Raw genomic sequence first — 109,895 nt, forward strand, 5'->3', positions numbered from 1 at the left:
CTCAGTAAAATTTTGCACATCATGTATGTATTGTATATTGATGTACATGTTTGTACGTGTGTACATGTAGCGGTTTTTTTTAGTAAGAAGTGTTGCCATTTTTTGCCATAGGCACGCGCAGCGCGCAATCTTGATTCATATTGATGCATTTTTTACATCAGATTACAGAGGCACTGCGTTAAATTTTGAATAAAATTTTTCAATCTGATGTAAAAAAATGCATCAATATGAGATCAAGATTGCGCGAGGTAATACGGCAAAGAGTGACAACACTTCTTACTAAAAAAGAACCTCTACATGTACACATGTACACTCCATATACACATACATACATGATGTGCAAATCCGATCGCCACCTCCCCGTGGTGCACATCAGGTTACGCAAATGCTGACGATATCGTGCTGAAATCATAAAAAAACAGGGATTACTTTAAATTGCGATATCTTGCTAAATAATCGGCGTAGGACAAAGTTTTTTTTTTTTATTGAAAGGGCAAAGTTCGTACTTTGAGATGGTATTAATGATTATGTTCGCCATTTTTGTTAGGCGGTGGAAGACTACAGATTTCAAAATTTTGGATATCTCAAATACGTCCTTATTCAAAGCTGACCACGCCTTGAGTATTAACCTGAGTGAAAATTGAACAAAAGCATCTTATAGTAGAGAGTTTGCTCTGTAAGACCTTTTTTAAACTTTTTTAATTATTCACTGAGTAATTACAGTTTAAAAAAATGGGCAATTTTTACTGACAAAAAGTGAAAAGACCCTAATTTTCTTTCGCAGTGTTTTATGTACAAAACGATATATTCTGTCTGCGAAAGTTGTATAAAAATTAATTGCATAAATTGTATAAGTATAATCTACCTGAATTGTCTATATCTAATTTATGTAAACTGGATTACACGAAATCGAAGCGATTAATGTCTAGCTCTGTCGCGTTCTCTTCTACGATCTCGATCCCTTTCTCTCTCTCGTCTCTCTCCCTCTCTCTATCGTCTCTTCTAGGGCTACTCTGTCCCTGTCCTTATCTTGTGCGACGACGAGTGAGATTTCGGCGATTTGCTGCGTTTACGTTCTCTCCTGTCTCTATCCCTTTCCCTACTTCTCGATCTTGGCTTTTCCTTCTCGATTTCTTCTCGGATCGGAATGCCTCTTGTCCCTGTCTCTGTGACGGTCTCCTGTCTCGTTCGTGATCATCCGGCTTCTTGCGTGGCAGTTCTTGAATTGGTGCAATCTCTTCTTCCTCTGACGATTCGATGCCATCATCCATATCGTCTTCAATAACGATATCTCTCGCTTCTGTGTAACATAATAAACATATAACAGAAGTTTGGCTAAATAAAAGTAATATACTCAAGAAAATATACTCAAATAACGTACCTAGTTCTTATTTTCTTCTAAAACGTGTATTTTTTGAATTCTCGGTAAAATAACGTCGCAAGACCTCTCTTCTCTGAGAAGGGTGTCGATGAATTCGTCCATGTATATGAGCTCGAATACGCCTTGCTTGTTCTGCATTCTGAGCTTTCTGCTATCGTTGAATAATGGTTCAAGGTATTTGTAACAGTCCTGGGAAGAACCAGTCATCTCATATACAATGCGCCCCAAAGCCCAAACGTACTTATACTCCTCGTCTTTATAAATTCGACTATGATGTCTTTCTCAGCTGTATTTGAAGCATTTTTCAATATAAGACAGAGAAATGGCGTAGCTTCACATTGCCGCCGTATACCCCTCCAATAAATCTGAAAGAATAAATATAAGTGAGACTAGAGAAAAACTTCTCACTCATATATATGGGTACAAAAATCGTAGTACCAGCAAGAACAAGGTGATTCCTCGTGGCCAAAATAAGTCGAAATTGTAAAATAACGTTTTATTCTAAGCCTTAGAAAATCTATCAAGTACACTTGACATAATCAGTGACGATGTCAAGTGTACTTGATAGATTTTCAAAACCGAAGCCTATCTAAAAAAACGAAGCCTCGTACAAAAAAAATTATTCTAGAAATTACCTTGTTCTCGCTTGTACTAAGATTTTACATTCATCCTGTATTTGTAGAGGTTATATTTTGCTTTTACTAACCTTAACTCCATTGCTTTGTCGACCAACAGTTCGGCGGTCAAAGCGAAACATTCTTCCTTCCAGTATTTAGAATCGTATATCCGGGATCTGATGATCTTCTCGACCAAATATTGCTGATTTGTCCCGCGAATAGACCTAGCATCTTTCACCGTGCGGTTTGCCATTTTCGAATTCTATTCCGCTATTGTTCTGCTACCATCTACCATCTGCTACGAATTGCCAGCAGCCAGATTGTCACGAATCTTCAATCGGTAGTCACCAGAGGACGCCGATTCGCCGAAAATATACTTTGCGCGAATCGATAAAACTTTGTTTCAAACTCATTTGTTGATAATACGCGCACATTTCGCAGTAATTATTTAAGAAATTTATTTTTATTAATATCTAACGTAATCAGAATTAAGATTTTATATATAGGTATTCTACATATAATTTTATACATAGAATTTTAGGAGAAAGATATTGATTTTTTATTTAAAAAAAATATAATATTGATGTCTTTGAGAACTTTCTCAAACTATTAGAAAAGACTGTTAATAAGATTATTATAATATACAAATTAAAAAATAATATATATAATTATTTTATTTTTTATTGATTTTATCGATATTATATTAGTCTTTTATTAATATAAAAAGAAATTATATATGTATAATACCTTATGTATGTATACATATAGAATTATACATATATAATTTTATACTATTTTAATTTTATATCTTACATTAAGCGTGTATTACACGCTTAACTTTATAAGCGTGATGTCATTTATAGACAAGATTTTTTACACGCTTAACTTTATAAGCGTGATGTCTTTTGCAGACAAGATTTTTTACACGCTTAACTTTATAAGCGCTTATAAAGTTAAGCGTGTAAAAATCTTGTCTGCAAAAGACATCACGCTTATAAAGTTAAGCGTGTAAAAAATCTTGTCTATAAATGACATCACGCTTATAAAGTTAAGCGTGTAAAAAATCTCCCTCTCGTGGTGTGCCACTTTGCAGTGGTGAGAGGGCTCCCTGTATCAACGATCCACTGGGGCAGTACCTTCGGCTTTACCGAAGGGAGGGCCCGGTGGGGAGGTACCGGGTCTAAGAGCACACCGTACCCTCCTCCCAGTTCGCTGGTGAGTGAAGGGTACAATGGGTCCGGCGCTCCCGTCGCGTTGTCTGCGTAGCGACACCCCCGCCGCGAAAGTTAGTTAGGCTGTTAAAGTAATCGCGTCGCGTCGTGTTCTGCTTAGCGACACCCACGGGCCGCGAAAGTTAGTTAGCCGTTTAAGTAATCGCGTCGCGTCGTGTCTGCTTAGCGAACCCACGGGCCGCGAAAGTTAGTTAGCCGTTTAAAGTAATCGCGTCGCGTCGTGTCTGCTTAGCGACACCCACGGCCGCGAAAGTTAGTTAGCCGTTTAAGTAATCGCGTCGCGTCGTGTCTGCTTAGCGACACCCACGGGCCGCGAAAGTTAGTTAGCCGTTTAAGTAATCGCGTCGCGTCGTGTCTGCTTAGCGACACCCACGGGCCGCGAAAGTTAGTTAGCCGTTTAAGTAATCGCGTCGCGTCGTGTCTGCTTAGCGACACCCACGGGCCGCGAAAGTTAGTTAGCCGTTTAAGCAATCGCGTCGCGTCGTGTCTGCTTAGCGACACCCACGGGCCGCGAAAGTTAGTTAGCCGTTTAAGCAATCGCGTCGCGTCGTGTCTGCTTAGCGACACCCACGGGCCGCGAAAGTTAGTTAGCCGTTTAAGCAATCGCGTCGCGTCGTGTCTGCTTAGCGACACCCACGGGCCGCGAAAGTTAGTTAGCCGTTTAAGCAATCGCGTCGCGTCGTGTCTGCTTAGCGACACCCACGGGCCGCGAAAGTTAGTTAGCCGTTTAAGCAATCGCGTCGCGTCGTGTCTGCTTAGCGACACCCACGGGCCGCGAAAGTTAGTTAGCCGTTTAAGGTAATCGCGTCGCGTCGTGTCTGCTTAGCGACACCCACGGGCCGCGAAAGTTAGTTAGCCGTTTAGTAATCGCGTCGCGTCGTGTCTGCTTAGCGACACCCACGGGCCGCGAAAGTTAGTTAGCCGTTTAAGTAATCGCGTCGCGTCGTGTCTGCTTAGCGACACCCACGGCCGCGAAAGTTAGTTAGCCGTTTAGTAATCGCGTCGCGTCGTGTCTGCTTAGCGACACCCACGGGCCGCGAAAGTTAGTTAGCCGTTTAGTAATCGCGTCGCGTCGTGTCTGCTTAGCGACACCCACGGGCCGCGAAAGTTAGTTAGCCGTTTAAGTAATCGCGTCGCGTCGGTCTGCTTAGCGACACCCACGGGCCGCGAAAGTTAGTTAGCCGTTTAAGGTAATCGCGTCGCGTCGTGTCTGCTTAGCGACACCCACGGGCCGCGAAAGTTAGTTAGCCGTTTAAGTAATCGCGTCGCGTCGTGTCTGCTTAGCTACACCCACGGGCCGCGAAAGTTAGTTAGCCGTTTAAGCAATCGCGTCGCGTCGTGTCTGCTTAGCGACACCCACGGGCCGCGAAAGTTAGTTAGCCGTTTAAGTCAATCGCGTCGCGTCGTGTCTGCTTAGCGACACCCACGGGCCGCGAAAGTTAGTTAGCCGTTTAAGCAATCGCGTCGCGTCGTGTCTGCTTAGCGACACCCACGGGCCGCGAAAGTTAGTTAGCCGTTTAAGTCAATCGCGTCGCGTCGTGTCTGCTTAGCGACACCCACGGGCCGCGAAAGTTAGTTAGCCGTTTAAAGCAATCGCGTCGCGTCGTGTCTGCTTAGCGACACCCACGGGCCGCGAAAGTTAGTTAGCCGTTTAAGCAATCGCGTCGCGTCGTGTCTGCTTAGCGACACCCACGGGCCGCGAAAGTTAGTTAGCCGTTTAAGCAATCGCGTCGCGTCGTGTCTGCTTAGCGACACCCACGGGCCGCGAAAGTTAGTTAGCCGTTTAAGCAATCGCGTCGCGTCGTGTCTGCTTAGCGACACCCCACGGGCCGCGAAAGTTAGTTAGCCGTTTAAGCAATCGCGTCGCGTCGTGTCTGCTTAGCGACACCCACGGGCCGCGAAAGTTAGTTAGCCGTTTAAGCAATCGCGTCGCGTCGTGTCTGCTTAGCGACACCCACGGGCCGCGAAAGTTAGTTAGCCGTTTAAGCAATCGCGTCGCGTCGTGTCTGCTTAGCGACACCCACGGGCCGCGAAAGTAGTTAGCCGTTTAAGCAATCGCGTCGCGTCGTGTCTGCTTAGCGACACCCACGGGCCGCGAAAGTTAGTTAGCCGTTTAAGCAATCGCGTCGCGGTCGTGTCTGCTTAGCGACACCCACGGGCCGCGAAAGTTAGTTAGGCCGTTTTAAGCAATCGCGTCGCGTCGTGTCTGCTTAGCGACACCCACGGGCCGCGAAAGTTAGTTAGCCGTTTAAGCAATCGCGTCGCGTCGTGTCTGCTTAGCGACACCCACGGGCCGCGAAAGTTAGTTAGCCGTTTAAGTAATCGCGTCGCGTCGTGTCTGCTTAGCGACACCCACGGGCCGCGAAAAGTTAGTTAGCCGTTTAAGTAATCGCGTCGCGTCGTGTCTGCTTAGCGACACCCACGGGCCGCGAAAGTTAGTTAGCCGTTAAGTAATCGCGTCGCGTCGTGTCTGCTTAGCGACACCCACGGGCCGCGAAAGTTAGTTAGCCGTTTAAGTAATCGCGTCGCGTCGTGTCTGCTTAGCGACACCCACGGGCCGCGAAAGTTAGTTAGCCGTTTAAGTAATCGCGTCGCGTCGTGTCTGCTTAGCGACACCCACGGGCCGCGAAAGTTAGTTAGCCGTTTAAGTAATCGCGTCGCGTCGTGTCTGCTTAGCGACACCCACGGGCCGCGAAAGTTAGTTAGCCGTTTAAGTAATCGCGTCGCGTCGTGTCTGCTTAGCGACACCCACGGGCCGCGAAAGTTAGTTAGCCGTTTAAGTAATCGCGTCGCGTCGTGTCTGCTTAGCGACACCCACGGGCCGCGAAAGTTAGTTAGTTTAGTTATCGCGTCGCGTCGTGTCTGCTTAGCGACACCACGCCGCGAAATTAGTTAGCCGTTTAAAACGTTCATTTTTCGCGGCGGTCTGCGTAGCGAAACCACGTGTAAATGCCGTTTTAGTTGATAATCGCGTCGCGTCGTCGTGCGCGACGCGCGACCCAAGCGAACGTTAGCCGTTTAAGTAATCGCGTCGCGTCGTGTCTGCTTAGCGACACCCACGGCCGCGAAAGTTAGTTAGCCGTTTAAGTAATCGCGTCGCGTCGTGTCTGCTTAGCGACACCCACGGGCCGCGAAAGTTAGTAGCCGTTAAGTAATCGCGTCGCGTCGTGTCTGCTTAGCGACACCCACGGGCCGCGAAAGTTAGTTAGCCGTTTAAGTAACGCGTCGCGCGTGTGTCTGCTAGCCGCGAAGTAAAAAAAAAAAGAAAAAGTAAGCCCGCGAAAGTTATTAGCGTTTATAGTAATCGCGTCGGTCGGCCTTGTTAGCGACACCCACGGGCCGCGAAGTTAGTTGCCGGTTAACGTTCGCGAATCGCGTCCGTCGTGTCTGCTTAAGCGACACCCACGGGCCGCGAAAGTTAGTTAGCCGTTTAAGTAATCGCGTCGCGTCGTGTCTGCTTAGCGACACCCACGGGCCGCGAAAGTTAGTTAGCCGTTTAAGTAATCGCGTCGCGTCGTGTCTGCTTAGCGACACCCACGGGCCGCGAAAGTTAGTTAGCCGTTTAAGTAATCGCGTCGCGTCGTGTCTGCTTAGCGACACCCACGGGCCGCGAAAGTTAGTTAGCCGTTTAAGTAATCGCGTCGCGTCGTGTCTGCTTAGCGACACCCACGGGCCGCGAAAGTTAGTTAGCCGTTTAAGTAATCGCGTCGCGTCGTGTCTGCTTAGCGACACCCACGGGCCGCGAAAGTTAGTTAGCCGTTTAAGTAATCGCGTCGCGTCGTGTCTGCTTAGCGACACCCACGGGCCGCGAAAGTTAGTTAGCCGTTTAAGTAATCGCGTCGCGTCGTGTCTGCTTAGCGACACCCACGGGCCGCGAAAGTTAGTTAGCCGTTTAAGTAATCGCGTCGCGTCGTGTCTGCGGAACGACACCACGCTTACAAAGTTACTTACGGGGAGCGCGCTTTTAGCGCTATAAGCGTGCTCTGTCTTTGTTCAACTTTCAGTAAGTAACAGAGATAGAATGACGTTGTCAGCGCTAATAGCGTCTCCCCGAACGCACCTTTAATCGAATCGTTCATTTGTTTCAGAAAATAACGACGCAGAAGATAACGTCGGAGCAGCGAGGGAATCCTGCGAAGCTGACATCCCGAGCAGCCTGAGAGGAGGAGGAGGCCTAGGATAGGCATCGGGCATCGGCGTACCAACACTTCTGGTAAAAAACTCATAAACTACATTAATTCCTACATTAAACCGTGTTTCGGAATTTAAGTTAGTAAAAAAAAATATTTTGAAAAATTTGATTCAAGTTGATTCTAACGTAGAAACCTTTTTCGAAGAAGTAATTTAAAATATAATATTAATCTGAATAACGAATAAGATGTTCGATGCGCGTGACACGTATTTAATCGATTCGATTATTTTTATGTTACAGAAAATATCCGCGCGGGAAGGAGCATCATCTTCGTATCGAGGGAACACGAGTGACATCCCGAGCAGTCTGAGAGGAGGTGGAGGCCTGGAAGAGGCATAAGGCGCCGGCGGAACAACATGCGGTAAATATAATTGGTTTATACATATTGTGTCTTTCGCGGAAAGTTTAACCAATCGGTTTTTCAATCGAATAGTAAAGATAGTCAGAGAGTAGAAATTAAAAAAGAGTTTAATTTTTTAAATTCTATTTTGAATTCTTGTGTTCAGTAAATAGAGTATACTTTCAAGAAGTTAAACGTGTTTTTTTATTAAATTTATTTAATTAAAAGAAATATAGAATTCCGTGTTTTACCTTCGGTAATTATTTTTCGAAATACAGACTGTCTCTTTTCTTCCCTGCTCTAATAATATTCAGGACGTTAAACTTTGCGAAATTGACGAAACTATACAGCTATTTGTTTGTTTCCCTCTCTAATAGGTTTAAAAAAGCCAACGCCGATTCAGCAGAATTGCATTCCTCAAATACTGACGGGCAAAGATTGCATAGGCTGCGCCAAGACCGGTAGTGGCAAAACTCTAGCATTTGCCCTGCCTGTTTTGCAAAAATTATGCGAGGATCCATATGGTATATTTGCTCTTGTGTTAACGCCAGCGAGGGAACTAGCTTTTCAGGTGATAAATTTTACTTTCTTATTGTCGTTACTTGCAATATAAATTGTTTTATATTTGTGAGATTTGTCAGATCATCTAATAAGTAACGTAGTAATTTTACATACTTAAAAATAATAGAGAATAATTTTGATTGTGTACTGCATTGTACATGTATGGTATCGTAAGCAAAGGATAGAAAATTTACTAGAAAGATGGAAAGGAAGAGAGAAAGAAATAACAAATATCTAATTTATCAGAACTTTTAGTAGTTCTATTATGTTTATTTAAATTAATTGTATTACTCTTGGAACGATCTGATATTTGTACAAAACAGCCATGCTTGCGGTTAATTATAATAAATCTTATTATATTTAATGGAATTATTTTAGATTGCTGATCAGTTTGCTGCTATTGGCAAGGCTATCAACCTGAAAAAATGTGTGATTGTTGGCGGCATGGATATGGTGGCACAAGGATTGGAATTGTCGAAACAGCCACATATAGTTGTAGCTACACCTGGTCGACTAGCAGATCATTTGGACAGTTGCGATACGTTCTCCCTGCAGAAGATCAAATTTTTAGTGTTGGACGAGGCTGATAGACTGCTCGGTGGCCATTTTGATGAACAACTTAAGAAAATGTTTGCTGCATTACCCAAGCAGAAACAAGTATTGTTCTTTAGCGCTACAATGACAGACGCTCTTGACAAAATGCAGCAAATAGCTTCTGATAAGGTATATCTCGATAAAACAACTGTATGTTATGTTACATTACGGCTAGCAGGAATAAAATGACAACTTTTCTAGGTTTTTACGTGGCAAGAGGAAGATGACGCTGGTATTGCCACAGTAAAGGAATTGGATCAACGTTACGTGTTGTGTCCTAAGGATGTGCTTGATTCGTATCTGATAGAAGTAATTAGGACATTTCGCGCCACCGATAAAAATGGTTCCATCATGATATTCACGGATACTTGCAAGTAAAGAATACAATTGCTCTTGTCACGTAACATAAAAGATCTTTCAAAGATTACGTATCTAGATCTAATTTATATATTATTATTTTGTGTTGTATTTAGACACTGTCAATTATTATCAATGACGTTGAATGATGTTGGATTTACGAACGTGGCTCTTCACGCGATGATTAAGCAAAAGGAACCTTTAGCAGCGCTAAACGAGTTCAAGTCAAACCACGTACAGATATTAATTGCTACCAATGTCGCGGCGAGAGGCCTCGATATTCCCACGGTGGAATTAGTCATTAATCATACAATACCGAATGTACCGAAGGAATACATTCATAGAGTCGGTAGAACAGCTCGCGCAGGTAAAAACGGTATGGCGATAAGCTTGATAACTCCACACGATATCAAATTATTGCACGCGATCGAAGATGCCATAGGTACTAAATTAACGGAATACAAAGTAGACGGTGAGTACATGTCCTATTTTGCGTTTCTTTTTTTTTTTTCAATAAAGATGGCTCAAAATCACATCTGATCCCTTAATTGATGTTAGACAAGGAAATCGTTACAATCTTGACGCAAATATCGGTGGCAAAACGGGAAGCGGAAATCAAATTGGATGAAACTGATTTTTACGAAAAGAAAATGATCTATAAACAAAAAAAGTTAATTTTAGAAGAATTCGAAGGAGGAATGCAACTTCCGGATGAGGTAGATACCTGGAAGGAGGAGAGAGAGGAACATAGGAAGAGAAAAGAGCGAAGAAACAAAAATTTTAAGTTTCTTGAGACACAACGGTTTGTGTTAAAACACACACAACCTAATATATAATATATGTAATAAAAAACACCAAATGTACAACATACATTATGCCTGTTCGTATAACTTGTGATACAATGATAAGTAATACTACTGTTATCTTTTTACCATAGTTGTATTAATTCATTAAAGAAAAAAAAGTAAAAATACGTTATGTCGCACCCAAATTGCACCACATTATAATTTATATTTAAATAATAATAAGTAATAATGCACATTGTACTAAGTGCATAATTACTTCAAAGATAAATGTATAAAAATATGTGACTAAGATATGTTTTTTTTTATTGTTTTTAAAGACGTTTTTAACGTTTTATTTTTGTTTCGTTCAAACTTGGTATTAACTACTCGCAGTTTTATATAAATATCTTGTAAATTTAAATATTTATAAAATCATCTATTGATGTCATCTACATCTATGTATATTATGTCTGTGTGACAAGTCCTGGATATTACAAATGTATGGAATAAAATGTAATTGAAAAGGCAACTTTATATTTAAAAAAATATCATACGGCTACGTGTGAAGAGAATAACGCGCTTTTAAGATATTTAGAGGCGCGCTCTAATCTTTTCTTCGTTCTGTATTAAGTTTAATTTTTGTAAGAAGGCGTAGAGCTCGGCAACGTATTCCTTAGGATACGTGTAGAAGTGGGCAACGTGCGGCGACTCCTCGAATATCTTCATGTACGTCTGCAACATATAAATGCATACGTCTCTTACGTGATTCTCTCATGAGCCAGCAAACGCGAGGCGTTACCTTTATTCCTAAAGATTCCCAGGTATCGCGCACAGACAAATTGCTGTTTACAGCTCCAACAGGATCGGTTTTGCTCATGAATAGTAATGCTGGCACGCGTACACTGGTGGTATGAAATATCTGACTGGATCGAATGTAATACTGTGTCGCTTGCTGATGGAATGTCTTCATATGATATCTAAAAAGTAACTTGATATTAATTAGAGATACTTATTTGTTTGGTGTTTGATCTTGTCCCTGTTGCTTACTCTACGTATTTCTGTAGCACAGATTGCAGCACCGTGTTTTTCGGGAATACCGCACGAGGAAAACCAATCGCGATCTGACTGACATCGGCTATACTGTCCCACACTTGTCCGACAATTCTGTCAGTAATGTTATTGTATTTATCCTTATTGCTTTCTATCAAATCTAAAGCTTCACCCCACATGTAACCGCCTACCGAAAACCCGTGTAACAGAATTTGTTGGTAACTTTCATTTTGCTTTAAGAAAGTTAATAAATCCGCTGCCACTAGCTGAAAACAAACTTCGAAAATTGTAACAAATGGATTAAAATCCTTCTTGTGGACGATTTACGATTTGTGACAGAATTCTATTTACAGTTTATACATAAAGTAGAGAATCGTGTAACAAATTGTAAATTGTCTAAAGCAGATCTACCATGTGTACTTACTCTAGAGCCCTTCACAGGCCACATGAGCTGCCAAGGCGTAAGGGATACCACTGCCACGTCAAAACCTTGTTCCATATACAAATTAACAAACTTCATGACGTGCCGTCGCTTTGATAACAGCTAACAGCCAAGTGAGGATAACCAACAAAGGACGATCGTTTGTTAGATTTATATTCTGAGCAACGTTCTTGGACGATATAATACGACTATCTTGCGTAAGAAACTCAATGTTCTTCGAGACATGGTGCGAGGATATCATGCGTGTTAACTGCCCGATACCCTGAAAGAAATGACAAACGTGATAACGCAAAGTGACAAACGTGGCACGAGGGAACGCACGATGTCACGAGCAGTCATTTTTCAAGCAGTCCCAGAGACATGCATAAAAGTGTTCCGCACCCACACCCTCGCACACTTTCTCCAGTAAGGAGTTAGTTCTGGTAAAATAATGTCCCCATAAATTTTTATATTACGCTCACGCACAAATCTACATATTATTTACGAATATAACAGCCAAAAAATGCTGCAAAGATAATAACGTGGATCGTACCTGTCAAAATGATCAGATCCATCTTCTAGGCCCAAGAGGACGCCGCTTAAAAAACCACTTAATCCTGGTCTCAACCTTTCGCCGAGTGGCACAAAGTGCGTCTCATATACCGTTAACAATGACGGCCTGACATTCATAGCAGCATGACCCAATAACGGAAATAGCCCTAATCGAGAACAGACGAGTATACAGAATGTACCAAAGTAGCCTACCATTATTTCTTTCACGTTTCTCGACAGGTGACGCTTACCTGCGCTATAAATGAAGAGCTCATGGCTGAGCCTATTAGTGCCCATACACTTAAAAATAATGTCGTACGTTTCTAAAGCTTTTAAGTGAACACCAGAAGGTAACGCCGGATGCATGCATTGGGCTAATCTCTTTGATATTTTGATTCTCCTTGGAATAACGGGAAACTTCATGGCTCAACAGTACTTTGTTGAGCTTTCCCAAGGCAGAAATTAAATCTGCCCATTCGCTCGTGTACTCGAAGCTTTTCAGGGCCTTGTCGACAGCGGACACATAGCTGTATGACAAATATATATAACATATCACAACGAGTTCTTTGAACTGTACAAATGCCAAGTGATAAAATATAAACTATTACAATTATTACAATTATTACTGAGCCGCATGTGCCAGTGATGCTAAACATGCTAATCTACTTACACCCGATACTTCGAGTCCTTCATCAACTCGTACTCCTCTAGAGCGATGGAACCCATTGTTGCGTCTCTCTCTCTCTATATCTTTCGCGACTAAACGAACTACGCTGCGACGATGCTGTTCCTCCACGTCACTTTACATGATTCCAGATTTCTACCTCACCGCAGCCTGAATCTTCTAATCACGTGACCAAATTTGACGCTCGAATCCAGCGTCGAGCGTCATCCGTCATCGTGAAATCGCACCTTAAGGCTGAGTTTCCACTGAGCGCGTCCTGCGTCGCGTTATCACAAGTTAACCAATCAAAACATCCAATTTTATTACATTACTTGTGACGGGATGTTTAGATTGGTTAACGACAGACGACGCGACGCGTGACGCGCTCAGTGGAAACTCAGCCTAAGGCTGGGGTCCCATGGAGCGGATTACGCGGAAGCGGAACGAGCGTATCACCAATCACGGCATCATTCTGATAGAACCCTTTCAAAGATTCCGTCGAAACGATCCCGTGATTGGTGATAGGCTCGTTCCGCTTCCGCGTAATCCGCTCCATGGGACCCCAGCCTCAGCGGTCAGCGTCGAGAGATGCCCGCAATTATCGTCATTTCGTCGCGCATTGCGAACAAACCCGTCGATGCCTTCGGCGCGCAATCTGTCAATTTGAAAATCGTAATGCGAAGAGGAGTTCGTTTGACGGCAAAGGTTTGACGAGTCTCTCCATGAAAAATGAGATAACTCACGAAAGAGAAGAAGGGTAAGCGCGTTCAAGGAAAGCGCGTTCGAAGGAAATTGATCTAATAAATTGAAAAAGTTGAGAGATTCTTTGATCGAAAAAGAATTTAATTGTTACATTCGACAAGAATATCCATACGACTGAAGACTAGGATAATCGGTCAATATTAAACATAGATTAAGGTAATTTCCATCGTTATTTTCTGTTATTTATCTGTTTTCCGGAACAATAAGCACAATAAGTCCCGGCCTCGATACACCCAGAATGTGCCTGGATGTATTGAGGATGACCTGACATCTGTGCTATTTGAGTATGATTTTCATTTTTATTCTTTCAACATGCATCTTTCATCTGCTATTTACGAATTTGCTCTTATTAATGAGACTTATTCTTCATCAGATGTTCTATCCAGTTGAACTGCTTTCCCCTCGACGAAGGAGCAAATTAGCTCCTTGTTGGCTCGCTGCAACGAGCAGCGAGAAATTATTTAAAAGACACTATCCATCTGGTGCTATAAAGAAGATAAACACTGTAGAAACTTGGTAAATTATTTTGTTTATGTGCTTTTAATATTGAATATTTATAATGACATTTTTTTTTTCAATTTTGACACTTTTGTTTGCATTTTATATTACATCGCCAGCAAGCAAATTTTGGAAATAATGCAGTTGCGCAACAGATCAGATAGATTTAGCTTATATCTGTCATCACAATTAATGTGCGGCATAACAAGAATTCATCGTTTACAGGTTGTATATTATCAGAGTAAGTTCAATTCTATATATATTTATTAATGATATCACCTATGCCAGTTTATGTAATCTCATTACTTCTCAGAGGAAGTTTTTGAAATGCAACAAAAATTTGACTCTGGCGGCGGCGGCGGAGGCGGCGGCGGAGGCGGAGGCGGAGGCGGCGGCGGCGGCAGAGGCGGAGGCGGTCGCGGCGGCGGCGGCAGAGGGTTGAGGGATGAGTATGACGCAGTTCAGGATCTTGAATTGCCTGCAATAGATGTGCCTATTATTTCCAGTCAAAACTTTCCTAACGCTGAATTAGAAATAGACTTACACTTACTTCCTGACGAAGATCTTGATAACAGACTACAGATGATTGTGAGTGAAGATCTCGTACGGTTTAATGCAAGCTTATCAATAAATTTTGTATTTTTAAACTCTTATTCTCAAATGTTAAACCCTGTAATATGATATATAACATCCTTGAGTTTCCGAACTTTTGATTCTTTGATTGTAAACTTTATTTTTAAATATTGAAATTTTTTTCATTCACAGATGAAAGATGCAGCATGTTGTGATTTTGGTGCTTTAAATGACGAGGAGTTGGACTTTATGCTTAAATATGATTTCAATCTCTCACTGTAAGTTCCCGATTTTTATATTTTTTTTTGTAGCGTGATAACTTTCTAATTGTAATTCAACAAAAGTTCACAAAATGACAATGGTTTACGCAATTATTTGATTTTTTTCGTTTTTATATCATTAGCTCAAAATAAATTCATGACGTTTTTAACAAAGAATAATATATTTTGCTATTAATGGTTTTAGTGACCGGATGCATGAGCTACAGATCAGCGAGGAAAGATCAGCATTCCCAAAGAAGACGGCTGATATAACAATAGAAGGTAAGTGGATCAACGGGGTATTTTAAATATATGATACATAGACAATTATCATATTATGTTTAAATTAAATTTATTAATGAAATTATTAATAAAATCATTTAATGAATAGAGATCCAAGAAAAACAGTTATCTCAGGAAACCCGTGACCCAGTACTTGTGGATATATCGGAAAGAAAGAAATCCAAAGAGGGACTGTTATTAACTCCACAAAAACGACAGCCACATCAAATGCAGGTGGAAACGCCTACGAAGAGAAGACGTGTACGTTTGTCTATAACTGATAATGATTGTCGTTTGGATATAATGTGAATATTTTAACTTCATAAAGTGGAAGACAAATGAGAATACATAGGCCGATATTCATAGTTTTTCATAGGGCAAAGAATTGTACATAAAAAGTCACTCAATTATTCGGACATGCAAGATCTGACCAGTCCTGATTACGGCGTTTTTTCCCTTTGTTTGATTCATAATTTGTTTTTATATTTGAGATAGTCTTAAGTACAATTTTAAAGTGTTATAAATCAATCTGAGAACCGTATTAGCATCTTAAGACATTACTTAAGATTGTTTTGATATAAGAACGGACTATGAATACGAGCCATAATGACCGAGAAGTTTTGAAAAAATTAAAATCTATTTTCCTCTTTTTTTCTTTAGAAAAATTATTTTGCGCTTTTTATTTATATTTAATTTATATTTTATTTTTACTTCTAATTCTTTCTATATATTACTTCTCAGTTATTCTCTGAGACTGCATCGGCGACTGATGTACCCCCTGTAGAAGATGTGGCAGTACCTTCTGTACCTGTAGGAGATGTGGCAGTACCTCCTGCACCTGTAGATGTGGCAGTACCTCCTGCACCTGTAGAAGATGTTGCAGTAGCGGCTGAATTTCCCATAGAAGAAATGAGAACGTTAATTCTTCCACAGCAAGAGGAAACTGACATGGAATTTGAATCATTAGATTCAAGCTACTTTGTGATCCGCAGGCATTCGAAGAAAACCAAAATTATTGATCAAAAGATTGTCTTAAATGACGAACAGCTTCTGAAACAGCGTCAGAATGTAAACATTCAATGCAAGGTGGGTTCCTACATTATATAAGCTTGCAAAAGCTGTATGTAAACTTACAAAGAAGTTCAAAAAGCGAGAAACTTTAATTTCAAACGAGTCTTAAAGGTTCTGACTAAATTTTTTGATTATCTTTAGAAATTGAATAAACCATTAACAAAAAATTTATTGCTGACACCGGCGAAAAATCTTTTCAACCAACCTTCGCACTCACCTAGGCGATGGAACAAAAGTTTACGCAGTCGCTTTGCTGATCGCATCACTGGGCCGTTCACGAGTGTAAATGAAGATGTTGCACTTGCTGTTACGCAATGTAGGTCTATATTTAGACATTTATTAAATATTCACATTAATGCATATATAACTGTGAATAAATTTATATTTTTAGTTCCTGAAAAAATGCGTGTAGAAGAGACAGTTATGACCTGGCTTCCTGCAGAAGAATTGAGTACATTCCAAAAGACGGAAACCGCAATTGCTGCCGAACCCGGAGATAGTGTTGCAAACATCCTACCAGTAACAAATATAATTCACGAAACTATGGACGTATCAATGGTACCATTACCGGACGAGGTACCGGGAGCGATTGTCTTAGAAGAAGGCACTAGGTAAGTCTATTTTATCATGAAGAACTTATGATATTTACATTCAAGAAGTTATTTAACTAAAAATTTAATTATTAAGGATTATTCAGTTTTATACTCAGTCTTTCAACTGTTGCGATATTTCCTCAATTTCTCAATATCATTAAATGATATTATTTCAGCATCGTTGAACAGAGGCCGGATCAGGAAGGAATTTTATTAGAAAGACAGCGACAGTCTCCGGAAACAAAACACATTCCAGTACCTTGTACCAGGTATTTTGAATTTTTCTTTTATTGTTAAGTAAATAGTTGGACATATAACAATATTCTAAGTGTATATTTGAGTTTCTATAAACGAATGTCGACAAAAGATAGGATTCATTGATCGAAAGCTTGAGGAAAAAACAACTTTTATTGCTTTGTTGTAACCTAACAATTTTGCATAGTTCTTTCCTACGAAACTTAGCATGTTTTGTTATATCAAGTCTACCATTTATCAAAGAATTATTTGATATATGATAAAAATATTGTTTTTACTAATCTAAGCAGCTCAAGCAGGCCCCCTGCGGGACCCCCCGGGGGTCCTCCCTCGAGTCCCTCGCAACCTGCACTGACAAGCATCGAGATTTTGGCTATGTTAGAAGTTTTATGGGTTGACAAGATGGATGTCAAATTCAGTGAACTTATTCCAGCGGACACGTACACGAGAGAGGATGCTGCTACTGCTTTTGAAATACTTCTTGGTAAGTGTTACTACATTCGCAAAAAAAAGGGTAAATTTTACCTTACTTTTTCTTATTCTATCAACCTAATATTATACGACTCGTTTTTCACCCGTGTGAAGTTAGCTTCCTAACATTTAAAAAATAATCATTTGCACATGTATGCACAATTCGAATTTTTGTTTGCACACTCTAATTCAAACGGTATTAACAAAAGAATTTGAATGAGAGCAATCTTACATTAGCTTAGCCCTTCACCTACGAGAAAATCGGACTGAAATAGTCTTAATAACTTTTGTTTGCACATTCACATACAATTCGATTCAATTGAAATGTATGTGAATATGCAAACGATGAGTCATCGAATGAGCTATAGAAAGTTTTTTTTTTAATGTTAAGGGATTAACTTCACATAGGTTCGTTACCTGTTTTTCTAATGCATTATTCTCGTTCATAGACTTATATGCACAAGAGAAACTCGTTTTGCAACAGACTGACATTTCTGACACTTTATGGATTTTAAAATATCAGGATTAATTTATTATATACACACACACACACACACACACACACACACACACACACACACACACACACACACATATATATATATATGTTAGATTATCATAAATTATTTATATATTTTTTATAAGTACATCAAATTATTATTATTTAATAGTTTTAATACCTTATGTTAAAACTTTTAACGTTTTAATGAAATGGATAAAGATCTAATGCACGATATATGTTATATGATATATCATAAGTTTATACTTACAAATATGCATTTGTTCTTTTATCCGTGTTACAAATCGTTATTTTTGCTATATAAATTACGATATTTTAATAAGAATCAAAAAGATGAAATGCACGATATATGTTATATAATATATCATAAGTTTATATTTACAAATATGTACTTGTATACTATTTGTTCTTTTAGTCGTGTTACAAATTGTTATTTTTACTATGTAGATTACAATGTTCCAGTAAGAATCAAAAAGATGTTTCGTTCTATATGGTCAAAAGATTATAAATATTTTTTATAAGTATTAAATGGAGATTTAATGCACGATATATGTTGTATGATATATCATAAGTTTATACTTGCAAATATGTATTTGCATGTTATGTGTTCTTTTAGCCTACTTTGAGCGCTGTGAAAATTAAAATAATATAATAAATTACATTTCGCATTTAATTATATTTTGTAGCTTTATTTATTTATCTTGTAACTTTTATTTAACCTGGTTCCGTTCGCAGTAACACACGATTTAATTTAATAATCAGATACCAAGAAATTAACCGTTGAAGAGACATTGTGAAAATCGCATTGAAGGATTACTTTATGAATCAGAGAGCACATAGAGTTTGAGTTGATATAAGAATGTTAAAAATATTGGCAATTTGAGAGATTAATGCCCGATTTCACCAAGAAGAAGTTTTCTCCGATGAAGGGGAAGAGAGTGTTTAAAGACTAAAAGAAGTATCATTATATACAGCGTTCTGTGAGTTATATTTAATCTTCATTCAAAACAGAGGAAGAGATCCCGCCACTGTTTATAGAGAAGATGGCGGAACCAATCAGCCATTACACCGGTCGCGCTTTTCTTTGCAAGGTGCGATTTCACGATGACGCTCGACGCTGGATTCGAGCGTCAAATCTGGTCACGTGATAGATTCAGAGGGACGCGAAATATAACCTAACCACTGGATTGGCTGAAATTTATCACGTGACCAGATTTGACGCTCGAATCCAGCTGAACAAGCTCAAACAAGCTGAACAGCAGGAAATGGAACAAAGTCCCTAAACGCAGTGACATCACTGACATCGCCAGACCACCGACCACCGCGCGATACTGGAAGCACGTGGAAAGTGCAAAGGAGATTTGTGTTTATAAATATATTGTGTAGCATTTATGTATTAATAATTTGGTGAAGTAAAGATTTCAGGTAAGAGAAACGAGATCTCTATCATAATAAGAGATGATGTATAAATTTTTAATTGCTATTTAAAAATAAAAAAATGAGAGGTTATAAACGTCTTAATCCTCTCTTATTTCTCTCACTCATGTTCATTTATATTTTACATTCACAATCTACAATATTTTTTCCAGATTACTCGAGTCAGTCGTAAAAGTTCACTTATCCACAAAATGAAGGTGAAGAAAGTAAGACAGAAGTCTCTTAATTCACCAAGAGGAAAGAGAGTCGCCAAGAGAAAGAAAGAAGATTTGAGCAAACTAACCCCAGAAGAGTTCTTTGGACAAAATTTTGAAACAGATAGCGATGCATGCGATGATGATGAAGAGGATAAAAACATAGGTATGATCTAAAACATTCATACAAATTCCTTTCATATTTTAAATTATTATCTTGCTTCTTATTATCTTTTTACATAGACGACAAAGATAATGAACAGATGGATAGTGAAAACAGTGAAGATGATGAGCAGATAGATAGTGATAGCAGTGAAGGTGATTTGGATCCTGCAGAGCACAAAAAGTCATTGATGAGATTGAAAGACACTGATCCTGAGTTTTATAAATATCTGAAAGAAAATGACAAAAATCTTCTGGACTTTAGAGTGTCGGACGATGAAGACGATGATAATTCTTCAATAAACGATAATAGACATGTTCCCAATGAAAATTTGGAGGTATATATTCTTTACAAACGTAATTTTAACTTTTTTTGTATTTATTTTCAAGCAATATTATTTGCAGGTTGCTAGCGACGAGAGTGATTTTGAGCCAGAAGAGGCTGTAGGCGATTCTAAAAAGAAGATCACTTTACAATTACTGAAAACTTGGCAACAAAACATACAAACGGATAAGTAAGTTATCACTTATTTTTTGTTGAGTCAATAGCAGAATATACATGTAACTGCATTATGCTTTATTTGTAGATCGATAATCACTATTAAGTGTGCCGTAGACGCTTTCCATGCAGCCTTAGATAGCGTCGCAGCATTACCTGATACGACCACGGAATATAAAGTAGATGGAAGTGCAGGTAAGTTTCAACGTCTGTTATTAAGCTACTTGCTATTTCTTAATTAATTTTATTAAAATTTTATAAAAAAAATTTTAGCATTTAATGGTGTAATGCAACTATGCATAATGTATCTGCCTGATGCATTTAAACGCTTTTTAAAGTTGAATCCGGAATCACAGGAAGCACATAAATCTAAAAGATTCGGAAAAATACGAGTAATTTTAAAATTGTACTTGTCTGATTTAATCAAAGTACGTATTTGTTAAATTTTCAATTATCTCGTTTAATTGAAATAATAAACATATAATGTTAATAAATATTATTTTCACAGTTATTACAAAGTGTAGCATCATCTAGTGTTCTTACAGTGCTTTTGAAGCACTTACGACAAATGCTGCCTTACACCCGCTCATTCTCGTCTTTAACGAAACCATTGTTAAGAATTTTGATAAAATTTTGGTCGACTGCAGAAGAGACTGTTCGGGTTACAGCTTTCTTAAATATATTACATATTGCAACTAAGAAAGAGTCTGTGTTAGAGAAGCTATTAAAGGTGAGATCCACGTGTTATAGTAAAAGGAATATATGCCGACTGTTTGCAATCACGTCTGTTATTAAAAATTTCTTTCTTTCAGACCATGTATGTGAAATATGTTCAGAATACAAAGTTTGTTTCACCTAATACGTTACCAGGAATCAGTTTTATGAAACATTCTTTGATTGAAATTTATTTGCTTGACCATGATGTCTCGTACAATCATGCTTTTCTATATATCAGGCAATTAGCGATTAATTTAAGAAACGCCATAACATTAAAGAAAAAGGTAATTTTTAAAACAGCAATTGTATCTTTTATAACATCTCGTTTTAGAATTTTAATCTTTTTCTCTTCTTTTTCAGGAAAACTTTCAGGCTGTATATAACTGGCAGTATATAAACTCTTTACGCTTTTGGACGGAATTAATAACTAAATCAAAGGATAAGTCGATGTTACGTTCGTTGTTATATCCATTAGTCCAGGTATCAATTTAAAGTATTTAAACAAATAAATAATATAACAGTTTAATAGAAAACTATATTAAATTATTTGTTAACAGATTATTGTTGGAACAATAAAAGTCATTCCAACGGCACAATATTATCCATTACGATTCCACTGTATAGAAATGTTACTAGCCATTTCTAAGGAAACAGGAACATTTATACCTATTTTGCCATTTCTTCTCGAGGTATTATTCTTAATTTTCAAACAACATTTATATTTGTACAATATGTAAATATTGTATGTTAATATTTTTTTTAGATATTGGACACTTACGATTTTAATAAGAGGCATAAAGCAGTTACAATGAAACCTATACCACTTATTTGCATATTGAGGATGTCAAAATCGCAATTGGCGGAGAATGGTTTCAAAGATAGTATTATCGAAACCGTTTATCAATTTATTTTGGAAAATGCAGCGAACGAAAGTCATAAAATATATTTCCCAGATGTGTACATACCTTGTATAGTACAGGTACTTAAAAAAAAAAATTAAAATGGAAACTGTTTTGAAGAATATAATTTTTATTACATATATTATAATTATTAAATTAACGTGTGTTTTATCTTGCAGTTAAAAGCGTTTCTGAAGAAATGTCATGTGGCAGCTTACTGCAAGAAGATAAAACAGCTTTTAAATATGATTGAGGAAAATAGAAAATACATTGAAACTGAGCGTACTAAAATAACGGTAGATCTGAAGAACACGGCAGAGATTACAAATTGGGAAAACAGAATGAAGACGGACGGTACAGAAATAGCCAAATTCTATGCTTCCTGGATTAAGATTCACAAATCTCAGGTGCTTAAGCTTCTTACAAAGAACGAAGAAGAAATCAATGTACCGGTGAGGTTACCCAAGAAACAGAAATTAGATGAGCGAGATGCAGAAGATAGCGAAGAAGAGAGCGAGCTTGAATTTCGATTAAAGGGAACGGAATCCGAAACAGAAAGGAAAAAGTCATTGAATAAGGCGAAAAAGCGCAAGAAAAGCAAAGAGAAAAAGGCAACCAACAATATCGAGGATGAAGATTTGCCAAGAGAAGACACAGATATTGTACAAGATATAAATAGTGATGATTGGGGCTAAAATGTGTAAGATAAAAAATTAATGACCACATAAGATGAATAATACATGTATTTTATGTTCTGAAATGTATTTCAATAAATATTTTCCATTATCCTTATATTCTATTACTGATTATTTTTACTTATAATTAATTTCTAATTATAATATGTACATACCTTGAGAGTTATATATACCATATATATATAATTACTATACATACATATATATATATATATATAGTAATTATTGATTTAATTATTTGTTCAATAAAACATGTTTGCGCCACCGTCGGGATATTAAATTTTTCTTCCGTGTCACACTTGGGGTACGAATTTTTATTTTCGCCACCGTTGGGGTATGAAATATTTTTTTCTCCGTCATTGGGATATGAAAAAATTTTCTTTCCTTATTAGGATGTGATATTTTATTGTTCTGTTATTGTGGTATGAAATTATTTTCGCGCCATTGTTTGAAATTTTTTTTGCACCTTTGCCGACGTGATAGATTTTTTTCACAGCGACGCAGCACCAGCGCGGCCAGCGACGCCAGCGTGCTGCGTGATCATTTTTTGAGGTTAGGTTTATGTATTTATGGTTGCTTACAGATACAATTACAAACTTTGTTACTTTCGTTTACTTTCTAATTTATTGTACATTATCGCAGGTTCTTGATAAATAATCCGAATTCAATTCAGATGTAATGCAAGTCTGAGTTCAGTACTAATTTGCATTTTATTCGGCAAAGTAGACAAGGCATTGTTTTATAGGTTAAGATGACAGAAATCAAGTTTTGAAGTCTATGAAGTATAAAAGAACAATCTTAAGGGTTGGCGACCTAGTATTGAACGCATCCATAACACAATTCGCTTGAGATTTACACATTCGTGATATTGTAGAGAAAATATACAAAATGACATCCATTATAAAGCTTCACGCTGTCTCCGGAGCGATGAATGAATCTCCACCTTGCTACATATTGCAAGTGGACGAACTGAGGATATTATTAGATTGTGGATGGGATGAAAATTTTGACCAGGACTTCATAAAAGAATTAAAGAGGTATCACTTATGAAGTAACTGTTATTGTAACAAGTTATACTTCAATTTTCATATATTTACTTCTTTTATGGCTCACGTTTCCAGACATGTGCATCAGATAGATGCGGTATTGCTTTCATATCCAGATCCATTGCATTTAGGTGCATTACCGTATCTGGTAGGTAAATGTGGCTTGAATTGTCCCATATACGCTACCATACCTGTCTACAAAATGGGCCAAATGTTTATGTACGATATATATCAGGTATATTCCTTTAACATAAAAAAGTATTAATTTTAAATCAATACTGGTATTTAACCGGTTATATTTATTTCAGTCTCGACATAACATGGAAGACTTTGATCTATTTACTCTAGACGACGTTGATGCCGCATTTGATAAAATTGTTCAGCTAAAATACAACCAAAGTATATCGATGAAAGGTAAAGGCTATGGCGTTACATTGACGCCCTTGCCAGCAGGACACATGATTGGTGGGACAATTTGGAAGATCGTGAAAGTTGGAGAAGAGGATATAATATATGCCGTAGATTTTAATCACAAAAAGGAGCGCCACTTGAACGGTTGTGAATTGGAAAGATTGCAAAGGCCGTCACTATTGATAACAGATGCATTCAATGCCACGTATCAACAAGCCAGACGAAGAACAAGGGATGAGAAGTTGATGAGTAAATTTCGTATTCTTTATCAAAATCATACATTAAAATAGATAAATGGAAGACACACCTTTAATAGATATTTTTTATTTGTCATTTTTGTGGTTTAGCTAATATCTTGCAAACATTGCGAGGTGGTGGAAATGTGTTGGTCAGTGTAGACACGGCTGGTCGTGTACTGGAGCTGGCACATATGTTGGATCAGCTGTGGCGTAATAAGGAATCCGGATTACTTGCCTATTCATTAGCTCTTCTTAATAATGTGAGCTACAATGTTGTAGAATTCGCAAAATCGCAAATCGAATGGATGAGTGATAAATTAATGAGAAGCTTTGAAGGTGCACGCAACAATCCATTTCAATTTAAACATTTGCAACTTTGTCACAGTATGGCTGAATTGAATCAAGTCGCAAGTCCAAAAGTAAGTAAAAAGATTAAAAATATCTGTAGTCCTCTTAGAGCATTTAATTCGAAGATTAATTTCAAATTGTTATCTAGGTGGTTCTTGCAAGCACTCCCGATATGGAATGCGGATTTTCCCGAGAATTATTTCTTCAATGGTGTTCTAATCCACAAAACAGTATTATATTAACGAGTAGGACATCTCCTGGTACACTTGCCAGAGACTTGGTAGAGAAAGGAGGTAATCGAAACATTACGTTAGAAGTGAGGAGACGAGTGAAACTCGAAGGTATTGAACTGGAAGAATATCAGAAAAGAGAAAAGTTGAAGCAGGAGCAGATGAAACAGGAGCAGATGTAATATATATCCATCTATCATTTAATTATAATTTATGTTTTACTAATTATGCTTGTAATGCGTCTTATTAGGGAAACTGCAGACGTGAGTTCCGAGTCGGAAGACGAAATAGAAGTTGGTACTGGCAGAGGAAAGCACGATTTACTGGTGAAGCAAGAAACTAAGCCTGGCTTTTTTAAACAAAGTAAGAAGCAACATCCTATGTTTCCATTTGTGGAGGAAAAGATTAAAATAGACGAATACGGAGAAATCATAAAGTAAGGATATTTATATATCTCACAAAGTATACCTAATCAACAAAAACATATAATAAAAGCCTAGTTGTAACATAAAAAAAAACATACATTTAATCTTTTTCGAAAATCTGTATATCTCTATACAAAACGTTAAAGAAATATTAGGAATACGCTAAAACAATTATTTACACTTATTTATATTTTAACAGTAATTAATAACTCGAAGCTTGTTTATCCGTTTATTTTTATGAATATGTACTTTTATTATATGTATATGTAAGTAAATTTGTATTCTTTACTATTTATTATTGCAGACCGGAAGATTATAAAATAGCAGAGACTGTACCCGAAGTAGAAGATAATAAGGAAAACGTAGAAATGAAGCAGGAGGAAGCTAATTATCATCCAGAAGTAGCTATGGATATTCCGACGAAATGTGTACAAGTTTCGCGCACGATGACTGTTAACGCGGCGGTAACATATATAGATTTCGAAGGTAGATCCGACGGCGAATCCCTACAGAAAATTTTGGCGCAGCTAAGGCCGAGAAGAGTCGTCTTGGTCAGAGGTTCGCCTAAAGATACAGAGATACTAGCGCAGCAAGCGCAAAGTACCGGTGCAAGAGTATTTGTTCCGGGCAGAGGAGAGACGCTAGACGCTACGACGGAAACGCATATTTATCAAGTAATTCTTAATTATTGTTTTTACTAACATTAAATAATACAATTTTTCCTTTTTATTTATTTCTTTTTTTTTTATTTATATGAATTAAGAAACCGGTGTAAAATCAATTTTTTTCATTGTAGGTACGTTTGACCGACGCTCTAGTGAGCGGATTGAATTTCTCGAAGGGTAAGGGCGACTCCGAAGTGGCATGGATAGATGCGATGATAACGGCGCGTGACCAGGTTTGTCGAGACGCTATTGCCGATACTGAATCCGAGAACGCGATTGATGAAAGTGACAAAATACTGACTTTGGAACCACTGCCATTAAATGAGGTGAGGTACAGATTGCAAGTAAAAACTACATAAGAGAACGTGCAATTCACAATTTACGTCTTAAATTATATATTTCAGGTTCCCGGTCATCAAACAACGTTCATAAATGAATTGAAACTATCTGACTTTAAACAGGTTCTGAACAAAAGTAACATTCCATCGGAATTTAGTGGAGGAGTACTATGGTGTTGCAATAACACTATAGCCGTTAGAAGGGTTTGTTTTATTTGTGATATATCAGTAAAAAAAAAAAAATTTTATTCACCCTGCCAGTATATTTTGCACTTTTATTCTTTTAAATTTCTTTCGCCTTTTATTTTAAATACAATGAAATGTAAAAAGTGCCAATTTATGTAGCCAGACAAGTAATTATTATGTTTATTTTTAGCACGAAGCTGGAAAGGTAATATTGGAAGGCTGCATTTCCGAGGATTACTACAAAGTGCGGGAGCTATTATACGAGCAATATGCAATTGTATAGATTGTGCATAGTATACAAATACATATATAAGGAGACTGCATTTGTAATATATAATAATTATAAGAGTTTTCGTTATTTTATTAATTTTCCTCTATCGCTTTTTTGCACTTTTGGCAAAAAGTGCACTTCGATTTTTTGAAGTCGACACCTCTGCGGGAAAAGTTCTCGGGACTCTAAAAACTCACTATTCGACAGCCAATCAGCACGAGAAACTTACGCGCATGAATTATTAACCTTAGCAGAGAGAAGCCTGAGAGTCTGTAAAAGGAGTAGTGTCAGAGAGAAGCCTGAGAGAGAGAGGCCATCCCGGCCTTTTTCGTGGGACGGGACCGACGGGACCGTCGAAAGCTCCTGTACCACATATCTATATACATATACATTTGCAGATGTAGCACGGATGCGCACCAAAATGATGTTTTATCGGCAGTGTCGGAAAGTGAACGTGGCTACGTAGTACCAATTTCGAAGATGGATGTACTGGCGCTAGTGTACAGGGGCTTTTAAACTGGATGTGTATTGCAGTTAGGTCAATCGTTAAAAAATAAATTATAGGAATTTATCTAAAGTATCATAATAATCTCAATATCTCAAATAATCTTGACTTATGTTTATATCGAAGATCGAAACATTTGGCGTTGAATCAAATTGGGCAATTGATTATGAGCTTTCATTAAGGTTATGAGAGGTTTGTTGGCGAGAAATAACACGTACTTGCAGCTATAATGATGAGATACAAACAGAGGGTAAAGTAATATTCGTAATTGTATGCATTGTAGCAATCTTTATGAGTATTGCGGGGTTAAGAGTAACGTTTATTTTTTATTTTTTCAGAATGTTCGAGGATTATGAAGTGTATTGTACATAAGGAATTTATCTTAGAGACAACGTTATATGAAGATAATCACCGACAATATGAGAAAATATTATCAAGCTGCTTTAGCTGTTACAGCGGTAGTGAGTCTCGTATCTCTGCTCGTCTATAGACACGAATATAACAAGCTCAGGTATGTCTTAGAAGTATTTAATTACTTTGGGAAGCCTGGGCCACGAAGAGCAGATGCGAATTGTACGAACTTTAGTACAAGCTTTACCGTATTCAACGCACAATTTGACGAACCGATTCCCTCTTGGCAACACCTGGAAGATGATCTGTATGTATATTCCGCGTACGGCATTAACGACAAAGAAATACGAGCGGTTGGGCTTGGAACTATAAACAGCGTCTCAAATATGCAATGTCTCGTCTTCTTCGAGAATGAGAATAAACCTATATTGGGGAGTTTCAAATTTATTCCCATTGGTAACGCAGTAGTTTCAAGTCTAGGAGAAAATTCACGATATGGAGGATATCATTTTGTTTGTGCGTACACCAGTGACGAGACTCCCACTGGAATAACATTTGTTACAAAGTCTAACAAGTATCTGAATTATGCGCCTATTTTTCCCATAAAAATCCAACCACGGAGCTTGAGCCACAGCAGGATAGGAATGTGCGTGACACAATCGTCGATGAAGCCAACAAAGTCAATAGACATGATAGGCTTTATCAGCTTCCACGCCCTGATCGGAATGGATAATTTCATCATATATGATTCCGGAATTTCAAGTGAATTTAACAGCAGACTAAAAGAAATGGCGAATGATCCAACTTCTTTTTGGAAGTTTACGTACACCGTTATACCGTGGAATTTCCCTTTCATGGAGATCGATCAAAATGTGATAAGAGAAATCATCGAGACAGATTGTTTATATCGTACATATAATAATGTCGCTTACGCTGTTACTCTCTCCTGGAACGAGTATGTAAATTTAAAGTACCATCATGCAACGATTGATCTGTTGGCGGATTTCAAGCAAACCAAATTGAGAGCTGATCGCTACAAGCTGAAAATTATGACTTTTTGCACGCAACAAGCTGACAATAAACCATACGCCAATTCTATACTGACGATATTGAAGAAGACGAAAATCAATATGAATATTCTGGAGGATCATTCTGTTTATATACACAAGCCACACGTAACATTACAGAATTCTCGCATGTATGTCAAAGAAATAGGAAATGATTTGATCGCTGTGAATCAATATAAGTATTGTGATAATTATAAAGAGAAACAAGAAGTAGAAGATCTCACAATTTTGAGATTTGCCCAAGATATACAAAACTCGTCGATTCTTAGGAAATATCTTGGACTTTACAATATGCTTGATGCAAATATAAAGTGATATAGAGTTTTGCGTGACTAATCAAATTAGTTAATATTCGCACAAGCTTGGATGATGCTCCATTTGCATACCATTTTATTCATATATATAGATATTTCATAATTATATGCAGTCTTTCATACTAGGTGCCTTAATCGTCACGTCATAGTTATATACTAGTCATGACATGATCAGCTATTTTAATATTTTGTATACATCTCGAATTTTAAACTTAAGCAATAATAAAGCATTCCTATTTGTTACTTTCAACTGTTTCACATCTCTATTTCTTATGCCGTGATATATAATAGTAATGAGAATAATAGAAGTGTGTTAACATACACGGCAATTTTATTATAGATATTATAAAAAATTTTAAACTAGTGCTTAATGAAAAATAAATTGAAAACTTTGCGTCTAGTTTTTAGACTTTTCTAGTAATTTTAAGCATTGTTGAACTTGAAATTAATATGCAATTATAGGAAATAGGTAACATACAGTAAAAGAAAAGAACGTAGTAAGAAAAAAAGGTGCTATATTCCTAATAAAAATACATAGAAATTTTATTTTCAAGCGATTTAACATATATTTGGTGTCTAATCGTTACATCATTCAATCTAGGAATTTAGAAAAAGTTTACTTCAGTCGTTGCATTATAGCCGAATTTTGTAAACCAGCCTCTTCGATCGTTTTATCTTCTGCAAGCTCCTTCGTTGGATACACAGTTAACAAACTGAAATCCCTTAGAGCGTACTGAGGTCTCATACTGACATTGTATGTTAAGAAAAATTTGTCTCTCTGAATCTTTCTCCGAATCGGCTCCAACTTAGAAAAAAATATAAGCATTGAATCAATAAAGCATTAGATCAAAGGATACGTTATTACATATCGCCTAAGATCAGCGACTGTATGCGACAGGTTGAATTGAGCCTTTACAACACTGCCGTCTGCAAGACGGATCTGTAACGTTGTGGTCGGCTTTGAGGCATCTAGCTCCAGTTCCTTTTTCGCTTGCGCCTCATTGGCGGCTTGATCAGCAGGATCTGTTGCAACCGTCATGCCAACGGTAGCCGGCGATGGACTGAAATATTTGTTATGTTACAGGAATAAAATTTTAAAAATACAGAAATCGAATCCGAGATCAATTGTAGAATCATATTCCTAAAGATGGAGCGAGATGAAGCTCTAACGTACCTTCCCAGCATGTGCCCCTTTCCCGAGAAGGCTTTCACCTTGTTTTTCGATGGAACATAAGTCTCGTGACGATGATCCTCCATATCGAGCCGCACTTCCGCACCCTGTACCTGTTGACGAATCTCCGCTGGGATCTCGCCTCGCTTAATGGCATCGAGAAAGTCTCTGTTCTCGACGTCGTCGTACGATCGTATCTCACTGTCGTTTATTGTAAACCCATCCTTCCACAATTTCAGTACAATAAGACCGTTCGAAGATTGTTGATCCGCGTTCGCTCCCATCACCGCTATGTTGTTACATACAGAACGTAATAAACGTCAGTTTGTCAATTTCTCGGAAAAACAATTAAAAAACGCTTGAGAGTCTCTACCTTCGCTATCCGAGCTAGTCTGGCCTAATTTATATCCCGTGCCTCTGAACGTGTTCGGCCTCTGTTGGCCGCCTATCTTGGGCGGATCCGCGGCGAGGGATTGCTCCTGACACGTCTTGAACATGTCACCGATAATATCCTTCTTCTTCTTTCCCGGTCCTAGAACCTGTTGACCGCTGTGCTCGGAACCGCCGGCGTAAAAGGCCTGTCCCTCCTCCTCGTCGGAACTGCTCTCGGTATTCTGTAGATCGTTCAACGTCCCGAATCTGGGCTTCGGTTTGGCGCCCTTCGACTCTGTCGAGTCCGACTTGGCCTGCTTGTTCGACATCGCGCCCGCGTTATCCTCCGATCCCTCCGCTTGCTGTATGTCGAGGCTCTCGGTCACCAGTTCGGCCGGCTCATCGTTCTCGAAGAAGCTGGTAAGGGCGACCTAGAAAGGATACTACGTGCCAACGCGTGTGATAAGACCGTCGAAATTTCTCTCCTCGCCAATCTTGTTACGGCTCGAGGAAACCTTACAACAGCGTACGACGGCTCGAGCTTCGACAAACTTGTAATCTTTAAATCCCGCCGGTTAATGGTTCGCCGTTCGTCGACGGAATTATATCGTCGAGTCCAGGAGCTGTCGTGAGAGCTCCTAGATTCGGAAAAGGCGAACGCGGACAGGGGAAGAAGAAGCGGCCGAGAAGAGAGTCGCCGAGGAAATAACGACAAGCGTTCGCGACAACAGGTTATAAAACTGGTGGCCGAGACGGTATCGAGACACGCGTTTTTCCTGACGGCGCGCGTCGTGTACGAGGCGAGGGAGCTGGGTACCTCGGTCTCCTGGGGTGGGCGCGTTTCGTAAAATGTGCTGTCTCACCTCGAGCTGCCATGCGGATGACTCAAGGTAAAATAGCGCTCTCTCAGCGTCAACACCAGTTACGTCCGCGAATTGCGAGACCAACTCGTCGTGGCTCGCCATTCTCTGCAAATGTTAAAAAAACTCACGACGTCTGTCCACCGCTTTTCTCTCTCTCTCTCTCTCTTTCTCTCTTTCTCGCTCTCTCTCTCTCTCTCTTTCTTTCTGCCTTACGACCCCGGTCGCGAAGCCACGAATCCACCCTGCGTGGCCGATTCCGCAAAAGCTAACGCACAACGCACCTCCACACGTCAATTCCCTCGATCTGTCCGCCTGTCATTCCCCTCGGCTCCGCGACTCCGCAGTACAGTCCGCACCACTACGCACGGAATCGAACCGGATGGGAATGTTCTGGAGGAAGTCCGTTCGAACGGACCGTACGCAGAGCGCTCCCGCGCACGTTTTGGGAACGCATTGTTAAATTCATTTATATATAAGTGGATTGAATAAATTCAATAAATTTGTGTAAAATAAATTAATCAAGCTTTACCCCTTTTTATCGCACAGGAAAAAAGTGTCCAAACTTATATACTCAAATTAATTTAATTAATGCGTTCATATTGCGTATATACGCAATAAATCTATAATCTTATAAGAATTTCAATTTTTTTTCTTGGTTGTTAACCATATAAATATACAAAATGACTTTATCCAAGCAAGTTTTCTTCATTTAACGTAAATATCTTTCAATAATTTCTTGTTTACATAAATATATTCAATAAATGTCAATAAATTCTTTACAGTGATTTAAAAAGGATACCAAAATTTTTAAAAAGGATATCGAAAGTTAAATTGATTATCGATTTAAATGTGGATTTATTGTTCTAGCAAAAAAGAATAATCGGCGCGCAGTTTATTGAATTAGAAAAAATACACACAATTCACACAGAAATACTATTATTAAGCTACCAAGATCCAATCCGACAGAAAATGACATCTTCTTTAATTAAGAAATATATTTGTAACTTCTCAACCACTTGCACTCTTATATATCTACATCGAAGTGGACTCGACGTAACGCGCTTTGCGATAGCCTTCCTCATTATTCTCTAAACACTCGAAACAGCAATCGTGATTACAATCAGCAAATTATATTTTTAGAATCTTTAATAATATAAATTATTGCAACAAAACCTTTATTAATCTTCTTTTAAATAATATAAATTAATTATTGTATCTTAGACCGACTGAGAGATTATATTAGATTAAGGATAAAATACCCAATCTTTACTTCATTTCACGAGAAATACTATAGTTAAGCTAGGAGCGCAAGGAATTATAAATTATTTCTCAATTTGACAGAATAATGCCGTGCCACATTTTATCCAATGTACGTGCGACTTATCAGTCTCCAAGGGCACGCTCGTAACGTAATTCCTCATTTTTGTCCTCGCGTCGGTATCTGCTCCGTCGAGTCGCGTCGGCGAGACGTATACAGGGCATTCGTATACATCATCAATAATTCTCCTTTCTCCGCTAAATGCAAGACGTATCGGCGGCATGTCGTACCAGAATACATTTGTCAAGCTTTCGATTAATACACGCCTCCGCGTGTCCCATCGGGCGCCAGACAAATGTAAACCTTGAATGCAATAAACGTCCGCGTCCGCGTCCCCTTCGTTACACGCAGAATCGTCGTTCGTCACTTTGAGATTCAACGCGACTTGCTCGGCGGGCACGCCGCGACGTCGCGAGAACGCGAGGAGAGCCGCGGACAGAAATCTCTTGCAGCAAGACAGCACGTCGAAGTGGATCGCGCGAGGTAGATCGCTGTCGCGCCAACGTCGCACGAAGTCTACGCGCTTCGAGAGCAGGCTGATGTAGCTCGGTAGACGTCCGGTCGCGATGCCGACGTCGATCAGCCTCCAGACGCCCGGAACTTCGTTATTGCGTATTTCTCTCGACAGATCTTCCAAAGATTCGGTCAAAATCGTCTCGCCGTTCAGCGCCGATTTTAAATCGCTCAAGGAGTCTGCGATTGTCGACAAAATCCTGTTGATCAATTCAGCCTCGTGGATGAGAATCGCGTTTAACGGCTCGCTCGAGATCGCGGGATGTCTGTCGCGTATCTCGTTGATGTTGAATAACGCGGGCAATCTACCGCTAATCTCGTCAATTGCTCGCAGTGCCCGATCCTGTATAACTTGATGATCGAGCGATTTGATTTGGTCCAGGCGAGATATCGATTCCAGGAATTCCCTGGCGACAGCTGTGTCTTTTATAACAAGGGCGTTCTCGTCGCAGGCAAAGGCTTCCGCCGATGCATCCAGCTGCATATCGCTAATGTGCGTAATGATATCGCGATACTCGCATCTCTGCGGTACTGAATGTTCTATATAGTTAGAAAATGAATATTCAGCACTCGCGATGACGCGGGGGTCGCAGAAGGAGTTTAGCAGGTGTCGCAGACACCTCCGATCAAGGCGATCCGCGATTTTCCCGCCGTAGTTACATTCCCCGATCAGATAAAGCAGCGTGCCGAACGGCACGTTCTCGGTTTCGTTAATTAAACTCTGCAGTTGTCTGATGGACATTTCGAAGTCCGTGTAATCGAAATCGTACGGGACATTCCATCCCTGCGGCCCGAAGTGCCTTCTCTCTCTGACGATTCCGTGGAAGAAGCAGAGCCCGTACAGGAGTTTGGAGAACTCCTTGTCTCTCCCGGGACATCCCTCGAAAAATTCTTTGCTTCTTATCGGCTCCGATCGGTACGCTCTCAACAAGCTCTGCTTCAGCCGCAGCGGCTCGTCGTACGCGATCTTCACGCTGTTTTGCAGGATGCTGATGGGGAAGTCCGGAGTGGAATAGCTGGAGAGCCACAGTCGAAAGTCCAAGGATGTACCGGACAGATTCAGATTCTCGCAGATTCGCTCGAGTCGCGGTATCCACGACGCGGCGTGATGGCAGTTCTGCAAAAATATCCATCCACCTTCCCTTCGCGCCCGTTCCACGAGGATCTCGGCGCGGGCCTGCTGCCCGTCACCCATGGACAGAGAGATGAATTTCGAGGTGTATCCTCTCGCGCTCGCGTAGGTAGAGACGAGCGACAGGGGCGAGGCGTAGCTCGGCAGAATAAATATAATCGGCGTCAGGCAGCTGGATTCCGCGTAGGACTCGGATATCTGAAGGCGAGGATAGGAATTGAACACGTCCTCCATGGTGTCCTCTATTAGCCGTATTATTTCCACGATAATCTTGTCGTACCTCACGATCTTGATGATCATCAGTTTCTGAAACCGTGTCAGGTTGTCGGCCCACGAACTCGGTATCAAGTGGCTTTGAAACGGTATCGCGTTGCAATATTTCTCCCAGGCTGCGCCGTTGGCACGAAAATCACTTGCAAATTCGTGCAAATTGGGCACCGCGCTGCTCAATCTGCAAATTTGTCTCCATTTGTCCATCGGTAACCAATCCGGCCCTGGCTCCAAGATCGCGTCGGAATCCTCCGAGTCTGAAGAGACGAAGTGTTCAACTTCCTCCTGCGTAGTCTGCCGAGCGTCTATCAAAACTTTTACGCACAGCAAAAAGGAATATAAAAGCTTGTGCTTTTCGAAGAGCGACCTGCAGACGCTAGAATGAAGGTTCCTCGTGAACGAAGACTTGAGGAATTGCAGTCGTTTTTCGAGAACGACGCTCCGGCTCGAAGTCTCGATCGAGGTAATGTACAACTGAATAAACCAGGAGAATGAAAATCGGTACATGTGATTCAAGTTGGACAGGCTGGTCAGCGTGCAGAATAAACCCGCGCAGTGATCGGCGAACTGCAGGTACGCGTCTCTGAACTTGTTGATGTCCTCTGCCATCGCTCTGGCTGCTTCCTGCTTCCTCATGATGTCCATAGTGAGATTCTTGGAGGAATCTAAGATCTGTATCGCGTTTTCGTCCTCCAGGATATTCGTGGTAGTCGACGAGAGGGTGCTCAAGATGTTGGCCTCTTGTTGTTGAAGAACTTTCTTGTTAGCGGCATCTTGAACGCGGAGCGCTTCAAATTTCTCCTGAAGCTCCGGTTTCTCTTTCGAGACAACGATGTCCAGAAGCTTATCCCGAAGAGTCCCGTCTGGCATCGAGAAGTCGATTATCGTAAGTTTCCCGAAGACATCGACCGTATAATTTGGATTAGACAGTCTCGTGGTGATGTAAAATCGAAAGTTTTGCGAATATCTCACAGATTTAGCTCCGATATCTATGTACCAGTTTTCATTTTTATAAATATTCTTCAACAGGATTGGTTCGAGTGCAATTTCGAGTTGCTCCCCGACATTTTCTAACAAAACTGGGTTACCAGTTTCAATATTTCGTTCGATGACCGACATATAATCGGAGTCCGTCAGTTTAACGATTTTTAAGTCATTTTTCTCTTCCATTTTCTTGATCCATTGATTTATCTGATTCTGCGAGTCGATGAAAAGGCACCATTGTTCCGAATTATTCAGAATGATGGCATTTTCTATCGCGAAGCGATTTTTCGATAGGCCGCAGAGCTGCCAATGATTGATCTCGATTTCCACGCCAAGAACACTTATGAAGTCATATGTTTTAGTGTACAGTATCTTAGAAGCCTCCATAAATTCTTTCCACTTGATCAACATTTCATCGCGAAAGGAGGTGTTGTAGGGCGCCATATAGGCTATTATTCCACACGAAAATAACACGTCGCCCACGAGACTGTCGTAATTCATTTGAAGATTATGAGCGCACTGCATCCAGTGGCTCTTCTCGCCTCCCAGACTGGCGATCAGCTTCTCCGCCTTGACCAGCTTGGCGGTGCACGTCGCCACCTCCATCTCCAGGTTCAGTTTCTTCTGCAGCGTTTGCCGCAGACTGTCATTCAGCGCCGCCAGTTTCGCGTTCAAGGCGGCCAGGGTCCGTCGTTTCTCGTTCAGGAACGCCTCGGCCTCGTCGCACTCCGTTTGCGCCTCCGCCAGTTTCTTCTTCTTGGGAGCGACCACCTTCGCCACCTCGTCGTAGGACACCATGGCGCGGACCCACTTGCAGAGACCCTCGGCGGCGCTAGACGCTTTCGCGACTATATGAGGCAAGAAACTGTTGTCCGTCATGTACGTCTTCTTGATGATCTGCATCACCGCGGGCGCTATGTTGTCCTTGTCGTAGTCCTTCAGGTTCTGGAGGAAGTTCATGTCGCCCAGAATGCGCTTGCTCGGGCCCCAGTAGTCCGTGAATTTCTTTCCGGTGGCCGGGTCGATGCTGCGATCCGGGGGAACGCCCAGCATCACGCAAACGGCGGCCATCACCAGCTTGATGGTATCTGGGGGATTTTTCATCGCTTTCACCAACGTGATGTCGGTCGGCTTCAGCGTGTTCAGCGCGATTACCGCGTCCTCCAGGATCGGTATCGCAACGGCGAGATCAGCCTCGCATTCGGTTTTCAGGGTGCCCGCGATCTCCGCCTTCTTATTCGCGATTTCCTCTTCCTGCTTCATTTGAATCGTAGCTCGCTCCACGGTAATATTTTCATTTTCCACCTCTTTCATAGTGATCACGGTCTGTTGAGCGGACAGCTCCAATTGGGGCTTCAAGATCGTCAGAGTGGCCTTCATCTGCTCGACTTGCTCGGCCGCCAGTTCCAACTTTTCCAATCCCGCTACGTATCCGTTTCGTGTCGCGACAATTTCCTCCTGCTTCCTCGACGTCAGTTGCATGTACAGTTTGAGCATGTGCAGAAAGGCCGACGACGTCACGTGAATGCTCCTACCGAACATCTCGCGATATTTCAAACTTATTTCCTTCGCACTGTTGTGGAATTGCACGCAGACTCTCGCTGCGTCAGCTTTAACTTCTTCCCGCACGTTAACATGCCTCATATGCCTCACGGCGATCTCTAAGAGCGCCTGATCGGGCCAAACCTGATAGCAGTTCACCGTGCAGTGTTTCGCTAAGTTAGGATACGAGCACAAATATGTTCTGAATGCGGCGCTGGTAGGACTGAAGCAGAGCACGAAGTGTAATCTGTTCTTGCACTGATCTATGAAATAGGTCATCACCGAACGCGCACTGAGTTCTGCGTTTCGGTCACCATCCTGGGCGTGCAGTCGCGTCATCTCGATTATACTCTGCTTGTCCTCGGTGGAGAACAAGTCGGGTAGCTCCCCGGTGCTCAACAGGCAGCTGATGTCGCTTAAAAACGCGTCCTTTATCTGCCTTTCGTTCATAAAGTACGTAACGTCCTTCCGTAACGCCCCGCATTCCCGTAGGACTCTTCTTAATTCGTTCCTCCACGCGTCCATGTCGTAACAGGACTCGATGGTGGTTTCAAATAAGGGTTGCTGCTGCATAAAAGCAGCCAGAGTGGTCGTGGACTTCCTGCCGGTACCCACGGTAGATATCATTAACACGTTTCCGCCCGGGGTGCTCAGGATTCGTGAAACTTTGATCAGAGATTCCAACATGTAACGACATACGACGACGTTGATTTTTCTTTTAGAGCTAGCGTTGTATTCGTCCAAGCAAGCGAGGACTTTGTTCTTCAGAGCTTCCGGAGAACCGATTTCCTCGTACCGTCTGCACTTGCCGCTCTTCTCCGTGTCCATGAAATTCCCGAACATCAGATCGCTGAAGCTGTCCTTGGTGATCTGATTTTCGAATTTGGGCAGGTGATCGAAGGCGATCTCGAAAGAGTCTTTGAAGTTGCTCTTCACTGCATCGCGGATTTTCAGGAAAAGCCACTCCTTGTCACTCTCGTCTAGCATACGATCGCCGAACACGCGTAAGATCTCGTGCACCCACAGTCGAATGAACGTTATCTTCGTCTCCACCGATTCCTTCTGAATCAGACCGCATGCGTTGATCACTCTGGATATATCCCTCATGTCAAAATAGTAGTACAGTTTGCTGGGCACAGGCCGGAACGTCTTTATTACGGACTTGTAAACGTCAATCGTCGCGTTCACCATGCTGGTCACGCTTCCCGTGACGTCTGCCGCGAACAAGTTCTTCTTTAAATTAGCAAGCAGCACATTAAAATATATTCTGAATATATTATCCGTCGTAGGAGCAGGAATCGCGTAGGTGTTAAAATGTCTCAAAAGTCTAGGAGGTATGCTCCCGTTGATTTTTCCCGCAGTAACCGCGAGCGTGAACATAATGTCCTGTACGAACACCTTATTTAATTCATCCGTGTCGTAACAGTAATCGTAACTGAGAAGTTGACGTAAGAGATCAAATACGGACCGTGCCTCTGATTTTTGCACGATCGCTCTATTCAAGTCGTCCACAAAGTTTACGCAGAATTGATTTCTTCCTGGCCCGTAGGCGGTACGTCGTATTTTGTTTAACTTGGAGAGCAATAATCTTTGGGTTCTGGTTACTGTGATCATCGAGGTAAAACTAAAAACATTGGAGAGGCAATTTTCCGGCAACTTGTTTCTCAGGAGATCGTACATGATACTCGTCTTCCCAACAGAAACGTCGCCGTACAAGAGGAAAGGCTTCCGGTATTTAATGTGCTTCAAAAATATATGATTGTACTTCATACTGTTGACGCTCGGAATGTAAATTTGATTGAAGTTACATATCTCGGGGATTTTTTCGCTTTTCAGCAGATCGCCCCAGTACTTCCAGTTCCCGATACCATTAAAGATATAGAAGTTGTCTTGGATTAAACCCTCGGTAGGCAGCGTTACGTCGAAATGTTTAATTACGTCGGGTTTCGGATGCTCTTTTTCTGTGCCATTCCAGAATGATACGCAGAAAGCGTTGAATCTAGTTTGCGAATCCTCGATCAGGTTTCCACCTAGTCCCCAAACAATAGCTAAGATTAAAGCGGCTTGTGCCCATATGGCAAAGTGATTGTCCTTTCCCTTATCCCCTGCGGCATTTTCACAGGCGTCCCTTAACAATATTTCAAATAAATTTACGGCCGACGTAACAAGATGTAATTCCCGATCTGTCAGTATATCGCCATTTTCCCTTAAATAATTAAGACATGGGTCTATCGCCCAATCGAACAGAGCACGTAGTATTTCGTCATATCCATCGTAAAATGGTTTGGTGATGTGAGACAGTACGTACGGTCTCCAGCCAATAGAGTGCGTATCAATATAGATTATTCCGCATCGTGATATTATACTGGGTGAAATTTCTACCGTGCTCGTCGTTTCAAAGATAACGGACATTGATTCCGTCGTGGGAAATCGTTCTCCAGATGTCAAATACAACATTTTATTCTCGTCGAGAATCGTATACATGTTTTCTATCCACGTGCCGCTTAAGTCACCGTCAAGCACCAACCATTTGCGGTCTGTTGAGGTGTCTTCCGTAAAACGACGAAATATAGCGGTACACAAACCGTCCTTCCAAATCCCAGACTTATCGCAGAGATGTCCAAAGAGCGCGTCGCTACCCACCACTCCCGGTACGACTGTTTCGAGTTTCACGGTGGCACCAATTTTACTTTTTTGCTCGTGTAATAACGATAACGTTTCAGCGAGTGTGCGTAATATTTCCGTCTTTCCACCCAAGGGATTACTGATGAGTATAAGACCGCGACGGACGTACATTAGCTCAATGATCTGTATAGCTTTTAACTTGAAGACCGTATGCAACGTTAGAAGTCTCTTTGCGCACACGCTTTCCAGAGCGTTCAGAATCGCCGAACAATCGAAAGGAAGCACGACGGTCTGAGGAAAAACATCTTGCACGATACTCTGGAAAATCGGTATATCGGTGTTACATAACTGCGGAATATTTATCTGTATCATCGAACGCAGCAGCAAGGTGTATTCCTCGTTTTCGTCTGGGATATTTCGCTTCATATTAATTGCAGTCGCGACGACGGTCTTCAGTGACGACGTACTGAAGTCGTAATGGCGCTTCTCTCCCAGATGTTCGGATAATAATTTATAACCGACAGCTAGCTTCACCGCCAGATTTCTCGCTTGAAGAAATCCTCCAGCGAAGAGTTCTATTTCGGCAATCCTGTCAATATCCGGCGCCATCATTGATACGGAACGAAAGAGAACCTTCAAGTTATCCGGCAAATCAGCGTGCCCCGATTGCTCCGAATTGACGTTAACGCATATGTTTCCGGAGGCATTTAAATTCAAGTTGCAACCTTCGAAGTTTACGATCGTCGAATTAGACGACACCGCTTGCTTCATCTGCGTAAGATTCTGAGCGATGGCCGACAGCAATTCTAGTTTCAATTGGTTGAAGTTCTCGAAGCAAATCCACGCTCCGCAAGAGATCATTCCTTTAAATGTCCGTATCACGCAATCATAAGAGACGCTGTTGCTGCAATTGACGACATAAGACGGCTTCGCGATAGCTCTCGTCAGGCTTTTGATCGTTTCCGTTTTCCCGGTGCTTGTCGGACCTATAATACTACTGTACAAATGATAACGATAAGCTTGGAATATAGTACGAAAGCATCTATCGGTTAAGGGAGTGTTGACAATATTCTGTTGATAATAGTTATATTCGTATCCGTATTTAATTGTCGTATCGAATACTGATACTTCGACAATTTTGTCCTTGCAATAATATCTCAATTGCGCGACCCATTCGAAGTCTGTCCGTTTAACAATATTTATTTCCAATAGCAGCTTTATGATTTCTTTATGAGCCGACGTGATAATGACCAATGACATCAACAGACTTCTCCGCCTTCGCGTTAAATCACTTTTTAATTCGTTAGTTATCGAAATTATCCCGTCGGTGTATGTCGCGAATAAAGAGTTTAACATCGTGATATTTAATGGCGTAAGACATTTTTCTACCGAGCAAGTCCAACAAAGTTGCAAACTACAAATGATCGCCATGTTTGGGAAATTGTTTGCAGGAAGAAACGTTGAATTTCCATCGACCAAGGAATGATATTGCAGAATGTTTTTGTGAATTGCGCCCTTCATTTCTTTTTCAAGCAAAATTAACCATTGCTCTTCGCACTTAGCGTCAGGGGATAAAGAAATGTTATTATTTAGATATAAGATCTCTCCGTAATGCCCAATGATGCCACGAATGCAGTTGGATTTATTAAATTTCAACCGTTCTATACCAGCGAAACATTTCTTCACGAGCGTATGCAGTTTCCCTGCGTCAATCGATTCGAATAATATTTTCTGAACCTCTGAATCTTCGAGGAAAAAAAATCTCGCGAACGACAGTCTTTTAATATCTAAGTAATCCTTTACACCTTTGATCGCTTTCTCCAATTTCTCGTTAGCTTCATTTAAGATCTGTAGCAAATCTGACGATTTTTTTATTTCAAGAAAGCTCGAATTTTCCATGAATCTCTTATTAATGTTTAGCAAAACGTTTGTCCCTTCCGAATATAACGAAGTTTCTCGACTTAAACGCGTTTCTATTTTTGGATAAGAAAATATCGGCTCTAAGTAGAGTTTACGGTGTTGCACTCGCGTCCACTGGTCAAGAGTTTCCTGGATCCTCGCGAGAACGGCGAAAAAGTCAATTAAGTCCGACAATATCGGCTTCACGAAATGCGACGCTCTCATCTCCTCAATCTTGACGAGGTGCTCGCTAAGCAGAGTTTCGATGTCGTTCGCGTGTTTGAAAGATACCATACCGGATTCCGCATCGGTCGACATCTCGAACGACATCGGCTCCCACGCCTTGATCATCTCGGCCAGTTCCCGCTGAAGACGAAGCTCCTTGTTGGCGCCCAAGCTTATGGCCTTGTACCTGTCGATGTTATCCATCAGGTTCATGTCGATCATTTTCCTCAGAGTCGTTCCCGCGTTCGGCGTGAGATCGAAATCGCATATCGCGGACATCTCCCTCCAATGGCGCGCATTCAGAGCCGGATTGCACATGCAAACCGCGAGCGGCACGTAAACCTTGAACTCGTTAACATTATTGAGCGCTTGCCAGCACAATTTCAGCGGCGCGGGCTGCTGCATCGGGTCGGGATCGTCGGCGATGCCGGAAAATTTGTACGACTTGTTCGCCGTCGCGTCCATCTTGATGCGCGACTTCATCGTCTTGCTCATGTCCGTGATCTCGTCGAAGTAATTCGTAGTTTTCCTCTCGATAACGGAGGAGTCTAGGCATTCGAATGGACCGTTCAGCCACACGGAGTTGTCCCTTCGCCATTGATGTACGGTAAATATAAGCTTGTAGAACGGCATTATCGTTTCCTTCAGCTCGATTATCTTCGGAAACTCCGTTTCGGGAAACTTGAAAAGCCTCTCCTCCGAATTAATAACTTGCATCTCGTCGTCTATACGGTTGTACTTCTTGATCAGATCCTTGTAATGCTCCACGTACTCTCCGACCTTGCTGACGTCGTCCATGTCGTCCAGGATGACAAGCTGCGGGAACATCGCGTCGACCTCCGAGTTTAACGTGTTTATTCGCCGTTGAAGATCCTCCTCCAGCTCGCTCTTCATAGCCTCGCACAGCGTGTTGTTCTGCGCAAACACCGGCTGGATATCGTGCAGCCAATTGATGGTGGTCTTGTTTAAATCGATGTGCTCGTCAGTCAGTATAGTAATCTCCAACAGTTTGCTCAGCATACATATCGATTCTCGTATCTTTTGCTCCTGTTCCTTCATCAGCACTTTCGAAGCTCGCGACATACGTTCGCTCAATTGTATCAAGGAATTTGCGTCCCTCGGTATGTCCAGCGCCGTAGATCTCAGATCCTCAAAGTCCGAACAGATCGAGCGATTGAAGTCTCGATGATACTTGACGAGCTCCGTCGTGAGAACGTTTATAACGTTGCAGCAGATCTGCACCAAGGATTCCTTGGCGCCGCTTTGCTCCAACTTTCCCACGTTGTAGTACAAATTAGAAAGCATGGAGTTCGTTTTGCCGAGATACTCGTTGTACCTGCATATGTACTCGAAGTAAACGTCAAAATTCGGTTGTTCGGAAGTCAATGATAATATTCGATTCTTGGCGCTCGACGCGCATATATCGCTAAAATCCACGAAGATGAACGCCACGTGCTTGCTCATAGGTCGAAACAGTGCGTCTAATATTTCCTGCAAACTACGGTGGGACTTCTCGACGAACCAGTCAGGAAGAGCTATCTTTATGTACTTTTCCCTCGCTTTGACGTTCAACCATTCTTCCAACGGTATCAGATCCCGCGCGATACCTTCAATGCTTCGGATAATATTGTGATACGTCGAGAAGACCTCCTCTATGTCCGGCTTAGTTACAAGCCGGTCACTTTCGCATACCAGCTGAAATTCGATTTGTGGACAGAAACGACCGTCCTCCATGGTGTCTATTATGTGATCGATCGATCTCATCATTACGCTGAGAATCTGCTGGACGAATACGTTCGTGAGGCATCGCATGAATTCGGACAGGCGTCTTGCAGAGACGCTTCTCAACAATTTCGATCTCTGCACGGCTTTAAATGTCTCGGTGTAAAATTGATTGGTGATCGCTAAAGAGCCTCTCTTAATATCTTTTACGGTCATATCTTGAAAACAGCGCAGTGTCAACATACCGAGCTCGTGGTAACGTCGGAAGTCGCAAATTACCGCGGGTAGAAGACGATACGCCGTGTTCATAATATGTCTGATTATCGGACAGGAGAGAAAGTATCTCTTGGCGAATGAATTACGACGCTGTAAAAATATTGCGTGATCGTATGCTTTATCGCTCTCAATGACGTGTCGCGTCAAGCCGGCAGGAACGTCGCACTCTTCGCAAGCAACGTGTTCCCGCCTGTACACTTTGCAGGACAGTATGGATTTTAACACGAAGTCTTTCATATTTTCAATGTAAATATCTTTCACTTCATCCAACACTGAGTTTATGAAAGAGAAATGTTTTCGTCTGTCCGCACGAGGTATCAAGTCTAATATGTTTCTTTTCCATTCTGCTGAAAATTCCGGGACATAAATATTTCTTATGTAATCTTTTAATCGAATTCGGTTAGGCTGATTGGAATCTGGATATTGAGACACCGCAAAAGTTGACTCCAAATTCCATTCCATATTCACGAACACGTTTCTGCTAGGCGCTCGCTGTTTACTCCGCGGAAATTTTTAATCGATTGCTTCGCAATAATTTTATAAAATATTGCTAATAAATGTTAAACATCCATTTCGTCTGTAATTATGGATAAACAGTAAATACACTTAAAACACAGTTATAAATTATTATCGAGCAGCTTCCTCTGTATTTAAGAGCAAGCTTACGGAACTAAGTTTCTTGGATACCACGTATGTTTTATCAATAGCGAGCCTACTTCGGACGCACGTGCAAAGCAGAATTCCGGATAATAATTTTCATGTTAAAATTGAAATTTAGATTTTTGAGACAAATTATTTATTTATTGTAAAGTGCTGCGTTATTTAAATATATTGAAGTCTATGATACATTATTTGGGCCTGAATTTTATTTTTTAATTATATATATATGTAAATGTGTAATACTATTATCAATAATAAATGTAACATCATTAATATTGATAATCCTATTGTTTACTAATTAGTACTCAATTATTGTTTTAAAATAGCGTCACATATATGAACAGCTGATTGGAAACATCCGCCATCTATTGGAAACTTGAACAGCTACAATATATCGGATGTTTACTTTGACTCCAGTCCAGTCGGTCCGCTCTTCTTCGCGCGTGTTTACGCTTCTCCGTGATCGATTGTAACAAGAGGTTATAAATATGAGTAATATTTACATACAAGAACCGCCTACAACGGGCAAGGTAAGTGTGAATTATTTTACAGGTAAATAAAAAATTCGAACAAAGTCATAAAATAATCTATAAATTTTTTTTCAAATAAAGAGCTGAATTAGAGCTAACATGAGAATATGGTATAACTTAACTCCTTTTACTTTACCTCCCTTTACCTTAGTTTATTATATTTATTATTATCATACAAAGCAGTTAAATAAATGATATGACTTCAAGTTTTGATTTACTTTTCTATTTCGACAAATACAGGTGGTAATGAAAACAACAGTTGGCGACATAGATCTGGAATTATGGACGAAGGAGGCTCCCAAGGCTTGTCGAAATTTTATACAGCTTTGCATGGAGGGTTATTATAACGGTACGATATTTCATAGAATCGTAAAAGGCTTTATAGCGCAAGGTGGAGATCCGACAGGAACGGGAGAAGGCGGTGAGAGCATATATGAGCATCCCTTTAAGGTACAATTATATAATTAATTTCAGCTGGCCATATATTTCTTGCTTGTATTCTTAGTTTGACAATTATCATTTATATTATTTATTCGCAGGATGAATTTCACACAAGATTACGTTTTTGTCGGAGAGGATTGCTCGCTATGGCCAATGCTGGCAAAGATGACAATGGTTCCCAATTCTTCTTCACGCTTAGCGCAACACCCGAGTTACAAAATAAGCATACTATCTTCGGTAAAGTCACTGGTGAAACAATTTACAACATGCTCAAGTTGGAGGACGCACTTGTAGATGAAGTAAATATTTAACATATGTATATACTTTATTTTTACATAAAAAGATTGATATATAATTTTATAACAACAAATATTTAATTTTTAGAATGACAGACCTCAGTATCCACACAAAATTTTAAAAACAGAGGTCTTAAATAATCCATTTCAAGATATTGTCCCAAGAATAGTACCTGAAAAGAAGGAAAACAAGGAAAAAAAGAAGAATAAGAAGACTGGTGTAAAGTAAGATAAATATATAGCTGTTTTTAAATAATAATGTCTATCTCTGTTTTATACATTTGCAAATGTGTTAGGAATTTCAAACTGCTATCGTTTGGGGAGGAAGCTGAGGAAGATGAAGAGGAGTCATCAGTTTTAAACAAACAATACAGTGGCAAAGGAAAATCAGCGCACGATTGTTTATCTGATCCAAAGTTAAGCTCACAACCTGTGGTCGAATCTACTGAACCACCAAATAAAAAAATTAAAGGGGATCGCAGCAGCGATTGCGAGAGTGATGAAACACGAACTCCGGAAGAATTGGCTGCTTTAAAAGAAGAAAAACAGTAAGTGACATAAAAATAAAATATTATTTAACAGAACAGTTATTCTAATATTATGTATTACAATAATAGAGCTATGAAGGAGAGGATCAAGAATAAATTAAAGGATTCTAAAAAGATTTCCCAATCAAAACCGATAATCGAGAACGATGAAGCAAAAGCTGAAGATACAAACGAAAACGCGGAAGCCGATGAATATTATTTGGGAAAAGATCGAGATGAAGAACGCAAGAAAAAGGCGTATGTGATAAAATAGATTTGTATTTTTAGAAAAAAAAAAAGATTATAAGTATTTATATTGTTTAAAATTTAATTTACAGCGAAGCAATAAGGCAAGAAATACGTGATCTAAAGCGCAGCGTAAAAAATGAGAAGAAAGCGAAGGTAGATCAAAAGCAACAAACTGAGAAGGAAGAAAATGAGTCTGAAGTAATGAGAGAATACACAGAGCTCTATGAGAAATATAAAACTAAGGACAAATTGCCTAAGAAGGGCAAAACGCGCGAAGATTTTATAATGGGATTATATGGACAATTCAGGAGTAACCTTCAAAACGTCAAGGAACACGCGAAGGATGATACCACGAGTTCCGATAAAAAGACGTCGAATGATATCGAGGATGACGATGATGATGATCCGGATGATAAATCTTCGTTGTACACACACGTTATGCGCTGCGAGGAGAAGGCTCTAGTGCTCGCCAAGGACGCCAGCACGAAGGACGATGATTGGTTTGAAATCTACGATCCTCGAAATCCATTGAATAAACGACGAAGGGGAGAGAACTCCAAGTCTAAAGACGACAAAAGTGGCAGGAATTATTCCCGTCATAAAAATGATTCATAATTATTACATAATATAATTAATCATTTTTAATTAATTGAATACTTAGCACACGAAGAGTAATTGTGTATATAGAAACTGAAAATTTATGTATAAATGATATGTCGATAAAATATATTTCTCGAACATATTCGTCAGTCTTGAATTTATTAAGAATATAGCATCATAGGTCTTTCGTTAATGAAAAGTGCAATTCTCGCTATTTTGTTCTTATTTAATTATCTGCAATTAAATAATTTTGTTACCCAAGCACGTTTACTTTTGGTTATTTTTGTGCGCTGTGTTTTACATTCGGCATTGTCGACTTGCTCATTGTCAATAGCTGCTAAACGTACGTGTGAGAGAGAGAGAGAGAGAGAGAGAAAGAGCAAGACGTATTCCGAAATTTATTTCAGAAAGTGGACAGCAGCTACGTGTCATTACGCTTCATACGCGATAAGTACAACAGTATTACACACGTGACAAATTCTGTGCAAATAGACCGCCAATCGTGTCTTCTTTAATTCGTGTGTATTAAAGCGCGATAAGACGTTGATACAAAGCATAGCATGTTCGTTCGCAGATTCAGTCGATCTGTCGACGGCGACCGATACGCATCACGCGTTTTGTTTGATTTCGCGATAACAGATCGAACGCATAATTAGCGTATCTCATCGCATCTTTTGGATAAACAAGGACTTCTCGTGAAAGGCGACGCTTCTAGAATTCTTTTTTTTTTCTAATCGGCAAAAGTATAAATTAGTTCGAATATAGATTAATGCGCGAAGTCGAGAAACAATTTCAGAAAAATTGAAATTTGCTGCGTGCGTTAATTCGGCGTTAAATCTCCGACGCGACGTGGTGTGTCACAAGGGCGAGAGCCCTTGAAGCTGCAATTAACGTCGCCGTTTGCAAGTGATTTGATATTACATAACATGATCGAACGCGAAAAGTAAAAAAAAATAATTGGCGCAGTGTGTGCTTCTTAGAGGAGATCTACCCATCTTGGGAAGAAAACGTGGCTGGGACTCCTGTCTTGAGTTCCGAGCGAGCAGGTCTATGCCGCGATCTTTCAAGAAAGATGTCAACGACACCTTTAAGAATAGGTATATATAACTCTTGTTAGGGATTTTTCCACCGATGATTTGTCATTGCTCTCCGCATCAATATGCTTTAACACGTTATCAGTGCGAATAATGATGCATTGTGGAAATAATGCGCATAAATGCGTAGAGGCAGTTGGCGATGCGCATAAATACTCAATGCGTCGATCTGTTGATTTTCTGATGCACTTTGAACGACGGATACTTTTTATTTGCATTTTGCAGAAGTGCCTTATAACGGTACTCTTTTTTTTTAAGTGAAAATGTGCAAGCACACGTGTTTCTTTTTTTAATTAAAAAAATATTTACATGTTCTTCGTTTAATTAAAAAATACAAACAGACAAAATGCTGGAATACTCTCTATAATTATAAAATAAAACAATGAAGATTTTTGGGAATATTGTGTAGTGTTTTTTTTCCAATGATTTTTGTACACGAATTTTTGCAGTGCACGTTTCGTTCAATAATCATTAGCCGCACTGTGTAGCAATGAGAGAAAACATTGCCTTTAAAAAGGCATCACATTGACTCTATAATCGCGCATTCTTCTTTAATGTAGTTCATTTAATCGTAATAGTATAGATGCGTGTGTGCCATGCCGCCCTCGCGGGACAGATTGGTTTTATTTTTAAGTTTCACAACTTGGCTGGCCACTGTAATTTTAGCAGCACGTGTTCTACGCACGGATGAATCCTTCTTTCCACAAACACAATGCGCATAACGCGATATAAGCCAGCAATAAGACTATATTTCTATAAATTTATTTTGAGATAAAACGGGAACGCGTGCGACTATGTAGTCTAAAAAGAAATTTGGCGTAACTTTTTACAATAGTATAAATTCATCATAGCAGAAAGTTCAAAGACAGATTAATTACTATTAAAATTACCTCATGTCCATATATTAATATAAAATTTATATGATAAACATGGATTGCCGTTTTAATTAGTCAATATTATATATAAAACATGGAGCTTCCATAAATCGCATAGTTCTCGATAATGAAAGGAATCTTTCATCCCAAACCGTTTAATTTTCACGATGCTTTATTTGCCCAAGCCGTCTGAGTAAATAATGATCTTCCTATCCGACAACGCCGTTCCGTAAAAGAAAAGAGTTATCAATGCGATATGTGATAAGTTATCGTAGAGAGCATCATTCCGTAGATCGGGTCATCGTTTCGTTGAAGCATAAAGGTGAGACTGATGACCTCTTGATCATCAAATCTGCCATCGTACGAGATTCTCGAATCGCGACGTCCGTTCGCGTTCTCCCACGAGTTCACGAAGTCACTGCGTGTAATCTGCGTTGCTCCTATTTACATACGTTTTCCTTTAAATAAAGTTTGCTGTAGCGGGTTCTCAGACTTTCTAATAATTTACCCGCTATTACGAAATGTTATAAACAAATCGTGCAACGCGTGCCGCGCAACGACAACGGAATGTTAACGTTTTTAACTAATTAATATATACGTACGAATTGCTTTTTTCCATCGATGTATAAAATGTGTAATTGTTTTTCGTGAATATATAAAATGTTATTTTTATATTTAAAGAAACATGAAGAAAGAGAAACCGCAAAATATCCGATATAATTACTTCGTGTTTGCGAGAAACATGCTCGTCTTTAACGCGTAGAAATTCGAAAGTCGTCCTCGCTCTAACTGGGTTTTGCTAGATAAGATTGTATAGAATTATCGAATAATGTGTCATTAATGTGTAGACAGCGTTTTATTACGTGTTTTATTAGTGTTGTGCGATAAGGTGATTTTGAATTCAAAAATCTGTGTGTTGAAGTATAATAAGATACACGGGATTCCATAAAACAGAGCCTGCACTTTAGCGCTAGCACGATTTTAGCAAAGCTGTGGAAGACTCACGGAAATTTCCAATGCTTTTTAAACGCACGTACATTTGCAGGCGAGGACACGTATCTTGTGACCTGTCGTTGCAGATAATAAACGATAAGGAACTATATCTCCTACATATGCTGCATTCCATATCGAGACAATTGATACGTTTAATTAGGTCTATTAATTTTTTAGTCTATTATCAGACTCGACATATCGAGTCAATAAGTGCTCTAGTTACAGAAAACGACAGGTGTACAATATTTTTATATCTTTGCAAGTCTATCTCTGTAACATTTATCATTTTTCACGTTTAGTTTCGTACGTAAAACTTTTTGCAAGGAAAAAGACAACTTTGAAAATACCGCATTTCTAGCACTTTTAAAAATAGTTTTTGAAGTTTTTCAATATTTCTCGAATAATTTAAAGAGGCTGAATTAACCTAAATATACATACATAAACAAAAGTAGCAAAGAATTGAAAGGAAAGTAATCAGTTACCTATTTACCTATATCTTTAAATCAGTTATCAAATAGATCTCTGATGTTATCGATGCGAGAAATAAAATTGAAGACTACTGTGGACTCATTTCTCAGATTGATTAAACTTTCAGAAAGTTAAGATATGTTTATACGTTTTATATTGGCGATATTTTTTGCAGAGGATGGTATTCGCCCACGAGATTGGCAACCGCGAAGATCGAGTTATAAAGTACCTTTAAGATTGATGCGATTATGTTTGCTGGGACTGCTTTTGCCGTTCCTATTCATTGTTGGGCCGCTGTATCTGCGATACCGCGTGTACTCCGAGCAGCTATATGCTTTAGCAATATCGGACCAGAGACTGGTCGATAGCAAAGTATCTACCGTTTGGTGCCAAGTAAGGCATGTTTTGCTATTAATATCTTATTTCTTCCTTGCTCTTCTTTTTTAAAATTTCTAAAAACTTTATTAAAACTCTGTAAAATTTTTAAATCTCAAAATTATATAATAAAGATGTAATTTATATTATTCTGTGATTTTGCTCCAATTATTATATGTTTTATTATTACAAATTAAATCTAATTCTTATCCTTCTACAATCATGTTATAAAAATTACGTTCTCAATGTATGCGACTGCGATTAAATAAATATTTTTATTTCACAAATAGTTTTTTACAAATTATATATACTTTTCTTCTTTTTTCTTTCTAAGAAGTGTCCAGACAGCAAAACGCCTGTCATATTTACAAAATATGAAACTCGTAAACTCGTGACGAGCGTTTGCGTAAATAACATGTAGTGCTGCGTCCGCAAATGCTTAGTAGTAGTATTGTGTCAAGCAACGGTTCATTCAATATTCGTTACCTTTTTCCAGACACAGTTTACGCGCAGAGGTTCCATTGATATAATACAGTTTACATATTATTGAAGAAAACAATTTACACATCTTAGCTGCAAACAGTTTGCAGCATCAATTTACAGATCTTTATTGTAAAGTACTATAAATATGAATCCTATAGACGGCGGCTACAATTCATGTTTACGCAATGTTTATGGCGACAATACATAAATTGTTTTCAGCCACACGTTTGCATGACTTTGCACACTCACGTTTTGCTATCTGGATTAAAACTGAACTGATAAATAATCAAATCAATGGTAAATTATTGTTAATGGTAAATTATTGTCTGTAGAGCCAAGTGATCAAAGTTAACGCCACGTTCAACGCGTACCTGATGAGTAACGAGCCAGTAGTTGAAAAAGAAGCGGTGCCCGTTTCAATGACGAGACACCTTGTCATGGAAGACGATATGAAGGAGTATTGGGGATTTTATCTTCTGCAAGGCAGTAGCGTCACTGTTTCAGCTTGTGTAAGGTAGAATTATAGAAATGGGGGCTCTTTTTATCACGCAAATCTCCAAAGGAAGAGAAAATTTGTTTTACCTATATACGCAATAAATATTGCTTATATACGTAATTCCCCCATTTCTTAACTGAAGTTTATTTTAATTCGCTCAAAATAATGTTGTACTTTAATTCTACCATTACTAAGATACGAATGCTCCACTATTTTCAGATGGCCAGGTGCTTCTTTAACAATAATCCGTGGCTTCAAGAATCTGCACGAGTGCGCATTTATCGGAGATGACAGCAGCGAGGAACTCGAGGAGCTCGTTGAAGTCGCTAAGGAAGAAGGTCTTCTTGATATGAAGAGCACTACGGAGGTGTATTATCTTTTCTCTCAAAAATAGATTCTTTTTTTTCTAAAGATGTATAAAACACTTTTATTTATGCCATAATTTTCATTACAGACATCACGTCATAGTAATGTGCCGGACAAAATGAGACGAGCAGATCAGAACATACATTTTTATCACGAAGACAAAGCTCTTCGTTTGAATATTTCTGAATCGTCTAAATATCAGCCGGGCAGTCACGAGTTGGATGCTGAAACGATGCGGAATATACTTACCCAGCTTTTGGCCAAGACCGATTATACAAAGAAGAAGAAAAAGAACCCGCATCATCATTACGAAGCGGTCTTCAGAGATATCACTAATATCGATAAACCAGTGACAACTTATCCTGGAAACTTACAACAAGATCAGCTTCGCGAAAAGTCAATAAACAATCTTGAGTCCAACAATAAAAATGTATCAGAAAATAGTACAAAGTGCGTTATTTTCCTTATTAATACTTCTGACTAATAACTTAATGACTATGTTTAATAAATATTATGGTACTTTTCTCTTTTAATAAAAAAATTTGAAAATTAATATTAAACATGTTATTAATTAAATCTAACTTTGTAAATTGTAAACAAGTCTTATTTATATCTAATTGATTTCCTTTTCCTAACTTTTTTCTTTGCGATTGAAAATTGTGAACTCAATTGTTTCAGATCCACGCTATTGTCTTCGAAAATACCAATTTCTGTCCAAGAAAAGCAATACAACCACAAAGAATCTAAGATCCAACAGACTGCCGCGTCTTCTCCTAAGCTCCATCCGAGTTCTACAGTATCCAGCAAGCAAACGGAGTCTAGTACGGCACGAGAAATCGTGAAAGAGCAAGAAGAGTCGACAACTAAACAGGCAAACTTTGAGGAGGTGTTTCAAGATGTCCTACGAAAAATCAATTCCTTAGGTGACCGTGGTAAACAAATGTTGCACAGATTGATGGATACGATTGACGCGGAAGCCGGCGCCAAAGGCGCTGCGTTGAAGCAATTGGTAAACGACACGATGAACGACAAGAAATTGTCGAGCGAAGCTAAACAGAGAAGAAGAAGAGATTTAATCCTTTCATCGCCGCTTTATGAGGAACTAACACAGGAGGACGAAGATGGTGACGCAGCGTTAGAAGAGGTGAAAGTTTTTTTCCGTTGTATTTCTTATGTTTTATTAGCGCATAAAGTGCCGTAAAGTATAAACTGATTTTTTAAATTATAATTACTCTGTAATACACTTTTAAGCTTCAGATACTTCTATGCTTATCATTAAAAACATTGTTTATTGTTTATTGTTTATTGGGAAGTTTAACTAACTTCCCAATTTAAAATTGACTAAAGAGTATCCATATTCAAATTTAATGCACGAGAATATTAATACACAAAGTAACATTGGGAACTTTCTAGCAAGTGACACAAACGTCGTTCCATCTTTCTTTTTTGGCGATGAGTAACAAAACGACACTTGTGTCGACTTGTGTTGCTTGCTGGAAAGCTCCCACTGACTTTATTACTGATAATATACTGTTCTTTATTAAAAAGACGGATTGTAATTCACCGCGTATTGTCATAATGAGTAGAAAGATACGTTCCAGTTAAATTTGTGGAATTAGAAATTAGGATGCAAATAGTTCCTGCTCAAATCAAGTGGATCTTTCCGTCGGGCGTTTGCAAGATTGTTTATCAGCAGATACAGTATAAACCATATAATAATGTTTGATCAATCTTACTGCCTTTATGGATGTGTGGAACATGTCGTTGTTTGCAAAGTGTGAATATGATTCACACTTACTTGTCATTTGAAATTTGTTTATAGCCTTAATTGAGTTTAGTAAAATGTATATTTTATTGTTTATTGAAGAAAATAATTTTGCATGCGGATAACTATAAAGAATACACTTTTGAAAGGATTGCCATGTTCAATTCAACAATAAGAATACGAAGAGAATGTAAATTTATAATATCTCTTTCTCAGGATATGTTGCATCCAGATGGTATTGCAGAAGATCGAGGTACCGTAAATGAAACAACCTTGAACGATAGAAGTAACTCCGAGTTCTGGAGCTCATTTAGCAGTTCCGAAGAACGACTGTTGGAATGCAAAGGTCTTATCCTAAATTTACCTTTGACACCGCATCGTTTTTGTACGCCCAAACATGAAAGTCATCATTCTACGGCTTCCTTCGCCAATACGGTAACATATAGGTAGGTAAACAAATTATTGTTTGCGTTAATTTTCTCTTTATAAATAAGAATGTATTTATTCGATTGTTAATTCAGTTTTCTTGATCGCTCTTAATTATCGGTCTTAATTAAGGCTTTATGAATCATTTTCCAACAATCTAAATCAAATAAATACTTTTTTCCAAAATGTAGGCACAACTATTTTTATGTTAATTGTATATATAATACATATTTTTATGATATATTTTGTTATTATTTGATTGTAGAGTACCTCTAAATGGATATTATTTCTTTGTGTTTAATTCGGAAAACGAGGTTCAACCTAATTACGTGAGGGTGAAATTTGATCTTTTAAAGACCGTCTACAATACTTCGAATCCCGTGCACTCATGTAAAAACAGCACGAAAGAGTGCTCGTTACCGTTTCAGTTATTCAGCAACGAGAGAACAGTGTTAGAACTGCCATTAAGTGGTAATGATTCGCAATGGAATGAGGAATATATTGGGGTGTCTGTATGCGAACCACGAACGATGGTTTACACCATTTGTGTTATCATGGTGCCTTTGCTGATCCTTTGTTTCGCTTTTCAGTAGCAGATTGCGTTATCAACAGTATTTATATACATAACACACATTTCTATTGACCATGATTGATAACGTTATTGCACCAAAGCCTTTGAAAAAGGAAGGATGATGATAATGATAATAACAATTCGGTACTTTTTATTAATTGATCGAATTGATAAACGAAATACTAATATTGCCTTTACTTGTTGTGGTAAAGATAAAAGAAAGAAAAGTTTCACCAACGAATATATATTATGTTTAAAGGTAAAATACCAAAAAATATTATACGTCTTAATGGTAAAAGAATGACTATTTTCTGTGAGAAATGTGGATAATAAAATTGTGCAGATGCAATTAAATAGTGATTTTCTAATTTCTTGAAAATTTTTTTTATTTTTTAAACTAAAATTTTCAATGTCAAAATATTATTTCTTTACTGACATAAGCTTACAAAATTTTTTAATAATTAACGCTATATTTTCACTATTTTTATCCGTACATGGATATAAGTTGAGAGAAATCCTTCCTTAATCTAGATAAATAACATACAAATGTATTTTTAATTTATCAACTAATTGCCTATTTGTAAAACTTGGCTCGATCTAGTTACCTATGTAACATTTCACGGAAAAAATGGTTTTGCTGAATTATTTAAAAATTTAGTTAAAAACAAATGTAAAAATAATTATATTGAACGCTCGTCAGAATGTTAAAATTTATACAGCATTATCATTATCGTTGAGCGTTCTACATAATTATTTTGATGATCTGATATAATTATTTTCAAACCTGTATCTAGCCTAATTTTTATATACTTTAGCAAAACCGTTCTTTCCGTATATAAATTCTTCGTGAACATGCTGTGATTGTGCTTTTTTGCAAACTCATATACAGATTTTCATTCAATATTACTATTATATAATATGTATTTATAGTAAAACTATAGTTTTTAAAGATGTGCGGGTTTCTGGAATCAGTTATTTGATGACAGAAATAATTAATGTAGTCATGACATGCCTGATTAATTTTACGTATTCGGAAATCTATAGAATTATCCGAGCTTATCGAATAATTGGGCTCATTTAGTAATTGACTTATTAAACATATGGATATGACTCAAATCGTATTTGCAAATACTCGCATATCTTAGAAATTTTATAGTATTTTGCGGAGTCATAAAATTATTAAATTCTGCTGTAAACATAGGCGATTGTACAAAGTCATTTTTAAACTGGCGAAAGAAGCTGTGATCGAAATCCAACGGTTCTGCGATTTAATTGACAAATCGCTGAATTATACGTATCAAAGGCTGATTGTGTGAGAGTTTTAGATCGCAGTTTTATCGCGAGATACTACGATTAGAAGAGACGAAGCTCCAATTGTGAAGAGTAGATTTAAAAATTAATACTTTTATTAGAGCTACTTGATCTATATATAAGTACCGAGATTACACATTTGCTTCATAATCGCTGCTGGCTGTTACAAATACTCTAGATTACTTGCGATTCATACGCGTACTTCGTGATACAAGGTCGTGATACGTTGAGTGAGATAATGTCGCATCTGATACGGTACAACTTCGACCATGAAGTTAATTGTTAAGGCTAATGGACGATACAATTAAATTGTAATACATTGTCGGACAATAGAATTAATTGTTGAATTATGTAAATAAAATGATCCATTAAATTGTATTTAAGTATCAAACTTATCTTATCAATCCTGATGTATCCAGAAGCCGATAAGTGACAACGGTATATGGAAGACAGTTATAAATATATTTATACGTACGTTACAATGCTAAAATTACTCACTGATATTAAGTATTGGATTTATGTAAACATATTTACATGATTAATTTTAAAGTATCTCATTCTTTTCGAGGATGAAATGTTATGCCATAAATATTCGTTTTATGCATCTTACCTCGCATCAATTATCTCTCAAAATAATTTTCTCCCATTTTGACTTTATCCTGATTCATGGTGTGCAGATGTAACTCACGACGACGTAACGTGGTCGCGTAACTCTCAACGCGGGGAGTTAATATTCGTTCCAAATGTCTTACGTATACGCGCGTTTCGATGATCGATATGTCAGCGGGCGCGAGTGCCACACGTGGAAAACAAACACTAATAATGGGATTAGCGTGGGGCGGCTGGTTGACGGCGATAACGAAAATTGATTTCACCCTTCGCGTCCCCCCGCGGCCACCCCACGAGCACGGGGATGCTCCATTCGAGCGCGTTGACGTTCATGGGACGCTGCGCAAAACCGGCGACACGCCTCTCTCCCACCGACACACCCCGGTGAGACCCCAATACCCACACGTGCCCGATAGAACACCGGTTTAACCCATTCAAGAAGTGATTTAACTCCGTTAACGGAAATCAATTGCACTCTCGCATATCGCCAAACAAAAGTTACAAGAGGGATGCCGGATAGTTGTAAAATTGCGGCATGAATCTATGAAAATAATTGTTCAGGCGAGAATCTTATATTTCAAAAATAAAGAAGACATAAAAAAAGATCTGAAGCGGATATCTAGCGAATTTACGAAAAAAAAGTTTTTTGAACATTTCAACGACGCGGACGGCTCAGATTTCTGCGTTGCCTGAAATGCGATTTTGTATAATTTATATAATTACGAAAATTATGAAAACAATTTGTGAATTATTTCAACAAAAATATGCGCATTGATGCGTCAGAGGCGAGTGGTAATTTGAAGATTAATTCTTGAATAATTCTTGTAACAGCGATCAAAGCAATGAGACGTTAGAAAGGTAGAACTTAAAAGAAAATAATGAAGCTGTTCCTGTGCAAAATTATTTTATGACTATTTCGGTTCAATTTAAATACAGTTCTAAATTTCATTACGTTTCGTTATTGTTGTGGTACTTGCATCGATCGTTGAAAAAGAGTAAATATTTTTTATTCAACGGCAATCCAATATTTAGCTATTGCAACAAGGAGACAATATTCTAAGATGGCTATCTAACGGTGACACTTATATACAAGTGAAAGTGCCGCTGAGATTTCGAGCAGAACGCTATTGAAACGAGGAGATGGAGGCTGCGCGAGTGTTCGCCGCTGATAAGAGATGCCCCGCCCTGCAGCCCTCTCGCGGCAGTCACCCTCCCGGGTCCTCTCGCGATCGTAGAATTGCAGGGTCAAGTTGTTGGAGGGCTCTCGGCAACGGCATGAGATATTAATCTCAGGGGATTAAACGGACAAATCGACGGAAGATTAATTTTTAAGGTGCCGTAAAGTGGAAAGGATTACCTCGACGCTTAATTAACAGTTACGCTACGTCGTTCTGTAATTAATCTTCTTAATTTTTTACGGGTCCTGCCGTGTTTCGACTATGCGCGAACGAATCTGGAAATATAAATACGCTGGAGAATTGCAGAGTTGTCGGAATATTTATAATCGTTGCAATATCGATGTATTGTGAACGAACGTATTTGTAATCCACGATTCCGCGATATCGCTAAATTTATAACACGTTTATTACGGATATAAATCTTCCGACTGGATCCTGATGTCGACATTAATGATTCCCCGGATTTTTATCTGAAAATCGGTACCGCACCAAAGACCGCGATAAGAGTCACGTGAGTCAATCTCATGCGGCGATATTAATACCTTATTCTTATTCATTGGCACGCGCAAATTGGCCGCGAGTTGCCAGGCCTGTGGGAAACCGCTACAAAGTATCCCCTATGAAATTCTATGGGGCACCCGGGGCGCCCTTTGTCGATTTTTGTAACGAGAGTTTCTTTTTGGGACTGGCCATTTTTCACATTTTTCTCTATGTATGTAATAGTCGCGTGTAAAAAGAATAATATTGCATTTCACGTACGCGATTATTGTATAGAAAAAAATTATATTGCACTTAAATTGATTCTAGCTAAATACAATAAACAACGTGTTAAAGAAACATAACAGAAAATATAGCGTCAAGTAATCAGTCGAGCAATTTTACAAAAAAATCTTATTACAAAATAAGAAAATAATATCGTATTTGTGCACTAAAATAATTACAGCTATATATAACTGGTGGTAAATAAAAATATATATGTATATACATAATTGGTAGTAAATAAAAATTAACAAAATATTCTTGGAAAGAGTAACGATACTTAATTACTATACGGTGTAAAATTAATTAAAAAAAAATAATAATAATAGAAGTTGCATAGTTACATTATGATGAGACGTAAGATGAAATGGATGGCGCATTCATGAAGATTTTTCCCAAACAATCAACTTTCGATTAGCCGGGTCCCCACGATTCGATGGGCATAAAAAAACGAAAGCCCTGCTTAGTATACATTAAGGGTGAGAGAGCGGCGCTGCCCCCCCCGTCGTCAAGTGGCCACCAGCTACGGGTTGTTTTATTGTGACACCTCGGGAGGGTGCTACAGATTTTCCAGTAGGATGCGTCGGGGTGTCATCGTCGGAGCCTGATTATATGATATCGTTCTTGATGCTCATTCGAGCGTCATTACGAGCCAATCTGCGTGGGACCTGGTCTGATTTTGGGTAAGCGCGGTGTGCGAGGACTATCTGCAGAAAATCAATTGCACATAACTACTATTTATCAATTTTAAGTTATAAAAATGCATCTTTTTTTCCCTGACTAATATATTTTAAATGAATAAATATGTTTTAACGTTTATCTGTAAGAAAAAGTCAGTAATTCAGATGCGACGATAATTTTGAGGAATTTCACGATGGACAACTAGTTAAACATAAATTATTCAAGTAGTAAATTACTTATAATTAATGGTCAGTGTTATATTTATGATATCAAAATTAAAAATGACAATTGACAACCGTAATTATTAAATGCTTTAAAAATAAAATATCTCAAGATGTGTTAAGAATAAATGCTAATAATTGAATAATTTGAAATCAAATGTGGCAATTCGAGAGACGTGTTATTCGTTCTTCGAACATTTCGAACGTGTTTTCCTAAAAAAAAAGATTATTCATTCATTTTATCACGAGTAATGAAAAGTTGTTGTGTTCGCAACGATAATAGCTGGATAACAGTAGCGATAAGATAGTCCGCGAAACTTGACACGTATTATTCTTGTAGGAAGCATCTTTGAAACACGTGGCAATGAGTCGAAGCAGGAAGAGGGTGGAGATAGATTTGTTCGCAATATACATATGCAAACATAAACACTTGTGCCCAAGATAACAAAAAGAAAACATTACAGCCGTCTCTACTCCACGCCTGCATTGCATCGAAACATATAAATTTGTAAAGAATTAGATCGCAATGTGTGACGATTGCGCGTTAATATCATTAATGTTAACACCTATTCCATTATTACTTTAAGGATATATTGTACATTTGCTATTTTTACAAATACAGAATTTGCAATAATTCTCAGCTTTTGAAAATATCACTAAAAATCCAAGTGTGCAGTAATGTATTGAGTAGAAAATGTTTGCATTTTTTTCATTTTATTGCAGTATAAATTATTTAACAATTATAGAAAAACATTGGCGTTCTTTGAACATTTTTAAATATATATTAGTTGATTCTAAAAATGTCAGATCCTTTCAAATATATTGTAACCTTAATCTCGGAATAAACGGCTTACAAAGGGCACGTGCGTTACCCTCGGTTACCTACGCGTGTCCCGTCGTATAGCGGATCACTTTTTTTATATCGCCAACTGACCCATAATGTATAAATATAAAAGTTGCCTGCAATGTAATACAAATATTAAGAAATTAATTTTTTTATCGCTATTATCGTTATCAATAAAACAATTATAATTTTAATTATAAAGTAATTTTAAAGTTATATATATAAAAGTTAATTTTAAAGTATCTCAATTATCCCTTTTTAATGGATGAGGTCGATGTAAGTTTATACAAAGAGCCCCTGAATTTCTTAATTTCTTAAGTTGATCTCCATATATCTAGCAAAGCTTGGAAAGTAAAAGTGGCGTTAGCATACGTCGCGTCTGTGTCGCAAGATCTTTCGAACGACGATATTATGCAGACTGTGAGAATCGATGCACGGTGAGGCAGAAGTAGTCGCGTTTTTCGTTGAATGTATGAAGATGTGATCCGCGAGAAGCGTCGATACAGGGATGCTGGATGGGACGGACCTGACACCAGCTCCACCCATAAGCCTGCGCTCCGCCCTCGTGAAATTCATTTACCCAGAGGGTTACCCCGGACCCGGACTCGCGACTAGTTAGATCGACTCTTTCGACATCGGTGTTACTCTCCATCACGATGTGAACTGGATCGTTCCCAAAGTCATTTGTTCCCTAAGTCAATCTGTCTTTCAATCTTGCGGCTCTGTCGGACGCAGAACCTTTTTTTCTCGCGCAACATGGTGAGTTTTGACCACTTCACGCGCGTGTGTGTGATTATGTTAAAATTCTGTGTTATTCTTCAACCCTTTCGATATGTGAACCTCGCGACGTGCTTGTACCGTGCGCAAATTCTATACGTTCGCGAAAATATAAATCTGAAGCGATGATTTATTGTAGACGGTTCAGACCTCCCTCATTCACGATTCGTATAATGTGAAGAATTTTAGTTGAACTTACAATCGTTTTAATCTTTAAAAGAGAAATCTGAAATTGTAAAAATGTAGCAAATATGTGTGTTATTCATCATGACGGAATGGACAATATTGTGTGTCTTGTGGGATTAATAAATAATATGTGATCTAGTGTGGTATTTTTAAAATAAATTTTAAAAGAGTTATTATTATGCGGTCTATTAGCATCTTGCCGGTAATAAAGAATAGTTAAAATGCAATTGACGCAATGATGAATAACATTTTTAGACTTAAAAAAATCTGTTGACTGATGGGGAATCAATTATCCATATATCAAAGATCAATTTTTTAATACCGAACGAGTATGAAATTCAACTGAAGAGTGTGACATATTATAACTGAGAGAAGACGTAAATATGTAGACGGAAACGCTTCCTTTTTCGTATAAATAAAACTGATATGTACAAAGCGAGTATATACATGACTAATGTTTATATACAGAAAAATCCAGTGGCATATATACATTATATCTGTCGAATGTCAGGGACAGCTGAGGAGAGCCTAGTATCAACTTCCCGTCGGCACTATATTAATGACTAATTATATACTAGAACTAGATTGCTGACATTCCTAACTGACTCATTTTATTGTCATTGAATTGTTATTTGATTCCGCTTGTGATTTCGATAACAATTAATCACGGTATAGCGAATCAGTAATAAATTAATAAGATAGATTTAGATAATTTCAACGAGTTTCAAAGTTGTAGACACAAAACAACGGTTTCTATATTTATTCGTGAGAATTGGAACGCGACGATTGACGTTGACAAATGGTAGCAAAATTTTTTGCGCCTATGCTCGTCGTACTTGTTCACGATTCTTATCAATCGTTGCAGCCGATGTTAACGTATAGTGGGTGCGGTGTAGGAGCTGCGGAGGCCGAAAATGGTTCCCCAGCGGGATCGTTACTGTCCGGCGAAGGAGAGCTCGCGGAGGAAGCCGGCGATTCGCCTGGAACATCGAGGGACACCGAGGAGGAAGCCACGTTTTCCGACGAGTTTTATTCCCACGACACAGACGAGGAGGAAGAACAAAGCAAAAGACGGCGGGACCGTTCCAGCTCCGTGAGTGAAATTTAAAATCGCTCTCCTGTGTTCAGTTACATCCTTAAAGATTTCAATTGTCGTTAAATATAACAAATTATTTTATATGGTATTCCAAATCTAGCTAGTCTTATCTAGAATCCAAATAATGATTTAAAAATTAGCATCAATTTAATGAAATTCACGATAATCTCGTAGCTGGATGGCATCTCATCTTCTGGCAGTGGTCATTTGGGATCGCCCACGCCTCGCATAGGTAACTTGGGAGTTAGAAAATTATTCACCAACAGCCGGGAACGATGGAGGCAGCAGAACGTGAGCGGCGCCTTCGCCGAACTTCGCAAATTAGTACCGACTCATCCACCTGACAAGAAGTTGTCGAAAAATGAGATTTTAAGGATGTCAATAAGGTAATTCTCTCTAAGTTACAAGAACACATCTTCTAATCCTATCTAGATCTAATCTTTCTAGAGAATTTACTTTCAAATAATAAGAAAACGCAAGGCATTTTCCTTATCGTACAAACAATTAACAAGAATAATATATCAAAAAAAGATTTGTTTATAAACGTATTTCTATCAATAATAAAATAAAAAGTATAAAATAAATATGCCTCTATTTATAATTTAATAGAGATATGTAATCATACAATATTTAATAGAAATTTTTAAGTGGTAGTAACAAGAATAATAAAATAATTGATCGTCTAATATTTAAAATTGAAGTAATAACAAATCTGCGTAGGTACATAAGGTTGCTAAGCAATGTTCTGGAATGGCAAAAGAGTCAAGACCGTAATGGGGTGCAGCAGCACGACGTGCGCATCAAATGCGAGTCGCATTTGAACAATCAAAACTCGACTACGTATCACGTGAAGCCAGCAGTAGCGACAGTAGCGTTCCTGAAGCAGGAGAAGCTGAGTAACGAAAATTCTCACGTCTTTCGTGTTAATTATGCCACGCAGAGGCATAGTTCGCACACGTGTGACAAGAACAGCAGCAATTTGCTGATGATCGCTCCTAGCGGACTCAATGCAGCTATTTCCGCTGGAAAACGCTGCGTCACACCTTCCATCGTCGTTACTCAAGGCAACTTCCACAGGTGGATTACGTCAAATTAACCCGTAATTCTGTAAAAGAATAGGCGAATTAGAAAAAAATTGATACGCACCCGATTCGTAAAGTTTGTGAATTCCTAAGCTCTTTAGTTCGTCGATCGATTGTTAAGTTACTTTTTTTCTTCTTTAATAGAGTAACATATAGCATATTATTTATTATTTACTTTCATTTATTTATTATTAATTTCTATATTTATTTCAAATATATTATCTAAACTAAGATATAGGTTTTTCTCTTAGGCCAGTATAAATAGCCAATCAAAGTCTAATTTTAAACCTTATTCAGATTTTTTCAGATAAAAGTTAACATTTAATTAAATAAAACTGTAAGTTTCTTAGAAGTGTCCTGCAAAAGATTCTTCATTTATTCACTTAATAATGACTTACAAAACAGGTTTTATGATTTTTAAGATTTGCAAATTCGAGAGTATATATTTTTGTCAGAATCAATTTCCCCCTTCAAAATTTTTTTATAATAGAAAAAAATATATAATTTGTACTGGTCTAAATACAATCTATATATAGATATTTTTAAAAATAAGTAATTTTGTGTTTTATTAAGCATTGTTTTGTTGTTTTTAACAAAATTATTAATATATTAATACTCTTAATTCTATGTTTCTCACAGCAACAGCAACGGAAATGTTATACGTTCTCCATCGAGCGGACGGTCCTCAAGTTTCCCGAAATCACCGCAAGTCTCATCGAACGCTAACATAGTACCTAATGGTTCCTCTTCATCCTTGACGGGTAACGCTCCAGTTGCAAACGGAATAGGATCGAGCGGCTCGAATTGTGCCCAAAAAAGATTTAAGATCGAACGAGAAGAAGAAGACCAGACATCGAGAGACTGTAGAGCTCCGCCACCGCCTGTTCATAATGTCCCGGTCAGAAAAAGGGTCAAAGTCGCCTTTATAAAGGATTCAAGCTCAGGATTTCGTGGCGATTTGTGTGGTGCAGATCGCAAATGAAATATTAAACGAGAGATGCCTGCTCGTGAAAGAATCGACTGTCGCGATAATTTTACTTTAAGTGCATACACGTATAAATATTTCTTTCATGCTGTATTTGACAATAATTGGTGTCATACGATATATTACGAGATATTAACTAAATAATATTTTAGATCTTTCACATGAGCTTATACCCCGAGTTAATATATCAAAGCTTTCAATTACTTTCAATTACTCAAATACCAAAGATACTTTTCTATTCGCGCTAAATTATTATATTATTGTATATAATTATTTAATTTTGTAATTCATTCGAATATTGATTTAATAAAAAATTTTTCTTGTTGTAAAAAAAATAATTTCTTCCTAAAAATAATATTTTATTGAATGGTTGCTCCATTCTATTAAATTTGAATTTAAATTGATTTTTCTAAATTAAACTTGGATATTTTGAAAAGCGTTACATCAATCAAATATTCGAAAAAAACCCCGTATATTCTTTAGTATAGTATATTTTTTAACAACAATTGCCTTTCAATTAGAAAGATAAGTCAATTCTAAAACCTATCCACAGAAAAATCTAGGCACATTCTTCAAAGAATATTTTATTATTTTTTGTATTACATCATTTGTACATTATTAACATCGCGGTTACCTTTTGAACACCGACATGAAAAACACGAATAGGAAGCTTCCGGTTATGTGGTTCATTGTAAACCTGCTACAAATATATTTACGTATCTGGCTCCCCGCGTCCGGTCGGGGAGCCATTTATTGTAGAGTTCTGTAGCAGAGTATATTCGAATTTCGTACATCCATCCGTTTACACATCGCATTATTCTACGATGAACACAATAAACACCTGAATGTTTAACAGTTATCCACAGACAACAACTCCATCATATTTATCACGGATTGTTTACATTTTATAAAATAGGTATACATATACCTATTCATTTTTACAAATATTTAAAATTTCGTTTTTCCATTCGGTAACAGTGACGGGCATTGTCCAACAGAGAATTAACACTGTACAACGAATTTAATTTTGCGACACACCATTATTAACACTTACTTTTGACGAAAATCGTATCGAGCTTTTCTTCATATTATTTCCTCATCCACGTCGAACTTGTATACTTTCACTTCGTCGAAATGTTTAAATGTTAATCTAAAACCCTGCGAAAGCGGCATTCGCTTCGCGAAATGCCTGCTCTCGCAGGCATTTCCTATGTTAAATACACTTTATATCTAGTGCTGTCCCTTTCCGACAGCTTCTTGGGGACGTATCGCTCGTCGTTGAACTCGATCGGCGGCACCGGAGTGGCCGGTCGCTCGTCGCTCTGGCTGAAGGCTCTTCTCGGTGGGACATCGAGGACCTGGCGGGTGCTTTTGCACTCGACGCTGCCCCTCTTGGCCAGGTTCACGCTGGCGTAGCTCGCATCGCTGGTACGCGAGTCCCTCTTCGTGAAGTCTATCTCTACGTAGCTGACTTGGGAACCGCGTGGTCTCATACTCGCGTCCGAATTCCGTTTGTTCTCCTTGTCCACCAGTCTCCTAATAGCCGGTGCCTCCGGTCGATCCCTTTTGAACGTCATCATTTCTGGCCGATATGAACGAGACTCCCGCCGGACCTTTTCGTCGTACTCGTCCGAATAAGTGCGCCGTTCGCGGCCGCGAGCCCGCCTCACGCCGAGGTCCTCGCTGTATCGCAGTCTGTCGTTGAACTTTCGTAGACGCTCGTCTTCGTCATCTGCGAACACCTCGCTGGCGTTGTGAGTACTGTGCTTCGGCCTTCGTCTGTCCTCTTCCTCTTGAACCTTGGACTATGGAAGATAAAGAACAAAGGTGAGATAAGTTAACTCTTTCAAACATCAGATCTCAATACTGATCCTAAAAGACCTCAACACTGATACCTTGAAAATATCGATTCTGTCATTAAATTCCAAATCTTGACTGTTCCTGCGAATCGGCCGATAATTGTTCCTCTCATCCTCGCTGCTGCTCTTGCTGATCCAAGTGTCCTCCCGGGAGGTCCCCGCCTTCTTCGGCCACTCGTTCTCCGTCTTGAAATCGTACAAATCTCGCATACGTTCGCTGAGCTTGTTCGCTCGCTCGTTAGTGTCGATATAGCTCAAGGAGTGGTCTTTCATTCGCTCATTAGTATCGACAAAGCTCGAGGAACGGTCTCTGCCAATATCAAACTCATCTGCAATCAAACATCATTCAGTTATTAAAGTAGCTTGCATAATCGAGTGCATGTAGAAAATAAGAATTATCGCTTTACATACCTTGCCTTTGTAAGTGTCCTTTATCACTCTTCGCTGGGGAGAATTTTCTGGGCGGTTGCCATCTGGAGGGATCCGAGTCCTTGCGCGACCCTTCGTCTTTTCTATCGTATTCCGTCGTGGAATCTCTCCTCTCGGGATTTATCCTTAGTACAGGACCGGGTGATGGACTTTTGGCGAACGTCATCCACCGGGTAGCCGCGCTCTTCGTGATTTCACAGCCAATTCTTGCAAGGGGGGACGCCTCTCGGCGAAACTTCGCACCGTTAATTTGTGGTAGCCATCTGAGAAAATCATATGTTCAAGGTCGAGCTTTTATCTCATCCTATGTCTATTTATTATTTTAATTATATATTAACGCACATTCACGCAAAGACACACACGAAGCAGAAATCTCGATTCTTTGAAAGGCACTGTTCATGATTAACTGCAATAAATTGCTTCAATGTATATGTAACTTCAATGGGAATTGATAAGCTTCGTTTTTTAATAATAAAAAATATATTCGTTTTTCGTTTTATAGCAAACTAATCTTTATTGAAGTTATTTATTGAAGCAATCAATTGAATTTAATAATTTTTTATTTATACATATAATTCATTAGATTGAGCTTGCTTCTGATAGCTTTATATAAAAAATGCTCATTAATTATTAATTAATTATTGAGATCATATTTTGATCAATCTAAAATATACTAGAAAGAATCGCAAAATCAATATATCAATTGTCCATGCATTTCTAAAAGAACCTTTATCATAAATTTGTCTTATTTTTTTTCAAATAACGTATTGAAAAAAATTACCTCACAAAGGAGAAGGGTGTACACGTAAACATTAAGACAAACTTCGAAAATTCTCGTTATTATGTATCGAGTAGCTATTTTTATAAAACTCTCTCAGTCCAACACGTGGACGACAAAGGCGTACATACGATGAGCGTCACAACGTGAAAAGATATTAGCGACTAGTTCCGGTCGATGGAGCAAACCAGGCACCACTATGTTTTCACGTTGCTCGCCACGGTTCTTGACCAACGTGAATTTTCATTCGACAAATCGCCAACAACTCGGGCCACACAAAAGGAAAAACACGAACGAAGGAAGCAGAGAGATCTGACCGAAACTAGACGCCCATTACCCGTTGGAGGCTCCGTAACGACTATCGTGTTCAATCGCGCCTACGAATCTCAACTACAATCCCGATCAAGGCATTTCTCGCTTTCGGACGTGGATAATGTGCGCGGTCAACCTCGTGGCGATAGTTCGCGGGTCGCTGCAGTCCGTGTGCCTTCGCTGCTCGGTGATGCTCTTCTCCGGTCTCTTAAGGGTGGTCACATCGGTGCTATGACTCCTGACGGCGTGGTGAGGTCGACCGACGACCTCGGGCTCGATTCTGGAGGACCGATTCTCAGCCGACGGGGGTGAGAGCGATTTCGCCGGCCACTTCTCGGCACTCGCCGCCGATTCGTTGACACTCTCCTGCCGGTCGTCCCTCGAGGGTCTCTTGGCCGCCCCCGGTTGCTGTCCCCGAGGTATGTTCCTTGGTAGCGGCATCCACCTCGAGGTATCCAATTTGGTGGGGTCGCTGATCTCCGTGTGTCGGCGTTCCTCCACACGACGCTCCGTGTACTTCTTCAGGCAGTCCACGTCCGCACTGCGGCTACGCTGACTGCGCGGTGATCGAGATGGTCTTCGTAATTGCCCGTTGTTGTCCACCGGGCCAGCCCTTTCCTAAAGTTTGAGTGAACCCGTTCATCGAGAAATACTGATCGCACTTGGAATGGTGCGTGCTTTTAAACAGTGTTTTAAAACTAATATTTTTTGCAATGGTTTGGTGCGACAGGCAACTTACTATCTCTCAGCAAAGAATAAAAAAAAATATTTTTTTTGCAACAATTTCATAAAATGTATTCTTTAATCTAAAGCGATTTGTGTCTGATAGCTTGTATATTTTATTAATTTATATATTATAATTCTCTGTATATTTTAATAATTGTAATATATCTAATATTTGAACTTTTTTATAATATACATTCCGCGACAATTTTTTATTATATTAAATTTCGAAAATCAAGTTTTCCATACGCTTAATCGTTATCGAAAATGGATTGAAAGTTATAAGTATATGAAAAACAATATGAGATTGTTAAAATCCTCATTGTAGTTAAAAAATTCAATTAATTAATTTAATTAATTGATTTAATTAAATTTTCTTACATAGAGGAGGATAAGGAGTGGCGGAAAGAAGGGATGAATCATTTAATAAACTTCTAACAATAACTTTTCGTTGAATAGTTCAATTTTTTCGGCAGTCAAATGCTTCTTGGTAAGTACATGCAATGTATTATCAACAATTCTATTACTTCTGGTAATGAATACAAAGATAAGAAAAAAGAGATCTCTCGATTAAATAATGTGCGTTGCCGCATTGACAATACAAAGGCAACATCGTTCATATGTTCTACACGTGGTTATGATCACAAAATCGAACTTCATTCAGCAAGGAAGACCAGCGTGTCGATAGGGGGGGCGCTTATCGGGGGTTACCTAAGTAAGGTGGAGCTTCGCGTAATCCGATATGTGCAGAATTCCGTGCTCCGCGGACGCGACGTGCAAGCTGGAGCCGCACGCGCGTGGATTGATCTTGGAATTATGCAGCTCGGCTATTTGAGTGCTGCACGCGGCCGCTGGATCGCCACTAGATTCTAAACTTCCTACCCAGAATTCATTCCCTGCAGAAAGGATATTACTGTCTTGAAGGTGTTACTAAAGATATATCAAAGTTTCCCTTTATAAAGTAACGCTGGATTATTGAATAAGGTATTGAAATTCATGTCAGCGTTGATATTAAATAAATGAACACTTAGATAAATAAATAATAAAATAACGTTCAAACCTGGTAATGTATTTCCATCCCAAGCGTAAGTTACAACGAGAAGTTTACTCGCGTCGTTGGCTCGGAACAGTCTGCTGTGCGGTTCTCTCAGAGCAAAATGTATCTTTATATCTAAAAATAATATCATTGTTGTACAAGTTGTGAGGATATTTTTATTTTCATTTATTGTCCACTAACCACCCAGATAATCGCCGTTTCCCGCGCCGCCGCATTTCTGTTGCCGGAAATAAGCGAACATGATGTCAGAAACGTACTTGAGCTTCTTGTTCATCTTCCTAATAGCGATTTCGAATGTTTTCAGGAAATAGACTTCCTGATTCTCAATTATTTTCCAGACACCTGGTCAAGTGTCAATAAATTAGCCGTTAATCTTTAATTGATAAATGAATAATTAAAAAGAAGAGTGTATGAGGAGTAATTTCAATAATATTTAAGTTTAATCATCTTAGCAATGAAAGCTTCGCACTAACCGAGGCCGAAGCCAACCACGTGCAAGAAAGCGGTTGTGTTTTGTTTTTCGGCGCGGCTGTTCGCCTCGAGCAGTATTATTTCTACCGAGAGCAGCATTCTCTTCATGTAATTCTCGATATCGAAGATCATCTGATTGCCTAAAGATACATATCGCCTGTTCTCTTTTGACTTCATGCGTTTCGTGGTTTCATCGTAGAGCGGATGATAATTCTCGCCATAAAATTTGGCCCATAAAACACGCATCCCACGTTTTTCGTCGAATGTGCCATCCATCGCGGATCCGTACCTATTTTGCATAGATTGATTCTTTCAAAAAAATTTTCATTTGTATACTGCAAAAGTGCAAAAAGAGAGCGTATATTATAACGTAGCTTAATTCCATCATTATTATTCCATCATTATTCCATCAAGTTATAAATTAAAAAAGCATGCCGTAGATCTTGGTAGAAGTGGTGTTTACATATTATTAATATCTCTATTATTATTAATACAAAGAATTTTTTAAAATTAAATATAGGTACTAAGGCATTCAATCAAATTTCTTTTCGAATATGTGTCGCTCAACAAATTTACATTATACATACATAATTTGTTAATATTTACTGCGGAGATTTACTGCTTACCCGTTATCCATGTTGTTCTGTTGCGGCGAGACGACGATGTCCTGATACTCCATAAATCGAGGCCTTTCGAATCTATGTAACAGAGAGATCAAGCGGCACCGGTAGTACAAACTTAATGATAAAACATAACAGCAAATTTTCGACCAATTCTAGAATCTATAAAAGAGAGTGGTACTAAAAATAAAAACGTGTATTTTATTAAAGGTGGCTAGTGTATTTATAGTAATTTTTACGTTTTTTTAAATCGCAAATATTTTTGCGGCTATAGATAGTCGCACGGAAAAGAGATAAAAATAGAACACGCATTTGCAGACGCGACGTCACGGAGTTTGCACGTATAAAAATATTCCTGAAGAAGGCAAGGGTTAAATAAATGCATAGAACCTTGTGCCTATGACCCCCATAATAACCCCTCTGGGTTGGACGGCGTCTGGGTCACTGCTCATGATACCTCTATTATTTCGCGAGCCGTCGTTTATGAACTCCGTATGAGATGACACCACCATCGTTGCCGACAATTTGATCTCGTCGTAGCTCAAGCATTTCGCCAGGACCTATTCATCAGATTTTAAAATTAAATTCATCAGATTAAAAAAATTTCACAATATCACCTTCTCCCACATATCACCTTCGTTGTCGCAATGCTTTATTAAAGCATTGCGACAGCGAAGGTGATATATGGGAGAAGGTGATATTATGAAACTTTATCTTGTTTTTAACATCCTATAAACTTCCAATATCGGTAAATATATGTAACGTTACATTAATACGTAGGCAATAGCCTATAATAAGTAAAAAAATAAGAATGAAGGTATAAGATATAAGAATAAAAATATTATTTATGAGAAAATTGCAAAAACTACTTTCAAGTGTGTTTTTTTTCTGATTATATGTAGCTACTTCTGTAATAGTAAAGAGAGAAGAATTATATGTTTACTTTTGTTAATTCAGCATCTTTATTTAGTCAATGTTTTAGTATTATTTGTACCATCGTACAAAGAAATTAAAAATTTGAAAATAAACTACCATTTAAATTATTATACATATTTTTCTACACTGAATGTTTTATTACTTTATTTATTTTTATTTAATTTTAAAATTGTTATTAAATTATTATATAATTGTTAGTTATTTTTTTTATGAAATTAATTATTTTTATCGTTGAATTAAGACGGCATCACGTACTTACCAATGGTTCCTTCTCGTGATCGGTACCGATACTCTCCCATCCATCAAAGCCGCTCTTGTTATCGAGTAATTTCCATCGATCGTTGGGACCGCAGAAGGAGGCTGCCCTCTTATCCAGCAGGCGATGGATAAATTGGACGAGGCCCATGTCCGCATACATGACTTTTTCAACAGGGCTACCGTAGAATCGCTTATGTTTCAGCCATCGAGCAATCAAAGGCAACATCGCTTCGTGTATCAGCGGATATACCGAATTTGCGTTTAACTGAAAGATGTCATCATAGAATAGATCATGAAATGTGTAAATTAGTTGAAATTATTAAACTTTATAAAAAAGATAAAGAAATATCTCAGACTTGAGTACATAATTGTGATCTTTAAGATATGCAGAATGAGCACTAGAAAATGAATAAATTTTTGCAATCAAATATTTTTTAAACATTCAAGAAAATTATAAAAATAAAAATATTATTTAATTAGGCGTCTGTCCTTTTTGTTTATATGTACTAAATGCTCGATTAAATAATTTGCTAGGGTTTACGCAAACCTCGATAGTATCCGAACTGATTCCCCTGTCCTTCAATGCGGCGCATCTTACGGTGTTAATTGGGAATTTCACGGGAAACGCATTGCTTCGTCTGATTAGTTCCGCCACGCTGGTCGGTGGCGGCACGGAGACGTTGAGACACTTCTTCAGCAACTCCTTTGTGTCGTCGTCGAAGGGCACGCCGTGGGGCGAGCCGAGCGTGTTCTCCCATGAGATCTCCGGCGGGTCTCTCGCTAGCATTTGCTGACGCGCTTCGTCTGCAGCTCGATTATTCTGCGGAAGGACGTGAAGTTATGTGCTAAGTGATTCCCGAAATGCGGAAACGCCACTGATGCTAAAACTTTCAATCGAATTTACGAATTCAATGAAAAAAAAAAAACACTAGTTTGGGGTTGAACAGAAGAACCAATTCCCAGTAAAAAGAAGTTACATAGTAAACATACGTTATGCTTCTCCTTGAAGAGTTATTGCAAAAAAAATCTTTGCGTATCATGCTTCTCGTTTCGTGTTGCATTATTACTTGCGGAAATAACGATATACCTAACGCAAAAATAAATAAGAAAGTAGTTACATATATATATATACATATTCAAGAACTTTTGCTAAAAAAGTACAAGCGAGTAATTTGTCTATTGACAATTGACATTGCGACGATAACTTCAACAACTTCGCGGCTCGCGCACGTACGGACTCACCGTCACCGATGAAGCAAAGGGCTACGAAATCGATCCTAAGAAAAATTTTGCAAAACAGTGAATCGCCGTTCTATTAATATAACCCCCCCGCTGATTACAGCAAGGACGTCGATCGCTTTGACACTTGAGCATGAAATCCGTTAAATAGCGTAAAATGTATCTGTTCATCCTAGCGAGCGGCTTGACGTTCATTCTCTTCGTGGGCGCGAGCGCATGTATACACACATGAATATACACATGTAACACGCATGCACATGCATTGGTGCCCGTGGTAGCTCTACAGTTTACTTCATTTTTCTATTTACCGATTTTGCCACTTGAGTGATAGGGGTGAGCGAAGAGAATTCAGACTATTTTGCATTGTAAAACAATTTCAATGTTGTTCCTCTCACTAGCAATTGTTATAATTTTTATACAAAGAACATGACAATGTTATATGTGTATAGACTGATCAGTTATTCTAATATATATATATAATCTACATTTTCTGCCGTTTAGTTCATTGCATAATTTTACACAAATATATGCATAATAATGAAATCTATTATCTATTTAAAAAAAGTATTTTTATTAACTTAATTATTTAATAAATTAAAAAAATTTATAACAAATTAAATCATAGGTATATAACATATTCAGATGCGACGTTAATCGATTTACAATTATATACGAATGACAGAATGTTAAAAAACGAAGTATTACCAACGTCATTAAAAATGTAAATATGCTTTTTAAATAAAGAGACATTTAAACAAACATTGAAAAATTGCAATTTTGAGTTAAAAAGTTAATCATTATTTTCATATAACAATTTTTTGTTTAGATACGTAATATAAAACATTAGTTTAATTAGTTTACTAAAAAATAAAAATAAAAAATTATTAAAAATTATATACATATAAGGTGCATTAAAAATATATTGAAAATAGTAAATAAACAACAACAAAAAAGAAAACAAATAAAATAATACATAATATAATAAGATACAATAAAGTGCAAAATTATTTTTCATAGTCAAGAATACAAACTTTGTATAAGTAATAAAAGCAATAAATTTATCTATCTATAATTTTTATATGTTGATATCACTTTGCGATAAAATTATTATTAAAAAGAAAAAATAATATTAAACAGAGATGAAGTCGTAAGCGCCGCACGATTAGTATGCGCGTAGTCGATTGACTATAATCGCATGATTAAAATTAATATGGTATGTACGTTTCTATATAATTATATTGTTGAAAAAGAATGACTCTCTCACCTTACGGACGCAGCAGGCAAACAGTGACATGTCCGAAGTTTATGTATTGCAATTAATTGTACAACAAATCCTTTTTTTTAATTTTATGTCCGCTATAAGGCGCAATTCCACACTGTCTTTCTATTTAAAATTTCGAAAATACATGTAAATACACAAATTAAGCGATTATACACATAACCGGAAAGGAAGTCAACGAATCGAACTTGTTTGATGCAATTGGTTGCGATTTGGCGCAATAGCAACTACGAATGTCGTGCAGGGTGTCGCGGTTTTTCACCCTGAAACGGCCACGACGGTGAACACACGTAACATCTTCTACATGTAATATTCTCGCACTAAACGACACATCTAACAAAAGAGACACTCTGGTCTGCCGCTCTTTAGACGCACATGCGCGTCCGCGGCATGCCGCGGCGTGGTGCACGCGCAGATCCGCGGATCTCATTATTTCGCGAATTCTTTCGTGAAAAAAATTCGGAGGAAACTAAAAAAGAAGTAAGCTACTTTCGTTGCCAAAGTACTGTCAAACTCGATTCTCTTAGCAGATTCTTTAGATCGTTGCTTGGCAGATCTGTCTGATTTCTGCTGTCGATTTCTTCTAATATTATATGTTCTATGTGGGGGTGCCATATATAACAGGAAAGCATATTGGAGAACGCATTTGGTACCAATCTGATCTGACAATATGTTGATTGAATTTTCTCTCCAACTGATGCAACAATCTTTTGCTATCTGGGCTAGTAATAATTTTGCAAATTGTATTTTTCTGCGTCTTTATAAAATAATATTTTTTTCGCATGTTTGAATACTTAGAATAAGAAAGTGGAGATTAAAATCTACGTTTCCTGACAAAATCTATATATACAATGTGAAAGCGTCCGACATAAGATTTTATGTATAATGATACATTTTTATAATAAATACTTTAATAGTAAAGTGATATAAAACGTAACATAAAATATAGCATATTCTACTTTTGTCGGAAACTTTTTTGTCTTAAACTTAAGAGCTCTGAAACATTCCAGTCGATTGATTAAAATAAGCCACCTCGTACATACATATGTTACGCGGTAAACACGCGTATGCACGTCCATGCATTCGCGCCCGTGATGGGTGTGTATGTGTGTATTGTGTATATATACAATTATTAAAATAACTCGGGAAAATTATCCTCTTACTTTCGTGACGCCAATTTTGTTAAACACCTTGCGCATGTAGCTGCTACGCAGTAGCTAACTTAACTGGTGACTAGAGAACAGGAAAATAAGTTCGTATCACTTCGGGTCGGCATGAGTACGTATCGATTCGACTCGGCACGGCGCAGGACCGTAACCAAAACATTTAACGTTCGAAATAAATATCTGAGACGTACTTTAGCATTAATTAAAAATTAAATAATATTTCAAAATTTAAATATGTAAAAATATATACATATAATCACATTTATAAACAAATACATATATATCACATTTTTAAAATAATTTTGTCATTGCTTTGGCAATATTGTCTGTGGAACGCGTTCTTCAGAGCCCACTGTCTTAATACACCCTTGATGATTAATTATCTGTTTATTTTCCATTGAGTTATTTGGAACATATCTGTATATAATAATTTATAATTTTTTGCACTTTTTCAATTTTTTTCACGATTCAACAACTGCAAAAGTTGAAAATACACACTGTTAAATTCATAGGGTTAAATTATACTCAATTTTGAGTAATTTTTAACTATTCCATAGATCGCCACTGCTTCTACTCAATATGTAGTTAATTTAATTAAAACAATGTTAATTTGACTAAACCAATGGAGTTAAAATAATCCTATTTTGTTTCAAACTAATAAATTTTGACGCACATGGTAGTTAAAAATAACAAAATAAATCTAACTCATGGTATTGGTTTAAATTTCATCCTCTAACCTTTAACAGTGCATAAAGATCTTTAATTCCGCTTTTTTATATTAAATGTTAAATGGGGAATTAAATGTTAAATATTTAATATAAAACTCACTATAATTCAAATAATAAAAATTTACTTTTGTGTGATACAAAAAAATAAATAATCCATTTGCATAATTTGTTATTAATAAATTTAATAATAAATAAATGAATAAAAACGTAAAATACTGGGAAGTTAGGAATTTTGTAAATAGTCGACCTCTGTGGAACATCGCAAGAACTGCGCGCTCGAGAAGCAAACGGTAATTTCATTGCGGAAAGATAAATAAAAAAATTACAATAACAATTTTTTCCCTTCGCCAGTAAATATTAAAAAATAATCCAAAATTTAATCGACACAACTGGCCAAAGTTACACCTTTATTTAAAAAATTAAAAATAACAATAGAATAAAACAATAAATCTGCCATATTTTTGCATAAAGAACTTATAAATTAAAAACCGTCTAAAAATCATATTTTTTAAATATGTTGGTTTATATAGACGCTTTTAATTACAAATTTTACAAAAAAGTATGGATTTAAGAAATAAGTTTAATGTACATATATAAAGCAACAATGAGCAAATAATATTACATAAAATTAATTGCCACAAAATCGATAAAATCAGAGGAGATTTATAATAAACGTGCGGTATGACGTCCGCGTAGATCGTCATCATATATTAAAATAAACAGTGGTAGAAAACAATCCATGCATTTTAAAAGCCTGCTATAAACAATTTTTCACGATATAGTAATTAAAAAATAAAATAAAAGTTTCCAAATCAGGCGTTTGGTAATTTAGTGAGTACGTTGATAAGGAGTTGATAAAGTAATCTCTAAACCGCATTACGCGGGTAAGCGGTTCTTGGAACGCAACACAAATCGGCGAACTGGTTTTATCAATTTACGTCGTTCGGTAAAAGTAAACCGCATAAATAAAACTTGTACAAAGTGTACAGGGTATTTTCTACTCGTCTCGTTAAGCGCATTAGCAATTTCTTTTCGTGGCATCCCAATCGCGTTAAAGAGTCTCATTAAGCCGTTCAATCTTTATCGCGAGCGCTTAAATCTCCCGGTTTTAAATTAAAAAGCGTTAAGAAACGCTTAACTATTTTAAAGTTCAGCTTTATCTTGCGTCACGCTGATAAAGAAAATTAAGAAACAAATATTACACACACCTAAATATTTTCATGACGCTAATATAAGATTTCATTAATTCATCAAGATTACCAGATAAAATCCTAGCTAAAGCAATTGTTGCACATAAGTCATTGATGTGAGATAATTTTGTGAAGTAAATTCTCTCTCTCTCTCTCTCTCTTGCTGCACATATGCTCATGCACATATTTGTAGACGACACTTTGGGCATAAGATATTAAATTAATCTTAATCATTATTTTGAAAAAAACTGTAATACCTATTTCGATAAATGTTAAAGTAATAACGAAAAGAATAAATATATTGCACAATTTTATTTTATATCTATAGACTTCAATATTAAAGTCAAACGTTGAAAGTATTTTGATGCGTAATAAGAAAAGGAACTGAAATAGGGATTATTAAAAAAAATGAAAAAGGAACCAAGATGTTACTAATTTATTATCATATTTACTTGGCGCAAACCTCCTAATATCATTGTTTTTGTAATAGAAAATACAAACGGAATACATTTAATACGAATTACACTTGTCGCTTAATTTTACCTTTTTTTGGAAAAGATAAGTTTTATATGGATCCGGGATTAACTAAGTAAGATGGAGCTTCGCGTAATCCGATATGTGCAGGATCCCATGCTCCGCGGATGCGATGTGCAAGCTGGCGCCGCACGCGCGTGAATTGATCTTGGAATTATGCAGCTCGGCTATTTGAGTGCTGCATGCGGCCGCTGGATCGCCACTAGTTTTTAGACTTCCTTTCCAGAATTCATTCCCTGCAGAAAGGATATCATTGTCTTGAAGGTGTTAATAAAGATGATATATCAAAGTATCCCCTTATAAGTAACGCTGGATTATTGAATAAGGTACTGAAATTCATGTCAGCGTTAATATTAAATAAATAAACATTTAGATATATAAACAATAAAATGAATAACGTTCAAACCTGGTAATGTATTTCCATCCCAAGCGTAAGTTACAACGAGGAGTTTATTCGCGTCGTTGGCTCCGAACAGTCTACTGTGTGGTTCTCTCCGAGCAAAATGTATCTTTATATCTAAAAGTAATATTATTATAATGTACAAATTGTAAGGATATTTGTATTTATCCGTTTATTGTCCACTAACCGCCCAGATAATCGCCGTTTCCCGCGCCGCCGCATTTCTGTTGCCGGAAATAAGCGAACATGATATCAGAAACGTATTTAAGCTTCTCGTTCATCTTCCTGATAGCGATTTCGAACGTTTTCAGGAAGTAGAGTTCCTGATTCTGAAGTTCTTTCCAGACACCTGGGGGGTAATCGTTATTTAATTAAATATGAATAATTAAGAAGAAATGTATGAGAAATAATTTCGATTTATTACAACATTTAAATCATCTTAGCAATGAACGCTCATGGCGCTTTGCACTAACGCTTCGCACTAACCGAGTCCAAAACCAACCACGTGCAAGAAAGCGGTTGTGTTTTGTTTCTCGGCGCGGCTGTTCGCCTCGAGCAGTATTATTTCTGCCGAGAGCAAAGTTCTCTTCATGTAATTCTCAATATCAAAGATATTCTGACAGCCTGAAGATATATATCGCTTGTTCTCTTTTGACCTCATGCGCGTCGTGGCTTCTTCGTAGAGCGGATGATAATCCTCGTCATAAAATTTGGCCCATAAAACACACATCCCACGTTTTTCTTCGAGTGTGCCATCCATCGCGGATCCGTACCTATTTCATAGATTGGCTCTTTCAAAAAACTCATATTTGCATATTGTCAAAAAAGAAATCTTATATTATAACGTAGCTTCATTCCATTATTATTCCATGATTATTCCATTGTAAAGTTAAAGAAACATGCAACAAATTTTGTAGAAGTAATGAGCACATCTTATTAATGTCTCTATTGTATATGTCTGTATTGTATATGTCTATGCGGAAAGTTACCCGTTATCCATATTGTTTTGTTCTGGCGTGATGACAATGTCCTGATACTCCATAAATCTGGGCCTCTGGAATCTACATAACAGATTAAGTGGCACAAATTTAATGATGAAACTTGGTAGCAAATTTTCGACAAATTCTAAAGTCTATAGAGGAGAATGGTACTAAAAATAAAAAGTGTATTTTATTAAAGATGGCTAGTGTATTTATAATAATTTTAACGGTTTTTCAACCGCACACATTTTTGCGGCTATAAATAACTGTACGCAAAAGAGATCGATAAAAATAGAACACGTATCTGCAAATACGTGCGAATTCCACGACACTTGGCGCTATCTTTTTATCTGTTTTAAAAAAGGTTTCTTACGGTATGTAGGTATATAGTCACGGTGCGTTTCGTCAACGTTCTACGCGACTTCGTTGCGCGTGAACTAAGGTAAGACGCTACCGCATCTTTTGATTCTTAAAAAAGGCGGGATTAAATAAATGTATAGAACCTTGAGCCTACGACACCTATAATGACCCCTCTGGGTTGGATGACGTCTGGGTCACTGCTCACGATACCTCTGTTATTTCGCGAGCCGTCGTTTATGAACTCCGTATGAGAAGACATCACCATCATTGCCGACAATTTGATCTCGTCGTAGCTCAAGCATTTCGCTAGGACCTATTCATCAGGTTTTAAAAACGTTTATTAAGGCATTGCAACACGTCGAAGGTGATATACGAGAGAAGGTGATATTAGTTGCTTTCCATTTACATCAAAACTCAGATAAATCTCACTTCTGTCTTTCTTCAACATTCATGTGAGTTATCTGAGTTTTGATGTAAATGGAAAGCAACTATTATCAAACTTTATCTTGTTCTTAACATCCCATTAAGTTCCAATATCGATAAATATATGTAACAATACATTAGTTATTTTTTTATAAAATTAATTATTCGATTAAGTCGGCATCACGTACTTACCAATGGTTCCTCCTCATGATCGGTACCGACACTCTCCCATCCATCGGAGCCGGTTTTATTATCAAGTAATTTCCATCGATCGTTGGGACCGTAGAAGGTGGCTGCCCTCTTATCCAGCAGGCGATGGATAAATTGGACAAGGCCCATGTCCGCATACATGGCTTTCTCAACAGGACTACCATATAATCGCTTATGTTTCAGCCATCGAGCAATTAAGGGCAACATCGCTTCGTGTATTAGCGGATATACCGAATTTGCGTTTAACTGAAAGATGTCAAAGATCATCAAATGTGTAAATTAGCTAAAATGATTAAACCTTATAAAAAAAAAATAAAGAAATATCTCAGACTTATTCAGTACTTGAGTACAGAATTGCGATCTTTAAGTTACACAAAATGAGCACTAGAAACTAGATAAGTTTTGACAATCAAATTTTCAAACCATTTCTCTTAAATATTTATTAAATTTAATTGAAAAAAATGATCAAAATAGAAATATTATTTAATTAAGCGTCTGTCCCTTTTGTCTATATTCTACTAATCACTCGATCAAGTAACTTGCTAGGTTTACGCAAACCTCGATAGTATCCGCGCTGATTCCCCTGTCCTTCAAGGTGGCGCATCTTACGGTGTTAATTGGAAACTTCACAGGGAACTCATTGCTTCGTCTGATTAGCTCCGCCACACCGGTCGATGGCGGCACGGAGACATCGAGGCACTTCCTGAGCAATTCTTTTGTATCGTCGTCGAAGGGCACGCCGTGAGGCGAGCCCAACGTGTTCTCCCATGAAATCTCCGGCGGATCTTCCATTTGCTGATTCGATTCACCTGCACCTTGATTGTTCTGCGAAAAACGCGAAGATATGCGAAGTCACAAAATGCAAAAGCACCGTTGATGCTTTCAATCGAATTCGACGAGAAAAACACTAGTTTTTTCTATAAAGAAACGGATTGGTTTATTTCCTTATGCACATGTATATGGACCAATCAATTTTAATCCTTATATGCTTATGTTTATGCGCTATGCAAGTTTGTCTGGATAGACCTTAAGAGAACGCTGGTTGGTCGCTCTTTAAACGCACATGCGCGCCCGTGACGTGTTGCAGTTTCGCGAATTTCATTATTTCGCACATTGCATTCTTTCGTGAAAGAACGGAAAAGACCTAAAAAAAGAAGTAAGCTATTTTTGTTGCCAAAGTATTGTCGAACTCGATTCTTTTAGCAGATTCTTTAGATCGGGGTGCCAGGATGCCCCACAATAGGAAAACATATCAGAGAATGCAGTTGATACGTATTGTGTAACTTTCCTTCAAACTGATGCAATAATTTTTTGCTATCTGAGTTAGTAACGATTTTGTAAATTATCTTTAAAATAATATTCTTTAAAATAATATTTTTGCTTAGATACTTTAGAGTCCTATATAAGAAAGTGGAGATTAAAGGCGTTTTCCGACAAAATTTATACAATGTGAAAGCTTCCGATATAAAATTTTATGTATGATCAATAATAAGTACAAATACTTTTAATAGTAAAACGATATAAAAAGTGACAAAAAATATAGCACATTCTAAATCAAAGTGCTTTTGGATTCATATTTATATCTTTCTTTAGACTTGAGATGATTACAATAAATTTCTAAAGTATTATTTATTTCTATAGGGCATCTTGTACACATCATAAATATATGCATATGCATTCGCGCACGAGTGTATGTGTATATACGATTATAAAAATAACTCTGGAAAATGTTATCCTCTTACTTTCGTGACGCCAATTTTATCAAATATCTTGCGCATGTTGTCGCAACGCAGTGTTCAACTGGTGACTGGAGATTCTCCGTCACCCGTGGAGAACAAAAAATTGAGTTCGTATAAGTTCGTAGCGATTCGGCTCGGCGCGATACAGGACCGTGACTGAAACATTTGGTATTCGAAAAAGAAATATCTTACTTTACCATTAACTAAAAATAAATCACAAAATTTAAATATACAGAAAAAAAATATATATAATTAATTACATTTATAAATAAATACATATATATCACATTTTTTAATCAATTTCGTTTTTGCTTTGGCAATGTTGTCTGTGGAACGCGTTTTTTAAAGCCCACTGACTTAATACGTCTTTGACGATGAGTCATTTATTCGGAAGCTATCTGTAATGATTTATAGCTGTGTTCCGTACTTTTTTCAATTTATATAATTCAACAATTGCAAAAATTGAAAATATTTTCATAAAGATCTTTTAATTCTGTTTTTTTAGGAAATTAAAAATGTACCTTTGTGCAATATAAAAAATAAATAATCCATTTGCATAATTTCTTATTGATAGTTTTAATAATAAATGAATGAATAAAAACATATTGTCTGCATTCGTTTAATTACATTGGAAGTTATTGGAAATAAACAAACGCAGGCAAAATGTTTCAGGAAGTTTGGAATTGCGTAAATAGTCGACCTCTGTGGAACATCGCAAGAACTGTGCGCTCGAGAAGCAAACGGTAATTTCATTGTGCAAAAATAAATAAAAAAATTTACGGATAATAATAAAATAAAATAATAAATCTATAATTTTTTTGCATAAAAAACTTATCAATCAAAAACCGTTTAAAAATCATATTTTTTAAACATATTAATTTATATACTTGCTTTTAATTATAAACTTTACAAAATTATGGATTTAAGAATTTGATATACATTTACACTACCGTTCAAAAGTTTGGAAGTACTACCTTCTTAAGAAAAATAACAGTGATGCCAATACTTCTAAATAAAACGTCATATATGAGAAACTTTACTGCGCGTTTTAACTATTGAACACAGTATTATTTGTTTCTAATCATTTTCCAAGGAAAAATTTTATTTAAAGAATTTTATTGGCACCACTGTTGTTTTTCTTTGGAAGGTAGAGCTTCCAAACTTTTGAACAGTAGTGTATATAAAGCAACAATGAGCAAATAATATTACACAAAATTAATTGTCACAAAATCGATCAAATCAGTGGAGATTTATAATGGACGTGGTTTATAATGACGTCAACGTAGATCATCATACATTATAATATACAGTAGCAGAAAACAATCTATGTATCTCAAAAAGGTGCTTATGGACATATCTTTCACGATACAGTAATTGAAAAATAAGATAAAAGTTGCTAAATCTAACGTTTGCTAATTCAGTGACGAAGGGTTGATAAAGTAATCTTTAACCGCGTTACGCGGATAAGCGGTACATCTTGGAACGCAACACTAACCGGGGAACCGGTTTTATCAATTTACATCGTTCGGTAAAAGTAAACCGCATACCTGCACAAAGTGCACAGGATATTCTCTAATCGTCTAGTTAAGCGTATGAGCAATTTCTCTTCGTGGCATCCCAATCGCGTTTAAAGAGTCTCATTAAGCCGCGCGATTTTTTTCGCGCGCGTTTAAATCTCTCGGTCTCGAATTAATATGTGTTAAGAAAGGCTTAGCCATTTTAAAGTTCAGCTTTATCTCGCGTCACGCTGATAAAGAAAATTAAGAATCAAATATTATGCACGTAATACTTTCATGACGCTGATATATGACTTTATTTACGGTAAAGACGTAAGACGTGCACTAACGCAAGTATAATCTGCGAAATATGCAAATTATGCTCGTCGGAGATGATCGTAGTGTACGTAAATCGTAAAGTAATAGAAAAGAATATTAAAAATTATCAATTACTTAATTTTGTAAATATTATTAAGAACACTTAAGAGAAAAACCAATTTGTATCTGAATATTCTGGTAATATTTCAAGAAATCGTTTATCGTCCGATACCGTTTAAGTTTTTTTTTTTACTTTTGTGGTCGACAATGAGACATTGACAGTGTACGAGAGAGAGATAGAGAGGGAGGGAGAAAGAGAGAGAGAGAGAGAGAGAGAGAGAGAGAAAGAGAGAGAGATACAAAAAATATGTTGATAAAACTGAGATGAACGACGAATGGTGAACGTACGGTACGCCGCGTCGTACCGTTTTGGTGGCATAGTCGTTAGTCCCTCTCTCTTGTCATGACTCAGTGCCGGCTTAAAGCAGGTGTTTGAAACAAGACGTCGCGTCGCTGAAATAAGACGTCATTGCAGAGAAAAACTGCACTCGATAATTTTAATGTAAATTTAGAAGGCAAATTATCTGTCATTAAAAAGCAACGCGAAACAGCAAATGGAACTGCATATAAACAAATTTTAGATATACATATATGTATATGTAGAATAGATGAAAGTGGAATTAAAAAATCGTCTTTAGAAAAATCTAAATTTTTAGATGTATTTAGACCGGTAGGAGTCAGCAAGTGCAGACGTTTATTCGATATTTATAGAGGATACAGTATAATCCATATGTTATTTATAATATATTCTTTTATTTACAGATCTAAAGTTTTAACTATTGTTTAGTTTTTTCTCAGCTAAATGTTGACTATTAGTTTATTTGTATGCATATTTGTATATATATTTATGACTCGGTTTTTTAAACTAAATATTTCTGTATTTGAAATAAATACATTTTCAGACATCAAAGGAAAAAAAAATAAAAATAAGAAAACACAAAAAATGTAGCAAACAATTATCTTAAAACTTATTTATCGATTATTCAAGAGATATGCATATCTTTGATAAATAAAAATATCTATGGAAAAGAAAAAGGGAGAAATTAGAACGTCTCCAATTTAAAATAAATGTAATCCTCTTTATGAAATATAATTAAGGGTGCCGTCCCATGCAGGACGGAATTTCGGAAAACGGAATCTCGGAATCATTCTGATTGGTTAGCCCCATGGGGCTTGTACTGTGCCCCATGGGGCTAACCAATCAGAATGATTCCGAGATTCCGTTTTCCGAAATTCCGTCCTGCATGAGACGGCACCCTAATTATTTCCAAAGAAGCCTTCTTCTTCCTGCAAAATTTATCTGTCGCCACGATATCTCTCTTGCGAGGTCATTGCTAAATATTCTCGGTGCAAGACGCTGGCGCGTCTTTCGGTTATGTAGTACCTTATACTTATGCAGTACTCTCGGCGAGTAGCGTGACTCGCCGATGTGTACTACCAGCGAGTAACTACGGACCTGAGCTGGTCTCACGGCCGAGGGCCTTTCAACTCGGCCCGTACTACTCGTACAGTCTCTCGCAAGGTGTGGTTCTCGACGCTGCCGACGGAAGTATGCCGCCGCGAGATCAACAAGTGCCGCGCGAGATCCACGTTCGGCGAACGAGCGATTCAGCGCGTCTTCGCTAGTCCTCGTCCAGATTCTTCTCGTCGCGGCGTTTAAAAGCGGCGACAGGTGCGCGGTTTTGTTTTTTCGGAATCTCTCTCCCGTGAGGAATACTTACCAGGGCGATCGAGATCCGCTCGAGCGGAAGGACGCGTCCGCGCGTAGCGCCGAAGGACCCCACGATCGAGAGCGGGGCGCGATCGATGGACGACGCCGTCTCGACGTCAACTGGGAATTAGTGCGCGCGTGTTATCGAACCGCCCAGCGCCGGCACACGTGACCTCCTCGAATTTGTTTGGCGCGCGTTACATCGCGGTGAACGCCGTCCGGTGAAGGCATCTGCATTCGCGATGGAAATGAGGACCGGTGAGTGCTCGCGCTTTGGAGTAGTCGCGGACACGCGGATTTCAGCCTCGGTAGATACAGTCGATTTCGGTACCACGAGCGATTTCGTAAAAAAAATTTATTAAAATTACAAGACTTCCGTAAAAGGAAATAATATTTTTAATTTTAATTAATTTTAATAAAGGTTCTAAGTAAATAATTAATTTTAAGTAACGCTAGGGTGTGTGTGAAACTGCTACTTATAATTTTTGAAAGTTGCTGCGAGCAAGCAGATAATGCGAGCGCGAATTTGATTCTTCCTGGGTAATTGACCGGTCGGAATCGAGGAAAAAGCAGGTATGTGACCCGGCTGTTTAACAAGTTATGCTCTCGGGATACTACCTTTTCTAAAAGCATACTGGCGTGTTATCGACAACGACCTTTTCGCAGCACATTTCAATATTGGTAACCAATTGGGTCATGTACCGTTTTCCTTTAATGAGATCAGACCAGTTTTAAAACTGTCATCACTTGTCCATCAGTTCCTATTCTTAAAAATAATGATTTATGGACCATCTAAGGGTTAACGAATTTTCCTGCTAAAACATTTTTTTAATTTTCTGTTTTATGTTTATTGAGATTATGTTCTTTAAAAAATCTTACGATTAAAATAAAAATTTGTTCTACTTTTCTATGCGGAGTCAATTTAAAAAATCACAAGATAATTCGTCAAATTAATGTCTAGACGGTAAGAAAATCATGTCTCGATGGTTGAAACATTAAGTGTGGTAGAAGAAGTGTGGTAGAAAAATTAAGTTTTTGTCTCGAGTTTTTTAAGTTTTTATATTCTTATATCTAAATATATAAGTTCCTTTAAAGTATAGCATAACTGTCTAATGCTAATTAATAATAACTAATATTGACCCGAGACTTCTCTCAGTCAGTATCTGTAGCTATTAAGGCATGAATATACATATATCGATTGCATCAATGATTGAACAACTGTATTTTTGGACGAGAATATTTTGCGCGATAAAATTTTTCGCCCGAACATGTATTGTAGATTAGAAGATGACTTGTGTATAAAAATAAACACAGATTTATTTAATTTGTAAAGAAGCTTGTATGAAATATGCAGAAGAAGTTCAGCTGCTTCCTGTCTATTTTAGAATTCTGAGAATAAACGTGACGATAATTCGAATCTCTCTTCCGCTATGTAGAGATTAATTTTGTGATTATAAACAGTTTTATAAATAATTGTATTACTATTTATCCTCTTTGTTTTCTGTTATATATATAAAAAATTTTAATGATATAGTTAATTGGTAATTTCTTATTTTAATTTTAGATAACTTTGTCTTGAATATATCGTTTTTCCTACAAACAAATAAATAAGTTATACTAGAAACATATTATTCTGAAACATATTATTCTTAATATTTTCTTTTTAGTATAAGAATATATATATAAACTAGTCAATAAAAATATTGGAGTTATTTATAGATATTCTGTTTTGAGAGAGAAATGTGACAGATTTCGTTGAATTTTATATATTTCTTTGAACATGACGTTGAAACGTATATAAATCCGTTACTTTTTTATACGTAAAATGAACGTGGAAGAATTTACCAGTCAGCTTTTCTTTTATCCGGGTCATTGTGTGTCGTGGACGGTGGGAGCGTGATCCTTCGCAACGATAAGCGGAAGATCGAGTGGATTCGTTAGATCCTAGATCCCTTCGATCGCTCTAGGGTTGATTTCTCCGATGTCGATTAACTTTAATCATGGGGCAATGGTTTTTCTGTGTCTTTTCCTACATACAAGGATATAATCCCGAAAGAGGTACAGAGAGACAATTGAATGACGGGTAAAGTTAATCGACTTTGGAGAAATCGTTCCATTCTTCTTGACGATATATTTTATTACACGGGTACGCTATTTCTTATTCTAGCGCAATACGGATAATTCATGCGATGATTCACTGTTGGGTTTTACCGTCCATGAGAAGTCATCTTCATTAATTGACTAAATTATTATAAATTATAATAAGATACGAAGTTACATCAATAGTTTACTGTTTCAGTTACTCTTAATTACAATTCCAAATAACCATAGACAGTTTATTTAGTAGACATGTAAGAAAACATTATTCCGTGACAATTTCCGCATTACTAATTTTCTATGTACTCGTATATGACTCGTTGGTGGAATGTGAATGAATAACATACAACTTTGCTTTATTGCTGCATAGAAAAAACATTATTAAAAATTTCAATTTTTCTGTCGTTCAATTTGCGAATAAGCAATTAATTAAAAATAAATTGTTTATTAAAAAAGGGTATTTCTATAAGTTTTCTATACATATTTTTCCGAAGATATTTTTAAGAAACGTGGTGGATTTAAATCTGTTTGGAAAAATGAGCTATTCGATTGTAGAGATATACAATAAAAAGAATCGGACACGAGAGCAATGTATGTCATGCCCACCATATCCATCTTTAGACATTGATTGCTCTAAAGTCTAACCGGTTGACTCAACCTGCACGTAAGACAAAGCGAAACAATCGGAGCAAGATCGATGAGCTGAGGAGAGCGTTGTGCTCATTAAAGGGGAGGCCGTTAGGAATAATTGCGGCGGCGATGAATGGCGTTTCCCTGAATTCTTACTCGGTGGTCCCTGGCTTACGTAACCGATAAAATAATTTGCGGTCCGGGCGTACTGACGCGAGAGTAATGCTCGACGTGGAAATTCTAGGACAGCGGGGCGACGTAACCATGACGATGTGCTCACCCAAACACGGAAGACGAGGGCACGATACTTTGTTTGCCTGATGACATTCGGTGCAGTAGAAACTTGCAAGTTGCGCGAATACAATTAAATGTATCTCATTCGAAGAAACATGTCATGAATACCTAGTTACCCGACGACGCGATACACATCCAACTTAAAAGAACTCCGAACTGCATTAGGAATGCCACGTTTTATTACGGCTTGCAAAACACCAGTCTGTTACGCATAAAAAATTAAACCTATTTTAACATAAATAAAGAAAATAGCTAAACTGGAAGCTAATAAATAAAATTAAATAAATAAATAAATAATATATAAAGATATAAGCATATGTGTAAAGATATTTTCTTTTAATATATTTTTAAAACATTCTATTTTATGCTATTGTTTACTTCGTAATACGACAAATATAATAATTTTTTAGACCTTCTCGTATTATGAAATTAAAAGGCAATTAAATTAAGAGGCACTTGAATATTAGGGTGTGTCTGGGTGGATCGTTGGTACACATTTATAATTGTTAGTAATTAATTACCTCTAATTTAGTACAGCATGTAATTTTTAATAGCTGTCTTATATTATATTATTACTATACTTGTCATATAATGTTACATATTAGCGCGCTATAAGCCGGTTTTTTTGTACAACATGACGTAATCTTGACATCGAACTGACAGATTAGTAGTAACTTGCTAAGCAAACTAAATGTACGACTACGCGAAAGTGCATCGTGTGAAGATCACATTATATAACAAAAGAGAAATACGCTACTGAGAAGATCGCACTTTGAATATATTGCCCAGACATGTCGCATAACTTTTTCGTAGCAAACTTAAACGCAGCGACAATAAAGGCAAGGAAAAATTACACGAACGAGGAATACTGATAACATTTATCAAAATTACAGAATTATCATTATAATCAATTGTTTCGATATCTACTGTATTTAAATGCGCAGCAAATCATAGTTGCTGATAAATAAAGTAGACTTTTTACCTTAAAATACAAGAACTCGCAAGTATCTACATAATGTCTATGAACAACAAACAAAGCACTAAATAATTTTTTGTTTTTAAATTTCTTTTTAAAAGAAAATTTTTTAAAATTTACTTTTAAGTACGAGCATTTTTTAAAATAAATTGTGTGATAGGTAATAAACAACTTCAATGTATTTTACTTCAATGTATTGTAAGCGTTAAGATTGAAGTGTGGAGTTATAAGATTAACATATTGACACCACATCACAACATGTCGATAATAGAAAAGTTAACAATATAAAAAAACGATGATCTTTTTTGTACGCAATAAATTGTTATCGAATCATTTGGATATATACATCGCGTTGGGAATTTCCTGTGCGCTCACAAAGGACCACGCAGGAAGAAAATGCTGTCATCCTACGGTAGATCTGTGTGCATGCGAGTTCTGCCTGTCAATGAGTTGTACTTGCCCGCATGTGTATGTATGCGCTTGACGTCGCGGATGAGTCACACACGCGTTGTAAACCGCAAAACGAAGCCTTGTGCTCGTTCTCTCCTGTACAATGGAATAATGATATATGATAATTCTAGGCACGCACGTGATTATCGCGATCTTAATTCTTCTCCGATCTGTCACATGAAAAACGAGACTCTGGTGACTAGATTTTTATGCGTGATATCGTCACGGTTTTTTACAGCTAAAAAAACCAATCGTCCTGATTTCTCGGTGTATATGTAACTGGTATTTAGGTGTACATGCCTCGTAAAAGAAATAAATTTATCCGTAATGTTGATCTTGAACAAATTCGATTTGCCTGAGTTCACTCACGGTTGTTACATTGTCGAGATAATTGTATTTTTTGCAAATGCCTTTTCCCAATTATCGACTTTTGTGTCCACGTGTCGTTTATTATGACGTGAATATGGAATAGACATAGAAGTGAAAAATAAGTAACAGGAGGTCAATATTACGTACTAGTACCTGTAATTGATTTTTACTCGTATCATATATATATATATATATATATATATATATATAAAGGCTAAAAAGTTGTTTGTTTAAACCAATAATATTGTTGTGCAAAAAATATAGAAATCTAGAAATTTAGTAATTTCCTTTATATGTTGTGTAAATAATGACACTCTAAAAATAGGTAAAAAATGTTATATCGTTTTCGCAATATTATGTTATTGTATTTTATTTCATGTTAATATATTTTATTTTTAGACATAGCTTTAAAGAAGAATTATGCGTGTGCGAAAGCTTGTTACAAAGATATACTGTGGAGATTATATTTTAAAATAGTCATCTCTGTTACTATGATAGCTACTGCAGTATTATATAACTAGTAAGCTGATTATACAGCTAGTATACTGATTATACAGCTAGTACGCTGATTAACTGCGATTCTCCAATCTTTGTTAAGAATCTTCATCTTAAGTTCATCTTGAGAATCTTCCTCTCAGTTATTACGCATCGTTTTAAATCGTCGTTGAAAAGTCAAATTCCTTCATGAATGAACCAAGAGCTATGCACGTGACCGGCCAATCATCCACAATTTCTTGCAATAAATTTACACCAACACATATTGCGGGCGGTCTAATCAGCTAATTCGGAATACGTGTGTGTCTGTGCGTACGCGCGCGCGCGCGTGTGTGTCGTTGTTGCAAAAGTGCCAAACAGTGCGGTCAACAGTTACCATAAGTGATCAATTTGCCTCGAATATGCACATTTTACAGCTCATGGACGCCGCGCAAAGAATGAATGTTTTATTGCTGACTAAGATACTACCTAACTTCCTAGTAAAATACAATCTTGCAAAAATATGTACAAAAATATTTGCGGTAATAACACTTTTGCAAAATGCAAATTGCTTGCTTAATACAAAAGAATATTATTTTTTACATTTATTTCATTTTAGATATCCGCTTAATTTTGGGTCTAAAATTTAAGGCATTATTATATTACATATTCTTCTTCCTTTGATTATTTCATTTATTAATCAAATTTGTGCAAAATTGAAGTATTATCCTGCTGGAAATTGTAATTTTAGTAATACGAATTTCAACAGCGAATATGTAATGCAGAGCAGTGATTTTAATGCGATGTTGCTTCAACTTCGATACTTATACGAGAGAACGTTGCTGCAGCAGGCATTACCGTGGCTGCGTGGCATTTCAATGGCGAGGGTCAGTCGGCGTTACATAACAGCAGGCATGGGGAATATTTCAGTATAAGTAGTGGTGGGGCGTTTAGGAATGCGTGAACTAAGAATCTCGTAAGGAGTAAAACTCCCAAAGGGTGAAAGTCAGTTCTTTCAGGCGTGGGCCGTGCACAAGCGAGCGCGCTCGTTTCTTCGAGTCATTCACTTCTCTCGCGCCTCCACTTGGTCGCTCATTAGTGTCTCAATAACGACTCTTATTATCTCGATCCATTCTAATACTTCACATGATTGAACAAATTAACAATTAACACACTAACGTAAAAAATGAAAAAATTGTAGATGGTTTATCACTTATATAAGCTTCTCTAGTTTATCCGATCAATTTTATCGTTACAATGCTACATATCAGAAGTATTCGAGAGATACACAGTTCTCTTTTCATACCTCTAGATATAAAATGGATGTATCTTTTGTATGATAAGGGAAATGAAGAAAGAATTAAATATATATATATAAAGATCGTAACTCTGATTATGGATAATATTGGAATCTAGTTCTATTATTGTGAGATCACTGCACCAACACGTAGGTGGATATCAAAGGAAATGTTAAAGGACATATAGATTGAACATCCTTGCAGGTCGCGACTTGATTTTATTTGAATAAAATTATACGATCATACATAAATAAAACTAGACGAGAGTCATTATTAAGTCATCATTAAGTCTTCACTTTCTGATTGTTCAGCAATTACTAATGCAAATGCGGTTGTTGAAATTGAAATTTACACATGAGATTACATGCAAGCAAGGGAATAAGACGTGCATTATGGATAAGCGACAGCGAATTGCTACCAGATGCACATTTCTGTTTACGTCATACCGGATAAATTCAACATCGACGTGAACGGAGAACATTAAACACACCGCGTATTGTCTGCATTTGTGTTTAAACAAATGTGCTCTTTTATTCAGATATTTCCCGATTGTGTCGTTATTTCTCGCGAGAGAATAATCGTATTGTAATTCGCTTTTTCCCGTTTGTTATGGCTATACATCAAAGTTAACTGCAAATCTAATGCCAACAGTTTAAATTGTTAAGTAGCCATAAATAACTATTAAGTAATAGTTAACTAACAATGTAAAAAAGTGTTTATACATGAATATTATATTAGTGTAAAACGTTAAAAAAAAAAGACTAACTGTCTTCTTAATAACAAATTTTTCAAATAATTTAAAATCAACTTTCATCAATAAAAATGTTATGTATGTCAAATAACATTAATAAATTTGGCAATATAAGAGCCAGGTAATTAATTCGCGGTAATTAATTCGCTATAGAAGGGTCGAAACGTACGCTAATCTTATTTAAATGTTCTAGATCTTAATAAATTATAACAAATATAGTGCACTAATTACCGCGCCATTGCAAAATTTGTTATTTGATTTTATTCAAGAGAGCCTTTATATATTTTTATTTATTAGTGTATTATATATGTGTACAAAAATATCATGTTATTTATGTTTATTCTCTAACTGTTTTATGGGACCCGTTCCGTTACAGAAATGCTCAAGACGTTGCTGTTTCTGGTCATCGGCTTGCTCGTAAAGGTACTGGGATTACCCAGTGGGGCACCGTCGCAGACATGCTTCGATCTAATGCCACGTCATCCCGGTAGCTACCTGCAATCGTCGTATCCACCTTATCAGGTACTACCCGCAGCGGGACAAGGCAGGGTCCGCCTGATCCTTGGAAGTCCCGAAGGTCTCGCATACGAGGGCTTCATGATTCTCGCTAGGGACATCGACACCGGCGAATATGTGGGAGAATTCGCAAACTTGCCCGATTTCGCAAGAATCGTGGAATGCACTCAAGGTGTAAAGGTACTCTCTGCACTATATCATTTTAATCTCCCTTTTCTATAATGTAGTTATATTTTAAATCAAACCGAAATAAAAGATTTGAATACCTTTAAAAACAATGTTTATGAACATTGAATGATCAAAAAGTGAAATGCAAAAGTATTTTAATTCACATTTTAGAATTAGAATTAATACATATATTTTACTTTTTCAAGTTTTGGATAAATCCTTTCAAGTTCTTGAAGAATTGAAGACCTCAAAGAAGAAAATGAATTGTTGCATTAAATTTTTCAAATTTGTTATTTCTAAATATTACGACAATTGTAACAATTGTTATTCTTAACTATATTCTGTAATGTTAATACTACGGTTTCGCAGTTCCTGGTAATATGATGTATTGAAGCGTTCTATTTTTATGCAACAAACTTTTCTTATCTGAGTTTCTTCAAGGTTGCGAGGCTCTTTCGTAAACGTAAATGATGTGCAATTTTTTATCGAAAAAAACTTTTCCTATTTCTTGTGTCTAGAATGGCGTGACTCATACGAATACTGAGAAGAAACACAATCTTGAATTCGACTGGGAAGCTCCGGTTGATTACGAAGGTACCATTATCTTCAAGTAAGTATCGTTATGTATGATATTTTAATGATACGCAAGGATTTCCTAACGAAGGATTTCAATGAATTAAGCGAATGCCGAATGAGTTTTTCCGCGCAGAAGAATTTCCTGTTGTAGTATAAAAGTAAATTCATTGACGATTTCTAAAACATCCCATATTTGAAAAATTAATGTAAATTCAAAATTTGCATACTGTATGTATATCTGTCATTCAACTTGTATTTTATAAAAACAAAATTGTTTTATAGAATTAATATTTCGCAAATTTGAAAAAAAATGTACATGTAATATATAATATAGTAAATTTTCTAAATCGCGAACAATACCGAAGATTATGTCTTTCCCGAGAGATGTATCATAGGTTTACTTTACTCTATGTGGAATTAATTAATATAAATATAACAAAATTTATTTATCAGATTCGAATATTTGTTGCCGCGTCAAGAACCGCGTCAAGACCGTAAGAGTTAGTTATTTCCGCGAGCTTGCGAAATTGCGAAGACCTCTTCTTCTGAATACCTATAAACTTTAGAACAAAAACATCAGCGTCTGGAATCGGCTTAATTGTTGAGTCATGATTTCAGCGTCTGATCTCAACCGTTGTGTGCACGCACATGTACCTACACACAGATCCACACGCATACACGTGGAGGTGCAGCATATCACACTTATGAATCACAATTAGGTATTACCGTACGCGCGGATGCGGCTCGTGCTTGGAATTCAACGCGCTCGTGCGGGCATAACGGTGCGAGAAACGCGCCAAACATTCCTTATAAACTTTTCCTCGTAATAATCGATGCCGGAGTTACTAACGCATGTTTAATAGAACGCGCAGCTGCGACCCTCTGTTAAAACTTCGTAACTTATTTCGAGGGTTATTTTGTTTTTACGGTACCGTTTGGGAATTCCTCGCTTTTGTATTCGGATATTTATATTTCGCCGCGACCGGTACTAACGAAAAAGCGATAAAGAGAATTTATGTGGAATTACTTTTAACACGTTTAACGTCATAGTTTGCAGTGAAGTTCGATGTACTCTAATAGTCCTGCATGAATAGAGACTCTCACTATTAATAAATGTCAAGAGTTTTATAATCTTATTGTATAACGTTAGCAACTTCTGCGTAAGAGAAATGAGATTTAAAAAGATTAAAAATTTATTTTATAACGTTATGTATTTCTAATTTCCAAACTCGGGGATTGGCTTTATAATTATTAAGTTTGTTCGTATGCTTTGTTATTTCTGGCCATCCATTTTAATTTTCATGAGAGACAATCGGAAATTAGAAAAAATGAGTCTCTTACTAGAAGATATAATAAAACTTTTATTAAGATATATTACAGGGTATCCTATATCATATCGAGCATTTAGTACTCTGATATATTCCAGAGTATGTAGCAAATAAAAGAAAGCGCAGAAATGTAAACACCATTTCTTGAAAGTTAGATGTTTAGTTTCAGAAAAATAAATTTCTCCCAATTTGCTTTAAATCGCGTGCAATTATTTTGTATAATTAACTCATTTTCACTCAAAGGTGCAAAAAACGTATAGCACGTTTCGTATTTAAATAAAATTTCTTTTAATAGATATCAGAATTTCTCAGAATAAATATTATTGATGTGTACGTTAATTACGTACATTTTTTACTCGTAATTTCGAGCTTTAGAATCCAAAATCATTTCAAAGTTTTTGACACTGAACTAAATTATAAATTAAGATTTAACTCTTTCCGTATTATATAAACGTGAAATTACAGTCTTACAATTTTGAAAAAATTAATGATTTTAAAAAATTAATCAAAAATGAGTAAAAATGTGTGTGAAATAGTTGTACATATATAAAAATACAAAATATATCATTTTTTGCCATAATACCTACATATCATGAAAATGTGACTACAATATTGGGTTTGTATACCCTAAAACAATTTTCTGCTATTTTCGTTGATTTCACTTTATGTTTGATTCGTCGACCTCTGTTTCTTCCGTAGCTCCACCTTCGCTCAGGATTACAGCACGTACTGGGTCGGCGTGGAATCGCCCAGAGTCACCGTTGACAAGCGGTCCATCAGGGTATCGACCCCACCTACACCCGTCACCACCTTCAGGACCACCACGCCGCCCTACTACAGCCACACCGTCAGTTACGCGGTGAGTATTATATTTCCTGTCGCGCGCGCCGTCACCATTATAAGGTAAATGCGCGTGGTGGTATTACAGCGTGTTAAACGATGTAAGCGGCCTGTAAGTCCTGATAGGTGTGGCTTTGCGAATATTGCTCGTAGGATGCATGCCAGCCGACCCAGACGCCGAGTACAGAGAATTCTCGTTAACTGCATTCAAAGAGCTTACTCAGCTTGTGCTCGTTACATACAGAATATTCCAAAATCCATCCAGAACGCCATTCTCACTATTCTTTTTTTCTTTTTCGCTATTCTACCTGATATCGACTGCTCCTTCTTCCGAAAATATCGAGGCATGTATAATTTTGGAGTTATTAACGATAAAAAATAAAGGACTCCCAGCAATGCTTTACCGAGGTAATAGATGAAAATATTGGAATTTTCATTTAAAAATAGTTCAAGTAAACTTCAATTTCAATTTGAAATTTAGTTATAAAAATAGCTAATATCACAAGATTCTTTCTACAAGGAAATATTGATGCAAAATTTATTGGAGCGTTTCGCTTCATTGAAATTTGATTCGCTTATTTCGAAGCACTCTGTATCCTGAGTAGTATCTTGAGAAATATTCAAGAGAATACGTATTACATAGAAAGATGTTTGCTTGTTAATCATCTACGAAGAAATTTATTACAATTTTCCTGAAAAATAATAACTTGCTTTGAATGAATTGTTTCGTTATATTATGGTCAAACGGATTAAAACGAGCGCCGAATTAAAATACATTTCAATTCTCATTCGGACGGATGGGTTATAATGATACTCTAATTAATGAAAATTTTCAGCTCCAAGTGTATTATTTTCGAAAGATAAATAAGTAATTGTATCCACCGTTAATGTCGAATGAGAAATGAAATAGCACACTCATAAATCTGCATTTTACAGTTTTGTGGAATTCAATTTTCAACATTCAATTAAAATATGCTTATATTCTCACATCTACGAGCGACGAACATCATTTACAACGTAAAATGTATAATTAATTAAAGTACAGTGTGCTTTAATGCAAATTCTATTAAAAATCAAGAATTAAGCGATTCAATATCATTCTCTTTTCGTTTTTATCATTTATATGCATAAAAGTTTCAAAGGTTTCAATTAATACGTTAAAAAGTATTTCTCCTCGTTAATTTTCATTTTTCGTATCATATACCTATAATACGCGTCGGTCTATGCTATCGTAGAAAGTAAAAAATTTGAGAGGCGAATATAGCGGCGCGTGACGCACGCGGATGCTTGAATTATGCATCTCTACGTATGTACATGCACGGCCCTTAAACCGTGTACAACAAACGTATAACACGCGACCGCAACCAACGTTCTGGAATTTATGCTTGATGTACTTTCACCATTCACTTCCGCGGCCGTTCGCGATTTCGTGTCGTGGATTTTTTATAACTCGCTATTTGTTTCCCACGGATTTGATCTTTCGATCGAGGATCGCCAAGTAGAGCAGTTGAGGATCTATCGGACGCCGTTAATAAAACGAAGGAAAACTCTGAATTTTAGATAGAAAGAGAGAGAAAGATAGAAAGAGAAAGGTTGCGTTAAGCATCTTAAGCAACATGCTTACAAGTGCATTATATTTTCAAAATTCTTCTCTGTAATGCGGAAAGTTCTATAAACCCTGCATCGGTTGCATACAGTTCAGTAGATTCACTGCAGTTTATTTTTTTCCGTTGTATTTTGTTTAATTTCAAAAATTATATATTCCTTCATTTTATAATAAAATGAGATAAAAAATATAGAAATACAGGGTGTCCCTGAATTCAGTGCCAAAACTGGTACGGCGGCTTTAGCACATGCAGACAAGTCAAAATGTCTAATAAGCATATGTCCGAATCTGACCGCGGTTATATTAGTTTCGGAGTTATATTAGAGTATTGCAGTTGCTCCCGTAAGAAAACATAAATTGAAATAAATGTTGTTTAATGTTCTTTATTTTGTTTAAAGCTTTACAAAAGGTGCTCAAAAATTCCTCCGTCGACTTTAACATTATATACTTTCTAGCACGAATTAATAAATTGTTTCGAGCTTCTTGACAAATGTTTGGAGTTCCGCGAATGACATCGGCAGCATTAAAGGATTATCCTACTTTGACCAGCCTGAAAAGTGAACACTGTGTGAAAAGTCGAATATTTTCGACTTGTTTTTATGTGCTAAAGCCGCTGTACCTGTTTTGGTACTGAGTTTAGATCCTGGTATATAAACATTTTTATAAGAAACAGTAAACTTAAATATTTAAGTATTTTACATAAAGAAAAAATGAATAAAATATTGCAGTAGAAGGTGCGACCACAGTACAGGATTAACCCTTAATATATGAAATAGAAATTTATAAAAAACCTGAGAGAGAAATCTCTGAGAGAAACTTGAGAGAAATCTTATCAAAGTCCATGCAGTATTTTTAAAAAATATAAGAAAAAAACCTTCAAATTAATACCAAATCTTCGAATTTAAGTCGTTACAATTATTATCAATTTCTCTTTTATTTTGTATTTTATAATATTTATTAAACTTGTTAATTTCAAATCGCGGATATAACTCGTAATACTTGCATTTATATATTACACAAACTTTACGCATTGTATAGATACCATAATATATAGAATCCATTTGCAGTTTACAGATCTTTGGGAATGAAATGATCAGGCGAAAGGAGCTATCAAGCTTCTTCTGCAATTTCTATAAATTGTCAGGCTTCTCGACACAAAACTTCGCCATTCGGAATCTCTCGATCGCTGTTGCGAAAACGCTTTTCCGTCGAAAATGAATTGAGAATACTTTACCGTAGAAAATGAATTGCTTTTTGACTTAGTTAAACAATACGTACGACAGATTCATTGAATAATTACATCCTGCCGTGCGGACCAAGTGGCCTTTCCTTGAAAACGGCGCTCGATCGTTCATGATAAAAAGCGTAAAAGTACACCAAAGAGCGGTAATGGCGAACGAGGCCGCCGGAGCGTAAACGCACGATTTCGTGGAGCGTATCTAAGTTGAAGGCTGGTCGTCAAACTTCTCTTTCTCTCGCCGCAGATTTCCTTTTCGTTCAAAGCTCTCCGAGCTGCGCTCCCGCGAATTGTTGCGCACGATTTACTCTATAAGGTCTCCTTTATTATGATTTCTTGCTGATTCATATACGTAGCTCAACTTTATTACAGACAATTGCGTTAAATATTTATTCAGGTATTAAATATTTATCCAGATAATTATGTATTATTTATACAGTAATTTATAATTCGAAATGTCATAATTTCACAGAAATTTATATAGTATATGCAATATTTAATTGAGATATTTTGTAAATATATATTGTCTTGGAATTCTGAGACGGATACAAAAATCTTTATTTTATTTTATATCAGTATATATAGAAATATTTGTTTTGTTATAAATAGAATAAAAGATAAAATATAAAAGGTAATATGCAAAATATATTACTCATATAACATAATTATTATACAATAATTATTCTACTTATCATTGTATAATTATTCAAGTTACTGTTTAGTAATATCCTATTCAAAATTTGCAAAATGTTATATTGTTTCTATTTATTTTTTATGCACATTTTTGTTTATAGTATCTAGATTTTACAGAGATGTAGGTTGTGCTAACCATTGTATTATGAAATAAATGTGTGTTCTTAATCTTACGACAAGAGTAACCTACGCGCAAACGTTTAATATTCACATCGTTGTCATAACCGTGGATATCCTTGCGTCATAGACAAGTGTTAATGCAGCGCGCGCGATATATATAATTTTAATTCCATACTATACAGATACACTATATACAGTATCATCACGTTTCGTTTGTACCTGATAATACAGAGCTCAATATTTGTCTCTTATTGAAAGTTACATAAACACTTATAATTACTAGAGTAATATTACTTTCAATTTTTCCAAAGGCAACTAATAATTTCAACAATTATTTTTCATGTAAATTACACTTTACGTTTATAATAAAGTTTATTCTCTCTTCAGAATTTTTAATTATTTAAGTGAAAATAATAGAAACTTATAGTCATCTTTCTTGCGTGTATTTTATAGTTTTACAATTTAATATATTCTGTTCCGTATATATACATTTAATCTGTATTTTCTCTCGAGATTTTGTTATTTATCTTATGTGTTCAACGAGAGAGACCATTTCACGATATATAACACTTTAAATAACCTGTCCGACATGGCTTGTTTAATGGTGATAGAGAATGTCTTTCTCCCGATATATCGAAGTTAAACGCTTCCAAGATAATGCGTAAGCGACTCCCGAGCGACTTATCTCGATGATCGATACTTGTGTATCCGAAACCCCTTTATCCGTACTTCACTCATTTATCCGTCGTGCCGTGGCACGATTTCAAATCAAACGACAGAAGAACGTTGTGCAATCTCTCCGCAACCGCGTTGTTCCGCACGAGATACTATCTCGCGAATGACATTCGCGCCTGTAAATTCCCCGCGTCATTCCCAGGTGTGTGTTCTCGTTGCAGACGAAGGATGAGGTGGACCCGTTCTACACGGGCTGCCACACCACGAAGAACTGCTTCGGCGCGCCCGCGGGTTGCATAAAAACCAAGGACTGCATCGCCGCGGTGGCCGTGATCGTGCAGGGCGACGAATATCATTTCGAGATGCAGGCGCGGGGGGATGCCAAATACGTCGCTGTCGGCCTGTCCGACGATAAGAATATGGTAATTGCGCGACGCCGCGCGCTCGCAAGTACCCGCGCAGCTTCTTCTCAAACTCTCGTGCGATTTAAGCGGAAACTTGCATAATCTCCGCGAAAGTATTTTATATTAAGTGTGTGAAGTTACTTCTCGCTGCCGTTTTTTACCGGGCTCTTCTCGAGATTTCTATTATCTCGCTGCAATATTTGTCTGCGCCTTTCAGTACCTTTCTTCGCCGTAATTACTTTTTGGAAAAAAAAAATTACTATAAAATTTTGCGGATTTCGAGAACTGTTATATCCGTTTCTTTGAAAGATGTTAAATTCAGTTAGCGCACAATAAGTATATATCTTGGATGTGTAATTAAATAATTTTTACGTATTTTAATTCTTAATTAATTAATGCACGTTTAAATTTTTATTACGCACACGCGACTGGATTTCTTTGTCGCGCAGGATAGTTTATTGAACGTCGTCGGACGTGTAATATTTACTTGGCAATTAAAATCGTTTTCAAACTTAATGCGACGTATTTGCAATTAATTACGCGAGTAATGTTACGGGATCAACAATTAAGTGGTAATAATTATAATACACGAAATGGTACGCAGGGTGAAGACAGCGTAGTCGAGTGCACGAACGAGAATGGCGAAATTGCGTTACACACGTCTTGGAATTCCGGGAAGCGCAATACGCGCTATACGATGGTGAGTATCGTTTACTATGCCGCACTGCCCTCCTCCGACTATAGGTACACCGTTGTATTAATTAATTCGCCCTGTTCTCTGTCGCGCGCGGGCAACGAGTCTGGCCCATTAAATCCCAATTATTGTGCTAGCAGTAGCCGGCGGTGTCGCTTCCACTACGATAATGCAGTAAATCTTTGAACCCTACAAATAATTACGAGGCTTGTATAAGGGGCACTCGCTATAAGCTCTCTCATTAACAGTCTGACCTCAACGGCGCGGGCGCATCGTCCGTCGGAAATAGCATATTAATACTAGTATCTAATTTAACAGGATTTTAACAAAATTTAAATTTAAAGTTTCATTAATTTCGCGAAATTGAATGTCGTTATTTAAATGCGTTTAATCAATTTTCTCGCTAAGGCAGACTCGATTGTAAACTGATGAAAGAATGTTCCTGCAGAGTATGGTGATTCATTTAAGAATCATTTAAGTGTATATCATGAATTATTCTGACTTCGTTCTCGAGATTTGCGTCTAGTTGTTGACCTTGCTTTATTCGTGATGCGTGTCCACAGTCGGAAGGCGCGGTCGAGCTGGAGACCGCCTCGATCAAAAATGACAAGATATACTGCAAGTTTCGACGGGAAAAGCTCACCAACATTCAGGGACGTACGTATGACCTTGTCAACACTCCGTACCATCTCCTCGTGGCCGCCGGCAATGATCTGAGACGTACGTATAAAGTCAAATACACAATTACATATGGAATACACAATTTCAGCGTTATTAAAATTCACCGGGAAATTGTAAATGTTATACTAATTTACTAATTACTGTATCGGGGAGACAGGTTTTGTGACTTAATAACCGTGGTAATGCCAGATTTATCACATAACAATTTGCACCGTCGCACTTCTCTAAATAAAGAGAAAAGAAACCTTGGCGAGACTTCGCAAAGTTCTCTTCCCGTGTATTTTCGCCGAGAGCAAAAAGTGTGCAAGACCTTTACGACTTTCTCGTCGCAGGTTGCGATAACTGCAAATTTGATAGCTTCCTCATGTTTCTGCTCGATCGAACAGGAACATGAATGAAATGCGATTCAGGCAGGTCGTTTTCTGGCACTTCTTATTGGCGCGACGATTATTGGATTGATTAAAAGATAACGTTATACAACATGTCTGCGCGAGATACGGGAAGTTTGCTTTCTACTTTTATGCGAGTGATTTACAAATATCGCGTTGCTCTTTTTTTGTAGCAAATGGTGTTGACTTTCACAATCTCGCCTATCTTGGGACCAGCACCTCGAAGAGATTGTCTGACGTTGGGGAATTGACTGCAGCCACTGACCTACTAATTCGTCTTCATGGCGCGCTTATGCTGGCATCGTGGATCGGCACAGCCTCCATCGGGATGCTGCTCGCGAGATATTATAGACAGACCTGGGTCAACTCCCAGTTGTGTGGAAAGGATCATTGGTTCGCTGTAAGTGAGGAATTTTCAGACAATTCGCGCAGATATTCCATTTAACGTCACTTCTCGTACTCTCTCAAAATTATACAATGCTTTTCTATTCATTCTCGTTGAATATCGCAGTTATAAAGCGTAAAATAAGAATGCTTTATTAATTAACCTAATTAACTCCTGCTTTTCACAATCTGCTAATTTCGTAAAAAAAAATAATTGTCTCTTTAAATAAATTCACATAAACTTTTTATTTTATAAGTAAATTATTTAAAATTTTAATGTATAATATACTTAATTATTTTATTTAGCACGCGCATTCAATTTTAAATCACTATCTCGCTATCATTTATTTAATAGATTAGAAACCTCGTCAGTTCGACTAATTTATTTTTATTGGACAGAAAAAAACTATTTTTATTTCAGATATATAAATTAAATTACAAATAAAATTTAATAATAAAATAATTTACAAAGATTGCATATTATGTTGTTTATAATACATATATTGTATTATACAAATATACCTATATATTATTGTTTATTTTGAATATTAATTTCTTTATGTTATATTTTATTTATTATAGAATTTTACAATAATAATAAGTCGTGCAATTAAGAGGTGAACAATTATTATCTTAATTTCTTACTCTTATTGTTATCACGTTTTATTGCAATACTCTGCGCGGCATCATTAACTTTTGATCCTTAGCATCGTTAATGAAATACTAGAACTCCTCGTAATGACATTCTTCGTTCAAAGTGTATGTCATTAACGTTCAAATCGTGTAAAAAGAAAGCGTTCTACGTCGCGTGTCTTTCTTTATAATAAAGGCTTATCAATTTTTTTCCCCAAGTGGCACAGGTTCTTCATGGTACTCACGTGGTCGATGACGATCGCAGCCTTCGTGCTAATATTCGTGGAATTGGGCACGTGGAGTTCCGAGACGATACACGCTTCGGTCGGCCTGGCGACCACGATTCTATGCTTCATCCAGCCTTTCATGGCAGCTATGAGACCACACCCTGGCGCACCACGAAGAGCCCTTTTTAATTGGGCTCACTGGTTCGTCGGTAACGTGGCAAAGATATGCGCTTGTAAGTTTATGAATATAGCAGTAAATGAACTTTGATTTTCAATATTATGTCTTTCGATATTACATTTTCTTCATTTATTTGTTATTTAAAGAGTTTTCTTTTTTAAAGTTTTATACTCTTTACTCTTGTAGTTTCTTTACGACAAAAAATTATTATAGTAATAAACAGAAGGAAACTTTTGTTCACTTTAATCTCATATTATTTAGTATGATGGTAAAAGATAACTTAATATATTAAATATCAATTTTTTCAAATATTTATGGGACAAATTAATATTTTAGAATTAATTTCTCGTAAAAATTTCTTTTAGTAATCGCGCTTTTCTTCGCGGTACGACTGAACAAGGCTAAACTTCCGGATTGGGTCGATTGGATCCTCACAGCATACGTGGTCTTCCATGTTTTAACTCACCTCATTCTCACAGTAAGGATTTTTTATTTGCAAAGTTCACGCGAAAGAACTAAAAATCTCGAGAAATTTGAGAGAAAATCGCGAATAAATTTAATCGAGCAATTTATTAATGCAAACGTACACAAAAACCACAATTTTGATATTAGATCTAAATCAATATTGAACGATCAATAATATCAGTTCTTTTATATCATTTTCACGTAGAAAATGAAAATCGCATAAAAATTGAATTTTATGCAGTGTCTTAGAAAAGAACAAGTAATCTGATATTTAACGGAATTTATGTCAGTGTCGAATAACACAATCACTTGAGACTTAATTCCGATTATGGTTGTATTTGTGACAATTTTGCTTCTATTGCAGTTCCTTGGATGTGCTTCTGACAGACAAGCCAGTCAGAGAGTGAATTCATTCCCAATGAAAGACATGCATTCTCGCGGATCAATGGTGCATCCAGATGCGAGACGAGACGCTCCAGTAAGATTTTCTAAAATAAGAGTGACACGATCGAGCCGTCTTTTAATGTGTGTCAATCCGCGCCGTGAGACATTAATAAAATTGGCAATGAGATACAGATAGACGAAATAGTACTGTTAACGATAGTTGCATTTTTCAATATATATTCTTTATAAATATTGTAAAGTTTAACAATAATAATTGTAAAGCCCGCATTTTTTAATAACATATAATGAAAAGCATATTCCACGCGCTAAAAATGATTAGTCGATCGATATTTTACAATTGCATAAATGCACATATTTTTATAAATAAAATACTCAAATTATATTGCACTGAGAGAAATAAAATCGTTCGAAAATTAACAAACGGGTAATCCGATAACTTTCAATCGGAATTATAAAAAGCCGATCAAGGCCAAAATAATGTCCGATTAATGATATCCAGATATCATTGATAATTGGATTGTTAATTTTCGAACGATTTAAACCTGGATTTTTCTATCAGTGTGGTTTTGATTAAAACAATCGAAAATAGTAAGAAAATTCGAAGGGCATTTGTAGTAGATATAAATATCTGGTGTCTTTCGGATAAATTTGCGATAAGTTGTACAAATCAATGCTGAGGGACGGTGTATCGCGTCGAAAAATAATTCAGTGCACAAACATATATCAGTGCGCAAACAAAGTCTAATTTTGAATATTTTCCCCGACAGCACTCCGGTATGCGGAAGTTCATTTTCGGTGTGTACTTTGTGGTTATCGTCGCGTTCGCCGCAGTCCTCATAGTGATCACCGTGCTGGCACCCATCGAGGAAACGTGGGCCACCTTCACCAACACTATCTCGAATTACTAAGGCCGCTAATCAACGCCATGGAAATATTCGTCACCACCGCGATAGTCGAGCGGAGGATTCCGTCCGAATGGGGAACGTCGCCGCAGCCGCAGCCGTCGCAGTGACGATATATTCCCGGCGCGACTTTCTGTATGCAAATTAACACGAGGAACATGTATAAATCCTATTCGTGTGAAGATGCAAATCGCGCCACTACAATGTGCGACGACGAAGATATCACTGACGATTGTTTTTATACTCTTTTTCTAGGTTTCCCTGGAAAATTCGCGAATCTCCATTTTAATTATGTATCGATATATCATAATTAAAGTACGTTTCTGTATATATAACATTTTTTAACTTACTTGGAAGATATTAAGATTAATACTTACATTAAGTATTCATTATTGCTTCATTATTATTAAACGAATATTCTGAGACTATACACAGAGTTTTTACTGTCTTGCTGTTAATATCCTGGTAAATTTGATTCTAACATTTTTTGTAGAAAACTGCCATTAGTCCAACTTATAGCGTATTTTTAAAGAAGAAAATTGTATTTTTTAGGATTTTAGGATTTTATCGTATAAAGGTTATTTTTAGACACCAGTTGCCTGATATTTTGTATCTTTCTATGGATAATGCTAATGTAGGTATACTACATCTCTGAGAGCAATGAGCATAATTAATATTACTATACGTAAATGCGTAACATAACCCTCTTACAACGGACGCATCGAAGCCTGTTTGTATAATAATTATATTAACACCTGTTCTAAATACATTCAGAAAAGTCATTTGCGATATATTGTAATAATTTTTGTATTTACAGAAAACATAACTTGCCTATATACATATACAATAATGTAATCTTCATTAACTCATGATTATACTTGACGATAACACAATGAACGTAAAAATATTATAATAAATAAATTTATTTTGCAAAAATATTATAAACTCAAAAACTCATCAATTTACGCAATTAAATATAGTTATATCGATATATATTAAGAAAAACAAAACTATTTTTGAAAGTTTAGAAGGTAAAAATATTATAATACGTTTATATTTATATTTATATTACAGTAAGATTAATATGAATTAAAGAGTAACAATATGATAATCGATTTCATCGATTATTTCGCGCAAATATTAATCATTAAAATTTTGCAGTTTAATCTTTTTTAAGAGCGCTTATTCCAAGAAATCATTTTTATGTTTCTTCTAATCTTAGTTCTTTTAATCTTAATGAAAATTTAATCTTTACTTTTTTTTCAATTAAAACATTTTTGCTGAGAAAGATCGATAAAAACGCATGAGTTTTTGTAAACGTTAGATTTATATTAGCGATATAACGATGGCAGCTATATCATGAAGTTTCGACGATTTCTTACGCGGAAATGATGCTTTTCTACTCTCTTACATAATACAGTATTAGTTTTTTCAAATAATTTTAAATTTTGCAAACTTTTATACTTATTGCGTCGCGTCGCCTCTGTGACCGATTGAGATCGGCAATGTTAATAGTACATAACATTGTTAACCTTATTGATTGTTAATAAATATATACATATACATACGTATACATGGACTCTGGATTCAATGGCCATAAGATGGATTACGGTCAAGTTTATTATGTTCCGGAAGTAAATTGATGATATCCTCGCAATACATAAAGTGTTGAAAAGCACACAACATAATGGAGTTGCAAAGTGTGCGTTTAGCATTTTATAATTACTAAAAAAATTTTCGTCTTAGTAGCTTATTAGTGTAGCTTATTATTTTTAGATGCAGCTAAAATTATTTTTAGATATACTAATTACTAATTAACTCCTTTTTTAACTAACAGTGTATCGTAATGAAATACAAATGTAGCGTATTTCTTAATACATATGTATATGTATTGAATAATACATTATATTGTTATCAAACTCGAGTTATCACAGTACATACTTGCGGAATAAAATAAAGATGATATTTATGTTAAAGAAATAAATGTTTAATAATGAAATTAATAACATGCAATAAACTAAACGGACTTGCAATAGATTTGCGTAGCAAGCAGGTCCGAGACCGGCTCCCTCCTCCTGCGTTGTTTATTCGTTAGCTCAGGGATATTTATTCACTGCCTCAGAGATGATTGGGAATAAATAGTAAAACTATGAGCTTTCTCGCGTTATTGATTTTTGATGCCGATACAACGGTTGATATGATACACCGCATACACCACAGAACCTTTTAGCTATATCACAAACTGCATTGCAAACATTGCAAATACTTTTTAGAGAAGTAAAACAAATGCAAATTAAACAAGATGGTAGCAATATTGCAATAACGCTAAAATCGTAAAAGTACTGTAATAAAATATTTAAAAAGTACAATATTGGAAAGCGGCAAACTAGGAAAATATCGTAAATGCAGATATCGCAACGTTAGCCTATAATGATGTAGCAGTATGACACAATATACTTGTAATATTTGCAATCTGGCAACAATATATCTGTTTATTGTTTTCTAATCTCTCTGTTTTCTGTGCCACATGAGATGATACATCGATAATTTAATAAACTATTAAATGAAATTGTTATCTTATTGAGTGAGTCCCGTTGTGAGACTTTCGCGAGGATTACCTCCTTCTTTATTATCCTCCCGGGATCATCCGTTTATCGTCAAGATCCTTGCAGAATAGGTCACCGGTTGAACACGATTAAGTATGAGGTGCTGCTGTTAACCGGATTACGTGGAACTTGAGTTTTCTAAAGTAATAAAGGGGAGCTCTACGGCAAACTGATGAAATTCATAGCGCTATATACGGGGTGTTGCAAATAAACCGGACAACTGGAGAACATGAGGTTAATTAATGTTCAGCACGCGAGAAAATCAATATCTTTATGCACGTAATATTTACTATCTTCATGAAGCTTTCTTTTCCAGTGATGCTGTCAAAGAATACTATTGTCGATAGCACCTTAATTAAATTGATACATTATAATTGATTTCCGTTATTATATGTTATTTTTAGATTAATTTCTTGACACTTTGTAGGTGTTAAAAAACGCGAATTGATTTAAAAGCATGGCACTAAATCAAAGCAAAATTTTAATGGATTAATAAATTCATTATCAATCGCCGCTACACATGTAATACGAAAAATTGTAATATAAATATGGATTTTTCTGCGCGTGGATGTTAAATTAAACTTTAATTTAAAAAAAAAAGATTAATAATATTAATATATGTACACACAAATCGCTCGATACACTTTGGTTGAAATTTATTTTTTCG

The 109,895-nt window shown here is 37.3% G+C and overlaps 16 protein-coding genes, 1 long non-coding RNA gene and 2 pseudogenes across 33 annotated transcripts; 10 read left to right on the top strand and 9 right to left on the bottom strand.

Annotated features, from left to right (window-relative positions):
• Positions 1-1,008: 1,008 nt before the first annotated feature.
• Positions 1,009-2,251, bottom strand: LOC139771629 (pre-mRNA-splicing factor 38-like; annotated as a pseudogene).
• A 978-nt stretch (positions 2,252-3,229) lies between these two features.
• Positions 3,230-10,247, top strand: LOC139771503 (probable ATP-dependent RNA helicase DDX49). Its single transcript, XM_071704313.1, has 6 exons — positions 3,230-3,287; positions 8,140-8,333; positions 8,702-9,046; positions 9,119-9,291; positions 9,391-9,746; positions 9,833-10,247. The coding sequence occupies exons 1-6, from the start codon at positions 3,230-3,232 to the stop codon at positions 10,108-10,110; spliced, it is 1,404 nt and encodes a 467-aa protein (XP_071560414.1). The 3' UTR covers positions 10,111-10,247.
• Positions 10,136-12,934, bottom strand: LOC139771509 (uncharacterized; annotated as a pseudogene).
• Positions 11,877-12,808, bottom strand: LOC139771504 (protein DOP1A-like). Its single transcript, XM_071704314.1, has 5 exons — positions 12,753-12,808; positions 12,427-12,609; positions 12,334-12,365; positions 12,084-12,249; positions 11,877-11,970 (listed from the first exon to the last, which is right to left on the bottom strand). The coding sequence occupies exons 1-5, from the start codon at positions 12,806-12,808 to the stop codon at positions 11,877-11,879; spliced, it is 531 nt and encodes a 176-aa protein (XP_071560415.1).
• Positions 12,935-13,429: 495 nt separating the features above from the next.
• On the top strand, positions 13,430-14,375 carry LOC139771633 (uncharacterized). The gene is made up of 4 exons (XR_011717940.1): positions 13,430-13,664; positions 13,882-14,024; positions 14,126-14,247; positions 14,320-14,375. It is a non-coding gene; the product is annotated as an uncharacterized lncRNA (long non-coding RNA).
• An 80-nt stretch (positions 14,376-14,455) lies between these two features.
• LOC139771630 (uncharacterized) lies at positions 14,456-18,704 on the top strand. The gene is made up of 10 exons (XM_071704558.1): positions 14,456-14,594; positions 14,772-14,857; positions 15,045-15,121; positions 15,231-15,382; positions 15,863-16,207; positions 16,334-16,508; positions 16,584-16,803; positions 16,962-17,054; positions 17,328-17,524; positions 18,648-18,704. The coding sequence occupies exons 1-10, from the start codon at positions 14,589-14,591 to the stop codon at positions 18,671-18,673; spliced, it is 1,377 nt and encodes a 458-aa protein (XP_071560659.1). The 5' UTR covers positions 14,456-14,588; the 3' UTR covers positions 18,674-18,704.
• Positions 18,705-19,309: 605 nt separating this feature from the next.
• LOC139771510 (nucleolar complex protein 2-like) lies at positions 19,310-22,731 on the top strand. Its single transcript, XM_071704319.1, has 12 exons — positions 19,310-19,456; positions 19,621-19,828; positions 19,906-20,162; positions 20,230-20,339; positions 20,412-20,518; positions 20,597-20,751; positions 20,832-21,053; positions 21,136-21,324; positions 21,401-21,520; positions 21,598-21,729; positions 21,804-22,019; positions 22,119-22,731. The coding sequence occupies exons 2-12, from the start codon at positions 19,660-19,662 to the stop codon at positions 22,632-22,634; spliced, it is 2,193 nt and encodes a 730-aa protein (XP_071560420.1). The 5' UTR covers positions 19,310-19,456; positions 19,621-19,659; the 3' UTR covers positions 22,635-22,731.
• Positions 22,732-23,135: 404 nt separating this feature from the next.
• Cpsf2 (cleavage and polyadenylation specificity factor subunit 2) lies at positions 23,136-26,871 on the top strand. Of its 3 annotated transcripts, none has more exons than XM_071704321.1 (11): positions 23,136-23,186; positions 23,277-23,671; positions 23,756-23,915; positions 23,989-24,340; positions 24,439-24,749; positions 24,827-25,086; positions 25,159-25,344; positions 25,638-26,007; positions 26,130-26,324; positions 26,403-26,540; positions 26,713-26,871. In XM_071704321.1, the coding sequence occupies exons 2-11, from the start codon at positions 23,523-23,525 to the stop codon at positions 26,803-26,805; spliced, it is 2,214 nt and encodes a 737-aa protein (XP_071560422.1). In that variant the 5' UTR covers positions 23,136-23,186; positions 23,277-23,522; the 3' UTR covers positions 26,806-26,871. The 3 variants fall into 3 exon arrangements, with proteins under 3 accessions (XP_071560422.1, XP_071560421.1, XP_071560423.1); XM_071704322.1 differs by lacking the exon at positions 23,136-23,186 and having other exon boundaries at positions 23,197-23,309; positions 23,380-23,671; XM_071704320.1 differs by lacking the exon at positions 23,136-23,186 and having other exon boundaries at positions 23,195-23,671.
• A 272-nt stretch (positions 26,872-27,143) lies between these two features.
• LOC139771512 (uncharacterized) lies at positions 27,144-29,280 on the top strand. Of its 2 annotated transcripts, none has more exons than XM_071704324.1 (2): positions 27,144-27,553; positions 27,637-29,280. In XM_071704324.1, exon 2 carries the CDS (start codon positions 27,697-27,699, stop codon positions 29,029-29,031), a length of 1,335 nt encoding a protein of 444 aa, XP_071560425.1. In that variant the 5' UTR covers positions 27,144-27,553; positions 27,637-27,696; the 3' UTR covers positions 29,032-29,280. The 2 variants fall into 2 exon arrangements, with proteins under 2 accessions (XP_071560425.1, XP_071560424.1); XM_071704323.1 differs by having other exon boundaries at positions 27,147-27,548.
• Positions 29,281-29,525: 245 nt separating this feature from the next.
• LOC139771513 (NSFL1 cofactor p47) lies at positions 29,526-31,812 on the bottom strand. 3 transcript variants are annotated; one of them, XM_071704325.1, is made up of 6 exons: positions 31,718-31,812; positions 31,437-31,541; positions 30,575-31,004; positions 30,205-30,490; positions 29,888-30,091; positions 29,526-29,776 (listed from the first exon to the last, which is right to left on the bottom strand). In XM_071704325.1, the coding sequence occupies exons 2-6, from the start codon at positions 31,536-31,538 to the stop codon at positions 29,647-29,649; spliced, it is 1,152 nt and encodes a 383-aa protein (XP_071560426.1). In that variant the 5' UTR covers positions 31,539-31,541; positions 31,718-31,812; the 3' UTR covers positions 29,526-29,646. The 3 variants fall into 3 exon arrangements, with proteins under 3 accessions (XP_071560426.1, XP_071560429.1, XP_071560428.1); XM_071704328.1 differs by lacking the exon at positions 31,437-31,541 and having other exon boundaries at positions 31,718-31,802; XM_071704327.1 differs by lacking the exon at positions 31,718-31,812 and having other exon boundaries at positions 30,575-31,016; positions 31,437-31,711.
• A 459-nt stretch (positions 31,813-32,271) lies between these two features.
• On the bottom strand, positions 32,272-44,194 carry LOC139771514 (dynein axonemal heavy chain 7). Its single transcript, XM_071704329.1, has one exon. It carries the CDS (start codon positions 44,177-44,179, stop codon positions 32,759-32,761), a length of 11,421 nt encoding a protein of 3,806 aa, XP_071560430.1. The 5' UTR covers positions 44,180-44,194; the 3' UTR covers positions 32,272-32,758.
• Positions 44,195-44,935: 741 nt separating this feature from the next.
• Positions 44,936-47,387, top strand: LOC139771515 (spliceosome-associated protein CWC27 homolog). The gene is made up of 7 exons (XM_071704330.1): positions 44,936-45,132; positions 45,373-45,582; positions 45,672-45,872; positions 45,958-46,094; positions 46,166-46,417; positions 46,487-46,654; positions 46,735-47,387. Exons 1-7 carry the CDS (start codon positions 45,091-45,093, stop codon positions 47,258-47,260), a joined length of 1,536 nt encoding a protein of 511 aa, XP_071560431.1. The 5' UTR covers positions 44,936-45,090; the 3' UTR covers positions 47,261-47,387.
• Positions 47,388-47,808: 421 nt separating this feature from the next.
• Positions 47,809-56,846, top strand: LOC139771516 (uncharacterized). Of its 4 annotated transcripts, none has more exons than XM_071704332.1 (8): positions 47,809-48,342; positions 50,851-51,068; positions 51,866-52,047; positions 52,249-52,396; positions 52,484-52,845; positions 53,074-53,539; positions 54,377-54,606; positions 54,852-56,846. In XM_071704332.1, exons 1-8 carry the CDS (start codon positions 48,318-48,320, stop codon positions 55,177-55,179), a joined length of 1,959 nt encoding a protein of 652 aa, XP_071560433.1. In that variant the 5' UTR covers positions 47,809-48,317; the 3' UTR covers positions 55,180-56,846. The 4 variants fall into 4 exon arrangements, with proteins under 4 accessions (XP_071560433.1, XP_071560432.1, XP_071560434.1 ...); XM_071704331.1 differs by lacking the exon at positions 47,809-48,342 and adding an exon at positions 49,369-49,536; XM_071704333.1 differs by lacking the exon at positions 47,809-48,342 and adding an exon at positions 49,754-49,837.
• Positions 56,847-59,274: 2,428 nt separating this feature from the next.
• Hlh3b (Helix loop helix protein 3B) lies at positions 59,275-65,210 on the top strand. 3 transcript variants are annotated; one of them, XM_071704342.1, is made up of 5 exons: positions 59,275-59,697; positions 62,589-62,816; positions 62,994-63,205; positions 63,540-63,896; positions 64,541-65,210. In XM_071704342.1, the coding sequence occupies exons 2-5, from the start codon at positions 62,592-62,594 to the stop codon at positions 64,881-64,883; spliced, it is 1,137 nt and encodes a 378-aa protein (XP_071560443.1). In that variant the 5' UTR covers positions 59,275-59,697; positions 62,589-62,591; the 3' UTR covers positions 64,884-65,210. The 3 variants fall into 3 exon arrangements, with proteins under 3 accessions (XP_071560443.1, XP_071560441.1, XP_071560442.1); XM_071704340.1 differs by lacking the exon at positions 59,275-59,697 and adding an exon at positions 61,249-61,519; XM_071704341.1 differs by lacking the exon at positions 59,275-59,697 and adding an exon at positions 62,373-62,525.
• Positions 59,732-61,336, bottom strand: LOC139771506 (uncharacterized). Its single transcript, XM_071704315.1, has 2 exons — positions 61,133-61,336; positions 59,732-60,362 (listed from the first exon to the last, which is right to left on the bottom strand). The coding sequence occupies exons 1-2, from the start codon at positions 61,334-61,336 to the stop codon at positions 60,159-60,161; spliced, it is 408 nt and encodes a 135-aa protein (XP_071560416.1). The 3' UTR covers positions 59,732-60,158.
• A 244-nt stretch (positions 65,211-65,454) lies between the features above and the next one.
• LOC139771507 (uncharacterized) lies at positions 65,455-69,607 on the bottom strand. Its single transcript, XM_071704316.1, has 5 exons — positions 69,590-69,607; positions 68,401-68,882; positions 67,157-67,437; positions 66,782-67,074; positions 65,455-66,691 (listed from the first exon to the last, which is right to left on the bottom strand). Exons 1-5 carry the CDS (start codon positions 69,605-69,607, stop codon positions 66,095-66,097), a joined length of 1,671 nt encoding a protein of 556 aa, XP_071560417.1. The 3' UTR covers positions 65,455-66,094.
• On the bottom strand, positions 68,752-76,132 carry LOC139771517 (uncharacterized). Of its 4 annotated transcripts, XM_071704337.1 has the most exons (10): positions 76,011-76,132; positions 72,877-73,149; positions 72,331-72,594; positions 71,526-71,695; positions 71,142-71,213; positions 70,518-70,804; positions 70,225-70,386; positions 70,048-70,158; positions 69,699-69,883; positions 68,752-68,882 (listed from the first exon to the last, which is right to left on the bottom strand). In XM_071704337.1, exons 1-9 carry the CDS (start codon positions 76,044-76,046, stop codon positions 69,699-69,701), a joined length of 1,560 nt encoding a protein of 519 aa, XP_071560438.1. In that variant the 5' UTR covers positions 76,047-76,132; the 3' UTR covers positions 68,752-68,882. The 4 variants fall into 4 exon arrangements, with proteins under 4 accessions (XP_071560438.1, XP_071560437.1, XP_071560439.1 ...); XM_071704336.1 differs by lacking the exon at positions 68,752-68,882 and having other exon boundaries at positions 69,433-69,883; XM_071704338.1 differs by lacking the exons at positions 68,752-68,882; positions 76,011-76,132 and adding an exon at positions 74,833-75,641 and having other exon boundaries at positions 69,433-69,883.
• Positions 76,133-78,352: 2,220 nt separating this feature from the next.
• Positions 78,353-86,278, bottom strand: LOC139771520 (uncharacterized). Of its 3 annotated transcripts, XM_071704347.1 has the most exons (11): positions 86,173-86,278; positions 82,581-82,733; positions 81,865-81,982; positions 81,397-81,663; positions 80,821-81,084; positions 80,349-80,518; positions 79,855-79,926; positions 79,352-79,638; positions 79,053-79,214; positions 78,872-78,982; positions 78,353-78,701 (listed from the first exon to the last, which is right to left on the bottom strand). In XM_071704347.1, exons 4-11 carry the CDS (start codon positions 81,628-81,630, stop codon positions 78,517-78,519), a joined length of 1,485 nt encoding a protein of 494 aa, XP_071560448.1. In that variant the 5' UTR covers positions 81,631-81,663; positions 81,865-81,982; positions 82,581-82,733; positions 86,173-86,278; the 3' UTR covers positions 78,353-78,516. The 3 variants fall into 3 exon arrangements, with proteins under 3 accessions (XP_071560448.1, XP_071560447.1, XP_071560449.1); XM_071704346.1 differs by lacking the exon at positions 81,865-81,982; XM_071704348.1 differs by lacking the exons at positions 81,865-81,982; positions 82,581-82,733 and having other exon boundaries at positions 86,173-86,270.
• A 1-nt stretch (position 86,279) lies between these two features.
• LOC139771519 (putative ferric-chelate reductase 1 homolog) lies at positions 86,280-108,193 on the top strand. 2 transcript variants are annotated; one of them, XM_071704343.1, is made up of 12 exons: positions 86,280-86,420; positions 93,878-94,197; positions 94,704-94,795; positions 96,789-96,948; positions 101,482-101,682; positions 102,269-102,364; positions 102,922-103,078; positions 103,602-103,828; positions 104,665-104,905; positions 105,216-105,328; positions 105,680-105,793; positions 106,488-108,193. In XM_071704343.1, exons 1-12 carry the CDS (start codon positions 86,405-86,407, stop codon positions 106,626-106,628), a joined length of 1,878 nt encoding a protein of 625 aa, XP_071560444.1. In that variant the 5' UTR covers positions 86,280-86,404; the 3' UTR covers positions 106,629-108,193. The 2 variants fall into 2 exon arrangements, with proteins under 2 accessions (XP_071560444.1, XP_071560445.1); XM_071704344.1 differs by lacking the exon at positions 86,280-86,420 and adding an exon at positions 86,489-86,735.
• Positions 108,194-109,895: the final 1,702 nt, after the last annotated feature.

The sequence above is a fragment of the Temnothorax nylanderi genome, unplaced genomic scaffold (genome assembly GCF_030848795.1).
Source record: "Temnothorax nylanderi isolate EJ_2023f unplaced genomic scaffold, tnyl_v1.0 TNYL_tig0041_pilon, whole genome shotgun sequence".
Taxonomy (NCBI): Eukaryota; Metazoa; Arthropoda; class Insecta; order Hymenoptera; family Formicidae; genus Temnothorax; species Temnothorax nylanderi.

Excerpts from the sequence above, each read along its gene's own strand:
- LOC139771520 (XM_071704346.1), bottom strand. The coding sequence starts at position 82,616 with ATGCGCAAGATATTTGATAAAATTGGCGTCACGAAA. Across the intron at positions 81,085-81,396 it reads TCAGCGCGGATACTATCGAG|TTAAACGCAAATTCGGTATA; the intron begins GTTTGCGTAAAC and ends GACATCTTTCAG. Across the intron at positions 78,702-78,871 it reads GGATGGAAATACATTACCAG|GGAATGAATTCTGGAAAGGA; the intron begins GTTTGAACGTTA and ends TCCTTTCTGCAG.
- LOC139771517 (XM_071704337.1), bottom strand. The coding sequence starts at position 76,046 with ATGCGCAAGGTGTTTAACAAAATTGGCGTCACGAAA. Across the intron at positions 71,696-72,330 it reads ATCACGAGAAGGAACCATTG|GTCCTGGCGAAATGCTTGAG; the intron begins GTAAGTACGTGA and ends TCTGATGAATAG. Across the intron at positions 69,884-70,047 it reads GGATGGAAATACATTACCAG|GGAATGAATTCTGGGTAGGA; the intron begins GTTTGAACGTTA and ends TCCTTTCTGCAG.
- LOC139771516 (XM_071704331.1), top strand. The coding sequence starts at position 49,464 with ATGCGATATGTGATAAGTTATCGTAGAGAGCATCATTCCGTAGATCGG. Across the intron at positions 49,537-50,850 it reads CGTTTCGTTGAAGCATAAAG|AGGATGGTATTCGCCCACGA; the intron begins GTGAGACTGATG and ends TATTTTTTGCAG. Across the intron at positions 54,607-54,851 it reads GCCAATACGGTAACATATAG|AGTACCTCTAAATGGATATT; the intron begins GTAGGTAAACAA and ends ATTTGATTGTAG.
- LOC139771514 (XM_071704329.1), bottom strand. The coding sequence starts at position 44,179 with ATGAAAGACTTCGTGTTAAAATCCATACTGTCCTGCAAAGTGTACAGG.
- LOC139771504 (XM_071704314.1), bottom strand. The coding sequence starts at position 12,808 with ATGGGTTCCATCGCTCTAGAGGAGTACGAGTTGATGAAGGACTCGAAG. Across the intron at positions 12,610-12,752 it reads AAGGACTCGAAGTATCGGGT|CTATGTGTCCGCTGTCGACA; the intron begins GTAAGTAGATTA and ends TTTGTCATACAG. Across the intron at positions 11,971-12,083 it reads GGATCTGATCATTTTGACAG|AACTAACTCCTTACTGGAGA; the intron begins GTACGATCCACG and ends TTATTTTACCAG.
- LOC139771630 (XM_071704558.1), top strand. Across the intron at positions 14,858-15,044 it reads TATGATTTCAATCTCTCACT|TGACCGGATGCATGAGCTAC; the intron begins GTAAGTTCCCGA and ends TAATGGTTTTAG. Across the intron at positions 16,208-16,333 it reads ATGTAAACATTCAATGCAAG|AAATTGAATAAACCATTAAC; the intron begins GTGGGTTCCTAC and ends GATTATCTTTAG.
- LOC139771503 (XM_071704313.1), top strand. The coding sequence starts at position 3,230 with ATGGGTCCGGCGCTCCCGTCGCGTTGTCTGCGTAGCGACACCCCCGCC. Across the intron at positions 3,288-8,139 it reads CACCCCCGCCGCGAAAGTTA|GTTTAAAAAAGCCAACGCCG; the intron begins GTTAGGCTGTTA and ends CCTCTCTAATAG. Across the intron at positions 9,292-9,390 it reads ATATTCACGGATACTTGCAA|ACACTGTCAATTATTATCAA; the intron begins GTAAAGAATACA and ends TGTTGTATTTAG.
- Hlh3b (XM_071704340.1), top strand. Across the intron at positions 62,817-62,993 it reads GGCGGGACCGTTCCAGCTCC|CTGGATGGCATCTCATCTTC; the intron begins GTGAGTGAAATT and ends ATAATCTCGTAG. Across the intron at positions 63,897-64,540 it reads ACTCAAGGCAACTTCCACAG|CAACAGCAACGGAAATGTTA; the intron begins GTGGATTACGTC and ends TGTTTCTCACAG.
- LOC139771506 (XM_071704315.1), bottom strand. The coding sequence starts at position 61,336 with ATGAATTTCACGAGGGCGGAGCGCAGGCTTATGGGTGGAGCTGGTGTC. Across the intron at positions 60,363-61,132 it reads TCTTGCGACACAGACGCGAC|GTTATCTTGGGCACAAGTGT; the intron begins GTATGCTAACGC and ends TGTTTTCTTTTT.
- Cpsf2 (XM_071704321.1), top strand. The coding sequence starts at position 23,523 with ATGACATCCATTATAAAGCTTCACGCTGTCTCCGGAGCGATGAATGAA. Across the intron at positions 23,672-23,755 it reads TTCATAAAAGAATTAAAGAG|ACATGTGCATCAGATAGATG; the intron begins GTATCACTTATG and ends TCACGTTTCCAG. Across the intron at positions 25,345-25,637 it reads GAATACGGAGAAATCATAAA|ACCGGAAGATTATAAAATAG; the intron begins GTAAGGATATTT and ends TTATTATTGCAG.
- LOC139771507 (XM_071704316.1), bottom strand. Across the intron at positions 67,075-67,156 it reads AGGACACTTACAAAGGCAAG|ATGAGTTTGATATTGGCAGA; the intron begins GTATGTAAAGCG and ends GTTTGATTGCAG. Across the intron at positions 66,692-66,781 it reads ACAGAATCGATATTTTCAAG|TCCAAGGTTCAAGAGGAAGA; the intron begins GTATCAGTGTTG and ends TATCTTCCATAG.
- LOC139771515 (XM_071704330.1), top strand. The coding sequence starts at position 45,091 with ATGAGTAATATTTACATACAAGAACCGCCTACAACGGGCAAG. Across the intron at positions 45,583-45,671 it reads TATATGAGCATCCCTTTAAG|GATGAATTTCACACAAGATT; the intron begins GTACAATTATAT and ends ATTTATTCGCAG. Across the intron at positions 45,873-45,957 it reads AGGACGCACTTGTAGATGAA|AATGACAGACCTCAGTATCC; the intron begins GTAAATATTTAA and ends TTTAATTTTTAG.
- LOC139771510 (XM_071704319.1), top strand. The coding sequence starts at position 19,660 with ATGAAGGTGAAGAAAGTAAGACAGAAGTCTCTTAATTCACCAAGAGGA. Across the intron at positions 19,829-19,905 it reads TGAAGAGGATAAAAACATAG|ACGACAAAGATAATGAACAG; the intron begins GTATGATCTAAA and ends CTTTTTACATAG. Across the intron at positions 21,325-21,400 it reads CCATAACATTAAAGAAAAAG|GAAAACTTTCAGGCTGTATA; the intron begins GTAATTTTTAAA and ends CTTCTTTTTCAG.
- LOC139771512 (XM_071704324.1), top strand. The coding sequence starts at position 27,697 with ATGAAGATAATCACCGACAATATGAGAAAATATTATCAAGCTGCTTTA.
- LOC139771519 (XM_071704343.1), top strand. Across the intron at positions 103,829-104,664 it reads GAAAGGATCATTGGTTCGCT|TGGCACAGGTTCTTCATGGT; the intron begins GTAAGTGAGGAA and ends TTTTTCCCCAAG. Across the intron at positions 105,794-106,487 it reads ATGCGAGACGAGACGCTCCA|CACTCCGGTATGCGGAAGTT; the intron begins GTAAGATTTTCT and ends TTTCCCCGACAG.
- LOC139771513 (XM_071704325.1), bottom strand. The coding sequence starts at position 31,538 with ATGGCGAGCCACGACGAGTTGGTCTCGCAATTCGCGGACGTAACTGGT. Across the intron at positions 31,005-31,436 it reads CATCCGCATGGCAGCTCGAG|GTCGCCCTTACCAGCTTCTT; the intron begins GTGAGACAGCAC and ends TATCCTTTCTAG. Across the intron at positions 29,777-29,887 it reads CTTAGGCGATATGTAATAAC|TATGAGACCTCAGTACGCTC; the intron begins GTATCCTTTGAT and ends ATACAATGTCAG.